General features: G+C 38.8%; 5 protein-coding genes and 1 long non-coding RNA gene across 12 annotated transcripts; 3 read left to right on the top strand and 3 right to left on the bottom strand.

Annotated features, from left to right (window-relative positions):
- Positions 1-2,425: 2,425 nt before the first annotated feature.
- LOC137188329 (alanine aminotransferase 2-like) lies at positions 2,426-16,600 on the top strand. Of its 2 annotated transcripts, none has more exons than XM_067597954.1 (11): positions 2,426-3,027; positions 4,554-4,643; positions 6,621-6,729; positions 8,484-8,617; positions 8,978-9,236; positions 10,802-10,881; positions 11,679-11,815; positions 13,090-13,264; positions 13,867-14,022; positions 15,360-15,472; positions 16,076-16,600. In XM_067597954.1, the coding sequence occupies exons 1-11, from the start codon at positions 2,734-2,736 to the stop codon at positions 16,230-16,232; spliced, it is 1,704 nt and encodes a 567-aa protein (XP_067454055.1). In that variant the 5' UTR covers positions 2,426-2,733; the 3' UTR covers positions 16,233-16,600. The 2 variants fall into 2 exon arrangements, with proteins under 2 accessions (XP_067454055.1, XP_067454060.1); XM_067597959.1 differs by having other exon boundaries at positions 2,427-3,027; positions 8,978-9,221.
- A 5,121-nt stretch (positions 16,601-21,721) lies between these two features.
- On the top strand, positions 21,722-29,056 carry mtfmt (mitochondrial methionyl-tRNA formyltransferase). 3 transcript variants are annotated; one of them, XM_067597945.1, is made up of 10 exons: positions 21,722-22,091; positions 24,511-24,708; positions 25,421-25,543; positions 25,625-25,727; positions 25,813-25,888; positions 25,984-26,075; positions 26,167-26,245; positions 27,287-27,360; positions 28,191-28,283; positions 28,531-29,056. In XM_067597945.1, the coding sequence occupies exons 1-10, from the start codon at positions 21,901-21,903 to the stop codon at positions 28,534-28,536; spliced, it is 1,035 nt and encodes a 344-aa protein (XP_067454046.1). In that variant the 5' UTR covers positions 21,722-21,900; the 3' UTR covers positions 28,537-29,056. The 3 variants fall into 3 exon arrangements, with proteins under 3 accessions (XP_067454046.1, XP_067454041.1, XP_067454032.1); XM_067597940.1 differs by having other exon boundaries at positions 28,191-28,399; XM_067597931.1 differs by lacking the exon at positions 28,531-29,056 and having other exon boundaries at positions 28,191-28,507.
- A 7,225-nt stretch (positions 29,057-36,281) lies between these two features.
- On the bottom strand, positions 36,282-45,877 carry mthfs (5,10-methenyltetrahydrofolate synthetase (5-formyltetrahydrofolate cyclo-ligase)). 2 transcript variants are annotated; one of them, XM_067597910.1, is made up of 3 exons: positions 45,495-45,877; positions 40,277-40,541; positions 36,282-37,103 (listed from the first exon to the last, which is right to left on the bottom strand). In XM_067597910.1, the coding sequence occupies exons 1-3, from the start codon at positions 45,603-45,605 to the stop codon at positions 36,877-36,879; spliced, it is 603 nt and encodes a 200-aa protein (XP_067454011.1). In that variant the 5' UTR covers positions 45,606-45,877; the 3' UTR covers positions 36,282-36,876. The 2 variants fall into 2 exon arrangements, with proteins under 2 accessions (XP_067454011.1, XP_067454020.1); XM_067597919.1 differs by having other exon boundaries at positions 45,737-45,876.
- Positions 45,878-49,875: 3,998 nt separating this feature from the next.
- Positions 49,876-70,558, top strand: fah (fumarylacetoacetate hydrolase (fumarylacetoacetase)). Its single transcript, XM_067597899.1, has 14 exons — positions 49,876-50,029; positions 50,535-50,645; positions 52,858-52,979; positions 53,987-54,036; positions 55,152-55,242; positions 57,630-57,727; positions 58,024-58,076; positions 58,280-58,379; positions 63,417-63,547; positions 65,004-65,079; positions 65,668-65,714; positions 67,289-67,390; positions 69,735-69,852; positions 70,093-70,558. Exons 1-14 carry the CDS (start codon positions 49,949-49,951, stop codon positions 70,167-70,169), a joined length of 1,257 nt encoding a protein of 418 aa, XP_067454000.1. The 5' UTR covers positions 49,876-49,948; the 3' UTR covers positions 70,170-70,558.
- A 16,528-nt stretch (positions 70,559-87,086) lies between these two features.
- On the bottom strand, positions 87,087-91,581 carry LOC137189682 (uncharacterized). The gene is made up of 3 exons (XR_010929704.1): positions 90,838-91,581; positions 88,675-88,849; positions 87,087-87,542 (listed from the first exon to the last, which is right to left on the bottom strand). It is a non-coding gene; the product is annotated as an uncharacterized lncRNA (long non-coding RNA).
- A 4,257-nt stretch (positions 91,582-95,838) lies between these two features.
- Positions 95,839-138,464, bottom strand: LOC137188276 (cortexin domain-containing 1 protein-like). Of its 3 annotated transcripts, XM_067597872.1 has the most exons (8): positions 138,136-138,464; positions 133,633-133,684; positions 133,476-133,509; positions 126,917-126,989; positions 126,602-126,672; positions 126,202-126,353; positions 122,264-122,353; positions 95,839-99,728 (listed from the first exon to the last, which is right to left on the bottom strand). In XM_067597872.1, the coding sequence occupies exon 8, from the start codon at positions 99,651-99,653 to the stop codon at positions 99,471-99,473; it is 183 nt and encodes a 60-aa protein (XP_067453973.1). In that variant the 5' UTR covers positions 99,654-99,728; positions 122,264-122,353; positions 126,202-126,353; positions 126,602-126,672; positions 126,917-126,989; positions 133,476-133,509; positions 133,633-133,684; positions 138,136-138,464; the 3' UTR covers positions 95,839-99,470. The 3 variants fall into 3 exon arrangements, with proteins under 3 accessions (XP_067453973.1, XP_067453981.1, XP_067453990.1); XM_067597880.1 differs by lacking the exon at positions 126,917-126,989; XM_067597889.1 differs by lacking the exons at positions 122,264-122,353; positions 126,202-126,353; positions 126,602-126,672; ... (1 more) ...; positions 133,476-133,509; positions 133,633-133,684.
- Positions 138,465-144,179: the final 5,715 nt, after the last annotated feature.

The raw sequence follows: 144,179 nt of genomic DNA, 5'->3' as shown, positions 1-144,179 counted from the left end.
GATCAATACATCTGCATGGTCAAACAAGAGGCAGGCCAAAGCAGCTTTGTGTGTTTATAGTGTGGTCTAAGTTGTAAACAAAGAAGAGAAGAACTGCACATCCACATCTCTTTATTTATGTTATAGATCAACATTTCAACTCACCTTACTAAGTTGTTAAAACATATGAAGTGAGACCAGCAAATGTCCAACTGTTCAAACCAACTATATGTACATTTATGGCAGAAACTGACAAGTCAAAGTTCAACTGAAATTAAATTACCATTAGATTAAATGACCTTTTCTTTTTATATATTAGGTAAAAACATCTACTTTGCCTGAATTGACTGATAGAATACATACAATGAAAAAAACAACGGTGGGCCTGTCCATAACTAATTTATATATTTTTTCAAATTGTGTTAAAATGTAATAATGTGACAATTATCATGACATTTTTATCAACCCTAATTTTGGGGGCCCCTGCCTGGTACTTGAGGCCCCACGCGCTCTGGGTACTCTGTGTACACGGAGCAGCGGCACTGCATCCAGCAACTCTTCACTACCACCCAGCACCTGTCTTAACTCCTCCATGAACTCCACACAACAGTCTTCCTTCTTCAACTTCCACCATTTGATCCTTGTTATGTCTCCAGTCTAGGGGAAACCTAGACGCAACATGCTTAGAGCCCCCGCTCTTCCCAATCCCAAGAATGGTCAGCCCGACAACCATCAAAGTTCATTATGTAGCAGTTTATTTTTGAGTTGTGCAATGCCCAAAACAACAAACAAGAATTAATTAACCCCACCCTTAACTTCCCTAATGAAAAATAAAGTTGAAACAAAAGACAAAGCTCTAACCTAACTTCTAATTGAGAAAAACAGGAGAAAACATAATAAGTGCCCTGAGATAACTTGTGATTTGGCTGAGTACTGGATAAACATGACCACAATAAGAAGTTCCTAAAATGACAGAAATCAGCTCTTGTAATACATCCATGCAACCACCAGGGGGCGATCAAGATGTTTTGGCTTCACTTTTAGGGAGCTGTCATGGGGTGCTTTTCATTATGCTAATTGTATATTTCCTCACATCCTCTTTCCTCCGTGACCCGGAAACCGATCTCCCTCCACCATCATGGAGGATATACCAATCCTTTAAATGCACCTGGAGGAGATGAGGAGAGAGGAGAGAGGACAGCAACACTCCTTTGATCCAGTGTGTGTATTGATTGGTCGGCTGATCTGACAGGACAGTAAACTGTCGGGCTGCTGTTATAATACAGCAGATCAGCAAAACTACCTGTGGAAAAGGAATGAAAGCACCAACAGCAGCTTCTCATAGCCTATTTATTTATAAAATAAAGATTACTGAATCATGAATCAATCATAAAAACACTACTATTTTTCTTCATAAGCCAAAAGGCTTCTCCTTTCTTCTTCTTCTCCGTTTCAGTGCGTCTCAGCTCCTTCAGGAAAGTATGACGCTGCACAGTCACTTGTCTCCTACAAAATCATCCTGAGCCTGAAAAGCATGTCAGACTTTCACAAACTAAATAAGCAACGTTTTATTTAGACATATTCTTCAGGCTACGGCTGTTTTTATTGTTCATATCGGTTTTGTTCTTTTAGTAATTAACAGATTTAAATGGTCTGTTTGTGTCTTATTCTGTGACAGCCGGATGCTTCTATAGATCTACAATCAAATGATAAAAACATTGGAGCAGTTATCAGGGGTGTTCCTTCTAGCTATCAGTATGTATAAATTATTAAGTAACAGTGTAAAGTATTAATTAATTGTACATGAATTTTAAATGCAAACTTTAGAGTTTAAACTGTTATTTAGTAATTTATATTGCTGACTTATTCATATTTGACATTTAGGATGAAGTGCGTCATGACTTGTCATGTCCTCTCCTTAAAATGACGCTTTAGTGAGCGAGGAAGTTTCCTCCCTCTTCTCATTTCTCAGTTCAGCACATCCTCGATTCCTTTTCTCGCCTCCTCTCATCATGTCTTCATGTCATGTCATGTTCCTCCCTCCTGAGATGCGAGCGGAGGAGGTGAGGAAGAGACACGAGGAGAGAGGAATCGAGGTCACAGGCATTTAACAAAATGAGACATCCTCGCTTCGGAGCCGTCATGTCAATGAAACATGCGGCAGAGCTGCATCATCTGTCCGTTGTTCGGTTACAGCCTACCGCTGTATTTTCTGTTCTCTGACAGATGAGCATAACAGTGTTCATGACAACGTATATATTTACTTCTAATTCAAATCACAACGTAATAATATGTATGATATAACAAGAATGTGCGAATGTCACACATTATTATATTTTATTTAACGCGCGTGCACACACGCATATCCTTTATATATTTTATTGTGTGACGCACTACAAATGGTTTGTATATTCCAGCTGTGTGTCACGCCTCTTTTATACGTCACGGATGCTGAAAAGACTCCCGCAAAGGATTCACCTGTGCATCCTCGCTCATAGCTCCTGCAGGAAGCTTCTCCTCTCTCCCCGCTTCTCTCTCCTCCAGATGCATTTTTAGGAATTGAGACATCCTTAAACATATGACGCGCTGATATCGATTTCCGGGTCACGAGCAGGAGGATGGAGGAGAGAGGAGACAAGGAGGCACAAAGCAGAGAAATGAGAAGAGCACAGTGTTACGGTCACGCAATCGGGTTGCTGTAAATATTAATCGGTGTTGTTGACTGATGACTCATCGAGCAGATCCAGAGGAAACATGTTTCGTCTTCAACACATAGTCCATCGCTCTCAGCCTGTCCTCCACCGGATGAAGTCGATCAATTCATATCTATGGCAGGATGCGCGACTTAAAACGCAGGGGCCTCCAGTTCAGTCTGGACTGAAACGGTTCAGCACAGCAGAGGCTCCTGTGGAGGCAGGGGACCCATCCAGGATGAGAGAGAGGACCCTGACCATGGAAACTTTAAACCCGCAGGTGAAAGCGGTGGAGTACGCAGTGAGGGGGCCCATCGTTATCAAGGCGGGAGACCTGGAGAGGAGGCTGCAGCAGGTTAGTAGCTACAGTATAGCTAACGTCACTGGCCCACTGGTTTCAAAGATTTGTTTTTTCATCTATATTTACAGCAAATAATTGATATGCGCTGTTTGTAGTTACGTTTGTCTTTAAGAGCTGACAGATTCCGTTCACTACCGTCCTGCGCTCTGTCTGAGGATGGAAAGCTGTAAAAAGCTGGTTGAATTTCAGACACACACACACACACACACAAACATACAAACGCAGCACTACATGCAGCTGTCAATGTCAGCAGAGCTGAACAGGTTGCATCATCTCTCACTATCACAGCTTGTGCTCTGAAGCTCTTCAAAGAGGCAGGGGACCAGATCCGGCCATCCAGCACATATATGTACACCCGTGATGAAAGCTGATGTTTGACTTTCAGAGTTGACATCGAAATTTATACAGACATTTTCACAATTTTACTGTAGATAACGAAATAAATACAATGTCCGTGTGAAGATAACTTGTTCCATTAATCCTGCCCCCAGAGAGTCGAGGCATTAAAACCATGGTGTTACCCTGCTGTTGAAATTAAGTCCAATAAACTGCCAGAAATGACACATAATATGGGTCATTCCATGTCGAATCAGACAGAATCTAGGAAAGTGGTTGCAGCACCCTCTCAGATTTTGTTAATGTATATAATGTTTGGGTCCCAAAAATAAATAAGGCCTGTCAAATATTTTTGTTCAATTCCAATGTTTTAATATTTTTTTGGCCCTTGATATTTTTTAATTTTTACACTCTCAACACCTGATCTGGGAAGCCATGTTTGGGCATTAATCTTGAAAAGTATTATTCCTAGCCTCACCAAAGTTTGTAGGATGGAAGACAAACATGTTCTCAGTATGACTCAACCATAAAAAGTTTGTACTGCATGCCTATGGATTTTCTATAAGGCCCTAGATTTAGAAAAAAGTGAAAAATTCCTTTATGAGTGATATTGAGGGTATTTTAAACCCATTTTTTGTACCCTTAAGGTATCAATCATTATTTCTTCCATAAATACAATCTTTTGTTTATTTTGTGCCGGTATTTGAGGTCTCTACCACTAATGGACATGAAGATATTAAGAATAAAACAAGGTGTGGTTGCATTTTTCAGCCATTTTCATAGGACTAAAATGGTATGTGGGGTAGCTAGTAGGAAGATGTATGTGGGAATAGCTGTATGCATGATCATTTAGTGTACAAATTCCAATGTCCTTCCATCTTCCCTTCATAGATAAATACACATAGTTAAAGGCATTGTTTTCACACCGATGGTTCTGTTATGCTGTGGGGGGCATTGTGCTTGCATGGTTTGGGTCCACTTGTCCCCTTAGAAGGAAGGGTCTCCACCTTTACCCTGTGATGAAACATTTCTATCCTGATGGGAGTGGTGTCTTTCAGGATGGTGTTCATCCCTTTAGAAGAGTTCTCAAGACTTGTAGAATTAAGTGCCAAAGCTGAGGAGGTTCAAAAGCCTCAAATTAGCTTGATGATGTATTTATGATGATTTGCTTCTTGTCTCTCCAGGGAGTCAAACAGCCTTTCACTGAGGTCATCAAAGCCAACATTGGTGATGCCCATGCCATGGGCCAGCAGCCAATCACTTTCCTCCGTCAGGTAAGGGTTGAATTAGGAAGCAACAGACCTACTGTTTGTGTTAACTGCTTAAAGCATCTGTCACCTGTAGGTCTTTGTCTACCTAGTACAGATGGGCACTTGATGAGTTACTAGACATTTCGATTGCACTTGAATGAAACACACTTTGACATTGAGTTTGACTTAACGTTCAAGCTCAATTAATCAACATTATTTGCTTTTTTCAAGCTGCTTGGAAACAGCAGCTTGAAAAGGTCCAATCCAATTTTTAATCAGAAGCTTTCAAGCACATCCAGTAGCCTTTTTCATTGGATGGGGTTTGCTTGATTGTCATTAAGTGGTTTATTTGTACTTATATGACAACACGTGAGGGGAGAGACCATCAACTGTCTGTGAACACCAGACTAAATCTAGTCACAACATTGTCTAAAAGTGTTTTCATGTTCTTCCTGGTTGAAAGTTTTAAGCTGTGTTGCACCTCTGACCACTGATGGGTATGATCAAAAGAGTGCTCTGTTGCACCTGTAAGTACACCCAACACTGATGTCACTTTGTACTGAGTTGTTCAGATACAGAGTCACTTCATGACATAGAAAGGAAGCTGGAAGACTTGTAGAGGAAATGGCTCAGGTATACTGTGTTTAGACTCACCCTGTGATGCAGGTTAAACCCGCATCAGTTGACCCTTCTCTTGACCAGAAAATGATGTTTAAATGTCATTTAACGAGAGAGATAGAGAGAGAGAGAGAGAGAGAGAGAGAGACAAACAGACAGACAGAGATCTGTGGTTTATCAGCGAAATGTATGAATTGCACAGTAGACTGTAGTCTCTGCTAACAGTGAGAACTAAGACACTATTTCTGTGCATTCGTTATGTAAGGGACTGGTGAACATAATTCACATCAGAATCAAGATTTTTCTACAATTCTGAGTTGGTTCACAGATGCCAAATCTATTTTTTTTTAAATAATGTAGTTAATAATGTAAACAGACTCAAAGGAGAAGGCTCTCTCAAGCTTCTCATCAGCCTTAAGCTTGTGGATGTGTAAAGTGTGTAGGCACCATGTCCGTCCTCACATCTCCTCCTCGCATCTCTCTCATATATCCTCACTGGGAGGAGCTAAGATGCGAGTGAGGGAAGTGAGGAGGCATGTTAGCGTAATGAAAAGCACATCTGGTTTGTTCCAGACTTCTTCCATTTAAGAATTCTGAAGGCCACTGTGCTCTTGGGAACCTTCAACGCAGCAGAATTGTTTTTTGTAGCCTTCATCAGATCTGTGTCTCTACATAATCCTGTCTCTGAGCTCTGCAGTGTGAGACCTCATATAGACAGGTATGCCCCTTTCCAAATCATTTCCAATCAATTGATTTTACCACAAGTGGCCTCCAGTCAAGCTGAAGAAACATCTAAAAGATGATCAAGAGGAATGGAGGGCACTTGAGCTAAATTTCTAGTGTCATAGCAAAGGGTCTCAATACTTATGTCAATGTGATATTTCAGTTTTTCCCTTTTATTCATTTGCAAAAAAATCTAAAATTTTGTTTTGTCAGTATAGGGTATTGAGTGTAGATTAATGAGGGGGAAAAAATGAATTTAAACAATTTTAGTATAAGGCTGCAATATAAAATGTGAAAAAAGTGAAGGGGTCTGAATACTTTCTGAATGAACTATATATTCCCATTCTGCCATATCTCTGTAAGAGTGAGCAAACTGGACCTGTAGTTGAGCTGGTTTGTTCAGTAAACCAGTCAGTTGACCTGTGCTGGAGAGTGACCTCACATTCCCCATAAGATACATCAGCAGGAAAAGTTTAAGCATATGGTCTAAAATTTAAAAATGAAAATGCCTCGTCTGTTTCACATTCAATTTTCCCTATGGAAATTGTTGAAAGGAGCTTGTCTTAATATGAACTGATCATATATATGAACTAAATGATTGATCTGATTGATTGAATACAATATAAGGAAACTTATCTTTTTCATTTGGCCTTTCTGTAGGTGGTGGCTCTGTGTTGTTTCCCAGAACTGCTGGATAGTCCGGCTTTCCCCGATGATGCCAAACAGCGAGCCAAGCGCATCCTTCAGGACTGTGGTGGACAGAGCCTAGGTTTGTGCGTGTGTGTGTGTTTTCCTGTTTCTGTCAGCTATAGATGGGTAAACTGTGTGTTTGAGAGGAGTGGCAGATTATATAATACAATAGCACATAGAGGCATATTTACCAAGAATCATTAAAGGATAAGGCTGATGATTTTCTATATTTTTCTTATTGTCAACCAATCAACCAAACCAACAACGAACTGATCTACTTACTAGTATTACTTACTAGTATCGTTTGACGAGAGAAAAATGTCTATCCTTTCATATTATGCTCTATTGTTTATTTCATTGTGACGCAAATCACATTTTTACAGCAATATTTTGGGTTATTTGGAGTCTGTCCATCTTTTGCACAGATTTACTCTTCTTGGCTTTTTACTTGTGATGTTTTTATTGCTCTTGCTAACCTAACAAGTTTAGTTGTCATCAACTCTCCAAGCCTCCACTGCTATCTGTCTCTACTCTGCTGCACTGCACACACGAGGAGGGCTCAGCCCCATAAAAAGCCAGACTAGTAAATTATGCACATTTGCAGGGAAGAGAAATCTGAAAATGGTGTGCCACACATTTGTTCGTGGTTAAATTTGTCTGTTTCTGATGGGCATTTCTGGTCTGTGAGCCTGCAGGTCTTAAGCATTTACTCTTTTCGTGAGGTAAAACATCACATGCAGACAAGGAGTTAGTTTCTTTTCTATTGGTGTGGTTACTAGGGATGTCACGGTGTGAAATTTCTCCCACCAGTTAATAAACTCATGACAACACCGGTATCACCGATAACACCGAACATTTTGCAAGATAATATATGCGTCTGACGCTCATCCATAGAGCACTTACTTTGATTGTCAACGTTGGATTTTTATTTTAGATCTTCCCTTTACTTAAGAGTTAGTGATGGTGGGCTTCAGGCCGCTGCCAGCGGGTCCTCCTCCATGTACAGCCGGCCTGCAGCACAAACAGATGCAGGGACGAGCCGGAGGACAACCGCTGCTTAGAACCATACCAGAGAAACCTGTCTGACATCTGGAGAGAGACACACTGAGAGCAGGCTGGGCAGGCAGAGAGTTGCTGCCGAAAACAAGCACCTAGACCTGAGGAGACATGAGAGCAGCTGCTCGCTAACAGCTAATGTTATGTTAGTTTACAGAACAGAGCAGTACTGAGGACAGAAGTCTCAGTCTGCTACTTTTGGCTGTGACTATGCTGCTGCTGCTGACTCACGGAGCAGAAACTCTAGTAGTTTATAATAAACTACTAAGTATTGATAACACGCTCAGTACTTTTTTTTATTTGATGAATGTGGACGCTGATGAAAATGAATGAACTAAATGGGTTTTATTTATATAGAAATAAACAAAATGATGATATGGGCGATGGGCAAATAATGTAATCAGTGTATGCCCTAACACCATGTAACACCATGTAACACCAGTACTACGACTACTGCGGCAAGCCTACTGGTTACTGTAATCAGCTGCGGCTAGTGCTCTGTTCTGCTAATTGTGTGTAGGACATTGGTGTTTGGAAAGAAAGTACAACAAACTGTAATTACTAACCACAAGCAACATAGTGCTGCTTAGCATGGGAGAAACTTCTTTTTCGTGGATTTCATGTAATTTTACCCTTGAGTGCAGCAATCTATGTAAAACATGAAGTTACACTGACTAATATCTCCATTAAAATAAAAGTTATTATTCATATTTATCGTTATTATTGCATTTGAAAAACTATTTGGTGTATATTGTATATTGTGTGTTTTTGGTTCAGGCTCGTACAGTGCCAGCCAGGGAGTGGAGTGCATCCGTCAGGATATTGCTGACTACATCACGCGCAGAGACCAGGGTGTACTTTCTGACTGGAACAACATCTACCTCACCACAGGGGCCAGTGATGGCATCATGGTATGAAACACTGCTTTTGAGATGATGGGAGGGGGCAGGCAGGGAAACAAGGGGCTTGACATGAATGACAGTTGTCATAATAGTGATTGCACTTCTACCAAAGTGGGAGAAAGGCTAACAGCGATGGCAAAGTGAAGCGGTTTCAGAGAAGAGGGTGGAAGAGCGCGGCTGAAATCTGGATCAGTTCTGGCAGGAGTTCGGAATTATTCTGTGCTGAACTGTGTGTGGTGTGATTTCTTAATGACACAAAATGTAGTTCTGTAACATACGTCTGATTGGGTTAGCAGTATGTCAGTTTGATTGTGGGGAGCAGCTTCTGCAAACAAATTAACCACATCAGTCATATCTGTTGTTTTGTAGAGCATCCTGAAGCTGCTAGTGTCGGGTCAGGGCAGCTCCAGGACGGGTGTGATGATTCCCATCCCTCAGTACCCACTGTACTCTGCAGCCATCTCAGAGCTGGGGGCAGTGCAGATCAACTACTACCTTGATGAGGCCAATTGCTGGGCACTAGATGTTGAAGAACTGCAGCGAGCTTACCTGACAGCCAAGCAGCACTGCCAGCCCAGAGTCCTCTGCATCATCAACCCTGGAAACCCCACTGGTAGGATGCATTTATGTGTGTGCGTATGTACACCGAACACTTTATTAGGAACACCTGTGTAATATACTGCAATCCAATACAACAGCTCTGCCATAAATTTTACAATTACAAAGCTTATACGTTTCAGTTTTTGTTGACATTGTCAGAAAGGTGATAATTCTACCTTATGTTTATCATTGAGGTTGTAATAGGTGGTGCTGGTGTACTGGTTTGTATTATACTGAAAAGTGTTCCTAATATTTTGCCACCCTCATGTATGTTAATAAGGTGGACAAAATATTAGGAAAACATTTCGATTTAATGCATTGGCAATGAGAATCCCTTGTCCTCATATCAAAACTAGAGTCCAGTGGAAACTGCTTGGTGATCACGGTTACACTAATCAACTGCTTATATGGATCAAAAAGCTCTGGACAGAATCATTCCTATACGAATGCTGTTTGAATAATTCACTTATAGAAATCAAGTAGTCAGCTAACAGTGTTCATTTTGGGTCTTTTCATACATGAAAAAATATGGAGAAAAAAAATTAAAAACTACAGAAATTCTATTTTCTTTTTACTTTACTCACATAATACATGTATGATGTGTATTTAGCGGCTGCACCACCATTATCAGGCGTTGACGCACACCTCTGCAGGTTTGTGTGGAGGTGCGGGATGTGGGTGATTAATGTAATTGCTGTAAAACAATCAGAAAATAACATTTCATTGCTCTCATTCACCTTTCTCGCTACCACTCAACAACAAGCGTTTAAACAGCTGTTCTGTGTTTTCAAACAGTCAATAAAATTCAGTAAATACCGAAGCTGCCTGTTTCATTACTTTATATTCATGTAATAAATATACAAATGTCAATTAGATGGTAATTTACGTTAGAAATTAAGAAAAAGAAAGAATCAGTTATAACAATCATCTACTTACAGTGATCAATTTGACCTGGACGGACATGATCATTATAAGCAGTTTCCACTGTACTTCCTTGCTTTATGAACGAAGTGTCTGTGTTTGACCAATCAGCCACGGTCATCCCTGCAAACCCCACCCCTAAAGCTTTTTTTAGCCCCTGGGACTATCCCACCTGCTGCCTCTGGTTGAAATGCAAGTTTTGTGTCTTTTGACCACTTTCACATTTCATTTTGCTTATTATATTAACATTTAAGTCATTTTTTGTGACATGTGTGTGAATATCCATGCCAGTTGCATGAGAACATACTATAGCTATTCTCCTACTTCAGTGTTTTGTAAACATCAATTATGCTGCAGTGGGACAGTGGGACAGCTAGCTTCCCCTATTCACAAAAATCTCCCAGTTGCTTCCACTGTACTATGTCAGTAGTGTTTGTTGGCTGGGTCAGGGTCACTCTCAGACTGTGTTAAGTTCTGAAGTGTATCAGCATGTAATGCTTTTTACTGTGACACTTCCATCGCTTGTTGCCATATTTTTGAATACCTTGCACCTGGACACTTATACATGAAAGCATATTTGTTGCCATGACACCAGTGTGGTATGTACTTCCAGTGTGCATAGCAGTTACCTCTGTCTTTCTAACCCTCTGACATCCCCTCTCTGTTCTCTAGGTCAGGTGCAGAGTAAGAAGTGTATAGAGGAGGTCCTTCACTTTGCCTATGAAGAAAATCTGTTTGTCATGGCTGATGAGGTAAATTCCATAACTGTCAAACCACATCAATGTCTTCACAGCGCCTGGCTGTACTGCATCATGGGTCATATTCAGATTGAGCAACATGTGGAAAGTTATCTGTATTCACACTTGGTTCTCAGTGGGAGCACCAAGAGGGTAAATTCTCCCAAATTACAAATGGCATACTTGTCCACTTCCCTCTAGTTGTATGTTTCCATGCTAACAGTTTTGGTTTTATTTGTCCGCTTTTTGAGATATCTCAAAATGTCAGTATCTCTGAGATTTCTGCAATAAATGAACAGGAAAAGGCCAGAATATATATGTCCATAATGAAGTCCTAATATTGTGTGATGTGTATTTTAATACTAATATAATATAATATACTACTTAGTCTGGCATCCCCAGACTTTTTTGTGTCCCTTGTCTTTAAGTGCTTGCATTTGTGCACATAGCGAACAGATAAAATGCTTTTCTTCTTGCAAATTCACAACTTTATTATTGAGATATTATCATTTCTATTTTTCTCTAGTTTATTCCATAAAAGTAAGTTTGTTTTTTTCTAAATTAGTCAGACCTTATTTTCCAAATCTTAGATTTTTCTTTTTCCCCAACAGTGGTCTTCATAATCTGACGTTAAGAACCAATCTGTGTTTTTTATATTGAATGCCACTGGCTCTCATGTAAGCCTCCCATGAAGGCTACAAACTGCAGCTTACATTGGCTGCAACAATTCCAACAGACTTCCTTTGTCAGTAATTGGAAAGATGTTTTTGTGTGATACCAGTTTTTCATCAACCTGGCTGGTATTTTTACAGGTTTACCAGGACAACGTGTACTCCTCAGACTGTCAGTTCCACTCCTTTAAGAAGGTTCTCTGTGAGATGGGCCCTGAGTACTTCAACAATGTGGAACTGGCCTCCTTCCACTCCACCTCCAAGGGCTACACTGGAGAGTGAGTATCCTCTTATCTGAGCTCTTATCTCATCACAGGGTACCTGCACATGAACAGAGTTCACATTTGAATGAACATTAAAATGTGCTTTTACAACTTAACTTACTTTTAACTCCACTGAAAAGAGCATTAGGCTTGTATGCAAGTTAGGTTATTATTAGAGATAGGCCTTTTTTCTAAGAAGACTTCCAGTTTTCTGACATTCTCAGCTCTGTTTTAGACCTTCATTTCTGCAGTGTTTCTGACAAGTTAGGAGAGACAATTCTTGAGTGTATTCCTGGGCTGTCCAGTTGTGTCTGGAACAGAAACACAATTTATTAGACATGTCTGAGGTGAAGCTGAGCAGGGAGAGGGACGTTTTAGTATTGATATAGCATACAAATGTCAATACATGTCAGTAAGGCTCCACTGTTATCCAAAAGACTCCTACCTGCATGTTATCAAATACAAAGCTATAAAATGAAAATTGTTCTTTAGAGGAATAGTTCCACATTTTGCGAAACTCAATTCAAGTTTCTTTGTTGAGTTAGATGAGAAGATTGATACCAGTCTCAGACATGACAGTGTATCAATCTCCTCATCCAACTCATAATAAGAGAACAAATAAGTGTATTTTGCAAAATGTTGAAATGTTCTTTTAAGACAAGTTCAGTATATTTATGAAGAACTTAAATTGACCATTAGAGTCGGCACGAGGTTCAGGCTTTTCACATTCGTTGAGCACAGTTTATGTTCATACTCAGTCAGGTTTTACACAGTTCAGTAGCTCCCTGCGATCCTGGAGGTCCAGCCATCGGTGGTTAGAGCAGCTGCCAGGGCAGTGGATAATTCCTGGACAACTGCAGCCTGTGCTCATGTATAAAGTTCAGACACAACAGACTGACTAATGCACACATGAAGGCACAATTAAGCAGGGCTGTAACAGACACAATGATTCAGTATTTCTGATTGTTTCTGTTCACAGAGACATAACTAACTAACTTTTTTTCCAGTCCCCTACTCATTATCCAGTGTCGCTGTAACTGACTGAAAAACCAAAAAACTTCTAAGCAGTGGATCTGAATCACTTGCTCCAACTCACTTATGTTTTCTATATGAGCCACACATCTCAGGGAGAAATTGACAGTTTTTTTTTTTTTATTATTTCACTGAAGAACCAAGTGGTTTGGTATGAATACTTGTATTATTACACTCCTAGTGTAGATTGCCTTTTTGTTGACCCATGACTTTCCATGTCATTTGTCCACTACTCTGTGTTTCTGTCTCCCACCCAGGTGTGGTTTCCGTGGAGGCTACATGGAGGTGTTGAACATGGATCCACAAGTGAAGGCCCAGCTGGTCAAACTGCTGTCTGTTCGCCTCTGCCCTCCTGTCTCTGGACAGGCAGCTATGAACGTCATTGTAAATCCCCCCAAAGTGCATGAGCCCTCGTATGCTCAGTTTACCAAGGTGTGTGTCTCTGGCCTCTTGTTGTTCAAAATAACTGCAGATGTTCACAGTGTCCAGTCAAAAGGACATGGTCAAAATACTTCGGTTGGGGGGGGGGGGGTGCTTATTATATTTGCTACATGCATTGACATATGAATATATATAGTAAACAAGAACAAACATACAGATGATGTAGGACTACAACATTTTAATACACTGCTATTGCCACATGAAGACATGTAGACATGCCTCACAACGTGATTAGATGTGAGTTCACCTTTAATTAATTAAATTAATTAAATAATTCATTCATTTTATTTCAACAAAATATTTGAAAATATTTTCACAATGGTGCCCCCTGTCTTTGCATGAATCCAGTGGAATACTGTCAGTTCTCAGTAGAAGGGAGAATCTCAGGGCACCTCTCACATAGAGCAGGTCTAGACCATACTCTTTTAATTTACAGAGACCCAACAATTTCCTATACATATATATATATATATATGCACTTTACAGTTTTCACCTGAGTAATGGGTACCCCCACCCCGTGTGTGTACAGTGTATGTGATGCGTACCTGACCATGAGTTACCTTGACTGTTTTATGTGTTATGTTGGTGCCCAGGAAAAGAGCTCAGTCCTGGATGCCCTGGCTCACAAGGCCAGGCTTACAGAGCAAATCCTCAACTCGGTCCCTGGGATTAAGTGCAACCCAGTCCAAGGAGCCATGTATGCCTTCCCTCAGATCTTCATCCCACCACGAGCAATTCAGGAAGCCCAGGTCTGTTACTCTTTAGGCACTCTTTAATGTAATGGAATTTTTCCTGTGCTGTGTTTTTTTTGTTAATTGATGCAAAACAACAGAAGTTCACTTCACAGAACAATAGGGTCCAAAAGTCTGAGACCACTTTCTCACAAAAATAAATGGGAAAGTGGTCTCAGACTTAGTTATTTGTACTACTTCCACCAACTGACACCAAAATTCATGTGTACATGTACTAGCTCTCCAAGTAATGTCAAATTTCTTGAAATGTATTAATGCCTTAGATTTTTTTCATTTTTTTTCTTATATCTTAGACATATTACGTAGCTTTAGTGGTCTCATGCTGCCTTAGTGTTTTTCTGTCCATGTGCGGGTCTCTTTCTCTCCCTTGTATTTAACAGCTTACTGCAGTCTCTTATTGCCACTGAGAAATAGTTCAGATGGGTAAGCTTCTGTCTGGTAAAAGATGCTTTTTACAGTCTGTTTGCTGCACATGTCATTTTTTTTTATTTTCATCAATTATTGACATGTGATGCACTTAATTTCATGATTAAGATGTGAGGTCATGTCTTTCTCATTTTTAAGTATCTTCACAGTATTGACACAGAGCCAGTGATTGCTTCTGTCTTTGGAAAATCTGTCATCTATCTCTCTTTCTTAATCTGATGCTCAGTTGACCCCAGTTGAGGATTATGTAAATTAGACTGTGAGGCTATAAGGAAACCTGTCTTTTTTTTTTTTTTTTAAAGGGTTAAGGTTAGTTAATACTGGATAATAATGTGATATTTCATCACAAATTGTTTATGTAACACCGGTGTATTCACTGTGGTTGAAATTTGCTAATCGCATTATACAGACACACACTGATAGTTATATCAAGAAATTAAATGCAATCCATAATTTCTTCTGTCTCACTGTGAATAAACTCTGCAGAAGCTTTATGGTGATGAATAAACCATATGTACATGTGTCACTTGTAATAGTCCTGCACTGTCTGACAGTTCATGGAAGTTGAGAAGTCACCTTCTGTTAACGCTAATTAGACTGATGTCAATCACACATCCATTTTTAAATATAGCCATCCACTGCATGTCGAAATGTCTGTGCATATCTGCTAGCTTGTGTCAAAAATCCAAGCTATGCCTTTATCTTATACATACACTTAAGAATAAATCGTCTGATCCCAGCATGCGTTGAGCGACAGGCAGTGAATTTCCTTGAACATGTGTCCGGTCTGTGTCCAGATGGAAAGCAGCTGAATAGAACAGAAGCATAATTTGGGGACTGAGATCACAGTGGGTATGAGATGGAAATCAACTAAATGTATCGTTGCTGTCTCTGTGTATCTGCTGCAGTCCCTGTCCATAGCTCCTGACATGCTGTACTGTCTCAAACTGCTGGAGGAAACAGGTATCTGTGTAGTTCCAGGAAGTGGATTCGGCCAGAGAGAGGGAACCTATCACTTCAGGTTAGATATGAATATTTTCTTCCACCAACAGTGTTTATTTTATATGATTTGAGATCATGAGATTTATGTATCTCAATATTCTTTCATTGCCTAAAATTGTTTGAGACTGAGTTTTATTCAAGAGACAGTTTTGTACCACGGATTGTCCCATGACTGACTGCTGACCATACAGCATCACAGTTGTGGAGCTGTTTGTACTCTGACACGGATTATTAAACATCGGCAAATTGTGTCAAAGTTCACCAAAATTGAAGTTTGAGCTGAGATTTACTCCCTCCACATCTCCACAAATGAATCCACCAGCAGCTGCCAGGGGAAATTATTTGATTTGGTATGATGTTTCACTGTCACAAAAATGCTAATGTGAGTGGGGCCTTAAGAATATGGGAAACAAAAAAAGTGAGAGGCATCAAGATGCATGCTAGATCATTGTGTGATAAAATCATAGCTCACTGAATCTAAATAAGATGGTATTCTGAGATTACCGTTCCCAGATCTAACATGTGCCGTAACACGTCTTTTAAAGCAGTTTATGGTAAAAGTGATGATTTAATATGAAGACAGAAAATGCATTGACTAAAAGAAAACACATTTGTTTCCTAGAATGACCATCCTACCAAGCCCAGGGAAGCTAGAAGTCCTCCTGGAGAAGATGAAGGAATTCCACCTCAGATTTCTTGAGGAGTATTCACAACAGGAACAACAGATCACCATAACCAACCAAGACCATCACAGACAAATGTCAAAGCAACCAGACTGATGACCCGTACACTTGACAGTTTCTGTGATTTTAATATTGCTTTGAGTTTTGTGTAACAGAAATATTGTGCCTTCTCAGATGATATTTGAAGAGGCACAGGGTTCTCTACTCGTCTAGACATGTGGCCCTCTCCTCAAAGCCCTGAATAAGAGAACACACAGTATAGAGAAATGAGAGGAACAGTGTTCCTATTTTCATCTAGGTAGTTCCTTCATGCTGTCATTGATCTGTACTCTGTGCCTTAGTGGTGAACTTCCACTGAGAATCCTGCATTCAACCATCTGCTTTTTCTTCCACTAACATCTCTTTCATGCTTGGCCAAGGACTTCACAGCTTGTTACATTATTGCATAAAGATATCTCTTTGAATGCCTCTGTGTATAGTATACTTTTTTTTTTTTTGCTTGTGTTGGTATTCCCTTATATAACATTAAAGGATCAGTTTCTCCAAATCTCAAAAAAAAAAACTTTGTCTCACTGCTATCTAGTCATGGAATGAGTTTTTGTTTTACTTGTTTTCTAGAAGTCTGTCTCTGAGATGTCTGCATTTACCCCAATAGTAGTCAGTCTGAATGGAATCCTTTTATGGTGACAGAAATGAAAACTCCACAGCAACGTTTCTCAGTGACAAAACATTCCCTGAAGGTATCCAAAATATTATCATGTTAAGATGGTAAGATTGAAAGGAACGGTTGCAAATTTCTTTTCAGTTCATAGTAAACTGTATTTATTTATTATTACTAATACACACGAACATGCTTACACCATGACTACAGTATGACTTTACCAGAATTCATTTGTAAATTACTTTGAGCTTCAGAATTAGGGTTAGGGTTAGGGTTAGGGGTTAGTATTTAAAGAGGCTTTAGCATCAGTGATAATTAACATTAGTGTTAGCTTGTTCTCCTTTGCTGTTATTAACCAAGGTATTGTTAAAATTGGTAAATAAACAGGATGGACATAAGGTCAAGAGTTACATAGTGTACAGTAAATACATGAAGTGTTAATGATTAAAGTGTCATTCAATTATAATTCTAGATTTGATGATAAACATAGCAGCCATACCAGATGATTACAGATAACAATTTGGTTGTTTATTGCTTGTTTTGTAGTCCTGAACCCTACTAGGGATATGAATTCATAGGGGATTGCAAGGCCCTCTTGATTTTCAAGGTTCGTAAGAAAAAGAAATTGCCACATTATTGGTGTTCTATCAAGGTTCTATCAAGGTCTTCATCTGTGTAGATGGATAATGAAATGGTGTTTCATCAAATTTGTGTAAAACTAGAGTGCGCCATCATGAAACCAAAGAATTTAAAATAAAAATTTCTCCCTTTTGGTTTGCAATTTTCTTTTCATAGGAGAACACAGGACGTGATTTACAGAGCAGATATGTATGCTGAAATGACAAAAAGATGCTATTTAATTTCAGTTGGATTTAAATCTTTCCTCATGTATAATTTGTGAGCAGTAATTCTGCCACTGCAACAGCATTGTCACAGTAGCATAGCATTAATACTTCATGTATGTATCTTACAAATAATGTGTTTTACTATAAAGACGGAGAAGTTGTAGGCCTTTACTGTGAAACCAGAATTGTTGATGCAAGTAGGGAGTTCCTAATGTTAGCAAAACATATAGTAGGGTCCAAAAGTCTGAGATCAGTTTCTCCTAAGTGGTCTCAGACTTTCGGATGCTATACTGTTTACTGATAACATTTTTTCTAAAGAAATCAGAAAGTTAATTTACACGTTGTTATACCCCCGAACAAGCATGGTCAAAGAAAATTGATTAAAAAATGTCAGTAATGGTGTGAAGTAGTTTTTAACAGTAATTAATAATAATAGTAATAATAATGATGATACATTTCATTTATAGAATGCTATTCAAGATGCTCAAAGATGCTTTACACAGACAGTAAAATAAAGAAGTTAAAAACACTTAAGGGACAAATTAGAACAAGAAGTTAAATTAAACATTAGAAGCACTTGTAAAAAGGAGTTTTGAGTAACCTCTTAGACAGATTGGAGCTGGACTTGTGGTGGGGATACAGACATTTTATTGGCAAGACAGGCTGAAAGAGCTGAGGGGGAGATAGATTTGAGATTGCACAAGGATGTTTTGCAGTCCTCTTTGGGGATGGAAATTGAAATTTGGATACTGATATCCATGGTGATTGCCAGGTGGTCAGCGATGTTGAGATCAAGATTATAGAGCTGATGTATTGTCAGACCAGCGGAGCAAACCAGATTCAGGATGTGATGGTGGCTGTGAGTGTGGAAGTTGATATGTTGTGTGAAGTTGAAGCATTTTAAAAGTTCCAGGAAATCAGAGGCGATTACAGTGAGTGGCATCAATGTGAATATTGAAATCACCCAGAAATAGAACAGAAGGTGAGGTGGCACATAGTTGGGTCAGAAAATCAGAGAAGCCAGAGAGAAAGGAATAGATTTGGTTGACTGCAAGGGTGTTACCAGAGAGTTTGAAGGTATTGTGTTGAAATGACTGTGTGGCTGGAATGGAAATGCTGGTTGTTTTAATGTCCTACCCTAACCCTAACACTGACAAACATAACATGTTTTTCTTGCTGTAATCATTCCTCCTGTTCATACTGACCATTAGAAGATCCCTTCATAATGCACTTACAATGGAAGTGACGGCGGACAAAATCCACAGTCCTCCTTCTGTGCAAAAATTTATTAACGTTTATCTGAAACTAATATGAAGCTTCAGCATCCAAATGAGTCATATCAAGTAGATATCTTTCAATGTTACAGTCTTTTTAGTGCCAATGTCTTTTTGTTACTATACTTCCACCACAGCTTAACAGGGAAACACTGTCTGAGGAAACATAAAGAGGGAATTTGATGCTAAAAAGACTGTAAATGTGTCAGATATCCACTTGATATGACTAACTCAGACTGCTGAAGCCTCATATAAGCTTCACATCATGACTGTGTGGACACACTGTGGATTTTGGCCTCCATCACTTACATTGAAAGCACATTTGAAGGATCTTTTAATATCCAGTATGAACAAGAGGAATGATTACAGCGAGGAAAACCTCTTTCACTGCTCATGTGGACACCTGACTGCTGTTTGAACACAGGCTTGAAAAATTGTGATCCTGTCCTTTAAATTTATGGAAATATTGTGACATTAGTCCAACTGGAGTAAGAGAGCAGCAAGTGAGCCAACTGTCAGTCACAGCTGTCAATCAACGCCCACACGGCAGACATCAAAGCATCTTATTAACAGAGCGATAATTTCCTAAATGACCACCAGCACACTAAAGACTCTCCAGCTGGTCCAGAATGCAGCTGCACGTATTCTGACTAAAACTAGAAAAAGAGATCACATTTCTCCCATTTTAGCTTCACTACATTGGCTTCCTGTAAAATCTAAAATAGAATATAAAATCCTTCTCCTAACTTACAAAGCCCTTAATGGTCAGGCACCATCATATCTTGAAGAGCTCATAATACCGTATTATCCCACTAGAACACTGCGCTCCCAGTATGCAGGCTTACTGGTGGTCCCTACAGTCTTTAAAAGTAGAATGGGAGGCAGAGCCTTCAGCTATCAGGCTCCTCTTCTATGGAACCATCTACCGGATTCAGTCCGGGGTGCAGACACCCTCTCTATGTTTAAGAGTAGGCTTAAAACTTTCCTTTTTGATAAAGCTTATAGTTAGGGCCGACCAGGCTCGCCTTGGATCAGCCCTTAGTTATGCTGCTATAGGCCTAGACTGCTGGGGGACTTCCCATGATGCACTGAGCTCCTCTCTCCTCCTCCTCCTCTCCATCTGTATGCATTCATGTAACATCAATGCATGTCACTAACTTTGCTTCTTCCCCGGAGTTTTTTGTGCTTTCTCATCTCACAGGAAAACCTGAGTCCCGGGCCGAACCTTCGCGGTCCTTCACAGTCCTGATAGCATCCTTCCCTGGCTATTGACGCTTGTGCTTGTTGTTGTTGTTGTGATTGTTTTTCTTCTGTCCCCTCTCCCCCTTTCCCTCTCTCTTTCTCTCTCTCAACCCAACCGGTCAAAGCAGATGGCCGCCCACCTAGAGCCGGGGTCTGCTTGAGGTTTCTACCCGTTAAAGGGGAGTTTTTCCTTACCGCTGTCGCCAAGTGCTTGCTCATGGGGGAATTGTTGGGTCTCTGTAAATTAAAGAGTATGGTCTTGACCTGCTCTATGTGAAAAGTGCCTTGAGATGACTTCTGTTGTGATATGGCGCTATATAAATAAAAATTGATTGATTGATTGATTGATTATTAGAGGCCTGAATTTTAGAGATTGAGACTATAATGACTTGTTGGAAAAAATGATTGACTTAGTATTTCATGAGAGAAGTTGAGGCTTTTTGAATGGGAATGGTCAGTCAGAGCATCTAGCAGCTGTTGGTGGCACTTTAAGGTCCTCTCTGCCTCAAGCCGTGGGAGCCACGATCACAGGAGTAATGATGATGTTGTTGTGTTGTTTTTTCTTTTGATAACTAGATTGTCTGCCATGTGCTTAGCTAGCCTATCAGAGTGTATATCATACGTGTATGCATTTTTCTTCTTGCACACTTATACAATGAACTTGATATGCAGAGTATCTGTTGGAATATTATAAGAAAGGTCTCATTTACAGACTCATGCATAGAGTTTAGCTTGCTGCTTAAATGACTATGAATGTAACAGTTTATGATTGGAGTTATTGGTGTTGCATTGTAAGGTTAAGAAGTCTGGTTCCCATTCTGTTTGAAGAAAGACTATCTTGCATCAGTGTATACTGTTTTAATAAAATGTTTCATTATTGACATGGCTTTGTGTTTTTATGCAGTGATAATACAGATAGAAGTCTTATATCTGCATGTTAAAAAAAATGTTAGTAAGTTATAAGTTTATCAATTTCAAATAAGCTATCAGCAAACCCATATAATTCACCTGCAATTATAAGTATTAATAAACAGGCTAAATAATAAATGGCTCTTGTAGCAATCCATTAAGTTTAGAGTTGTAAACGTTAAAATAAGTTGCTTATGAAAAGATTTTGTTATGTGGTCAAACATTCCATCGGAGGGGTTCCTGATGAACTAAAGACAATGATCAATGAAGCATTAGTAAATTATGTATTAACTAATAATGAAGCCATAAATTACTGCAGATAATAAATGTTTATAAACAGTGAGTGAGTGGTACTGTAAAAATACACTGCAATAGATAATATAAATAACAAAAGATAATGATGTATGAATAAATGTTTTAAAAATATAGACTATATAATAGCCCTTCAGCCATTTCTGCCTATTATTTAGAGAAATAAAAGAAAAAAAGATCAAACTATGGGCCTTCCTGGAAAACGGACCTTCCATCTCTCTGTTTAACCCACCTCTTGCTCCTGCGACACACACACACACACACACACGCACACACACACACACACAGTGTCCAGCAGGTGGCAGTAAGCGTTTGCCAACCGGCAATAACATCTACGTCAGGAAGAAGGGACGGAAGTGCAATTGGACACATGGCGGCCTCCACAGCAGTGTCACTCTCAGTCGGTTTGGAGCATGGATGTATTTAGGAAGGGTCATAATACGTCAAATTCCCTAGAATTGGTATGTTCATACATTCAGGGTAAATCTACGTCATCGCAGATATTTCGGTAGTCAGCACTGATGCGGTGGACGCGCGGCGGACGCGCGGTCGGTATGCTGACTGCCTGCAGGAGCGTCCTTCGTCGCCTGCAGCACTGCCAGCCGCTTGCGGTATGGAGGCGGCACCTGTCCTCCGGACCCCCCTGGAGGCTCCTGTTCTTTGGCTCTGATGAGTTCGCTGTGGAATCTCTAAAACTCCTCACATCCAACAGGTGCGGTTCCTGCACAAGAAGCTCAGGCTCCTTCCTTTCTTTTATTTATAAAGAGCTGATGAGGAAATGATTGATGATATTATTTGACATGGATAATGCCAGGCAGGCAGAGACAGGATGAAGAATATTGCTTACTGCCATGACTGCGTTTCACTCGCTGCTGTGTTACCATGGTTACATATGTATACTTACACCGTGGTCCGGGTGAATACTCCTCTCTGATTAGCCGGTGGGTGTGCGTTAAAACCGTTTAATGCACACAGTATTTCGGCTCGAGTTTAATTACCGTTCGAAATTCATCCGCAACTCAACTTGTTACCATAGCAACATTATTAGTTTTGAAGAAAGGGAGCAGCAGAGAAAAAAGAAATGGAGAAGAAAAGAAAGAAACCAAGCGAAAGACGGCACAAGGAAGTGACACCTGAAAAGCTTCAAATGATAGAGAAAGAGAAGGATGAGATGAATAAAAAAAAGGCAACAAAATGGGCAGTTAATATACTACCAAAAACAAAAGAACACTGATTTTACTCTGTGGTTATGCTTAATGACACCTTACATGAATTCTATACCTTGGTTCAGGCTGGCAGTGAGTACAGTGTGGCAAGTTGTCATGACAACGGTAAAGTCTTGTTTCATAACCTTTCGATTTTGAGAGCAGAACTTTCACCAAAAATTTGCAAATGCTTGTATTTTACATTGTTGGCAAATAACCATGTAATAAGCGGGATAATCAATTTGTAGCATTGCGTTAAACGGTTTTAAGGCACTTGTGAACCGTTTAACACACGCCTACTCACTGATTATCCCTTACTTTGAAAAGATCACTTCCTTGACAGTTCCAAGGGCAGTTCATGCTCAGAAGGTGGTTTAAACAGAAGTTAAGATTTTGAATTCTAAGGTCAAATATCTGTTATTAAAAGTCCAGTGGTTGGTCAGTTCGTCACAGTAAAGACACATACTATTATAAGAAAACTTTATTATTATAACAAATTTCATAATTAGGAAATACATCAAATCCAAATCGGGCCCTCCAACAAAAACAGTTGACCCTGTAACAAAAGCTGAAGCTTTTCCCCTTTATAGATGACATCAAATCTTTTACATGACGCTACATAAATCTATAGCAGATAGCAGTGTAAACACAGGGCTAATGTAAATCCCAAAGAATATGATCTGTTAACCTCTTATAAACTTATGATATTTATGACAGTTAGAAAACATCATTTGGCTGATCTGACCAGAACAAATTTGGGTCAATAACAGTACTTTCATCCATAAATGAAGCAGACCAGTGTTTGTTGTGTGTGGAAAGCTATCAGTTACATTTCTAGTCTCATGTATGTTCATGTTTGAATCATTTTTTTGCCAACTCTTTATCAATTCTGTTTGCCGTCACTTACTAATGAGAATCGTGACATCAGTTTTATTCTTGCATGATTTCAAAGAAATAAACAAACCAAATATACAGTATTAAAAACATATTGGGCTGTATTTTCACTGTGCCTGTAAGACGTTGGTCTCCAATAAATAGTGCTGAAAAAACTGGCCCATGGTTGAACCTAATTGCTGACCCCTGAAATACATTCTCGTTACAACGAGAAACTCTTTCAGTTGGATTAAGAAGCGTGTGAAAATTTGTGCTACAGCTGTTATGCAATGTTGATTTAATATGTATGTGGCATATTGAAATATCTTCTGCTGCTATGTAAATCTAAGTATCAGATCAGGTTCGGCATCGGCAAATACTAATATTAATGGATCGGGGGTAGTAAAACTTTGGGACAGTCAGTTCAGTTCAGTTCAGTACAAAACTAGAGATATACAGTGCTATTTTTTAGGGTTAAAAGCTCAACAGCCACTTATTTGCAACAGTAATTATATTATGATTGTTTCTGTGGGTTTCACAGTCTTTTAAAAAGTAATGTGAGTTTTGTGTTCTCAGTCATCCTTCACCAACAGCTACTGATATGATCAGTGATGATGGTTCAGTATAGTCAGTTCAATTTAAAGACGAAGTGTTAAAGATTAGTTCGTACATACACTGAACACCTTGAATGTTTTCATTCATATTCTTGGAGAAAAGCTGCTTTCTGCAGGTTTAACTTGCCACATTAGTTCCAAACTGAACTCAATTTGAGCTTGAGCTGTCTTTTTGTGTAAGATTGAAAAGCTGGCTAAGCCTCCAATCCTGCTCTGTGATACAGGACCCAGTTTGTAATATTTGAACTGCTAGTTTCAGATTTAAATTATAATTTTGCCAAATTAGACAATTTTGTTGTGACAAAACTCTTGTGTGTCTTGTGTTTAGACAACATTTAAGAAGTTTGGCTTATTTTGTTATCCTGACATTCCATTTTCAACATGGTGTCTGGCCTTAAACCCTAATCTTCTGCTACTAACCTTCATATTGTGTTTGTAGGAGCTCCTGTGGAGGGATAGTGGAGTCCCTTGAAGTTGTTACTTTGTCTGGTGACATCCCAGTGAAGAGGTTCGCTCAACAGAACCACCTACCGCTCCACACCTGGCCTCTTGGTGATCTGCATGGACAGTTTGATGTTGGGGTGGTGGTGTCTTTTGGCTGTTTACTCCATGAGAGACTAATCAACAAGTTTCCATAGTGAGTATTTATTGTCTATAAGTGATATATTCTATAACCTGTTGAAAGGAAGGATGTGTGATGATATCGTTCAAAGGAAGAGCTGACGAAGTTCTTATTTTGTAGACGTTTATTAGACGATGGCCATCGGGTCCATTCCATGTACTAAGATGGTCTGGGCAACGTACCACTGTCAGTGCATAGCTTATATGGGGTTACACCTCTGTATCTTATCACATGAATAACATAGGTTTTCCATGGGCACTAGGTCAGTTGGGAGCCATCCATCAAGTAATTGACAGCTGCCTCACAACATATTATGTGTTACAACATACCACATCTGGAACAGTTCCAAACTTGACCATGGATCCATTGTTTTTATTTCTAAGATCCCCCTGAAGGGCCATACCATGTTACCTAAGGTGACATGCAGACTCTGAAATGTTTATGTCACATGTCCAACACCCAAAATCAATAAAATACATAGGGTCAGATAAAAATCATACTAACACCTGTGGACTGTTTCTCTGCTCTGGTCTGGCTGCAGTATAGGAACAGACCTCTTACCCTCAACTCACTGAACCTATGACTAACCTATGATTTCTATCTCATAATCTCATACACTTAAACCTAGAGTCTAATCAACACCACGAGTTTTTGTGGTTCATTGACAGCATGAAATTATAAACTCTTTGTGTGTGTGCGTGTGCGTGCGCATGCTGTTTTATTGCAGCGGGATCTTGAATGTTCACCCCAGCCTGCTGCCGAGGTGGCGAGGTCCAGCGCCTGTCTTCCACACCGTCATGCATGGTGATACTGTGACAGGAGTCACCATCATGCAGATCCGTCCTCACAGGTAAACAGAAGGAAATCTACCCTGTGTTCTTCCTGTTTTCTCTTTCATGCTAAACAAAAACAAAATGTCTTCACATTCCAGGTTCGATGTGGGCCCTGTTCTTGCACAGGAGCTCCATCCTGTCCCTGAGAGATGTACTGCTGATGAGCTTGGAGCTGCTCTAGCCACTAAGGGAGCACATCTAGTGAGTTGCTGAAACATTCCTGGTACGTTATCTTCTGACTAACAGGATGGTAACGTAGTTGCTGTGTTTTCTTTCTAAACCACAGCTGATTGACACGTTGAGGACACTGTCAGAGAGAATGGCAAATAAAATGGAGCAAAGTCAGACAGGTGCAACTTTTGGTATGTAGCTCTCTGAACTACAAAGACACAGTCCTGCTACATATAAATCAAGAGGAATCCTTCAAGCTTACACCTTCCTTCTCTCCAACCAACAGCCCCGAAAATCCATCCATCCATGAGCTGGATGGTGTGGGAGGAACAGACTTGTGACCAAATCGATCGTTTATATCGTGCCATTGGATCCAGGGTAATGAGGACTAATCTGGAACTGTTGTTCAGTATGAGCCATTCAAGACTCTGTTGAATATCACTGTAATGATCCCTCTCTCTGCCATCAGATACCTTTGAGAACCATATGGATGGGCAGCACAATAAAGCTTCTTGATTTTGTAGGAAAATGTCACATTTCATTATCAGGTAAGTTTTGTTTGACCATGAAAATATTTAGAGAACTTGCACTTGCATTTTTATCCAGTCAGGTTTATATCCTGGCTTCAGAAATAGAAAGAAGCATTTATTCTGGTTCTGAAATTTACAGTTACTCTGACAGAAACTGGGATAGTGCGGCACATGAACCTGATCCAGGTTTCTAATCTTATTGTCAACAAATCTCATGTTTGGAGCCAAACCAGCAATGAACTGATCTACTAACAAGTATTGTGTGTGTATCCAAAGCCTCCATAGACCTCTGTTGTTGTCCAAAAATCATTAACATCTGGCTGACATCTACCTTCATCCCTGAAGACAGTGGCTAACATAGTTTGTTTAGATACAGCTCCAAAGAGTTATAACAGCATGTTAATAACCCTCAGGAGTGAGGTTCCTTGTGTGGCAGTATGTCACTGAGTATATGCAGGAACGTGGTTCTGTTTACAGCTTTGCTAGCTTGTTGTGCTGCATATTACAACTTCTTGACTTTGTACTGAATTATACATTTCTTAAAGAATGTCACTACAAAGTCAAGAGGTTGTGTTATGTTGCACAAAAGCTAGCAAAGCACTGTTTTCAGGGATAAAGGAAAATGTCACCCAGTGCAGCAGTGTGACTCATTGATGTGATTTTTGGACAACAGTGAAGCTCTATGGCACAGAGGAATAAAATGTACCAGGCTTTGGATACACACACAATACATGTTAGTAGATCAGTTCATTGTTGGTTTGGCTCTGCATATGACATTTGTTGACTTTAAGAAAAATATAGAAAATCACCAGCATTACACTTTAAAAAGAACACAATTTCTCAGAAAAAAGGATAAAACATTCCTGCCACAATAAACCATATTCTACTACGTGTTGGGTTGAGTTCATCACTATTCACTATCCTTTTCAAAGACTTGAATAGCAATATTTTCAGAAGAGTTAAAGGCCAGATGGCGTAGAGATTTGACGTGCAAGTGTCCGTTGCATTAATGTGTAACCTGAGTGCCATGACCCTGAACTGTCACTGATGTGTTTGCAGATCAAAGGAGGAAACCAGTTCCTGGCTCAGTGAGCTATCAGAAGGAGTCCAACACCCTGGCTGTGTTGTGTAAGGTCTGTCCAGCTCTGTCAAACTCAGTGAGAATACACCTCTCCCTCTTTAACTCCATCCCTATCGCCAAATACCAAATCATCTTTCCATTGATATCAAAAAAGTAATACATGGCTCTCAGGGGAGCATCCTCCAGACTGCTTCATTCAGCTTTTTTACACAGTTAAAAGCAACATTAGCATTAGTGATAACACAAAGAAGCCTTATGAATTTAGCTAATATCTTAGCTGTAATAAACACCAAAACATACAGAAATAGTAAAGAAAACTTGAGCTAAAGATGTGATTTCCGTACATTTAACATGGTTTGGCATAAGAAGCATAAACTGAGTAATGTCAAAATATTTCTCAGATTCATTCATTTGAATTAGTATTTTCACATGTGTGGTCTAACTTGTGTAAATGTGGCATCTTATCAGCTTTGTAAAATAATGTGACATGTTGTAATGTACATTTCCACAGCGTTAATTCTATCAGTACGACAAATTCATGTCAGATTCTAGCATCAAATAGCATCTCCATTCCCTAACCAGTTCCAAATCACTTCTACTTTGCTGGTATTTAAACTGCTGTTAAGCTACATCCCATGAAACTCATCACCAGCAAATTAAAATAGGAGCAGATAAGAAAATTGTGAATTTGACAAAAAAAAAAAGATCAAATGAACAGTTAAAATTAAGAATGAAGGCCTGCTTCAAATAGAGGTCTGGTTTTTGTAATGTTTTGAATGAAGTGACAATAGCACTGCATTCCCTTTCACCCTTTCCTTCAGATTTATGTCATTCTGATATTTATTTGTGGCTCATTGTGTTGATCTGGGTTCCCTGTTCCAGGACGGCTGGGTGGGCTTCAAGACAGTGCTTCTGAAAAAAAGGCTGACAGCAGCTGACTTCTATAATGGCTACTTGCACCAGACACTGAAGAAGGTGACGCCCCATCAGACAACTGAATGCCTGTTTGTCAGTAGAAAAGGAGTAACGGAAGCTGATCAGATGAGAGAGAACTCAAGATAGTTCATTTATCACTCTTGTCTGCATGTAAAGTACGATATTATTGTATTTAATACTTGCAATAAATGAATATGCTGCTGACTGACAGATACCAAGAACAGTCATGAAAATGTATTTATATAAATATTAACCTAAAATGACTTTTGTTTCCATGACTCGAAAGATTTGATTCACCAGTTATCTGGAATGTAGTGCCATTGCAGCTGGAGCGTCTGCTTGGATGGATTATAAGGACCACGGGCCCTGGACACAAACTCGCCATGAGCCCCTAACTACACTCGACCAGCGTGTGAACCCCCTGTGCACAGTAGCACAGGGCAGCCCAGTCACACCGCATGTGTCTCTTTGAAATGATGTTATTTTGATATTACATGTAGCGACATTTTAGGCCTGTTTTGCTGTACACACATCTTGTACAGCACAGCATATTCATCTTTAAGACTCAAAATACACACATGAATAATGCAAATAATTTCTAAGTAACTGTTCAAGAAACAAAATCAGATGTAGCACAGACTATGAAATGTATCAGTTCAACACCAGTTGTGTCCATCACCACCCGGTGTGGTCTCTGGCACGAGCAGAACTCCAAACAGATTGTAGAGTTGCTTATGCGTTAACTCTGTGGCTGAGACAGCTGACTTAACGATCAGTAACCACATTAAATCTGAAATTTGCTTCTCTCTTCATCTTATTGTTTCTGTACACACGGTACAATCTCACACTAGATGCACTGCACTATGACAGTCCTCAACATTCTTGGCCCCTGGTGTTGTGGTAGCGATGTGAGAGGGCGCAGCCAACATCTATCTGAACCCATAAGCTAGTAGTCCCAGTGCAAGCATGCATCATGTCATCTGCAGGAGGCAACTTCTAGCACCTCTACACTACAGTCACCTTCCACCTGTGAAAAATATTGATTCAGGGAGTATTTGCTGAACCACAGATGAATCTCTTCTTTTTATTTGTGAGGCTATGCTACTGTAGGCACATTCTCCATGTTTATATCTTGGTTGACCAAGCTTATGTCTTTACGTAATTAAATTGGCTACTTTACAAAACATTCATACAAGATCATAATTATACCCCACTACATTTTTAAATTATAAATTTAAATTTATATTTACATATATTTAAGAGCAACAACAAAGATCTCAAGGCCAAGGTCAAGGCCTGATTGGCATAGAGCCCTGAGCATGCCATGCCATGCCATGCCATGTCTGAGCATCTCAGTAAACAAGTGCCTGTTGTGAGAAGAGTAGGCCTAGTTGACCTGTTAGCCTAGCCTACTTTATTTAGAATGATAATTAGTGTGAGAGCTAGAACACAGCTCTCACACTATGGTCGTTGTTTATTGTGCGATTGCTTTAAGCAATCACATTGTTCTTCTCACTCTTTATTCTTATTCCACATTCTGTACATTTTTTGGCCTTTTTTAACTGCTGCATACTTTGTGCTATAAAAACCATTCAAATGTCAAACTGTGCAGCTATTTCAGCAGATGTCTGTATTTTTCTTTATTGTAACGTGTCAGTGATTTTATATAATTTTTTTTAAGTATTAAAATTTATAATGGCAGTCTATGGGAGGAATTGTGGAACTGAGTTGGAACCTTTGTCACTTTGAGACTTAACTTCTTGGACATCACTTATCCTACAGACCCCAACGGCAGCTGGGAGCAGCAGCAGCTAACAGCTTCCAGCTCTCACATGTATTCTCTTCAGGAAATGCACATTCTAGTGTTGCCATTCCATCAGCCTAGGAGCTTTTAAAAACACATCACTGAGAGGATATACACAAAGTTTATTTCCCATTGAGCAGACATGTAGTGGTTTTACATGCACATAAGTAACTAACTTACAGTCAGCTTTCTCCAGAAAGCTGATTACTTAACTGTCATACAAACAAGAAACTTGGTTACTGTAATGGGGCTAGTAGATCAGGAAACTTGGTTTCCCCAGGTAACATGCTGATGTCTCTGCCACATATACATATAACAACACACTGCAGACAGGGAACAACACAGCAGAGCAGCGATGCATCCTCCTATTCAAAATAATTCCATCCAGATTCCAATTAAAACTGAAAAATTGTCAACATTTTTGCCTTGACAGGGGTTAAATATTACTTTTAATACGATTTTCCTAATTTGTAGGCCTAGTGTTTTCCAGTGGTCAATGGTATAGCATGTAAAGACTATACCAGGTTACTCAGAGCAACTGGGTTATGTATTTTATGTATTTTAATTTATTTTTTGGTGTGTATATCTGTTTCTGAGCAGCCTGACAGTACAGTGAGAGAGAGAGAGACAGACAGACAGACAGAATGGAGCTCTTCCTCACATAAAAATGTTCAGCAGGAGAAAACTTATTTAGACTTCTACAGCCTACTTCGTCTTAGTTTCAGTTTTAGATGTTAGATGGAACTATTTTAGATATGAGGATGCACGGCTCTGTGTAATGATCTCTCCTTTCATCCAGCTGTTCAGTTGTACTTTCTGTCTGCAGTCTGCTGTCATACACAGACAGCAGTGTTCTCCAGGAGAAGCCTACTTGTGGAAAGCAGGTTTCTCTAACCCCCCAGCCCGATTACAGTAACCAGGTTTCTCATTTGACAGCTGAAAAATCAGCTTCCTGGAGAAAGCTGACTGAAACTGGGTTGCTGAATTGTAATGATTTCTAAGGCAAGTACTGCTCAGAAACAATATAACCTTCACTGTCAGGTTCATCAAAGATGATAAGCTATATAAAGTCTACAGTTTATGAACTTTTAGACTTGGCAGAAGTAGTGTTTCCCTGATAGGATCAGTCTGGGGTTTTCAAGACTTCCTTGATTAATCTTGCATCTTTCTTGAGGTGAAGTTAATGTTATTCAAATGGCAAAATCCTTAATGTTCATAAAATCAATCTCACTGGATAGTCTGTCCATTCTGTCATAGTGCAAGTAATTGGTTCTAACTGTGAAAAGAATCTCTGCTGTTGTGACAGTGACAGTTAACGTCTAGAACAACAGGGCAGAGCGAACGTTGCTGAATGTAGATATGACTGCATGGTGATCCACAATAAACATCTTTGCTCTGATGGTGATGACCTGTTGCTGGTGAACACTTCGTCTGTATCGTTACTAGGGTCCAGGTATAACAGGAGTCAACTAGTTTTTAAAAAGTCTCACCGTTTTGTTAGCTTGGCAACCTTAACCTTAATCTCATTTCTCTACTGAAATCTGCATTTGTGTCTAAAATGCATTTTTGGAAAACATGAATGTCACATGATGAAATGGACACTAGAATTAGACAACAGCATTTACCAGCAACCACTGCATATGGTGAACAAAAACAATATCCACAAGATGACTTACACAATTCATTTCTTCATAATACACTATGTAGTTAAATATACATATAATGCTAATATACAGACATCAGAATACGTGATAGCAGTTTTATAGTTACACTTTCTTGGAAATGTAATAGCAACCATGACATGAGTTACCTTCTTTGAAGTTAACTGCTATGGTAGCCATACAAAGGTGTTAAAGAGACTGCTTCATGCAATATTACTTGTATGTGCCATAACCATGTCTAGTGTGCCATGGTGGGCTCCAGGAGTCTAAGGACCCATGTGAAGTTGGGGGTAGACCACCTACAGTGCATTCAAAAAATATCCAGACTTTTTTTTTTCACTTTATTGTGTTGTAGATTTAATTCTAAATGGATAAAATTGCTATTTATACCCATCAATCTACACTCAAAAACCCATTATGACAAAGTAAAAACATGTTTTTCCGACATTTTTGCAAATGTATTAAAAATCATTAATAAAATTAAAACACCAAAATATATTCACACCACCAGCATGAATTTTTTGAAAATGCTATGTTTATAGACACATCAATAAAGTTATACTAAAATGGTATTCCAAAATGTGGAAAAAATAATTTTCAGGTGTCAAAATTCACTTGTCAAGTCGAAGTCACCCTTTAAGTAAAGTATGTGCTGAATTGATTCCTATCACTGTTTGATTCGATGTGCCCTTACTGAGTGTTAAAGGGTGGATGTGTTCTATCTGTTTTGCTGTCCCTCTCATTTTAAAGCTCACTGTAGTCTATTAATGCCACTGAGAAATGGTTCAGGTGGTCACGGGTTGAAATCCAGGTATTTAGTATTGTGACTGAAAGTATGTTGGTTTATTTGAAATATACTTACATCAAGTTAGTCTCTCCATAAAGAAACTCAAGATATTTCAAAATAAAAAAGATAGTTTATTTTTCAGAAGAAATGCACATTAAACAGTTTTTAAAACCCCAAAATTCTATCTTTTCCTGCCCATTGTCCACCATCAGTGGTTCCTCTGTCTGATCTCCATCTGTAGGTTACTTTGTAGGGCAGTGTTTTAGTCATGGATGTATAAAGAGAAGGTTTTAGTGAATTGGCCTTTAATGTCAGGGTGTCATCCTCATCAGAGCTTCATTAGTTATGTAATGCTGCCATCTAGTGGTCACATAACCATCAACAGAGCGCTGTATGTCTCCATGGAATTCTACCATACGGGTGTTTCATTTACCAGTTAAACCAGGCTTATTTCAGTAAATCAGGCTTATTGTTTTGGTAAATTCAATTCGGAGTTAAGTGATCATAAAAATCCCTCCAGACTAACCTGATCCTGGTCAGGTTAGTTTTCATGCTTAGCCTCACCCCAGGTTTAAACAGTGTTACAATCTATTTGACAGACTGAAACACTGTGTTTCTTCAAAGTTCCAGCCAAAGGTGCTTGTTACAGTATGTTTTCTGCACATGTCAATATAGCTCTCAAGCTATATGCTATATGTCTGCATATTCATGTGAGTGCGCAGCCTTTCTTAAGTGTTTTAAGTGTTTTGCCTGTAGTGCATTTTAAAGGAAAAGCTGGTGTAACTCGCCGACAGTAGCTGCCTCTGTGATGATTTGGAGACCAGATATAATGCTTGAAAGCAGGCATGACAATGTTCTCAGCCAAATAATTGTTTAAAATTGTAAATACACCAATTGATCACTGGCCAAAGTATATACACTGTTTTATTGTAAGGTCAAAAGGAAAGGTGCATATTTAAGAACAAACTGCAACAAAATTCAGCACAGCCTTCATTAGTGAGACTCCATTCTTTCATTTTTTAATATTTTGTATGCCCGCCTTTTGATGACAGATTGGATCCTCCTGGGCACGGATGATACCAGTCTTCCACAAATCTGTGCAGAGATGTTCTGTCATTCTTCATAGATGATTCTTTTCAGCTGATCTTTGCCTGAGGAGTTTTCCTTCCACCTTCCAAAAGGTGTTCTTTTGAATTCAGGTCAGGGATCATACTTGGCCAGGTCTTTGTTTTCACTTTTTTATTCTTTATAAATTCTTGTGTGATTTTTTGCAGTGTGTTTGGGATCAATGCCATGTTGGAAAATTCATCTCCTGCCAACCTTCTTCAGAATGGGAGTCATCTTTTCATTATGTATTTAGGTATACAAACTTGCATTCATAGTGCCATATATAAATGTCATCTCCCCTACACCTTTTGCACTCATGCAGCCCCAGATCAGCACACTCCCACCTGCATGTTTCACAGTCAGCACTATGCAGTCACTGTGGCAGTCCTGGCAAGGTCCACACCAAACATGCTGGACCTTATCTGATCCAAACTTATTCATTTTGGTTTCATCCAACCAAAGAATGTGCTGCCAATATTCATCAGGTTTATTTTCATGTTCTTTGGCAAAGTTTAATCTTGCAGTTTTGTGCTATTTTATGAGCAACTGTTTTCTTTTTGGACCTCGCCCATAGAGGTTGACTTCATGCAATGTCCTTCACATTGTCTGAGCAGTCACTGAAACACCAATTTCCACAGATAATCCTTGTGCCAACAATAGTAGCAGGATTTCACTTTTTTCTCATTCTCTATTCAAAATGTCAACTTCTCAGATACATCTATATATGTTTGGGCTGGAACCTGATCCAAAATATGAGAGTGAATGATATGGAAAAAGCTTAGCACCAACCTTAGCAACCAATGCTACAGAAGGGACAGCCATTTGTGGGCATGTGCGAATGATCTCACATCAGTTTGAGGTAACTCTGCTAACAAAGTGCTCAGAGCAGGTTGGCTTTTGACTTGAAAGAGTAATTTCTACATATGTTCACTTCAAGTTTTGGAACTTTTACATGTCTAACATAGACATCCAACATTAATAGTATATAAATCACAGAAAATTACAAAAAGCATGTAATGTCTCCTTTAAATAACAATGGGTCAAAGAGGTCAAGATACAATTTTTTTGTTTTTGATGACTTGGAGGGATTCTGTCTGATCAGCAGCTCCTTTGCATTTTCTCTTCACTTTTAGTGAAATTATAGTTTGATCTGTCCTCCCCACCAGAGGATGCTGATGGGTTTCAACTTTGCTGAACAGAAACACTTTTTAATGCCAGGGCATATCATATGGGGTATGGGGTGGGTGAATTGTTTAAATCCATCTTCTGCTTTTACTGTAAAAAAAAATACCAAAACACCACCCATTGGTTTCTGGACTGCAGTTTTGAAGCCTCAAATTGAGTGATTTGATTATCGCCATCTTGGATTTGACCGTCGCCTCACCTCACCAATATCACTGATGCTCGGTAGATGGGTACCAATAATGTTCTGGGCAGTTTTAATCACCTGCCGCAGAGCCTTCCTGTCTTGGTGCACATCCCATGCCAATTTGTGATGTTTCTAGTCAGGATACTTGAGATGGGAATTTTGCCCTCTTAAGTTTCTTTAAGAAATACAGTTGTTTCTGAGAATTCTTTTTTTTTTTTTTTTACTAGTTGAGATGTGTGATGTCCATGACAGGTTCTCTGTGATGCTGATACACAGGAACTTAAAACTGTTCATCTGCTCCACCTCAGCTCCCCTGATGTAGACAGGGCTGTGTGTCTTTGCCTCCTTTTTTCTAAAATCAACAATCAGCTCCTTGGTTTTGTTGACATTGAGCAGTAGGTTGTTCTCTGTCCACCATTCTGCAAGATTGTTGATTTCCTCCCGATATGAACTCTCATTATTGTTTGAAATCTGGCTGATGATGGTGGTGTCGTATGCAAACTTCACAACAGAGGGAATGCAAAACCTATTGTGAGGTAACACAAAAGTAGTTCAGAAAATAATTCCCATGACCTTTCAGGGGCTTCATACTCTACAGTATCAATGGGTAAAAACTGAAAATGATGAGCATTATTCATAAACTGCCCAAAATGGAAAGGATTCATCCTCTTGGAAACATGAATGTGTGCAGTAAATTCCACTGCAATCACCCATGCTTTTTTGATAATGTAGAATTTAATAGTACATATTTTGCATCTCTGAGGGTGTTGTCTGCAAATATCAAAAAAGGACAGCAGCACGACTTTGACCTGAGCGGCTGTATTATGTTAGAAATTCACATTTCAAATAAGCATATTTTGTGCTGATGAATTGCAATATGCAAAGGTGAAAGTCAAACTCCTTTTCAGAGAGGTAGCTCATGTAGTGAGCTAAGGCAGTGAGCTTGGTTGGGTCTTGCTCAACAAGCTGGACTCCAGATAGATGACTTTACTAAACCTGGGCAGGAAAACATTTAAGGTAACTGAGTCTGAATGATTCAGCTGATGGGAAAACAATCCTGTCAACTGATATGTTTTACAATATATGTGATTTCGTTTGAATTTTGCATCTACTGCAATTAGAATACTTTAAAAGTTAGTCAAAAGTAATCACTGCAAACTCAGTTTTGATGAGAATTAGTTACTGTTCATCAGCATTATTTCATAATGGCCATTTTATTTTAGATTGCAACAATAATTAAAATTCAAACATTAAAATATATATATAATGTTGAGGTGCTCTGAATAAACTTGACACATGATGCATTACCTCGTTTCATACAGTTGTTTTTATTTGAATGTAAACATAATTTTCAGACTAAAGAAATATGACATGTCTTGTTAAAGCCCCCCTACTCTTGAAATGTGTTTTTATTTTGTGCTTACTGTTCCCTGAGTTGGATATTTGAGCTCCACTGCTTGACACTAGAACGCTGTTTTCACATTAATTTCTCTGTGCTCACCTTAAATCTGAGTTCAAGGTTTATACTTATAAGCATGATTTGTGACATCACAAATAGTTTGGAGCTAATCGTGGTCCAGTTTGCAACTTACACAAAGTGTGATGTGGAAACTTGAAGCCTCCAGTGCACATACACTGAGAATGGACTTTACAGTGAACTAGAAGACATCTTGTGTCCAGGAAAACTTTTGAAGTGAACATATTTGCATATTCATAGATTCTGGATTTTTCAATGAGGGAGGCGTAGAGGATTTCTAATTATAGAACTGAAATTTCATATGTATTTGAACATATATGGTGGGGACCTTTTGCAAGTTGAAACTCTGAAATGAAAGGTTCAACAGGCTTTGGCATGTAAATATAGATAGTTTTGAGTTCATGGACCACCACTAATGATTCACCAGCTACTCATCATCCTCATACAGGACTTCATCTATGAGCACATCATTGTCGTTGACGGGAATTTCCTGACACAGCTGCTCTTTGAAGGCCAAGGCGATGGTGTAAGGCTTTCCTTTGGGGTGTCTGATGCAGCGCTCCAAGTAGGTGTCATAGAAGCCCTTCCCCCGTCCCAGACGCTTCCCTGACATGTCAAAACCCAGGCCTGGCATCAGGATCAGGTCCAAACCTCCTGCACAATGAGAACAGACAATGCAGTCAGTGATAAAGGTCTCTTGTAAATATCTGTCTTTGCCTATATATATATATATATATATATATAAACCAGCTACAGCCAAACCTTATCCAAAACTGTGTATATTCTTTATATCTGCAGATATCTCAGAGTTACATTTAATACTTTATAGATTTTGTCACCAGAAAATTCATATTGTGTTATCAATTGAATTATTGAAAATGACTCATTTGGGTTAACTATTTAACACATGCTCTTAACAAGACTGAAACAGAAGTATAACACTTGGTGTCCCCCTTTCCTAGATGTAAACACCATATACTCTATTTGCTGTATTTATCTATTTAACAGAAGTAATTAATTGCACATTTTTCCACTTTGGTGTTTTTCTTTCAGTGTTAAGCTGTTGTCATGAAAGTCCAGACTTCCCCAATACAGACTACTGACACTGCAACATTTGTCATGAATGACATTTTTGTGAATGAAGTTTGCTCACAAAGCCAAGCTTTTAATGGTAATTTGAGGGAATTTCATTAGGCTAATGATCAAATGTCACAAACATGCACCATGTTCATTAAAAGATGACATTCATCAAGCTGAAATGAGCAAGTTTGTGTAGTTATAAAGCTTTGCTGAATTCAGCTTGGGACATTTGTGAGGGCAAAACATTACAGTAAAAAGTAAGAGAGGTTTAGGATAAAAATACATGTTGGAGACATTCTTCTCCCTGAATATGTGTAAATGTTACCAAAATATAATGTATACAATCACATGTTCGGTCTCTCAATACTAAAAACTTGTACATTTAATCTTTGAACCCAGCTGACAGTGACAGTGATATTCCAATCTAAAGAATGAGATCTGGTTCATTCAGGGTCATCCATCTCTCATTATACACAACGAGCAGTCTGACTAAAGTAGCAGCAGTATTCTTATTATCTCCAGCTGAGAACAAAACAGTTTTTGACAGGATCTCCGGCTCTGCATAGAAAATGAATGGGACCCATCAATTTGACATTCATCAACAGATTTGGTGCCTCCGCACCATTAAGCTCAAATTATAGTTGCCGTGTCCGCGAGGGTCCGCTAGGGTCCACGTGACGTACATCTCGTCATCAGAGGGTGTGCGCGTGGGCTCTGTGCGGACATCCGCGTACCTGCAATTTGTTGTGTCCGCGCGGACCTGTCCGCACCAGTCCGCGCGGTCACAACGTTGTGTTCCTGTAGACGGCGATCTGACGGCATGTGTGGAGCGCGTTCTCCGAGCGGACGCTGATCAGAGTCAACTTTTGGAGAAACGAGATTTGACGTCACGCTGCAGTGGCCAATCACAGCCAGCGATCGGACTGATCAGAGCTGTAAAACATTCCTAAAAGTGAACAACTACAACATCTTCTATATGAATCAAATTCATATGCCTATCAGAAACATGGTTACACGACAATTTACGCTGCTGATATATAAGTGCACAGCTACGATATGTTTAGACTTGGAACGTATTGGTTTCAAATTAACTTAACTCTCGGCCCAAATGTCATTCGCTACTGACGAAGACTCCTTTAGTGGAAACACGTTGGTATATCCATATATTAATAAAGGATATTTAACTCACTATCAGTGCCTTGGATGCTTTTCTGACTGCCCCTCTACACTATGGACTTCCATTATAGGTAAGCTGGACATTCATAGTTTTTTTTTAAATTCTTATTTGTCAAGACTATCAGTAGTGCACAATTTTAAATATTTAGGCATAATAATAGATTCACAACTCGCATTCAAAACACAAGTTAAGTCTAAGTCAATTTGTCGAAGTTTAGACATATTAGGAACAATTTAATTACCGAGGCCTCAAAGTTGAACATCAATGCCATGATTCTCTCACACATGAACTACTGTCTTACCAGCTGGGCAAAGACAGGTAGGACCACATTACAATCAGTAGAAACACTTTATAGGCAGGCTTTTAAAACATTTTCACCAAATATGATTTCTTAAACTGGAAAAACATATTTTACTTGTGTATAAAATTCATCTACCAGAGGGGACTGTAAAATACCACATAGAAGAAGTACCTTTGGGCAGTCAGCGTTTCCCAGTGGAGTAGCACATACCTGGAAACTACCCACAAGAACTACGGAACATCACATCTCTCAACTCTTTCTCCAGATCTACAAAACAGTGGTTACTGGACAATTGAACATGCTGATGTGCTCTTGTATGTTTTCTTTTAATGTTTTTTTATATGCCATCAGCGTGCTAGAGACTGCAGATGTAGATTAGCCTGTATGGCTATATCTGGCACTTTTACATGATGGACCCAAGTGCTCATGTTAATTAATGTGCATTGTCCCTTCTTAAATAAAACTAGAAATACTACCTCATGGTTGTATGCCTCTGCCAACCAGTCAAGTTGCAGTTTACAACCATGTCTGTCCAAACTCATAATATTTGTAGTGAAGGCTTTATTAGAAGGAATCTAATAAAATCATCACAGTTTCAAGGTGGGCACCCGAGATTAGTGTCACCAATTTAGTATCTGACCAAATGTGAAATATGGTCATAATTTCCCCTTCTGTTCCTGAGTTATTGCGTTGAATAAAGACCAGAAAAGTGTTTTTGCAAAACATAATGATGTCACAGTGAAGTTGATCTTTGAAACTTTTGAATAGAAAATGCATTCACTTCATAATTTTATCCTATAAGACATTTATGAGAAACTTGACCTTGACCTTTGACCACCAAATTCTAATCGGTCCGTCTTTGAGTCCAAGGGGATTGTTTGTGTCAAATCTGAAGAAATTCTGTCGAGGTGTTTCCTGAGATACTGCATTCACGAGAGAATGGGATGGACGGATGGACGACCTGAAAACATGATTCTATCCAAGTCTGTCGCCGGCGCATTTACAATTATTACTAATTCTGAGACTGCACACACAGCGAGGTGCACAACAGTGTCAGCACAAGGTTGAGCAATGTAAATCCATCAAAACCTTATTGATAAACAGTTTGCACAACTTGCTCCAATACTAGCTCCGATGTATTATAACCAAAAGCAATGTTGAGAATAAGCACAGTACACTGGAGAAGAGTTGTGTGACCTGTTCATCAGCAATATAAAGACTCAATTTTAAATGGTGTGTGTTTGCACATGCACACACACACATGCTTACCTGCAGCCAGTGCTTCCTCTCTATTGTTGTCATCGTCAGCAGGCTGTTGGATGTTCCAGGATGTCAGAGGCAGCGTCTCCATGTCCTGCAGACTGTTGAGCTTCAGCATGTCCATGTGGGTGCTGCTGCTCTCGTATCTGGGGATGAAGCAGCTTTTACCCCCTTTAAACACATCTTTGATGATTTCCTCAGTGTGCACTTCATCGTCCATACTGAGAAACACTGCGATCCGCTTACAGGACACATACTTGGGGTGTCTGAACAGCTAGAAGCAAACGCAGAGGAAAGGAAAGTTAGAATCAGTGATGTTATCATAGCCCAGGAGCAGAGGCAAGGCTGCATTATTAAAGTCCCCCCAGGGACCACAAAGGGTCACTGTGTGGCAATTATTTTGTGGTGATTTGATTTGAACTGCAAATTTGTTTGGTAATATGCAGCAGTAAAGGGTCTAATGGCTGATCCTACTTTTTTTAAAACCTTCATAATTTCAGTTGATGTTATGCTCACATGATGCATATTTCAAAAATAAAATTCTGTTTCAAATGACCAGAAACTAATTGATACACAGCAATCCTGCTGCAGGAAGGTTGGTTTCCTTGGCTGTAGGTAAAATATAATGAAGCTGCCATGTGGTGGCTGAGGTGAAAGTGGCTGGGTACAAGAGGGGCCTAAGATACATTTTTCCTAAAAGGCCCCATAAAAGTTGTTTTTTTTTTTTTTTTGGATCACAGAGTATTCCCATAAGAATCAAGAGTTTTGTCTTCCATGATTCTGAATTTGTTCACAGAAGCCAAAGCTTGATTCATATTTGACCGTTGTGCCTCACTTTAAAATACTATCAATACAGCATATTAGGGACCTAAAAAGTCCTCATCAACTGCCATAGAAATATTATATATTAATATAATATTCCACTTTCACGGAGTTACATTTTTAACCAACTTCAGGCCTGATCATTAATCATAACTACCAAATAGTCATTCATTTTCAGAATTTTAACCCTTTAAATGCCAGTTTTTGTGATGATACCAATAATGTTTATAAAAGAAAAACACATAAATGAAAATATTTTCAATATACTAAAGGCTGGGTGAATTTGTTTTGATTATCACAGTCTGGGATATGTCAATGATTAGCAACAACAGTGATATTTATGCATTATTATTTTTATGAAGTATAAGATTAAAGTAAAGAATCTGACCTGTTAATTTATAGTCTATGTAAAGTCTCCTATTACCCTTCAAAGTTTTTAACTTCTAATAGCATATGACCTTATTTTGCTCTTGAAATAAAGCACACAATAATACATCACTTAGCTTCACTTAACGTTAGCTAACATTAGCTAACAGTTAACGTTATGTGATAAGCACAAGCAGCTAAGCACTGTACAGTGGAAGTTTTAATAAATGTTGTGTTTTTAAATGCTCTCCTGCTAGACTCTTGGAAGTGGTCAAAATCATTTTCTGTGGCAGTTAGTATTTGTAAGACTGCCTGTGACACCTGTCTGTGACAGTGGTATCTGGCAGTTTGATATATTCCATTTCTGCAGTATAGATGTCAGTAGACGCTTTGGATTTGCTTTCATTTGCAATGAATTTATTTCCTCCATGGCAGAAAAATATGTAACATGAGCCTACAGAAACTCCTGCAGGTTAAACTGGACTAACAAAACACTTTTAGTGCCGACTGACTCTAACACACTCACTATAAACAGGATTTAAGACACCAGCTAGCCTAGCAACATTAATGCTACAAACAACCCGTATGGCAACACTCTCTGTAAGAGTCAGTGTTACACATCTGATGTTGTGAACACATAATTGTCTAGCCGTTAGTGGATTGTGTATGCAAATGAACCTACAAACCAATGTGTGTAACCGGTCAAAAATATTTTTGGTGGTTAACTGTTGACATCCCTAACCAGGATATTGCTGCACAATGTTAGCTAACTACGAACATACACAGAGTTTACAACTTGCTGTGAGATCTGATGGGGGCACGCACACACACACACACACACACACACACACACACACACACACACACACTTCCCTGTAAGCAGACAGCCAATTCTAAATTAAGACAGATCAGGAGAGTCTGTCGGCTGTTACATGACTCGCAGCTATCATCCTAGTCTAGTCATCAGTGTGTTTAATGTTTAACATGTAAAAAAGTGTTTTATATCATTTTTGTGACTGCTCCTATGATTGCAGACTCAAATGCTAATAGTTGCATGGGTGTTCAGATTCATTTTGATCACCCTTAGACCATTTATAGACTTTATTTTATCATTAAAATATAACAATAACAATTAATATAATGAATTGTTCATATTTTTATTAAAATAAACAATCAGACATTTTGTGGCAAGTCAAACATTCAGTGTACAGATTTAAGAAACTCAGTACTGTTTTTCAATACACTAACTAATAATTGTTGATTGTATATTGTTTCGTCTTCATACAATGTTATTATCACTTATTGTTATTGCACCATTGGTTTTGGCCGCAATGCTCCAATATATTTGTATTTATCAAGGGCTGAAGTGGCCTTGCCCTAAAAATGACTTAACTCCAGGCCTGCAACAGCTCTGCCATAAATTCTACATTTACAAAGCTTATACATTTTCAGTTTTTGTTGATATTGTCAGAAAGGTGAGCATTTGGCACAAAAGGTTAAAAAAAGAGAAAATGGCTCAATCAACTGTAAAATAGTAAAAACTACAATTTTGAAGCCAGGGCCTCAGTTTGAAAGTCTTATAAAACAGAAAGCATGAATTTATGCTGTAGCAACCAGGGGATCAAAAAATGTGGTTTTAATGGGTTTCAATGGGACCTAAAAGGGCCCTTACAGGCTGAAACTTACTATTGTTTCTATACAGTTTATTATAGACTTAATATAGGATTTGTGGCTGAATTCAAAATTCAATAAAAAAATATACACCTTTGCCAAATATCATGGCTACATCATAATCACAGCCAAAATGATTGAAAAAATAAAATGTTAAATGCCTTTTAGGTCCCTGGTGAGGCATCAGGATTAAGTAAACACATGTGCTGTGTCTCAAATCGCATACTTCTGTATTTACACTTAACATTTTGAGTGCAGAAGTGCGTTCACACTGAGAAGTATGGAAAGATGCAGTGCACTGTGAGTACCCGGATGGTGCACTCAAAACGGTCAAAAAGTTGAGTGTGGAACTATGGACACTTCTCGTCCTCAATGGTCGCCATCTTGGCTACGTAGTGGAGGGGGAGGGACCAATTTTCAAACTGGAAATGGCGGACGGGTATGTTGTAACTATGTGAACATCACCACATTATACAAATGTAAGTTATACATGTGTTTTTAGCACAAAGCACCACTGTACTTTTGTCGGTTATAAGCCATCAGTATGTTTTTTGGGTTAATTTAGCAATTTGTAATGATTTGGTAGCGCAAATGCTAACGCTAGCTAATGCTAATTTGCAATCGTCCCGTTTTCCGCTAAGTGCACAATGGCTGTGTTTGATTTGAGACAACACTACACTGTCAAATTTTGCGCACTACGCCAGTGAGTGCATAGTGTACACGGAGGTATGTGATTTGAGACACAGCTATGGTTTCTCTTTGATAAATGCACTATACCAACAATGGAAAAGGTAGAAGCCTGTGTGCGGGTGTACAGGGCAGCTGTGCACAATTTTAAAGATTCCCAAAGACTCCACTCCCAACAGCCTACATCTAAGGCTGCATTTACGCTGCCTGGTACAAGTGACCCAATTCCGATTTTTTGCTCACATGTGGCATAGGATATGCATTATGAACGTGTAAACAGGAAAAAAGCACATGGAATCGGATATTATCAGATCTGTTTCGGGCCTCAATCATATGTGGAAATAAGTCTGATAGTAATCGGATATCTGCCAATGCGATTGTCAACTAAATGGACAGCTCGGATATTCTCTGTAATTACAATTCACACATCACTGAAAATGCGACCATCTTATACTTTTTTCGCATTTTAATGACATATAACCACACTTCAACACTTATAACAGTGTATGGTAAACAAACTATTGGTAATGATAAGACTGTACTTGCCAAAGTAAGATTGGGAAAGAAACACAAACAGAAATCAGTAATAATCCCTCACTGCACATAAACACCAGGAGGATGCACAACTACAGTGAGTACAGTACAGCAGCTCTTCTAACTTCTTTACTCTTACATCAGAAGGTAGCCTAAGTTAAATATATATCATAATTATATAAAACTTGTTGCTATAATTAAATCAATCACAAGTTTTTTGTAAGTTAGAGTTAGTGACTTGTTACTGGGCAACCATGGTGCAGGCTAATGTCATTATTATATACAACATCATCTCATGTTCTTTTAGCTTGAATTCTGATGAGTTTTACGTGACTGAGGCACGTGACATTTCCCTTCCTTTAGGAAGCCTCTAAATAAAGGAGCATGTTTGTATTGAACAGGAGAGAGTTATGTTAACACATTTCAATGACACATAATCTGTGTCCTTGTTTACAGCATTTACAATTATTATAATTATATTTTTCTCATCTCTTCTTTCTATGTTATTTAACAGCGGAAAATCTCATAGTGTCATTATACTATGTCGAGGCTTGTATCTGCAAACACTGGACACAGGTGAAGCTGATAATGTCATTCATTAACTGCTATTGAGTTGGCTCACTAGCACACTTGTAATTGAGCATCATCAGGTGGCGACAGGGAGCATGTTGAGAGTCAACAGTTAGCAAAGACAGACGTCATTCCAAAGTTGTTTTGATTATCAGTAGTTAAATACCAGCCAGCACTTAACTTAAAACTTTATAAACTAATAAGAAACTAATCACTTCGGCACTGTTTTCAAACACCAAAACCACTTTATTTCAATAAACTATCAACTTAAAGCTCTGGCTGACTGTAACTGCCCACTCCCACCATGCCATGGTTAACTGGAAGAAGACCTAATGAAGGCAATTTTTGATCTTAAGAGTTTCGTGTTCTACTAGATGTATGCTGAACTGAATGAATGAACGAATGAAAAAAATCTCGTCATCTTCCAACATTTCTATTACGGTAGTACTGAATTGGAAAACTGTATCGTTTTCTTATTCAATAAGTTTGTCTTCCGTTCTCGTTTCTTGCACACAGGTAACTTAGTTAAGCTAATACCCTTCTCTATACAGTTAGCGTCATTTTAACTGTCGCTTACCTTTTGTGAAACGACTACAGACTGTCGATGTTTCTCTTGGTCACTCAACGCAGAAACCCGTCGTTTTATTTCTTTTCTCAGAGCTTGCTTGGCTGCACGTAAAGCTGCCATTCTGCCTCTGTCTACTTTACATAACAGTGGCAACAGAAGACGATTCAACAAAAAGCTCAGTGGAGCGTTTTATGGTTTAGTGTTTGCTTCGGTTGTCTGTACTGTGGAAGAAAAGATTTCGACATTTGTACCGTTATCGCTGCATGCAACTTTCCAATAGTTACACATTAACAGGTGTGTAAACAGATGGCAAGAGTCGGAAACACTGGCGCTAGTGTCCTTAACTACTGTCTCCCACAGTCTTCTTCTTCGCCTTCTTCTTCTGCTTCTTCTTCTTCTTCTGCTTCTGCTTCTTACCGTTTTTACGGCGAGTGGCAATCACCGTAAAAGCGCATTACCGCCACCTACTATGTTGGAGTGTGAACCAGAGTTATCTAACTTAATAAACAAACATCAGAGAAAAAGAAAGAAAAGGAAAGAAAAAAAAACTATATTTCCTGAACACTAAATTCTTTTGATCAATCCAGTTTCTTTCAAGTAGTGGAATAGACTCCCTAACCTGATGGCAAATACACTTTTCATACTCTTCCACTCCAAACCTCCTGATTTCCCTCTTTAATAATTCTTGCTGCACAGCAAAATGTCATGCTCCACTGACTCCTCTATTTGACATAGGTCACATAATCCTGAGAGATGTTTGTTGATTAATTGCAGTGTTTTATTAAGTCATGTGTGTCCTACCCTCAGCCTTGTTAAGATGGTCTCCTCTTCTCGCTGTACTGCATAAAGGTGTTGTCCCAGTTGTGCTGCCTCTCTTTAATGATGTTTCTTTTGATTATTCCTTTTGCTTCAGATTTACTGAGTGGAATGTCTATGATCTCCTTGTGTTTCAGTGCCTGTTTTGCTAATTTTGGTGCTCACTTATAGAGCCCTGCATGGCCAGGCTCCACAGTAATTTACAGACCTTCTGCACCACTACGCCACTAGCGGGGCTCTTAGGTCCTCCGCCCAGAGCTTTTTAAGTGTACCTCGTACACATTTTAAGACCCAAGGAGAACATGCTTTCCAGTCGGCAGCCCCTAAGCTTTGGAATAGTCTTCCAACAAGCTTAAGGTCCTTGGATAATGTAGACTCTTTTAAAAAGCAGCTAAAAACCCATTTGTTCAGACAGGTATTTGGGTAGTACGTGCTATTTTATATCTTAATTTCTCTGTTTTATCTGCTCTCCTTGTATGTTTTATCTGGTGTCTTTGTTTTTTATTTATTCTGATTGCATTTGATTTTATTTCTTTGACTGTGAGGCACTTTGTGACTGGTATTTGTGAAAGGTGCTATATAAATAAACTGCTTGCTTGCTTGCTAATGCATCCACAATTTCATTGCCCTTAATCCCTCTGTGTGCTAGTACCCACATAAATCTTATCAAAATATTAATATATTTAAATCTGTACAGTTTCATATACTTCATCAACCATGGGTGCCTGGTTATGATTTTAAAAAATCATATTTTTTATTATAAAAAAATTGTAATTTAAAACAAATTTCCTGCATTTCTACACCACCTAAACTCTTGGACTAAATCAAGAAACAGTCACCTGCACTAGTCTAGATTAGTTAGATTGAGGGTGTTTATCAGAAGAATGGCTATTTCATATTTGAAATTATTTTTATAAAAACATTATGCAGCCTAAAATGGTGATAGGTAGAAGGCTAATAGGCCATCTTCAAGGTTAAACAAGGACAAACAATTTATATAAATGAAATAGTCTTACAACACGTCACAATATGATTTGGATACATCTGACTGTTTGTTAATTCAGACACTTTCACGCTGTAGGGAAAAACTCTGCTCTCTCTAGCCCCTTTTGCACAACCCGTTCAAGGTGGGAAAACTGCGCCTGTAATCTGCCTCAAGGTACAGACCTACGGACATGGAGGGGGGGGGGGGCAGAGTTGCTCCACCAATAAGAGGCTTCTCTTTCACTGCGCTGTCTGGCTACTCTGATCAATTAGCGACGGGTTGGACTGTGTGATTTTTTATTACTTGTTTTTGTTAGCTGCTGAAAATAGTAAAATGATCATTGATATAGGCTACTTAAATATAATCCCCTGATTGCAGGGACTGTATGACTGTATGTATCTTCAATCAAAACTACATTTCCAAAACCTTTATGTACCTGCACTTTTTCCAGAATATAGAAATCAACTGACACTCAACCTGAAGAGTGGACACAGGGGTCATTTTGAAAGCACCACAACAAAATTTCAAAGTTTGAGCTTGCATCACCTCCAACTTTTTAATGAGTTTTTTTTCTGCTGAACCATAGGTAATACATCCATAATTTACCACTGATCTAATCAGCGCTACATAATCTTTTTAATTGCAGATCTGCTTGCTCCCCATTCTGATCCTGTTAAACATCTCATCACATTTAATATCTTTTTACACTTGGAGCTTATCTTATGAATATGTTCATTCCATGTTAACTCTGTCTAAATCTAAAAACTTTCACTTCTTCTATCCTTTGCTCATATATCTTTATCTGTGTGTCAACACCTCTCTTTCTAGTGAACATTAATATTTTGGTTTTTTCAACTGAAAACTGGAATCCCCATGAATATGACCATTTTTTCAACAATGTTAGCTTCCTCTTGTATTTTAGTTATAATATGATTGATATTCTTCCCTCTTTTCCACAAAGCTCCATCATCAGCAAACAACGACTGTCCAATATTGTCCTGAACTTGAGAAAAAACGTAATTTATCATAATGGAAAAGACAATAACAAAAGAACATATCTGTCCAAAGGCAAACACAGAGTCACAGAGAAAATGTAATGATCTCACTTCACATTTGTATATTAAAAAGATAAGCCAATTGTTTGGTCTTTCATTACCTTTACACTTGTGCTTTCTTAATCTCTGTTTCCAGACATAGTTCCTCTACCCCTCCTAAATCCACTCTGATGAGGTGAAAGAATTCCACTGATTTCCGTACAAAATCCTAAACCTTCTGTAAACATTCTTTCCATCATCTTACCTACATGTGATATAAGTGCTATCGGTCTATAGTTCATTGGATTTGATGCGTCCTTCCCTGGTTTCCTGATAGGAATAATCATTGCCTCTCTCCAACCAGTTGACAAGTTTCCCACTTCCCATACTTTATTATAGAAACCTAGCAGCTTCATTGATGCTAAAACACCTAAATGTTTTAATAGCAGATTTCATCCTTCCCAGGAGATGTTAGTCCAGACCTTACTATTGCTTTCTTTATTTCTTCCAATGTAAATGGAGCATCTGCTGTCCTGTTATCATGGTCCCTTCTCTCAAGACTTCCAGGATGAGCTGATCTTGTCATTTCCCTTCCTCTCTTACCCTTCTCAATCAAATTATCAGGACTATGGATTTGAGTAAATGCCTTCGCTATCATCTCTGCCTTCTCTTCATCAGACACTGCTGCTTCCTCCCCCATCTTCAGTACTGGATACTGCCATTCCCTTCTGATTCCTCTCATGCTCCTAATCACCTTCACAGCACTGGGATGCAACAATGCAAGAGCTTATGTGCTGCCCATTATCATGACTAATAATTTTAATTCCGAAAGGGTTCGGAAGCACTAAACGATGATTAAAAGATTTGGTATAAGGCATCATACATAGATATACTGTAAACAGGAGATCCTTATGACAGCGAGGCAGGATAAAGACCTTCGCAGGAGATTTGAAAATTTGAAAATAGCTTAAAGAAGCGAAAAAATATTTTGGGAAATGACAAAATATATTAAAAGGGCATACTTGCCTAACTTGACTAACAGTCAATGCCTGTCCACATTAAAGGTATTTGTTCTCTTTTATGCTGCCTGTATCATTTTTTTCTTATACTACAGTCAGCTCTTGTTTTGAAGTTCACTTCTTTAGTACTTCATTTCCCCATTTTTTTAAATACAGTAATGACAAGTTTTTTAATTAATCAAAGATAAATTATTTTCAATTTTTACTTTCTGTACTTACTGTAATTATTTACAACTTTTATTCAGGAATAATCCAAAATCATGTCGAATACACTTTCCTAAATATCTGTTGCTGTCTGCTTATGTTGAAACTTTTAAAATATTTTTTCTCATTAAACTGCTTTCACATTAAGCATTTTAGAATCTTCCTTTTCCTAAAAACAGATAAGACTGATCAGTAGAATTGTGCTTAGTCATTTAGCAGGCTGGTTTACATTAACATCCAGAGGTCTGCATTAGGGTGGATACTACAGGCAGCATGTGATTGGCTGTGCAGTGGGAGGCGGGCCTGTCCAAAGGCTGCAGTTAAACATCTGGAGGTGCTTACTGCTGCCGCTCAGTCACTCAGTAACTCAGTCAAGTTGAGTAGAATACCACAGCCAAAGAGAAGATGTCCTTCATAAAAGTAGAAGCAACGTCTGATTTCTCCTTTCACAACCTTCCTTATGGAATATTCTCCACATCCGATAACGTAAGTGCAGCTTGCTTCTTTTCTACAGGATACAAGCAGTGATGTGTTGTGAAGCCAGTCAGTCAGAATACAATACTAAGGACTTCTGCTCACAATTTTCAAAATAAAACTTTTAGAAAAAAAGTGGTGCATTGAGGAAAGATGATGTCTACTGGGGAAAAGATACTTTTTATACTTGCTAGTCATAGTGTGGTGAAGTGCACCATGGCAGGTATGAGTATACCAGTGATCCTGATCCTTTCTATTGTTATCATGCTACCCCAAAATACTAATGTCAAGACTGATCTTACACCATAAATGAAACTACAGTAATGCACTAAAATTGAAGTAGGTATATTAAAGACAGGATGTGTACTAAAAACTAATATAATACTCAAATTGGCACATAATGAGGTCACTGAGTAAAAATACTGCAAACTTGAAAGAAGAGATCCACTTGATAGATTCAGTGCTGTCGAAGCATGGATCATCTGAAGTTCTGTTGTGGTGTGCTTTATCTCTTCAGCCCAAACGTCGCATTGGGGTTGCCATTGGAGACCAGATACTGGACCTCAGTGTGATATTGTCCTTGTTTCGAGGACCTGTTATGTCCAAACATCAGGATGTCTTTGACCAGGTATGTTGATTTATAATGTTAATCACATGTAGTGCTCATGTCATCTTTAATCTGGCATCAATCACTAATACTGGGCAATATATGATAGCAAACTGATGGTGAGTTTACTATGTCCATCTTTGGTGGTTTTACTTTCTTGCTATTTTAACTACCATTTATGACGTTAATTAATTTGTGATTAACAGTCAAAATCTGCCCTTTGGCCCTGCCACTGTATGCATAACTGGAGTGAGACAAGCTAGCTCAGTTAAATGTTGGTGGACTTCAATGTCAGGAGCCTTTAAACTAAATCCCACCTCCACAAAAGTTCTATACCGTGTTTCAACTGCAGAAATCTATTATCTTTTATAATGATTGGGCCTGGGTGTGGCCAGCGGGCAAGTTTCTTTGATCTTCATGAAATTTGGTTGGGTCATTGGTCTCATCATTATACCTTGAAAAAAAATTTCTGAAATTTTTTCATCCAACAGGAAGTTGGCCATATTGATTTTGTGTTTCAATTTTCATTTTACAAACACATTTTTGAGGTCTTTAGGATGTGCAAAAACTCACAAAACTTTGCACGCTGAATTAGTAAGTATTTCGAGTTGATATCACAAATTGGCTGGGGCATGGTGTGAGGAATGCTCGAAAACTCACAAAATGTTCCACATTCATCAGAAGTGGCGAAACTTGATATCGGATATGGGTTTTTGGCTTAGGTGTTCCAAAACGGCTCAATGGCGCCCCCTAGACTTAGATGAATGAAATTTGGGAGGCACTTGTATCATGTCCAGATGCACAAAAAAGCCTCTTGGAGCCATACCCTAAGTCTAACAGGAAGTCGGAATCTCGGAATCTTGAATCTTGGAACTTGTGTCTCTGTTAATTAAAAAGTACAGTCTAGACCTGCTCTATGTGAAAAGTGCCCTGAGATAACTTCTGTTGTGATTTGGTGCTATATAAATAAGTAAAACTGAATATTAGCCTCACCTCTATCAGCTTGATCAGATTGACCAACATGAGAATACTACTTAAACATGAACGCATCTGTAATAATAATCCAATGCTATAATATATATATATAACATCATAACACTGAAATGGGCAATTCTGTGGCACGATTACTTTTACTTTTGATACTTAAACTACAATTTGCTGATAGTATTTATGTACTTTTACATAAGTAAGATTTCAAATGCAGGACTTATACTTGTAACAGAGTATTCATATATTGTGGTATTGCTACTTTTACTCAAGTAAAGTAAACACTTGTCTGTGTGTCTCTGTGATGGTCACGTTGCTCCAACCAGGATTTTCCTGATAAAATGATGAATGACAAACCAATCACTTGGACAAGGTGCAGCTAATTGACCTTATAAATAAAGTCCAATGTATATTGATCCATAAAATCATAGCTCAACTCATAATCACCTCATGAAAAGGGGCAGGGATGGCATTTAATAAACATTAATGCTACACAAGTTACTGATGTTTAAGAGTATGTTTGGATTGATTACAGATTGATAAGATGTTGCCTACACTTAGGCTCTTCTTAACAATGAGCTATATTTCCTCCATCTTTTGCATTTGGGGGCACTCTCATTAAGAGTTACAATAAAAAATAACAATAATGTTGATTAATGTTAAATGATGTTCGAGCAATGAAACACCTTAGGGCTGAAATTCAAATAAAAAGTAATATCAACTGACTGTTGTTATTTATGTCCAGCAAACAAATAATTTTTAGTTCTGTGACGTTTGAATCAATTAAAAGGCCATATACCACTTCAACTTCACAGCAAGTTCAATCACCTCACAGACACAGTAAGGTAAGCCTACAGTGTGCATTCAGCCTGTGGGTTGCCCAATCATTAGGTCAGGTATCCCCTATATATCTCCATTAAATATCTCACTCCTCCACCCTCTAGTCTACTTACAGAAAACACACAAACCTGGCAGTCCTGCATAGACTTAGCCACAATTAAAATGATGAGATCGTTTGACATCTATAAAAATATTGACAATTCACAAGCACCTTGACCCTACTGTTCATACCCAAATCTATGCCTATGCAGTGAGAATCCCAGAGGACAGATATAATTGTGTAGTCTGATCCTGGCATCACTCAGCTTTACATAGCACTTGTTCAAGTAGGCATAGGTGTAAAATCAAGCACAGTGCTGTGATATATATTAATATGCCATATTCCTTGTCTTTACTTCCCTACCAGCCCACACTAAATGCTTTCATGGCTCTGGGTTATGAGGCCTGGAGGGAGACCAGGAGTACCTTGCAGTTCTTGCTGTCAGCCAATGAGACCACACTGAGAGATGACGTCAGTCTTCGGAGCAGGTCAGTCTGTTCATGCAAGAGTCCACACAGTAGGCTTTCATTGTTTTCACCGGGCTAATGCTTTGTGTAGTTCTGGTCACACCCCAATCAATGATGTCACAGAAGGTTGAAAAATAAACTTGTTTTTACTGTCAAAAACATAACAGCAACTGCAACAGCTTTACGCCACTCAACTGCTGTGCTGTGAGTCATGAGAGGAGCAAAAAACAGCAAAACCAGGCATGACTGCTGTCAGGATTATTTAGTTTATAAAAAAAGGTGAAATGAGGGGGCGAGGTTCATTATTATTCAAGTTTCCAGTCTCTCACTTGAGAGATGTGCTGTGCAGTTCTTACAAGCCAATCATATCATGCAACATCAACAGATCAGCTAACATGACATAGGATGAAACTGTTTATACTTTAGGGAAATTAGGTTATTGGAAGTAATATTCACTGAGGATAATGATATAGAATACAATCACACGCCAGCTGCATATCAGAATAAGAAGCATACTCAAAATGTTAAAACTAGCTGAAATTGTGTTGGGATTACTATAAATGGATGTTGCTTACTCTTGTTGTTGTTATTTTTTGTTATTATTCTTATTTTCTTTATTAGGTTGTGCGTTTGTTCTTTTGTTTTTTGTGATATTCCTTTAGATTCATTTGTGATCAGCACAATTGGAAGTGAAACATGGATTCTTGAAAATGTTTCTCATTAGGGATGGGCCATGCAGTGGCAGGACACTTTAATAAAAAAAAGTTAATTCATTCATTCATTCATTCATTCCTTATTAAATTTGGTCTGTAGCATGTACTGAAAATAAATTCATATTTAACATTTGTGTCCTTTTGTCTCATTATAAACAAATTGTGTTGCAGTATAAGAAATACATTTTAAAATAGTAAAGTAGAGGTTGTTCCTGCTTATCAAGCTTCTGAATGCCTCTGATGCACACAAAATAAATGTTTTCATAAAGTCATTGGAAATGTCCTTTCACTGTCTTTCTGTCTTTGTCTCTACAGAGCATTCATCCATCAGAGTGCAGCCACCATGCATCTTCCTGCAGACATTGGTGAGCCTCTCCTGTGTTCTTTGTGTTAAAACTGTTGTTAACCCTCATGCCAACAGGAGCCAAGAGTCCACTGGTAACTAGTTTTATAGTCACAGTTTGAGTGACTCTCTAAAGTACATAAATAAAAATACAGATATAATCATGAAGGTGGCCTTTAACTGTTATTATGTGATTACAGAGAAAAGTTACCACCTTTCCTGTCCTGGCTTTTGTCTCTTAGGCTTCCCTAACCCGCTGATTAGTGGAGCTTTGTGGGACTGTAAAAGCCTGACAGGAGGTCCTGCAAACACTCCACAGGGCTGAGAACAATACCATGCCCTCCTCTGCAATGTTTTTGAGGGAAATTATCTCTATTTAAAGGTGAAGAAGTGTAATTAAAAGGTGCTAGAATTGTAAAAAGACGCTAAAACTGTAATTCAGTCAGAGCTTATTCAGTGACAGTCCTCTCTATACAAGAATTGATTTTTCAGATAAAAATGCGAGTACATTATATGGCAAATGTAGGTGGACACTAACACTCGTGTGGCATTCTAACATTATACCCATATGTGATACTTGAACATGTCTGTAATCTGCTGCTGTAACAACCTCCACTCTTTTGGGAAGGCCAGACTTTGGAACCTCATTCATGAGATCACCCAAAGAGCAGGGACAAACACAAACTCTATCAGTGTTCTGTGGCATTAATATTTCCCTTCATTGAAATGAAATATAAAAACCAGGGAAAAGTGAACCCAAATACCAGAAGTACATTGAAGTCTGTAGGCAGGAGTGTCCATATACTTTTGGTTATGTTGTGTACATTATATCATTGTCAGGTTGCTATCGGAGAATTCAACTGTAATTTTACAATTGTAATTAAAAAAAGGAATTTCTTTTGTTAGATTACCATCATTATAGAAGGCCCAATGACAATAACTAAATGCAGGAAACAATATTCACATAGTTAAATGGATTTAAGGTACATCAGCACCAGGGGGCACTGTTTAATGACATGTTACTTTTCTATTATTGGACATGACTTGGCTCATTCAGTCAAGTTTGTGCTGATAGACTTCACTAATAGGATGGTATATTCCAGCCTGCTCCTCTCATGAACTCCCCTCTCTTCACAGGTGATTATACCGACTTCTACTCCTCCAAGGATCATGCCACCAACGTTGGCATCATGTTCCGGGGAAAGGAAAATGCTCTGATGCCAAACTGGTACACTGTCAATAAACACTATACTAACAGCTGTTGACAAATGGTTGATGGAGTGAATAAAAAGGCTTGCCAAGAGGCCTAAATGCAGTCCCAGTGTTGGGGGCAGATATTGAGCGACATCCTGAAACAACTGTTCAAGGCTCTCGGCAAACAGTGATATGTAGAGGGACACCAAAAGGTTTCTCTAATTGATTTGGGCCTCGGAACATCAGTGTGCATTTGAACACAGCAGCAGGACTTTCAGAGCATCCCTGCAGCACATCTCAGTCACACAACACAGACAGACTTAATTTCATCTCAGACCCTGATGGGAGGAATGCCAAAGCTGCCTGAGCAGCTCTGTCAGAGTTGGACACCCCGTACTTTGTTAAGCAGATGATTCTTCCTGTCTGCCAGAGCTTCCCACCATGTCAAGTCAGGCAATTTCATAGGATCAACCTTGCTGCCATGTTTAGTGCAATCTGTAATCTGTTTATATCTCTCTGAGCTGTACAGCAGTAACTGATATGGCTATATATTAGATTGTGAGATATAACTTCACAAATATATTTAGTTAAGAAGCTTGCAATTTCTCCAACCATCCCTGCTTTCATCACCTTTTTGAAAGGTCAGCAATATGAGCTGTCCACGTCAGATTGTTTTGTATTTTGATTTCCAATAATTTGGCTTCGGTGACCTCTTCAATTTGAACATACTGTAGAGCGTTGGGGTAAGTGGGCAGAGTTCCCAGCATGATCTGATGTGTTTACGGACATAGGTTTATAGGTTCTATATCACCACAGATGTTATCTGGTACACAGTGATTAGTGTTACTGTTCTTCACACTAACTCTACGATGTTTTTTTAAACAGTAGTTTACAGTTTGCTGTTATGGAAGAAGGCATTTTACACCATGAGTGAAGTTATGTGTGCATTTAATTACCTCCCTCCAGTATGAGTGCGATGGAGCGTGCACGGTGTTGATGGTTCTGTTACTAATAAACAGCATTTTCCTGTAGCTGTGTGGTCTATGGGACACAGGGACTGCTTCAAAACCTGAGACTATTTCTCCACTTGAGTTCTTTTCACTGCAAAACCTCAACTTGCTACAATATTAGAATACAATTGCTTCATTTTTCTCTTTGCTGTAATTTGTTAGATATTCCTGTATGCTATTGCTGTTCTGTCGTTTGCAAACATACATGCATGTGAATGAACTAAAGCTAGAGAAAGATCATTTGTATAACTATAAACAACAACAGTCCATTCTGTTAGGGTATGGACCGTTAGGATTAGGGTGATCATTCATACTAGACCTCAAGTCTTTGTTTCAAAATGATCAGCAAAGATTAGTGATGTCCACTGGTTTAGTTTTAATTCCTTTGTTTTCAAGATGCTGAGGATACCACTAAGTGGCTTTGTGTCTTGGTTGTCATGTGACCCTTGCTTTGCACGCTGGAGTAGTCCCTTGAGAGTCTCCCTTAAGTAGCCTTTTCTTTGTTTATGCATGCTGGTTATTACTGCGCTAAGCTTTTTGCCCATATAGATTGGTACAGATATTCCCGGTCCCCAGAGGATGAATCATAGCCTATATAAAGATGGACATATAGTGAGATGTGACATCACCTGTTGATTTCATTGGAGCTGGTTTGAAGCTATATGATCAGTGCCATCTTTTCCGTTTGGAGCCAGGACCTTCCAAATAATGAGTGCTAGGTGTTGCCTTTCCTGCTCTGGAAACATGCCCTGCTACCTCAGACCAAAGCTAATGCTAGCTTACTGGGAACACCAAGTGCTGCACACTGGGCTCATGTTAGCTCCTTTAGCTAAACTGTGCTAACAGGGCAGGTATCATGATCAAGTAACATTAAACTTAGTGAAATATTGGAACAATAGTCCAACTCAGTGCGTATTGCGGAGCTTGAGAGAGGAGTAGGTGAGCCAACTGTCAATCACAGCTGTCGATCACTGTCAACACGGCAGACATCAAAGCTACTAAAAGTCTTCAAATCTTATTAACAGGGCAATAATTTCCAAAATGACCACCAGCACACTTATTAGAGGCCTGAATTCAGAGATTGAGACCATAATGACTCTTTGAAAAAAAAAAAAGATTGACTTAGAGAGAGAGAACTTGAGACTTTTTGAATGGGAGACAGCTGGAGCATCTAGCAGTCATTGGTGGAGCTTTATGGTGCTCTGCATTGGCTTCAGCCTCAAGCCATGATAGTTGCCACTTAGGATGAATCCTGACTTTGGTGACTTTTCCCCTTGCACTAATCTGTCCAATATTTTGTATTCTTAGTCTTGTTTATACACAGCTAAAAGACCAACATTGATGTGGGTGATGTGAAGCAAATGTAAATTAAAAAGCTTTGCATTGTTAACTGGATTATTGTTCTGTGCAGGTTGAGGCTTCCAGTGGGATACCATGGTAGAGCATCATCAGTGGTTGTTTCTGGGACCCCCATTCGCCGTCCCTCAGGCCAGATGAGACCTGATCAGAGTAAGATCCTGATGGAACATTTATATTATTCATTTATTGTTACTCAATTCAAAATCAATAATATACCTACTCAATACAGCTAAGCTTGCACTCACCATTGGATGAAAAAAAGCATATGCAACCAATATGCATTTGGCTGTTTAAAATATTGTATGTGTTGGGTGATTATAAGATATATATTTGGATTTAGAGAAAATTCTTCAACCTGATAGGCTTATAAAACACTTTAAACACAACAGTACAAGTATACAGAGACCAGTAAGTGATAACCACGTTTGCTCTTTCCTTTCTCTCAGCGAAACCCCCAGTGTTTGGACCATCAAAGCAGTTGGACATTGAACTGGAGATGGTGATTACAGTGTTTAATTTGTCTAATCGGTTGTGTTTGTAATGTTTGAATAGCTCTTGAAATTTCAACATGTGAGCTATCTGAGAGAAGGGCCTGAGTTGCCCTCTCTCTGTTAACTTTCTCAATCTGTGTGTTATTCAGTATTACACAACATCATACATTATTGCTGTTATATTTAAAAGTGCTTTTTTCCCTCTGATTAGGCCTTCTTTGTTGGTGGAGGGAACCGGCTCGGAGAGCCAATTCCCATCGAGACTGCTCATGAACACATCTTTGGCATGGTACTCATGAATGACTGGAGTGGTAAGAGCCTCCGTACAACACACGAACGTTCTTGTTGTATCTGCTTGAAAATGATTTACGGTTCCTACACATCATGGAAAGCCTGGGATTATGTGATAAAATGTCCTGAAAACAGGTTTTTAAATGTGGAGGGAAATAATGTTATTATCTGAAATGTCATAAGCGTCAAGTTGTTGTTTAAGGTTGTTTTTTGGCTTTTTAGGGGGCCTTTATTTCACAGCTGAAAGTAAATAGATACAGAGAATGGATAGAGAAGAAAATAACATGCAACAAAGGTCTGTGGATGCCACTGTTATATGGTATGTGTCTTAACCATTAAGCCAGCGGGGCGCTTCCACAGTTTCTTACATTCCTCACAAAAGCAAGCAAATGAAATTTCTGCTGTGGTCATGTACGGGGTAAAGATGACATACTCTCTTTAAGGTCCTCACAAACACACAATACAGACTCTACGGTATCAGCAAAAGTGATCCAGCTTTGTGATCCCAGAAAACTGAGTCAAGCCAAAAGATAGCTGGCTAACTCACTAATCTTGCTTTGTGATACATACCCCTCTGACAAGCATCATAAAATTACATTCAGTAGTTCTTTTTTTTGTTCTTGATCACTAGCTTCATAGTCTCACTTTAAAGCAGATATAAGCAATATTTTTATAATAACAATGTATGAAATGACAATGTGTAATGTGAGAGGTATCACTTGTAGTGATGAACCTTCAGAGAATTATCAGTTGTGCTTGTTTTCACGGAGCTTTATAGGGCTATTTCAGCTCATTGTTTAGCTGTCTGGCTGCAACTTTTTGGGCTGCAGCAGGCAGCTGTTTTCAAAGAAAAAGCTTTAAAAACCCACTATACACTACCTGCTCAGCACCAGACACAGACACAAACAAACAGACACAGATAGCGACTAGCTGGTGAGCATAATGGAGCATTTAGCAGCTAAAGAACAAAAGCAGAGCTAAAAGAGAATGAATATCGGACTTACATTCACCAGGTGGACACAAACACGACTCCAAATGAATGATAATGTTGCTCCGTAACTGCTAGATATGGAAATAAGCAACTGTTTGCTAACAGAATACAGATTGTAAGGAGTTGTTTACAAAGTTAAAATATCCTTAGATAAACAGTTAAATACGCTTTTGGAAAAAAAGTGGGAAGGGGATCAAGAGAACTGGTGCAAAATTTGCCAATATAGTAGCAAATTAAGTAGGCAGGGTGGGAGGAGCAAGAGTGATTATCGGAAAATTTTCCCTAATGGTCATTATTTTATTGTGAAAGGAGGCTGCAAAAACCTCACGCCTCACCTGGAATTGAAGTTATTTAAAAGTTTATCTATAGTGGAAAAGAGAGCCCTTGAATTGTGTGTATTATTGTTTATTATATTTTAAAATATGATTGCCTCGCTTTTCTAATTTCTGAGTTATGACTAATTAATAGATTTTTGTAAGTATCAAGATGCTCCATAAGCTGGGTTTTAAGCCATTTATGCTCAGCCCTTCTGCAGTCTATTTCTTCCTCCTTATCAATTCATCCGTTAGCCACAGACTTTTACTTTTATCAGAAAACACTTTGATTTTAACAGGAACAATATCATCTAAAACCAGTTGAGTACCTTGATTAAAGGTAAGTGCCATGTCACCAGAGGATGACATATTAGATGTTACAACATTACAGAATTTGGTAGCAAAGATGTCAGCTGAGTTCGCAGGAAGGTACTGTTTCTGGACAGTTTTGACAAAGTTGACCCTTACAGGATCAAGACTGATTTCGAAGAACATGTTGTAATGGTCTGATAAAGCAACGTTAAGTGCTGACACGGAAAGAACATTAACTCCTTTGGACATAAAAGGTATGGCCCAGTTCATAAGTGGTTCCAGTTACATGCTCAGAGAAACCAAAGGCCTCCAGCAGGTTGTTCAGCTCTCTAGAATAGTAGTCTCCAGTGTTGTCTACATGGATATTAAAGTTACCAGAAGTCAATATAAAATCAAAATCTAAGGATGTTTGGGACGAGTTATTGACTTCATCAATAAAAGTCTTGGTTGTTTTTGGTGGTCGATATGCTATAATAAATAAGACATGAGTTGTTTATTTCAGTATCAGTGCAAGATATTCAAATGAAGTGTACTCACCAAAAACCAGTCGCCTACATAAAAATCATATCAGAGAAGAGTGCTGCTACACCTCTAGCTCTCCTATCGGACCTAAAAACATTTGAAAAGTTAAAATCTCGCGTTGATGCCTCTGTAAACTACCACTTGAATCCAGCCAAATTTCAGTTCAAAATAATACATCCAGCTTATGATCTGTAATTAGGTCACTAACCAGTACAGCCTGTCCTGTTAAAGGTCTCACATTTAATAAAGCAAGTTTTAAAGTTGTCTAATTCAGCCCAGTAGCTGAGACTGCAGTCTGTGAGAGAGAGGCTTTAATCTGAGTCAGATTGTGATGGTTGGCTGACCTGTATACAGTTTACTGTGTGATAAAATGGGATTCAATATTTTCTTTTAAGTCCCTTCTGAAAACTCACTTTTAACATAACACTTTCCTATAATTATTCTTATTTATTGATTTATTTATATTTGTTTTTAATGATATATATGTGGGAATGTGTATGTATTTGGTGTGAAAAGCATTACACATCTGATTCTTGGAATCAAGTGGGAACAATATGAGCAGTTTTGAGTAAATAACTAATTTTGTGGGTTGAATCCTTTTTTGTGTTGATCAATGCAGTGACTAGACAACATGGATTGACTTATCATTGGATACGTAAATTAAACTGTTATTTTTACTTGTGTCCTCAAAGGAGTAAGCTAATCATGCCCACCAGTTTGTGGCAGCATAGATGCAACATTGAGGTTTGGAAAGAGAGGAGCATCAGTGACTGCTCGTCACCATCTCACCCCAAACACTATATTTTGAACTGAACCTGTTCTTCCAGTTTATTTACTCCTCCAGCCATGACAGGAACCAAGATTTCAGATATCCTGAGACCCTGACTCTAAGTCTCCCAACACATACCCCACTACTCAGAGAACACCAGGAATAAAGTCTACTAAAATGCTTTAGTTTTGGATTTGTCATATTTTGTTTATCCATTTAACATGACTGGCTACACTGCCAGGGATAAAATTCTATTGGGGAAATACAGTTCTTCTGATATGCTAATCTCTACTTAAATATTGCTAAAACTGGAAAATTTTCATAAAAAATGCTAAAGACATGACCCCTGTGTTCTCAGTGCTAGCCACAGCGCTGTTTGTAACATCATGTAATTCTTTGTATTTGCTATAGAGCAACAAAGTCACCTTAGGGAGGAAGTTGGAGTGGATGGTTGAGTCAACAATGACAAAACATCAGATTTTAACATAGGAGACCTCTTTACTGGCATTGAAAGACAACAGAGTCCAAATGTAAATCTGGAACTTTCACTAAGCACAATGGAGCCAATTGATGTGCCAGAAATAGTGATGCAACAGTCCTCGTTATTATAGGGGTCAGTATCTCCACCTTTCAAGTGGAAGACTGGGGTTCAGTTACCCAATGGGGAAGAGCACCTGCATTTTTTCTTGAGTTTTATATGATTCAAGACAGTCCTCGAGCACACCACTACCTCTTTTTCCCCAATGGGGAGTGTTGAGTTTTCTACCAGCTGCTTTATTATTCACCAAGCCAGACAAAAGTAACACATCAACATCATGCATGTTCCTGCTGTCCAACAGAGCATTACAGTCAGGATATGAGCTGCCCTCATTCACATACAGAAATCAATAAATAGGCTAAACAGAAAGCTAGCCCAAAAGAATAAATAGACATAGTGATTCATCATGTGTATGGGTTAATTTGTTATTTGTTTTCTAGAGTTTTACATAGTGTTACATTGTGCCCAGTGTGTTGATGATCTGAGTCAGCATTGCTTGAATTTATTAATTACTAGCAGTAAACATGAACAAAGTGTTCCCGTCCAGTTTCTAACCGGGGACCATTCACATGTTAGGCAAATTTGATAATCACTACACTACAGAAACTGAAAAATTTCATGTTGTCCCCATGGGTGGGTTAAAGCACTTAAGTACTGAACTCCAGCCATGTCTTCAATTGCTTAAGTTAAGGATTGTTAAAACAAGGTAATACAATACAATATACAATATTGTTGAGGGCCCAGCCACCTGTGAGCAAACCACTTGTGCCACATATGCAAGACATTTCAAGGAACTGTCAATGGAGACTGTCCTTCTAAGGCTACATCCAGACTGATATGTTTTCATTGTAAATGCATAACTTTTAATACATTCAAACCTAGGATTCACACTACTCCGGCGTTTTCAAACCCCTAAAACAGAGACCTTTGAAAACAATGACGCAGACACCCATGTTCACTTCCTGATTGGTTCTTATTAGTTACGATGTGTCCCTCCCTGATTTGACATGCCCCTGTCACGTGATCTTTTTCCAGAAGAAAACAAACAACATCAGCCTTGACTACCAGTGTTAATTCAACATGGATAACGAATAATAGGTGTTGCTGACCTTGTTGTCTATGCTAGCAGCTGTTACTTTTTGCCATTGCTGTTCTTCCTGTAGTATTTTCTGAAACTAAGCAATCAACCGCGGAGTAAACAGTACAATACAAGAGGGACAATAAAAACCGTTTCCTGTTTACCCCGGTTCGCGCATGCCCAGTGTACGTGAATGGTGATGTGATATGCGTTTTCAGGTGTGTTGGTATGGACAGAGATTAATTCTAAAACAGTACTGAAACATTTGTGTGGACAGAGATTGTTTTTGAAAAAACAACACCAGAATCAGTTGATTCAGCAAGTGCACCACAACTACACATATTTAGGTTCAAGTGACAGCAACCTTTTGTGGTTCTTGGATAATTATTACAGGAGCATCATATGAATTATTTGTTTCCTGGCTTAACAGAGCAGTTCAAGTTTCAGGTCTACATCTTGTTATTTCCTGGCTAATAAGCAATAAAGCACCATTATCTGCCTACTTAAGCACAAATTTGTGTGTTTATCTTCAGCCCGGGACATCCAGTCGTGGGAGTATGTTCCTCTGGGTCCTTTCCTGGGGAAGAACTTCGGGACGACCATCTCACCATGGGTTGTCCCCATGGAGGCACTGTTACCCTTTGCAGAGTCCAACCCTATCCAGGTTAGTACCAGGGTTACAACTTCCACCAGTATACAGTTTGGAGAGCTGTTACTGTTATTTCCACGACAAAAACTAAGTATTAGGATTCAGAGTTAACCACCTAAATATTATTCCTCTCAACGCAGAAAAATATCTTGAAAAGCATTTAGACCATCATGGGACAAAAATGCATTCCTGAAAGTTATACTTATGAAAGTCTGTTAGTTTGATTTTATTTGTTTGAGGTGAAGTTTCTTACTAAAATCTTTGTGAACAGTGTACTCACTGTTCTGCCACCATAGTCCAGGTGAGAGAAGATCGGAGCAGATTGAAAATGTTGATATGCTCATCAGAGTAGTCTTCAATTATTACTGTGAGCATGTAGTGAGTACTTTGAGGAGCTTTTTTTACTCAGGTATGAAAATTTACTGCATTATGTATTAATAAGTATTGAGAAAGTATTGAGAAAAAATAATATATATATAAATAAACACATTTATATATATTTATTGTTAATGAAGCAAAATTTCAAGAAGGAAGATCTCTTCCCTCGTGTTTTGCCTTTATTCCACTACGGGTGAATGTCTTTTTCCTCCTGTTCTATTTGTCTCTGTCACATCAGCTTTACCATGCTGTCAAAAATCCCTTCATTCATAATTCTGACGTCACCATACACCATAGATGTCGTTCTTCAAATATTGCTGCAATTCTACCATTCTGTTCTTCAGACAGTTGCTCCTACAATTGCTCCCATCTTCATAAGGGCCTACACTTTATGAAGATGCTTCACATCGTCAAAAATCTTTCTGTTGCTAACATCAGTTAACATTGTTATACACAATTGCACTTTGCATAGAACTTGGACACAAAGTTTCTTTGTAGGCTTTTTTTTATTAAGTTCTTTACGTTCTTTACATTGATTGTGTATTGAGTCATGAGCAGCAGCAGTGCAGTGGCTGTACAGATCCAGTGATTGACACTGATGGCAGATTGCAGCTGGTACTGTTGTGCTGCTGACATGTTTTTTCCATGGTTTTATTCAAGGTGTAAGATGTACAGATATGTACAGATGATTAACCCTTTCAATTTAGCAGCACATGACTCCCTGTGGCGCTACCCTTACGCCGGGATTCCACCGGACGCATGTGCGCCGCGTTCCGGCTTTTGCTCCGTCCTCTGCACGGTGCCCTATTCCACCGGGAGCAGCAGACCGGAGAGCCGCTTCTGTGATGCCTCTGAAATGTGCCGCAGTGCACCCGGTGGGATCACAAGCATCAGCTCCAGTGGCCATGTCGGAGCTGGAACGTGGTGCACACGCGCCCGGTGGAATTTAAGCATTAGGACAAATGTAACATTTTTTTTGTCTCACTAGTGGTGAGATCTTCACTACAATAGACCATAGAGAAACTGTTTTGCTTTTCTCCATTTAGCTTTATAGACCTGTCTCATCTAGCTCCTGTTTCCCCTTTTCCTGCAGGATCCAGAGCCCCTCCCCTACTTGCAGCACCAAGATGCTTACACTTTCAACATCAACCTGTTTGTGTCACTAAAAGGTACTGCACACCAAGTGACTATCATCAAATAAACCACAATGGTTTCATTGTGCATTGTGTACTTTTGTAGTTACACACACACACACACACACACACACACACACACACACACACACACACACACACACACAGTCATGTTTCCATTACAGAGAACATTACATTGACTTACATTCATTTCCTGGAGACTTACCCTAATCTTAACCAAAACCACCACATGCCTAACCCTAACCCTTACCCTAACCTTAACATAACCCTAAACTTACCTGAACTTTAAACCAAGGCTTCACCCTAAAATTAATGATTTATGTTAAGGGGACTTGGTTTTTGTCCCCATAAGAGAGGGGAGTCCCCACAATATGACTGTTTCACTAGCAAGGACCACACCATCAACAAGGCACGTGCAAAAGTGGTGAATGAATTCCACTGGCTTGCCTGTTGTATGCAGTGTGGGGAAGCTTAACGGGGAATCTGCTGCAGCACCTGGGCAGGGACGGACCCCCTCAGGGTCGTACGAGGGAAGGAGGAGAGGAAAAAGGAAAAAGGAAGAGAGAAGTATGTTATGAAAACATTGTCTGTTTACTCTTCTAGGACAGGGCATGGCAGAGCCTGCAACCATCTGCAAGTCTAACTTCAAGGTAAGAATCTGGTGTATTGAGTCATGTACACTATAACACTCATTGCTACATTATAGTAAATAATACAGCATGTACAGAGATTTTGAGGCCCTGGGCAAAGAGTTTAGTAAGTGTTACTGAAAGATAATAGTAGGGTTGCAATTAACAATTATTGTCATTATCAAATAATCTGTTGATTACTTTTTCAATAAGGGATTAAGGATTTGTTCAATAAAATTATTTTCCAAAAACTGTCCATCAACTTTTCTAAAAGCACAAGGTAGTGTTCAACAGAGTCAGAAACCCAGAGATGTTCAATTTTATGTCACATCACAATGATGTAAAATACATTTTGAATTTTTTTCTTGTTATATCATTGATTAAACAACTAATTGATTAATCAGCAATTAGTTTCCGTGCTAGATGACACCAATGGCATTAGGAATGTGGTACACTAAGAACTAAGAATGTGCACCACATTCTGTGACCCATAAAGTACTGCAAATAATAAACAATTATAGAAATATTCTATACAAATAAACTTATTTCTATCAAGTGATATTACACATGTAGTTAAATTAACTATACTGTGGGGTTTTAGGCTTATTTACTATAACATCTGCCCTCCTCTCTGAGCCTGGCCTCTCACTGTTCAAATGGCCACTCATATGGGTCCCGTGAAAAATGTGATATTTCCTTCTTTTCCTACAGTCCTGAACTATTTTGTGAGGTTTGGGTAGCGCCAGGCGCTCTTCTGAAAATGACCAGCTGGGAACGCTTGAGAGCACTTTGGAGGCAGAGCATTTTTTCAGCTGAGACGCTTTGGTTGTTATGATAAAGAATATCCGCAGAAGTATGGTTAATTTATGTGTCGCAAGTACCTAATTTCGCTAATTGTTTGTGTTATCAACAAATACTGAATGTATAAGTGTCAGCACAAGGTAGAGTACTTGCTCAGGCCCTTGCTCTGGATGAAGGGAAGGCTGATGCATGTAAGGAGAGAGGACGGACCCACCAGTCTAGGTGGGTTGATGAGATTTTGTGGAGGAAACATCTCTGCGAATACCATCATTTGGTTTAAGAGCTGAAGTTGGATGGAGCCTGGTAACTTGGGTAACGTCCATTATTGTTGTTGTTCAGGACTTGTGCATGTAGGATGTGACGCTTGGTCTTTGTCGTATTTGTCCTGCCTCTCCTCCACTGGGATTGGATGGCTGGGTAAAAAGTGACAGTGACAAGTGCAGCGATTTACCCAAAGTTGAACATTGTTCGACCAGAAAAAAACACCAAACATGCAGTGCTCAGCGCAGAATAGACGCTCAGCACCTTGTCATGCTGCTGGCATTTGTAGCATAGTGTAAATATGCAGCACCATCATTGCAAACAATTCAAAAAATACTGGCCTCAGGAAAAAACACTTTGGTGGACACAGCCCCTTGGTACAAACTCCCTCCCTGATCTCAGTCATCAACAGCCTGCAGAGATAGGTCTGACCTGCATTGATCCGAATGTATGTATTGATCCAGTATGATATCCTACAGTCTGTCTCTCCTCATTTGCTTCCTCTTTCCCTCCATCTGTCTGTCTATCTGTAGCACATGTACTGGACCATGAAGCAGCAGCTTGCCCATCACACAGTCAACGGCTGCAACGTCAGACCAGGAGACCTGCTGGCTTCTGGTACCATCAGTGGACCGGTTAGTGTCTGCATGTGCAACTCTGTGTGTGTGTGTGTGTGTGTGCTGCTCAACTGTTTTAGATGTCAGATTAACTATTAATACAACAATAAAACAAACAACATGTAAAATCAGAACAGGCAAAAACATTAAGCAGGTGAACAGAGAACAAAAAGTTTAAAGACATGCAAAGCAATTAATAGAAGACAATGTTAAACAGCAAATCGTGCAAGTACATAATTACATAACATTACACAAGACAGAGGTAAAATCAGAAGAGACACAATCTGGCAAACACAGACAGAAAGCCATTATGGTAAAGTCAGGTCTGACATTTCATGCTTACAACGTTGAATTGAATGCTGATCTTGAAAATGTTGAATTAAAGCGCAAATGTGTGAAATTTGAAAAGTTTGGATTTTAATGATCCCTAATTTGCCTTTTCTTTTACAAATTGTAGGGTTTTCACACTTTATCCCCTTGTTTTTATATGTCATACATTATATTTAAACCCCTCTTTCCTTTTCTTTCTCCAATAACCTTCTGTTCTAAAGTTCACTCGACTGATGTGATCTGGTGACACTAAGAATAAACAAGCTTTTTACACAAACAAAAACTTATGCCTCACAATAATTCAAAAGATGCTGTAATCCAATAAGATGTATACACACCAGGGGGGCCAGATGCATAAACGATACGTACGCACAAAAACCATGCATACGCCATTTCCTGCACATGAACAAGTATTTATAAACACAGAATTCGCGCACCTCACGCATACCTCAGACCAGGCGTATACGTTTTTCTAAAGTAATCTGAGGGTGATGTGATGAGGTGGAGATGAAATATAAGGTGAGAGACGGAATCTTTTATTAAAACATTGTTTGTTTAGGTTGACAACCAGCTGCACTGATTGTGTAATTTTTTGGGGGGCGGTTTTTTTGGAGTTTACACAGGTATTTGTAAAATGCCAATCAAAGGTGCATTTATTAAGTTAACATTGATTAGTTACTTTTGTGTTTGATTTCATCATTCTTTCAATTTACAAAGGAGTCAACATTCTATTTTGCTGTTGTAATGGGAAATTGCTGATCACTCAATAAACACACAAGAGAGCATTGTCAGGTTATGAAATAGTGTAATCAAATAATACAATCAGAAGTATAATGCATCATAGTTCTGGAGACAAAGATACATACCACCTAGCTATCTTTTCTTTGTCTGAAAGGTTGGCACTTAACCAGTCCCTTAAATACTACTTGTACAGAATTTATGACATCTGCTTACTAACCTTACAGGTCAGCAACCAACCATCAGATAGAAACATAAGTCAAAAGTTCAGCTAACCTAGGAACAGTCTTTCTTCACGACCATATATGACAGTAACATCACAAAATAACATTACTACTATATTAAATTAAGGACAAACCACACTATCCTCTAAAGCTTATCAGTTTTACACATAAACATCTACATAACTACAGTTTATCTTATCACTGGCTCAGGTAAAGGTATAACAGAATAGACTTAACTGTTAAACACACAACTGCCTCATCTTACACAGCAAAGAACTAAGTTTAGAATAGATATAGCACAGAGGAATTTAGAACATGTGTGAAACACAAACTAACACTAAACTGAACTTAAACACTGTCTGAAACATGTATGATATATTGAAGAAATACATCAAATGATAACCTGTTATTCAATTTTCTTTTACACTGTTCTTATTCTTTTTATTTTATCCTTAGTAGTGTCACATCTTGTAAAGTTGCTTTAGATAGGAGCTACAAACCCATTGATTACATTTCTGAGATCACTGCTGACGATGGTTTACAGGTCCATATGATGAATTAATGATATAGACCATATAAAGAGCCACACAGAATGGTTCCGTGTAATGACGGCTGTTCTGTGAAACTGCACTTCTTTTCCGTTTGTTTCATTGACAGCTGAACAGACTAGTGGAGCAGGCGGTGAATTGATATGAAAACAGCTGGTTCAGGGTGTCTTCATCCATTTATGGTTAATTGTCGGAGTGGAAATGAGGCTCATGCACATGCATCCAGTTCCTCGATGACTGAGATTTATAAAACAGAACCATGAGCACACATGACTTTATAAATCTGATGAAAAGAATATGTATGCATATTTCTGGCTTAGTGAGTACACACAGTTTTAGTCATGAATCTACACAGAGTTTGATGCATCTGGCCCCTGGGCTTTGAACATCTATGTGACAATTCAGGCAGTTCCATGCTGGATAATGCATAAGGAGCCAACTACAGAGTTTGTCTACCTGTCTCTCTTGTGTTTTATATGTACAGTACATTTGTAGTATATTATATACGCTGTATCTCAACAGGATCCAGAGACTTTTGGCTCCATGTTGGAGCTATCATGGAGGGGATCCAAGTGCATTGATGTGGGAGGAGGAGAAACCAGAACTTTCTTGAAGGATGGAGATGAAGTCACCATCACAGGTTAGACTGAACCAGCACAGCAGTGGCTCACAGGGTCATTCACTGGAAACGTATAGTGTCACCATTTTTCCGTCACTAATAGGCATGAATGTCACCCACTAAGATCTGATTGGACAGTAGTTGCTTTTAGTTGCACAACAACAGAGTGATTGTGTGTGTGATTCAAAGGTCTAGAACCTGGCTACATGATCATAATGTATGTTTATAATGAGAAAATAAAATGTTTCTTCCTCTGTCTAGGTTACTGTGAAAGAGATGGACACAGGGTGGGCTTCGGGCCTTGCATGGGAACCATCCTCCCCTCCCTGCAACACTGAACCACTTACACTGTTATTTATGTGGGCATTTTATTGTGGAGCATAAAGCTGAAAGAATCCAATATTTCTCCCTATTTTCACCCTCACTGTCCATGAATGACAGACTGCTCACGTATTATTCCTCTCTCTCCCTACACACACACACACGTTAACACACATTCCTCTGTGAAAATGACATGATAGCAGCTTTAGTTAATCATTGATATGCATTTCCCAGAGCTCTGTAGAGTTGTACAATGACCTTGTTCCTGAGATCCACTGCAATATTCATACAGCAGAGGGATTCTCCCACATCATGTCAGTGTTACTGCTGTACCAGGATCAGTATTATTGATGTTCTGTGTGTGTTTGCCCATGATTTATAATACAATCATCCATTTATAATCTCATTGTGTTTATGTCTTTTGTTTTCCTGTTGCCTCACTGTGTCCATTAGATTCCTGCAGTCTTTAATCACATCTTTTATTACTTTGTTTAGAGAGACATGTTACTGATTACTTTACAGGTTAGGATATTCTATATTTTTCTTATTGTCATCAAATCCCATGAAATGACCAAACCTTCTATGAATTCTACTAATAAATGTTGTGTTTGTAGCAAAGCCTGATATATCTTATTCTTCTGTGCTGTAGACCTCCATTGTTGTCCAAGAACTATTAGAAACACATCGCTGAGCCACACTGTTCCACTGGCTAACATTGTAGTTTATTTTGATTCAGTCCCACACGCACTGTCCTGCTGCCAGGAACACTCACAAGAACACCCAATTGGATTCCTCTACTGTTGAAAATAGAAAAACAGACGTGGTCCCATCACTGTGTTTATACAGCATGCAAAAAAGATGCTGTGTCAATCAGCAAGTCACTATCTTAACTGCAGTTTAGAACAGGTTCAGCTGAAGTGAAAATTGATTCTTATTGCTCAGCTATTTAAATCTTAGCTAAACCTGATCTAAACTGCAGCTAAGCTAGTTAGATGCTAAGTGACACAGTGCTTGTGTTCTGTTATTTGTATAAGTTGACCAATAAATTAACAGACTTTAAGAGCTTTTTTTTTTTAAGATTTACATCTTCAAAAGCAACCAATGGGCTTGGGGCTGAGAGACACAGACAGAGTTGGGAAATCATAAAGTATTGAGAGATGGACTAACACATTGTTGGTTTTGTCTTCCTCATATCTAACTATGAGGAAACTGTAATGAATGTACCTTTAATGGTGACAGACTGTTGTAATTATGCAGATACATATCAGCAGACTGATTTTCTTCTAGAAAGGCAAGAGGTGATGAATAAATAATCAGTGAGAACAAAAACTATCTCTGCTGCCAGTAATAAAAGATCAAACTGTTCTTATCATGGCAGCTGAGGCATTTTGGATCTTTCACACTTTGTTTCTGGTTCTCTGGACTGTCTGCATTAATGTGCTGTAGTGCCCTGATAGACCTGGTGGAACTTACTAAAAGTCATCAGCACTGTAAATGTGATTTTATTGCTGCATTAACTCGGTGAGAATACAGCTGTGTGTGTGTTCTAATCCGTTTGTGCAGCCATGTTTGCATGCATTTCTGAGTGCATGTGGAACTTGTTTGCATGTTTACACTGCTCCCTGTCTGTGTCCTTGGTCTGCAGCTGCTCCAGGAAGTCCAGAAACATCTGGAACACAGAGAACATCCTTTCACTGAGCATCAAAATTGCTAGAACAGCTGGGATTCAAACCCACAACTCCATTCTCAGACCATAGATGTACTTTATATGGAACTCTATATGTGTAACCCCAACACTACATTATGCCTAGGTTGCTATCACTAATTTTAGACTGTAATGATGGTCTGCTTGGGTCCGGTTTCCTAAGGTAGCTACCACAAAGGTTTACCTGTTTGGGGTGAAAGCTTAGATTAGCAACTCAATAAATCACTTGAAACAAAGACACAAAATAAATTGGCTTATACCAAAACGTTACAATCCAAAACTTAAATCTCCTCAGTTTACTTTGGCACAATCCCACAATTCTTGCCCCTTTGTCTACTATTCCCTATAGCAGACTCAGATCAAATACTTCACTGGACTCTCAACACCACAGTGGGCCCACACACACACAAAATAAAAAAAGTTGCAGGCCTGTGTGTTACTCAGGTGCGGGGCAGCCGACTTATCCTCAGCAAAGCAAAGACAGAAAATCCCGCTCACAGTTCAGCATCAGACATGGAGAAACAGTTCGTGGTCCGAAGGATGAAACTAGACGCAGCAGAGATGAACTCATGGATGTATAAAGAGAACTGGATACAGCGTCGGAGGCGGGGCCCCGTTCATTCCTATGAAAGTTGCTCAGTGGCGCATGAAGCCAAAAAGGTTCAACAGCTTTTGCATTGCTTCCGCATCTGTGCGGATCTCTGTCTGACAGATAGCCAATCAACTGTGAAATATGACATGACGCCTTAGTGGGGCTACAGGCTGTCTGCCCCACTTGTCATCAATTTCGTGTGATCTACATTGAATACACTAACACTCTGAGCATGCGTATTCATATTTTCCCACATACAATACACATCGCATTATGAGAGAGGGGCTAGCCTGGGCTATCCCCACATTCACGCCGCCACCGCAGGCCCACTGCGGACATGAATCAGGAAAACTCAATCTGAAGCAGCGAGGCAGGGAACAATTAAAAATGAACTATAATCCTAATGATCAGTCACCAGTGTGTGTAAGAAACCCTTCATGTGGGACATGTACAGTATTGGTTTATGTGTTAGACAATAGGGTGTGGGGTTGCTCTGTTTGGAAATGGTAAATGGACTGTACTTTTATAGCGCCTGTCTAGTCTTCCGACCACTCAAAGCACTTTTTACACTACGCGTCACATTCACCCATTCACACACATTCATATGGTGGCAAGGTCCCAACCGGCCCATCAGAGGGAATCCAATCATTCACACACATTCACATAAGAGCACTTTGGGGTTCAGTATCTTGCCCAAGGACATTTTGACATGCGGACTGGAGGAGCCAGGAATCAAACTGCCGATCTTCCAGCTAGCTCCTGAGCCACAGCCTCTTCCATTTTAAAGTGAGACAGAACCAGATGTTTCCTATTGAAAAGCTTCAGGAAGAAACTGCATTGCACTTTGTCAGAGGCAGGGAGGTTACCCAGACATACAATTGCCAAACCAACCAGTTAGCTAGTATTCAGCCTGAAATCAGTCCTGTGTTAAAACAACAGCAACTGTTTTATTTTTCATCTTTCCAATCACAAGGTAAGCATTAGAAATACAGCATTCATAGTAATCCACCAGGAATGTGCACTTGCATGTATGTGACTGGCCAATGCTGCACCATCCCAGATGACCTCACGACAACCCTGCATTGTTCTGCCTGCTCTGAATGAAAGTTCACCCAGGCCACCAAAACAGCAATGGCCGCTACTGTGGAGCCCTACGGGTTGGCACCTCTGCCATGCCACTGGATTGGCTCCAAAATTAATTCGTTTCCTCAAATGGGTGAAACAGCGGGCTGGGTTGCAACCACTTTTAATTGTAAGATAGTGTGTGGTCAAACATGATACATCAGACTAACTAATGTCTACCAAACGGAAGACAGGTGAGGTTGCCAATCTTCCATTAAAAGTAGTTTACCTTAGTGTTGCCATGTGAACAAGCGGTAGAGAGTGTATTTGGGGCTATTTGATGTTTCTATCTGTTGAGGTAGCACTGTCACTGTAAGACCAGCTTAAGGGTAGATCTTGCAAGAGTGCAGAGCTCTAATGAGATGTTACGCACTAGGAAGCTGCTGTACCGCGAAACTAGTGACTGCTGAGGTGTGTATTTTTCGCTTTTTTTTAGGAAAAATATCCTGATAAATGTTATTCAAACACAAAAATGGTTAGCAGCATCAGTAGATGAGAGTATAGTTAAGCTAACAGACTAAGTTTGATGAATGATGATTCTGTATTCTTACCAATTTTTGTAGATTGGTAAAAGGTAAAAGGTCAAACACTGAACAGCGGAGCAGTGTAAGTGGTGATAAAGTAAACTGATGGATAGAATCATAGCATCATAGGGGAGTATGCTGACTATTTCACTAAACTGTGCCCTTTTTGTATGCTTCTGCTGAATTTAGAGGAGAGATAGAGTGCCATGTTGGGTTCTAGGTGTGTGTACCCCAGGCTGAACAAATGTATTTATTTGTGTTGTATTTCTATTTTTTATTTAGGAAACAAGCCACAACTGTTGTCTATAGATACTTCATGTCTAGAGTTCATTAGATTTAGCTTTCTGTAGGAAATATTGAGCTGGAGATTGTCTATTGTAAGTGTTAATGTACCCTGATATTCTGGGTGGTCAACCTGCACCATTGTTATTAGCACTATAGTAGATAGTTAGGGGCTAAAAGCCAATTTCAAGTTTTCTTAGGGAAGGTGCTTCAGGAAAGTTGTTCATAGGAGAAATATCTGCTTCCTTATTGGTTTGTTGAGTGAGTACAAAACAAGGAAAAAACAATTATTTTGTTATCACTGTGATTATCTTAAACCCTCAAAATTACAGAATTAACACTGCTCTTTATTGAGTGTAGTCGGGGAATTAAAGACCCCACAAAAAGAAGTTTGCTCTGTGTCCAGTCCCATCATTTATGACCAGGCTACATTAGTATAAAATATTCAGAGGCAGGTACTGTCATGTCACTGTGAAACGGTGAATGAACAAATCGCTTAAAAGAAACTCTCAAGTGAACCATAAAGCCAGTCATACTCTGGCCTCACAACAATACAAAGTTAACAGCATAATTTAAATGAAACTTAGCTAGCTTCTTTTTCAGTGCTGCTAATGATATCAGCTCTGTTGTTTTGCAAGACTGGTTAGCCAGCAGTGATGGTTAGCCAACACAGCAACACATACAGTGGGACATTAAAGAGGACACAATGTACTTTTGGTTGTTTTCTGTTATTTATATACTGTTAAACATGGTCTAGGTTCCAAAACTTGAGGTGAACGTATGAAGAAATGCTGCCTGCAAGTCAAAAGTCACGGCTTCAACCTGCAGTGAACGTTTCGATTGCAACGTTTTTTTCTACCTTGCTGACGAGCTGACATCGGCTCATCACACATGCCCTAAATGCCATAAATGGCATTCCTTTCCATAGCCTTGGTTGCTAAGGTTGTTGCTAAGGTTTTTCGGTGTGTTGTTTGCATTGTCCACTCTCATACATCTCAAACATGTACCGATGGATTTGAGAAGTTGACACAAAAGTAGTGAAATCCTGTCACTATAGTTTGTATAATGGTTTCCTAGAAGCTGGCCAATCAGAACAGAGTGGGCTCATCGGTAGGGGAGCCTTAAAGAGACAGAAGCTAAAATGGCCTATTTCAGGCAGAGGCTGAACTGAGGGGCTGCATAAAGGGCCTGTATAAGATAAATAAGGAGTTCCTTGAACTATAAATCATGCAAAGATATTCCAGTGTAATTTCCCAGAATATAAATATAAACCTGGAAATTTGCATATGCCCCTGTCAAACATGACATGTTACAACTCAGAGGTCATATAGTGAACTGTGTATTTTTTTGTGTATTTGTTTGCTTTAACCCACTGAATGTCCTTGTGGTTCTCTCTCTCGCTGGTGAACCTGCTGTGGTAGCTCTACGTGTAATGGGCTGCAGGTGAGCCTCTTTGATTGGCTGAGTGAATGATTGTGATTGTGTGTGTGAGGAAATTGTTCCAGGGATTATTTCCAGCCTCAGAGCTCGAGGTGTAAAGGCTGATTTGCCCTAACTCCTGCAGGCTTTCCTCTCTCCACCTCCAACCAGTCATCCAGCCAGCCAACATATCATTGTAAATTGTCAAGTATTGTAAATAGTTTTGCAAATATATATAGAACAGTCCAGAGGGGTGATCCATCAACGCAGCTAAAGAAAGCTGAGCTTACTTGTAAAAGCCTGGCTAGAATTAACGTCAACTTTCACTTGAGGCTCATGCTGTTCTACTAACACAGCTTAGCCCTGTCTAGTCAATGCTAACTCTAGCCAGGCTGGAATAAGCTTGCAGTGTACACATGCACAGAGTACATAAGCAGCCCAGAACAGTCAATGGTCGAAAAGACCATAATACTATGTTGCAAAAAGAGGTGAAAACTAGAACGATGTTCTTCTCAGCAGCAGAACAAACCTGCTGATGAAACTATATGAAGAATATAAAGGACTGTTCACCAAAAAGGGCAATATTGCCACAATTAACAAGGTGAGGGAGATGGCTGGCAGAAAATTGCTGACAGATCAAAAGCATAAATTATATGATTTCATGCAGGCAGCCAGTGATGGCTTAAAAGGTAGAGGAGCGAGCTTGTAACTAGACGGTTGACAGTTTGATCCCCCTGACCAGCAGGAAGAATCTGGGTGGGGAAAATGAAGAGCAGCGCTTGTCCTTATTTATGGTTTTATCTTTATTTGTTAATAAATGAGCCCTCAGATCACTGACTGTGTCTATATTATAAGGAGGCTAGATGATATCAGATGTATGTTTAAAATTATTAATAACTTAAGAGAACCAACTTACCATTACCAACATTATCATCTACTCTTAGACACATTTTCTCTTTCACAGCGTTTACAAGCATCAGTGAAAAATTAACAAGTTGCAGTTGGAGGTGAAGAGACGGGAGGGGGATATAAGTACAGTGGAAACCGCTTATAGTGATCATGTCTGTCCGGGTCAAATATCACTATAAGCAGATGATTATTATAACTGTTTTTTTTTTCTCATGCAGAATACCATCTAATTGACATTTATATAGCCAATTTATTTATTTATTTATAGTCTACATGAATATAAAGAAATGAAATGGATAGCTTCCAAATTTTCTGAATTTTATTGACTTTTTCAAAATACAGCACAACAAGTGTGTGCAGAGTTTTGAAGCAGTGGGTTCTGACTTTTGCCGATGACAAGTTCCTTCTTTTCCCCGGCAGCAGAACAGACGAAGAGAGCAGTGATCCATTCCTTCTTTCCCCTCTTTTATTGTCAAAAACTTTGAGGAGACTACATTTTTCACTGGGAGAAAATGACTTTCTTTTCCCCCATCATGGTTTCAGTGTGCATGCAGCAACAGCCTCAAGTAGGCGATAATGGTGCCACAGCCGCTTATCATGGGAGTATAGTTAAAAAAATAGATTTACCATAGTTTTAAAATGTTTTTCCATATGTTCTCATGTGAAAAGACCCAAAATGAACACTGTAAGTGGACTACTTGATTTCTATAGGTGAATTATTTTAACAGCATAAACTTTGTATAGGAATGATTCTGTCCAAAGCTTCTGCCATGACACCTCGCTCTGGAATATCCAATCTGCGTCGCATCTCAAGGCACACTGGGTAATGTAGGCCCAGCAAGGGCCCTCCTCCTCCTACGCCAAAACAGTGACAGAAATTTGAAACTGAAAAAGAGAAAGTTGAAACTGAAAACCAGTGACACTGAAAAAATACTGATAACGTAAATCTGTCACTGAAGAAAGACAGACATGAAGAAAAAATCTTAAGATTGACATTGAAAAACACATCATCATGCAAAAAATATCAAAATAAAATAAGATAATAAGAATGAAAGATTGTAATTTCTTAAAATGCCTGTGTTTTATTTTTCAGTGGAACTTTTTTCAATGCCTATACTTGTTTCAGTGCCAATACATGTTTCTTTTTTCAGTGCAGATTTGATTTCAATGCTAAATTTTATTTTCGCTGCCAAAATGTAAATGTCACTGTTCTGGCCCCATAATACATGCACTAATACTTTTGAACATTTAGATCTATGAATTAGGGCTGCACCTAACTTATTTTTAGTATCAATGAATCTGTCAATTATTTTCTTGATTAATTGATTAGTTATCTGTTCTATAAAGAAACCAGAAAATATTCATATTTAAGAAGCTGGAACATGAGAATTTTGCCATTTTTTCTTAAAAAAATGACTCAAAACGTAAATCAATTATCAAAAAAATTTATGATCAGTCGACTAATTGATTAATCATTGCAGCTCTACTTTGAATGTTTAGTGTTCAGTTTTTTCAGTATACAGTAAGCTACTGATCTCTATGAGAGTATAAGCTTTGTGGTACTGTATTTCTGTATACTGAGAAAATACATTAATTCAATTGAAGTTAATTTAACTGACCTCTCTGAAATAACAGCTGGCCCCAGCCTGGCCCCTGTGCTTTAAATGAGCTAGAACCGCCACTGAGAGGTAGGGATGTAGCGTTTGCTGCATATCTGTAGAAGTGGAAGGTAGCCATTTTACTTCTCACTCAACAGAGCTAAACACAAGACCACATGGGACACATGTCAGGGTCTGATTAATCCTTGCTTGGTCATCTGCATGAGGGTATCTGAACCCCAATGACCGGGGTTACATCACTGATGATGTGTTCCAGTGCATCTCAGGGTGTATTCCAGAATCAACCGAAACTGAGTTTAATATGGAAAACGATGTGAAATGTGATGTGCCCGAAAGGAATCTATATTACCAATACATCTGGAAACGTAACATTATGTTGGTATTGATGAACTTGATTGGCTTTGTCAGTTAGTTAGTTGAGTTAAACTTAACAGAAAATAAAATGCATGTCTATTTCAGATTGTCCTTTATATCATGATTCAAGAAAGATGATGAATTATTGGCATTTATGGCTTCCACAAGCTTGCAGGTGATGTGCTTCTGGCTGCTCAGTTTGCGCTGAACTGTGTATTCATTTGCAGTATAGTATCTTGCCATCTGAGATATAATTAATTTAATTTGGGGGGATTCACTTTCTCATCAGATGCCTTGTCGCTGCTCAGATTCTTTGAGAGCTCCCTCAGAGCTGCCAAATCTAACCATTTGCTATAAATGGTCAACTCCCTGACTGAATGTCTTTGGTTTAGAGGCATGTACAATATGTGGTCTACAGCAGTGGTGTGTCCTCCTTTCTCTGGAACATGAGTGTCTGCCATAGTTCTTAAATCATATGTTGTATTGTCATGTGCCATTTAATCCTGTGTTGGATGGACCATTTCAGTGGTATGATGTAAAAATAAGAAGCCCAATCATTGATTCCATCATCCACTAATTCATTATATTAATGTAATATAATCTATTCCATGTTCCAGGGGAACTCTCTGCATGAGGAATGGTGTTTCAGATGTCTTTTATACCTTGATAAACTATGAATTCTTTTCACATTTAGAACTTTTCCTTCAGCATGGAAATTGACATTTTTTATAGGTGTTACTGAAAAAAACGGCAGAAAAATAATGTGTAAATGGCACCCTCAGTATTAACTGCTATTGTTGCAGAGTTCATCTCTTTTATTTACTCTGACAGATGACTTGCATGTTTGCATGAGATAAACTGCTGTTTTCCCATCGTGTCAGCTTCTCATTTTCACTGCTTTCTTCCTGAATGAGTGTTTTCTCACATTCTCTTCTGTAGCAATCCTGTTTCACAGCACAGCAGGCTGCTTTGATGTCAGTATGCTGCCTAATGTGGATGTTAACACTCATGCATTCAATAGTTCCTGAAATCTAATGGCATTAAAACAGCTCCTAGTAATGTGGAGGGCAACATTTGATAACATTCCACTACAGACATGCTACTGCAGTTTTTTCATGTTTCCACCATGAAACAATGCAGGATCAACCAGCAAATAAATTGAATCTGTATCAACTTTTGTCACATGTCTTCTGGCAATGCACTGTGTCGGTCAGTTAACTACCAGGAATGCATGTGAGCATGCATTCCTGGTAGTTAACTTTGTAACATTAACAGTGTAGTTCTATTGTTTACTTTGTGACTGCTGGACTGAGGATATTTTCCTGTAACTGTAATGTATCCACCACAGTTTGTACCTTTTTGTGTGAGTGATTTGCAAACAGCATGGTAACAGCAAGATCTTTTCCCCAATTATGACTGTTTGCAAGTTTGAAGTGATTGACCATTGAGGGTGGTCATAGAGTGTTGTTTGACATGTAAAATTGTTCCACATAAGCAGCTGCAAACCCTTGGGGCCCACCTGCAACCAATTTTGAGTTGAGTTTTCACTAGCAACCAAGGGGATCATGCTTCCTAGACTATGACTTACAGTAAATAAGTGAGGAAATGATAGATAGATAGATAGATAGATAGATAGATAGATAGACAGACAGACAGACAGACAGACAGACAGATAGATAGATAGATAGATAGATAGATAGATAGATAGATAGACAGATGTCTGATGATAAGCCTTCAAACTCATGGATATATTGCTAAAACTTTAATGCATCCACCACAGTTTGTGCCCTCAGTTGATACATTTGAAAAAATATTATTTCTGCAGTAAAGAATAAATTATTACTGTTTAGTTCAAAGATATAATACTGTACCACTCTGTTGGACACTATGATAATACTTTGACAAACTGTCAAAACAAGCAAATAGAGCCAAAATAATCAGTGAAGTAATCTGTTGTCAAAGGATAAAGTTATTGGCAGCTATTTTCATTGTTGAGTCATTTACAGTATCAAACAACTAATGCAATCCTTCTCTGCTGCAGCTTCTCCAATGTGAAGATTTACTTGACAATAACTTGTGCTAGTACTTTTTAAAATATTTTCTGACAGTATATGAACTAAATCATTAATTGATTAATTAGAAAACAATCAATAGATTAATGAAGACTCAGAGTGATAATTGAAAATGATCAGACTGTGAATACCAGATTTGTTTATTTAATCCAACCTGTCAAAGCAGATGGCCGCCCACCAAGAGCCGGGTTCTGCTTGAGGTTTCTTTCCGTTAAAGGGGAGTTTTTCCTCACTGCTGTCATCAAGTGCTGCTCATGGGAGAATTGTTGGGTCTCTGTAAATTAAAGAGTACGGTCTAGACCTGCTCTATGTGAAAAGTGCCCTGAGATGACTTTTGTCGTAATTTTGGCGCTATATAAATAAAAGTGAATTGAATTGAATATTGCATTTCAAATGAAGTTGAGACAGCAGCACTTGTAAGTCTATCTGGTTACAGCAAACATCCTGGTTTACAGTAATCCGTCACACATTAAATATGTACTTGGAAGGCACAAATTCCTGAAATAAATAAATATTATTTAAGTCCCATTTCACTTGTTTCTGCTGCCTTTTCTTGTGTCTTGTGCTTCAGAATTTAAGAGTTTAAAACAATGTAGAATTAACTAAATTGCTGCAACAGCATCAATGAGTGGAAATATAGTATGTCCTGATTAAATTAAAAAAAAAAGATGTTTTAGATATCAAGTGTGTGTGTGTGCGTGCGTGTGTGTGTGTGTGTGTTAATATCAGTGAAGCAGGTGGATTTCCCATTGTGAAGCTGACTCCCTGCAGGCTGTGAAGGTTGACAGGGGCAGAGGAGAGTGTAAGGCAGAGTCAGAGATGAAAGCAGGAACAAAACTGAGTGAACTGGTAAAATGTCAAGAGTTGAGGAATCCTCTAAGATCAGCCTGCTAACTCTGTCTGCCGGCCTTTGGTTTACCTCATCCGACTAAAGATGGAGAAGAACATCCATTTCTTCTTGATGCATAGCAGATAACACAAACACATCTCCCAGCATCCACATCTGATGCTGTCATCTAAGTCAATTGAGATGAAGCATAGAAAAGAAAAGCAGCATAAAACTGAGGGGTACTTAACATTCAACCAAAGCACACAAGCTTGCCTCAAAGGGCTTTACAATCTGCATAACACATGACCCTCAATTTAGACAAGGAAAAAATACACACAGAAAGCAAGAAAGAAACCTCAGCAAAGGCAACAGGTGGGATCCCTCTTTCAGGACTGATCAGTGGCTGACTCAGGCTGTCTGAGGGGTAGGGGTGAAAAAATATAAAGGGCACCTGATAGGCACCAATTAAGATTAACATGTTATAGTGTGACTCAGAATATAAGGAAGGGATACAGCCAATGGGTAACTTTAAAATGTTTATTTCTCAAACACATCTGTAGTAAAAACATGGAACTATTAACATTTTGAGAATTAGCTGTTTTGAGCAGTCTTGTCAGGGGAGCGGTCATGAGTTTGTAAATGTTAATGACCTCATTATGGTCAATTGGGATGTGCCTCTCAATGTACAACAGCAGAGAATCTGAGGGTGTCTCTTTCCAAGCTGGGCCTTGATCCCCTTCAGTTTGGAGAATGATCACTTGACTGATACAGTTGTCGCTGGCTATGTAGCATTTATTTTGAGGAGTTTTGTCAGCTTTGGGAAGACTGTGTCCACATCATTTTCTTTAAGGCATGTAAGCATAGCTTGGATATTGCTGGTAGGGAGAGCATAGGATTGTCATAGAATTGGCAAATATCATTAAAAGACTGGGCAGTTCTTACATTTGTCATTTCTTTCCTGTTCCTAGGGGTGGTGAATAAAGAATATGTGAATGAATTTCCTAAAGATTTGAACACACCACAAGGCTGATTTCCAGTTTGTACCAAATATTAATATAGAGATGGCTAAGTATGTATCTAGCTAGCTAGCTACTATCCATCTAGCATATTGTTAGCATGTTATAGAGCTTTGGACAGGCCTAAACATAAAACCAACTTAGAAAATGCAGTCGACATAGACTCGTAATGCATAGTTAATAAAATGTAATCTATACACTTGTTTTAATTACATAAGCCTTGCTATGTGACCTACCTCACAAATTAGTAGTAGTATTTATTTAAAATAAATCAAAGACATTTGATTTAATATTTAAAGGGCACAAGCAAAATATCTAGCTTTAGCTAAGAAAGCATAAACTTTCCTCTGTAATTGATGTTGGTTGAGCTTAGGGTAGTGATATATTCTGCAGTTTTATGGGCATTGCTGCAGGCAACAAGCAACAGTGGGAGCTAGGGTCAAATATGCTGAGGCAACTCCTAGGGTACTGTTGGATATTAGAAATTGTCCATAATATTGCTTTGTTTATTGCTATCCTTAGGTTAGGGATACTCAATTTTTTGGGCAATATGGCAAAAGCAGATATACTTTAATACCATCATAGTAATAAAACTCTAGTAGCAGACTGGTATAATCTGACAAGTAAATTTTAAAACTTTCATGTTGGATGTAGCATCTTGTAATTTATGTATCTTTGCACAGCTGTTTTTACCCCCTTTTTACTATTTCGGCTGAGGCAGTTGTTGACCTAGGGCTATCATACAAAATCTACCAACAACCACTTGGCAAAATCAGCCAAAAGCTGTTAAATGAGTAAATGTGGTTGTTTTTTTTAATGCTATTTGTCTTTTAATTGAATTATAGTAAGATAATAGAAGATGCCATTGGGATGTTGAAGGTTTATTTCTATTCTTCCAACTGAGTAAGATTTTTTCTAAGTTATTGTTAAGGCAACCAATATGGGAAGTTCATATTTCAGTCGCAATTCAACAAAGGAAAGTTCTCCTAGCAGACACACAGATGGTGAGATTAGAATGTTGCAACCTACTCCAGGATAGTTTACCTGTAATGTTCATCCATAATGTGTGAATGAGTGGTGTTGGGCCGTGGCTACAAGTTTGGCTATCAGCAATAATTAACGATTATCAAAGATAATCGTTAATTATTAAAATAAATAAAATTATTAATAAGAATTAATAATTAATTAAAACGGGGCACCAGCCTGAACTCAGGGAAAAAGATAGCCAATTCAGTCTCAAAGTGTACTAATCTATCAATTTGACTTTGATTAATAATTAATTTAATAACTATAAACAAAATCACCATATCAATAGCTAGTTAAGGCTGAAGGATTTGGAGTTCTTCACAGAGCAGAGGTTGGCAAAACTCATTCTTGTGCAACATTAAAGCAGACAACAGGTATATCCAAAAGCATTTATTTAACAAAAGGGTAAAAGCAATACACAATACTAATCTAGCTAAGTGTACCTATATACAAGTGTGTGTGTGTGTGTGTGTGTGTGTGTGTGTGTGTGTGTGTGTGTGTGTGTGTGTAGGGAAGACAATAGCAAGATGGCTGCAGTCACCTGGTGACTGAGCACATGGCATGCTGACAATTTGGCTGATAAAGGGAACTACAGAGATAAAAGGCCAGACCATGTGGAACCACATGTGCTGCCTGAACCAAAGTTCGCCAAACTAGGTTTTAACCTCTTAACTGTGTGGTTCTCTATTCAAGGCCAACTGGTGTATGCTAAAGGTGCCAGGTTAAAATGAGGTTAGTTGCATGCAAGGCCTAGTTACTGGATGTAACATGTGTTAAGCATGCTAACATTAACCTAGCGGTGTGGCTATGCAGTAACCTGACTATAGGCAACAAGGACATCACAACAACAGTTCAATGTATAACCTTAACCAAATCAATACACGTACAGTACATTGTTTGAGCTAAACATTCTTGCTTAGCCATACTATGCTTCACTGTGTTGCTAGGCTATGCCTAGTTGTTACCAGTCCATGAAGGAAGAGATATTTTGTGGTGTCCTGCTTTGTAGCCGGTGAATCCGTGGGTGAGTCAGGCTGAGAAGGCTTTGGCTCTGAAGCTGAAAGATGCAGGCGTTGCTGGGGAGACAGCACTCCAGTCGTGCAGAGGGCCCAGGTCACTCCTTTGTGTAGAGTTAGCGGCAAGCTAACTCCATTTCGCGGCTCATGTACTTGTTAAACTGGCCAGCAGACTTGTGTTTTAGCTGCTGGCACAAGGAAACTTAGTTTCTGAGTCTTAGGCAGGCTCTTGCGTCTTCTGCCGTAAAGAAGACTGTGTGTGTCTGCTGTGAGCAGGCCACACAAGAAATCAGAGAGCTGCTCCAGCAGCTGCTGGAGGTGTGAAAGAGCAAGCATCTGCTCCTGCAGCTGAAGGAGAAAGAGAGCAAGGAGCTGCTCCTGCTGCAGCTCGTGGAGAAAAGAGCAAGATAAGAGGGGAATCTCTAGTTTTGATAACCTGGATCCATGGGTGGAGCTTCACACTTTGGGTGCGAACCCCCAGGGCTCAGGTTTCTTGGAGTCTTGAAACATGTGGTAAACTGTGGTCCACATGTAGTCCCAACAGTGGGCAGAGCTAGGTGGCATGTAAATAGTCATGCGTAGTGTGCAGGTGTTGTTATCTGTGAGTTCCATTTTGTGTAGTTTATTTTGGGTGAGGTGAACTAGAATTTTGCATTGAAAAAGTTGTCATTTGGTATTATGGGACAGATTTTCAAACAAACAGCTTTCTCCCAATCATGGCCTGGTAATGGGAGATCTGTAATGTATGGAAGTCTGTAGATTTTTGAATTGTTTTTTGTGAGTCATAAGGTGGACATAAGGTCCATAAGGTCATCATTTTAAATTGATTGACTATTGAGGTTGTTGCAGAGTGTTGTTTGAAAGGCTGAGTATTTCTGTTAGACAATGTTTCACTTGTAAGTATTGCAAGAAGCTGTTACCACCGATATCATATCTCTGTTTAAGAGTTTCATAATGTATCAGTGAGCCTCCATCAAGTAAAGGTTCCAGATGGGTAATTTCTAATATTTTACATGAACTGAATGCTAGTGGTTTAGTTTTGATTTGAAAGTCTGTATTATGCCAGATTGAACTGCTTACAGTTGGCAGTGTCACTGCTTTTGAATTTGGCCTTTAGGACCCATATTGTTAGGCCTAAACATAGCCCTGACTGTCATCGCTAATGTTGAGTTTATGTGTTAGTTTTAAATATTGTCCACCTTTTCCTGTTTCATTTCCTTTTATTTAAAAATGTATTTTACAGTTAATCTATGATAACTTCTAGTCAGTGTTTCAATAAAATCTATTTATATTTGCATTCCTTTTGTCTGTAATATTGACTGAAAATGTTAGATTTCACATTCAAATCTGACTGTCAATTGAAAGGACAAGCAATCATACCATACAGATAAAAGTGAAAATACTCCCACACAACATTTCAGACTTCTGACCTTTCTCAAGAAATTGTCTTGAAAGGTCTTGAGAAAGGTCAGAAGTACCTGAGAACTGAGATGTTGACAAATAATTTTGCAGAGTTTATTTCTGTGTGTGCAGGAGTATTTTCACTTTCTACGTGAAGATAACTAAGGAGCCTTAAACCCAGCAGCAGAGCCTGACAAGGGTTTGGAGAGTGCCTTTAGTTTGCTGCTCTGATAGAAATCTAGTTTAAACACAGAAGAATGTGACACATCCAAACCAACCAGCGGGTCAGGTGCTGGATAAAAGGGCTCAAAGTGCAAAAACAAAGACTTACCGGCATACTGTATAGTTTTGAAGCCCCCTAGAAGCCCAATTTATTTGCAACATTGCAAACTCTGAGAAGGTGTTCCTCAGGCATATACCCATGCTCAGGTATTGTGAGGTTTATATAGTGATGCAAATAGAAACATAATTAGATGGCACAGCCATCAGGAGCAATTTGGGGTTCAGTATCTTGCCAAAGGACACTTCAACATGCAGACTGGAGGAGCCGGGAATCAAACCGCTGATCTTCCGATTAATGGACAACCTGCTCCTCCTCCTGAGCCACAGCAGTACAGTACATAACATCAGCTTTTCATTTCTTACTTTCTGCTAAAATCTATGCAAAATTTGGTAAATGTTAACATATAAATACCTTTTTAATATTTTCATTTAGAACTATTAACTATTATATTTTGTTAAAAGTTGAAATCACCAACATATTTGCAATTAACATAGGACATTGATGAATGACAGCTTTTAAGAATGTGCTTTTACTCTAAATATATTTAGTCTGATCCATTTTATATAACAAAAATAATAACCACTACACAAGCAACAGTGTAACAAATTATGAACACACCCATATTAAAGGTCACAAAGTTATACGTTGTTTTGTATGACTTAAGTACACATGAAATAAACGAAAAGATATGTAACAGTTGTAACAGTAATTAGGCCATATTCAGACCAAATCAGGCGGTTGAGCCCACCGCCGCACGGCTGAGGTGTATGGGGGTGTGAGTGTGTTTATTTGTGCTCTAGAACACAACCGCTGTGAAACAGCAAATCAAATCAGAAAATAACGTTTATTGATCAGATTCATCGGCATTCTCACTACCAGTGCTCCCTCACTTCATTCACTCTCTAGCTCACTCGACCAAAGCTGCTCTCTCTCTGTCTCTGGTGCTCTCAGCTCTCTCTCTCTCTCTCTCTTTTTTCTCTCGTCTTTTTTTAAAATGAGTCAGGAAGCTGACAGCAAAGTTTAACTTTACTTTTAACACTATCAAACGAAGAGAAATGTCCTCCCCTTCTCCTAGTAACGTTTTTGTCCTCCCTCATGTGTCATAATTTGGCAAAATCTCAATGTCTTGTGAAACAAGTGTTGTCATTCTGGCTGTTCTTCTTTGCCCCTGGAGAAAGAGAAAATGGTAGGCACAGCAGTGTCCTTCAGGCATGTCCCTCCCTAATACAAATTACAAGAAACATAACAATATGACATTATTGCAGAGTAAGTGGCTGTTATTCATAAAAGGTTTGTGTGTTTAAGTTCTGTAGATGTTCAACTTTGTATTTGAATGTGGTTTTAAATTTAACTGTGTACTACCAAGACAATTGGAGTATGAATGTACAGTATGCAGTTCATCCACATTAAAATGATTGTTGCTATTAAAAGAATATTTAATTGTGCTCAAAGCTTACTGCCACTGTAGATTCATGCTATGTTTGGCTGTCTCACTTGAAGAATAATTTTTCCCATATGTTTTTCACAGACTGTATGTGGGGAAAAAATGTAGTAATTCTCACTATGATAAAGGGTCTTTGCATTAAATGCACTGTAATGTGAAAGTTGGCAAAAAAAAAAAAAGTCTTGTCATATTGCGTGACTCTCAATAAAAAACGTAGATTTTAGAGCCCCCTGGGATGAATTTGAAATCCAGAATTTGAAGCTTTTTAGACCAAATCAGGTGGTGCAGCGAAAACGCCAGGCCTCTCATTCATTTGAATGGGGGTAGTGCATCGGCTGCAGGTGTTTTGGCCACCGCAGCGCTGCATCGGACTGTGGCCGGAAAGAGTCAACTTTTGGAGAAACGCAACCCGGTGCCACTGTGGCTTAAGGCTGCGGTGGCCAATCACAGCCAGAGATCAGACTTATCAGAGCTGTAAACTCTGCCATGAGGGAGCACAAAGACATTACTAGTTACTCTTAGTTCGATAACATTGAAAGTAAAGTTAGATTTTGCTGTCGGCTTCTGGACTCATTTTAAAAAAGATGAGAGAAAGAGAGAGAGAGAGAGAGAGAGAGAGAGAGAGAGAGAGAGAGAGAGAGAGAGACAGAGAAGTGTAAATTATTACACATATTTAGGACTGAACATGACAAAGTAAATTTTAGCTTGGCTGTGAATAAACTAAAAGACAAAGCAAAAAAGGCTCTCTATGCCATCAAAAGATCAATAAACACTGAACTACGAATTAGAACTCAGTCATCAAACCCATTGCATTATATGGCAGCGAGGTGTGGGGTACACAAACTCAACAAGGGGTGGCAAAATTTTCAATATAGTTAAAAAAAATTGTCATAAATTTTTCTGTAGTACCTTTCTAAATCACTTTGTACTCTCCATGAGATGCAATACACTTGTCTCAGCAATTCTCCCAGTCCTGGAAACATTTCCTGTAGTCATCTTTAGCCACCCTGTCCAGAGCCTCTTCCTGGATTTTTTTCACAGTGCTGAATCTTCTCCTTTCAATCCCAGTTTTAGTTTCAGCAAGCTGTATGCATTAGGGGTGAATATAGATACAAATACAAATACAAGTTTTGTAATACAAAACATCTCTGGTATGCATATGCTACCTAGCAGCAATTATGATAACTGCACCCTACTGTGCTATTGATGCCTCTAGGAATTTTTTGTGTCCCCCCTGGTAGATGTCAGTCTAGACTGTTTATTGTGGCCTCTTGGTTACTTAAAGGAAAATGAAGCATGGAGTACGAAATTAGCCTGAAGCTGACCTTTACTTTGAATTAAATGTTTGTGTGTTTAGTCCAGAGTGCATACTATTTTTATTGGGAGGAAATGAGTAATGGAGAAATTGATTTTTTTTTATAACATAATGTTCTGAATGATATTTACAGTCCAAACAAACTACCATACCAGCTTGACCAAAGCAACATGTGGTTTACAGTCAGCCAAGAAACTGTCAGACTGCTGCAGAGAAATCAACGACAGTGGGAATGGAAGGTTGTGCTGTGCTCTGCATGATTAATCGAGGCTGTGTGATGGAAAATGAACCACTCCCTGGAAAACTGTTGGCAAGTTATTAACCAGTGGAAAGAGGCAATTCTCTAACCAGGCTGATAGGCTGTGAAAATGAGACTTTCACTGGATACAGCCTTAGTTTCTAATTTGGATGGCACTGAGAACTTTCCCATCTGTTGTGTTTAATGGATCGGATTTCAACAAGTTTATATGGAAACTTGAAGAGCAAATTTCTCTTCTTTCTCTATGATCAAAGTCTGTGTTGTTTTTGCAAGCAATGGAAGCATGCTGTTACTCATATTCATTGTTTTAATGGTTGCAATGTAGATTCTAGTGATATTAAAGTTAAATCATGCTTCATCCCTTATGTTCTCTGTTTAGTGTTGCCATTTATTGCAATGGTCTGAATGAGGATCTTCAAAAGTAGAAAGAAAGCACATACACAAAATGTCACTAAAAGTTAAACAGATACGAGAGCGCGATTTAAGCTAATAGGCCTTTTTCACAGGAGACATTTTGACATGTCACAGTAGGAAGTATAATTTTCTCTCTTGACAGTATAACACAGGCACTATAAAAGACATGCTCAGAGTTTATCTGTTGTTAAATTAGTTATCTAGTTAGCCACAAAGCTAGGTAGTGTCATGGCAGCAGAGTGAAGCTAATGAGTTAACATTTTGTATTATACTCATTCTGCCAAACTGACGTCATGGTAAATACATCCGTGACTCACATTTCAGTACGTGTTGGTACAATTAGTGAGTCAGTGCTTTGGAAACACATGTCTGGTTTTCACCAGAGAAATGAAACCGGCAGTTTGTCCAAAGTTTAAGGCACAGTGCCTTTTCAGAGATACTAATCCCCTCAGCAAATGTCTGATCATCACAGAGCAGAACAGAGTAAAACTGTAATAGTAGAGGGATTATTACGTGGAAAAACACTAGAATTAAATGTGTGCACATTGAGACAAGTGACAGTGAAAGCTGGATTCAGTTGTTGCTGGTCTTGTTTCTGCAGCAGTGTTTACTCTCAGTCACTGTATCAGTTAACTGCTACATTAAAGAAGGCAAGTTTTTAAACTGCACTTTGAAAATGCTCAAATTAATAGTGACTGGAAAATGCTTGTCTGTTACTTGGGTTGTATAGAAAGAAAAAAAAAAGTTCTGGATATTTATCCGAATACATGAAAATTAAACAGTCTTTGGTAACAGGCTATTGTAATCACAGTAACTTAATCAAAACTTATATAAACCCTTGCTTACTAGTCAATTATAATAGCAATAATAATAATAATAATTCTGGTGAAGTTTACTGTTGCTGTTAGATATGTTTTTGATGATAAATGTTATTTTTTAAATGCATAATATCCTGCTCAGTACACATCTATCTTAAGAGATCCTTATGAAAAATGTTCAGGCAAGGCTAACGGATAGATTAGTCATCTTAAAGTCATTGATTGACATCGAGTAACATTCAAGTCCCGATATCACATTTACTCACCCCTTTTTGCATTCATTAAAATGAAGAAAAAAGGTCTTTGGGGAAATATCAGAAATGCTCCTTTTTGTCTCAGCCAGCTGGAGGGGCATGTCCGCATTGTATTGACAGCAGCTGGCTGACTGAGCTCTGGCAGGACAATGAGAAACAAAATAAACAAATTGTTGTAGTAATGGGTTAGGGTGAGGTGTGTCGCCAATCAGCAACTACCACGGCAACTACCAAGTCACTGCAGTACCTTAAAGTGCCACCGGCAGCTGCTAGATGCTCCAACTGACTCCCATTCAAAAAGTCTCAACTTCTCTCTGCAAATACTAAGTCAATCATTTTTTCCAAGTCATTATCCAGTTGTTAAGTCTGATGCCACGCATGACGTAATAACCATTTCCGGGTCCAAATGCTCCTTCAGATCCCAAAAACAAACCACAAAGGGGGAACCTGTGAACCTTTTCACAATAATTTCTTTCTTTTGTGAAACACCATTTAGGGTTTAAAAGGGTCTAAATTCTTTCAACTCCGATAGAGTTATTAGTGTAGCTGTTCTCCCAGGTCGTACAATCAAGGGTATCCAGGCATCCATGAAAAAGAGAATTTAAAGTTAGAAGTTAGTAGCAAGCTAGCTAGCTAGTTGACATCTAAAGGTGATACGCCATGTTCTGGCTGACGTACTTCTAAAAAACAAATCAAAAAACAAAAAAAATGTACAGGACTGCTATAACTTTGGACGTAAATGAAGATGAAAAACTAAATATAAACCAGCCAGGTTTTTGAGGGTTAGTGAAGTGAGGCAAGTAGACATATAATGATCTGCCAGCCCATGGCTAGCAATAGAAGTATCGTTAGGCTAATATAAACACAACTGATTCTAATTATTAACTTGTTTGAGTTTTTGAAGTACAAGGGTCTGTGCAGCTGCAATGTCAGCATCATGTAGTAGATCTGCTCTTTCATTCTCACCATTGGTAGGGACCATTTGTTTCTTTTGTTTAGAGGTATGGCTGAGGTGGTCCTGCAGCTTTGCCATTTGGGAAATGCCAACTGCACACCCTAGAGTTGCAGTTTGGGGTGACGTTTTCACATCTGAAAAAAAAGAAAGAAAGAAATTGATCATCATTATTTATGCACAACAATTACAGTGAAGCAGTCATTGGCAATGAAAATCTTAAATCTTGAGCTCCCTCCTACAATGCTCAAACGAGATAACTATAGAAAAGAGAAATACGCAAGTAAAATTAAAAATAAGAATATAAGACATAAAATAGTGTAGAAGTGAAAATATAGTAATAAAATAGAAAATAATACAGTGGTAAGAATATAATATTGTGGTAGCAGGTTTACAGTAATGATAAACTGCAATGTAGACAGGTTGTGCACATAAAGCAGAACTTTAACTTGTATGGTGTTAATTACAGAAATTGTTCGACAAAACACACAGTAGAGATGCATCAGCAGTCAAGCTATCCAAACTATCAAGCTAACGTTACATTAACATTACTGTAAAGTAGGCTAAAGCAGCAACACAAGATAAACTGGACGGTTAAAAGAATGTCAATTTAAGAAACTTAAGCTCCACTTTTTGCTGAAGAGTTTTTCTAGCTACTTACTTTGTGGTCCTTTGTCTGACGTTATTATTTGATGCTGCACATGTCAGTTAGTGTCATATATGATCCTCTGAACTCTGATTCACCTATCTGTCTCATGAAAGCGGCTCCAGTCTGCCTGCTAGCTTCAGCATGGAGGGTTCATTTGATGTTTGGGTTTGTTTCGTGTGTCACACACCAGAAGTGTGAGAGTTGGCAACCCTGGTTTTATAAGGTTTTTCTTATCCACATTTTCATGTTTCGGTTGTCAGGCTTGTTGGTCAGAGAAGGGCTGACGAAGCCCTAGCTGGGCAGCACAGAAAATGATGAAGAGGATGTGTGTTCATAACAAGAAACACCCTACATAACCCTTAGCCTTTATCAGTGATATCCACAAAGGGTCGGTTTGGCTTTTGCCAAACTTTGTTTTTCTTCATTAGTTTAAGAATTGTAACTTAACTCATCAACTGTAGCCATTTCCTCTTCTCTTTCTCATTGCAAGAAAAGCAGTAGAATGACAATTGGATAGTTTTGGGTTTTTTTTTACTCAGATGTATTTAAACAACAATGGACAAAGCACTGCAGCCTGTTGAAAAGACTAGAGCCTCACTCAATGCAGTAGAGGATTGGGCCCAGAAACAGTATTATTGGAAGGTTGATACATCACAATTTAAAGAGATGCTTTCAATCTCCAAATTCAGGACCTCTAATAAGTGAGCTTGTCATCATTTTGGAAATTATTGTTCAGTTCATAAGATTTGAAGACTTATAGCAGCTTGGATGCCTGCAGTGTGGGCGTTGATTATAGCTGTGACTGACAGTTGGCTCACTTGCTACGTTGATCTTTATATACAGTCCATGGGTGTCGCTAACAGGGATTTTGAAGAGCAATGACCAAAGCAGCACCTAACTGAGGATCTAATTAAATATCTAGCCATTTGTAAAACTCACAGACAGGATTTTACAGCTCTGCAAAGTTATCATGGCAGCAACTGTTTTATCTTATGACATGATGATTACAAGGTAAACAGTAGAAGTTGAGCCCGGTTCAACTTTTCCCCACTGCATCAACTCACTGCCCCCATTCAAACAAATGAGAGGGCTGCGCTTTTCATGCAGAGCTAATTTCGGTCTGAATACCGCCTTCCTAAGGTGTTGTTCCACCATGAGCCTATAGAACACCTACAGTGTTATAGGTTCTCCAAGTGTGTGGAACTGGATTAACAGCATTATTCTAGAAGGTTTTCCCTCGGATGTGTTGATGATGGTGGTCGAGAGCGCTGCCATAACTCTCATAAGTGTTCAGATGGGTTGAGATCTGGTGACTGCAAAAGCCATAATATATGATTCACATAATTTTCATCTTTATCAAACCATTCAGTGAATCCTCTGCATGCAAGCATCTGGATTCAGTATTTTTCACACTGATTTATTCAGGTTTTCCCTTTAATTTTACGCCATCTTACATGTATCCAAGAGACATAGTTCACAAAGATAGACTTTTTTACTTACATAAGTTACAAACATATGTTACAAAAAGAGCTTAAGTGCTCAAGAGACAGGACAAACGTCCTCAGTCATGTGACCAACACATTCTGTGACAGGATGAGGAGGCCATGAACAAAACACAGCTGATTTTTGGGTGAATTGATGACTAGCTTGCTAGCTAACAGTGGTGGGCTGTGAAGCACTTTTTTGCAGTGGCCACAGCTGTACTTTGTGCTAATTAGCTAGTTTTAGCTGGCTAACACACTAAACTTAGATGGTGAACATGGTTAACATTGTACCTGCTAAAAATGTCACATTGTCATTATAAGCATGTTAGCATTACATTAGCATTAGCGCAAAGCAGTGCTGTGTCTAAGTAACCCCATAGAGCTGCTAGTATGGCTGTAGACTCTTTGCTCCTGTTTGTGTTATGCTAGGTTAAATATATTATCCTACAATATCTTGTTACTGGACACAGAGATGAAAATGATATTGGTCTTCATATCAAAATTGGTTAAAATGTATATTTTCCAAAATGTCCATGAGTTTTTACCCCATCAGCCTCTAGTCAAGTATGTCAATGTCAGCAAAACAACAGTATATACTCAACATGAGTGGGATATTTTGGTCCTCTTTTGGCCTGAATACCCTCTAACCACATCACCCATTCCACCCCCCCCCCTCCCAACAACCCCATGCTGGCTGAGAGTCACGTTCGTGGCTGCTATAGAGCTTCAGAGCACCCACCTCAGAATAATTAGTCAGGCACTTTCTGCACTCCAAGAGCCACAGGGATTTAAGACTTAACCTCTCCCTTCCTCCCCCTCCTCCCTCCCTCCTGTACTCCAGCTGTCACCGAGAAACCTGTGCATCTCTGTGGAAGATTTAGAAGACAATTTCACACCTGAGAGGGAACCATGTGACAGATATCCTTCAGATAAGACGAGCAAGGCTCTGTGGTTTTGTCACATCACAGGGAGAGGTTTCCTCAGCCTTGGTGGTGCAGCTGTAGACAGCCAGACATCTGACAGGCCAATACACCATTGCTTTCCAGACGAGAATGTGGAAGTGTGTGACCAGATAACATATGAGTGTGCTTTAACTTTTTGGAATTAATGTGTCAGAAAGAACATAATTACAAAAATCATAAATCATTAATCCCCTGCTTCTTGTGTTTACCATGAAACTTTAAAGGAAAATTCTGGTTAATTTCAACCAGGCATATGCTTAAATAAAGTTTTAAACAGGCTAAAAGGAAAGCTGGCACACACACACACACACACACACACACACACACACACACACACACACAGGACTAGGTGTGAAATATGCAGAATTTGCAGCAAGATGTAAATGCCAAAGAGATGTTAGCAGGAGGCGCACACACACAGCTGCATATTGAATGCTGTAAATGGTGCCCTGTGCCCCCATAAGCATGCTCAACATGGGAGTCAGCCCAACCTTTTCATAGAAACAGGGCTGAGGCAGACAGGAGGCTGCCAGCTAAGAGCCAAGGTTAAAGGAAAGAGAGAAACAGGACAATTTAACTGTCAAGGCAAATTAAATCACTGTTTTACATTCTCACAATGTAGAGCTAGTCTCATAATCATAATATAATGTATGTACCTTCAACTTGACCTTCGAAGCCCTGTCGATGCTTGAATGTGCAGAATATGCCCTTGACTATAAGCGCCACTGGAGATTTTCATCTTTGTACTATTTAGTCCATTATGTGAGACAGAAGTTGATGAAAAAGGGCTGGCAGACGGTTCCACCTGGATAAGCACTGAATGAAATTTCATCAAGCTTTTGGTGTGACCCAATTACATGTCCAAAATAATGTGAGATTAGCTTCTTATTTCATTTATGTTCAATTATAAAGCACACAAAAGACAGGTACTTACAGCAGTTCTGTAATTTACAATCATCTTTATTGTCAACACACTGTATTCATCATTTTTTTTAGATACAAAGCACCTCATAGATTCAAAATACTACACACTCAATCACACATTCATTCATACATTCATTCATCCATGTGCTAGCTAGCTTAGAGATCAGCACATCTAACAAAGTCTTGAAATGCAAGACTGCATATAGGATCCTTTACACCTTACTGTATGTCCTCAGGATCCAGCTGTGTCACGTCCACGGACCCATCATTGTTTCAGTGTCCACTGGAAGTGTTTTTCTTCAGCAGTCACATTTCTAATTCAGTTTAGATGATGCTTAATCTCATTGTTATGCAGCATATTAAACATGAGTTTTTCATAACTCCACTCAATTTTTAAGTTAAGCAAGTCAACTGCTGACTCCCACTACCTTTTTTTTAAGAAAAAAAAAAAAAGACTATTTAAATCTGCTGCCTTAAGAGAAGCATAATGTGCCATTTTCCCATCCACAATAAGTTCATTTTTCCAAGGAAGGGAAGGTAAAGTGCCCCGGGGGCTGATATGGAACTCAGCATCGTGCTAAATGGCCCTTCTGTAGTTAACTGTAAGCTTAGGCACTTTATAACATGCAAACTGGCAATCATTTCATACATGATGAATGCTTTCTGTGCAGATTTATAATTCAGAGACAGATTCACATAACAACAACAAGAACACCTCAGCTTGTTCTAAACTAATGGCTGAGACAGGGAAGGCAAACAAGGCCAATTTATAAGTAGAAGCAACAGTGTGGGTGCAATAGTTCATACTGCCATGAGCCATGACGTATCACACAGTATGAGATGTCTGTTTTGCAGCTCTGTGTGTATGTGTGTGCACATTTTATTCAGTAACAGGAGATTACATGATGTGGCAGTGACACATAATCAAACACGACTGCTACTGTAAAGGCTAAATGGCCACAGATTGTCTGAGCGTTAATGCTCAATAGATACTCTATACTCAGACACTGAATCTCAAGCAAATACAAGTCAATCAAGTTCTATGAGAAAGTCATCATTTTTTATGGTGTTTAATTAGTCTTAAAAGCCGCACACATAGAAACCTGGTGCACGTATGTGATACAAGCACACAGAACAGTATCCACCAGCTGAAAACCATCCTCGCCAGGGAGCATTTCTGCTCTGCAAGTGCACAAAACAGCATCCGCGAGCAGAAAACATCCTTGCAAGGGAGTATTTCTGCTCCTTGTGCACAAATGCGGTCCCACAAGTACAGGGCTGTGACGAACGCAAGCTCAACCCTCCCTACACACTCGCAACTGCTCAACACTCGCCCACTCATCAAGTTGACTTTGTAGACTTTGGAGCAGTGATGGAATAGATGGTCTGCTCCTTTGATTGGTTGTTTGGTTTGATCACTGACACAGTTGAAGACAGTAGCCTGAGAGTACAAAGATAAACATAAATAATGATATTTAGCGGCTATTTTTTTACCACTTACACTTATGAAAAAGTGTTAGGCATGGTAGCAAAAGCCTTAATGCTGTTTAAACCCACTTTCAGATTTGTGAAAGCTTTACTTTGCTTATGAAAACATAAAAAAGGGCGATTTCACCTTAAAAAGTTACGTTTAAAAAAAAGGTTTGGTGGATAAATCAGGAAGAAACCAAGTTATAATAAGTCTGTGTGTTGCACTGTCGTTCACTGGAGCTGTACTTTTTTGTTGCAGGGAATCATAAAGGTTTCAACTTTCTATAGCAAGTGCTGTAATAGATACTCATTTATCTTAAAATATGGATGTTGAACCCCAAGAAAATTTTTCTGAAAAACGAATAAATCTAATACTTAGTCAGAGATTGCATTGAGTTACAGAACCTACTGGAACTGCTGCTCGCCCCAATGAGACACTGGACTTTTCAAAAGCTTACTGGTACTTCCCATGGCAAATAAACTGACTTTGACATGGAAAATCAGTGGAGTGTCACATTAAACTTATCCTGTCTTACGGTAATCAAGTTTTGGTAGACTATTCTTTGCCAATTTAACTGTTAAGTAATGACAACATTAAATTTAGATTTTTGCCTCCAATCCTCCAAAATGGTGGAATATCTTAGCATGATAGGCTCCATGCTAACACTTTAGAATACACTAAAATGAGCAAAAGCACTAACCCTGCCCTACATGGCCTCAGCGTCACATCTCACACAGAAATGCTAATGTCTATATTTTCATCACATAACAAACTATCTCTTCAAAGCTTGTATGTATTCCTGGTTTACTACAATTTGGCTATTGTTTTTGTAGTTTTAGCCTTTGTTTCTATTATGGCAACAGCTGCTGGGATATGGGAACATGAGCAGTCAGGTTATGAACAAGCTAACAGTTCAGTCAGAGTATCTAAACCACTATGGGGAATATGGTAGTTCATATATGAAGGAGAGAGTCTGTCTGGAGACTATGATGGATGTTTAAAACAAACAGTTTGCAAACATTTTGTCTTCCAAATACAGTAAATTTGGCTAACCTGGGGGCTTGTTTCCAACCTGCCTGATCATCTGACTGCTCGTGCTTGTTGACCCATCGGACTATGTCGTAGCAATGTCCGCATGTTCCCAGATCTCAGCAGCTAGACCAAAATATAAGACCCAAGTTGTAATAAACAGGAATGATCCTTTAAGTCAGGCTAATGGCTCGTCAAAAATTACAGACTGTGGATTGTTTGACTATTTTTTTCATGATAAGTTGTTTCCATATCAAACACACTGGTGTTTTTTGTTCTATTTTCCAATCTTGTACAAGCTGTAAAAACACAGCCTGTTTATATTGCCCCAGAACTTTACAAGTCTTGTATTTTTTTTTCTTCATCTTCATCCTCAGTTAATTTGTCATTCCAATATGTACAGATGTAAAGGGAAAGTGCAGTCTGTTTGTGTCCACTTGACAGTCAGCCATTACTGACTGTGTGTGCTCCTGAAGACAGCTCTAGGTAGATACAAAAAGGCCAAGTTTATGTGCTTTTTTCTTTAGTGGTAATAGTATCACCCCATCAATGGCTTTGTCAGCAGCCAGAATCGCAGAAACTTCCTGCTTTCCTTCTCCTCCTCGCTCCATGTGTAGGTAAAGCAATCATTATATTTGATCCTCCCAGTATACATTCTACTAGATGTGTAGGTTGCTTGGTCATGTCTGGTTTGTATGTATTTCTCTTCTCTGAACAAAAATATTCTATATAGTGCCAGAAAGGAGGTTTCTCCCTTTAATACAAAAGAATGCTCTACAGTACTATGAAGAACCTTTTCACAATGGATAAACTTAAAAACTGTTCCAGAAAGTATCAGGACATGGTTCTTAGGGCTTGTACTATAGCAGTGCTATAGCAGTTTAGAAAATGCATTCTAAACAAAAGAGGTTCTGTACCAAAAAAGATGTGTATTTTTCAGTAATACTTCATTAATTTTGAACAACTGAAAGGATCCAAACTGGCACTGTCAAAACAACCTTTTAATATGTACTCAGATTTACTAGATTTTTTGCTTGCTAATTTTTTTAAACTAATGTAATGATTGTTGAGTCATGCAGAAGCCGTGCCTCCTCAAAGAACCTTTGAAGAACCCTCTATTCTCCAGGTGGGGGTTTTGTCATGCATGGCTGCGTGGAGGAACACCCATACACCATCAGTCATCCAGGTGCTGCTCCTCCCATGTGGAGGTGGGGATAGCGCTGTAGGGGTCCATGATGACCTTGGCACAGCGGATGATCATGGCCACCAGCAGCAGGCAGAGGAAGGCGATGCAGGCCAGAGTCAAACCCTGGTCCACGTCCACAAAGGCTGGCTCCGCAGTGCCCTCCACCTCCATGACTGCTTCTGTCTGCTGCTGCTGCTGCTGTCCTCAGCCACGCCCACACACCCTGCTATCATCCTGAAAACCCAACTGGAGATACACAGAGAAGGGAGGAAGATGGATATGTTGCATCACATATAGGGGACAGAGGGATCGGAGCAGACTGGGTTCAAAGCCATGACATCATCAGAAAAGCCATTACAAAATGTCAGAAGTACCTGAGGTGTTCCTTTGTGAATCTGATCACAAACCCTCACTGTTGGTGACTGTAGGTTTCTAATCACATCGGTGAGAGAAGTGGAGCAGCAGCCCTCTGTAATCATTCTGCTTCCACTGCTCTGGATTTTCTATTTGCAGTTTCCAACACACAGAGAAAAAACCTGCTCCAGGTTTTTCTAAAGAAAATGTTGTGAATGCTGCATTATAGATTGAGCAGATTTTAAAAAATTGCTGCAAATAATCAATAGTGCTAACCCTCCTTTTCTGAATGCCTTAGGATTCTGTCTTCAAGACTCCTCTAAAAAAGGGTAGTCTTGATTGTGACTGACAAATAGACTTTTTTTTAAAAGACAGAGGATGGAAACATTTTACTTTTTGCATGCAGGAGTGTATCACAATCTTTAGATTTCGTGCATTAGTTTGTTACCATCTTTAACAACTTTGATGTCCAGGTAATTTATTGTGTCAATGTACTTTCACACAACTATCCTTGTTTGGCTTATTGTCCTTATGTATTTTTCTGAAGATTGTTGTGTGAAAGTACATTGAGAGCCACTAGAAACCAGAGTCACATTCCTTGTAAGTGTAAACATACTTGGCCAATAAAGCTGATTCTGATTCTGAGAAAGAATTTCAAGTTTTGTTGACCATCATATAAAGGAGTTTGTCCCCAAATTAAAATCTTATGTAAAAGAGAGCGCCCAGTTTCTGGTATCAATCAAGAAGTGAAATCATTGTCATGTTCAAGAAACCAGTTCAAGATCATTTGAGCTTTGTGATATGGTGCATTAACCTGCTGGAAGTACTCATTAGAAGATGGGTACACTGTGGTTATGAAGGGATGGACATGGTCAGCAACAATACTCTGGTGGGCTGTGGCGTTTAAACGATGCTCATTTCGTACTAAGGGGCCCAAAGTGTGCCAAGAAAATATCCCCCACACCATTACACCACCACCACCATCATCCTGAACCATTGATACAAGGCAGGATAGTTCCATGTTTTCATGTTGCTTACTCCAAATTCTGACCCTACCATCTGAATGTTGCAGCAGAAATCAAGACTTGTCCGACAAGGTAATGTTTTTCCAGTCTTCTGTTGTCCAATTTTAGTGAGCCCATATAAATTGTAGCCTCAGTTTTCTGTTCTTAACTGACAGGAGTAGAAACCCAGTGTGGTCTCCTACTGCTGTAGCCCATCTACTTCAAGGTTCGATGTGTTGTGCATTCAGAAATGATCTGTCATGACTCATCCTGTCTTTAGGTTATGTTTTGTTTTGTTTTTTCTTTCCCATTTAGTTCTGCATTTCCTGTTTTATTTTGGTTTCTAACTCTCCTCTCGTTGCAGATCCACTTCCTGCCCTTGTGTGTTTCCCGCTTCTTTGTTTTTTGGAACTGTTTGTTTGAGTCATGCGTTTGGCTCTAGCCCTAGTTTACCACACACCCCTTGTCATGATCTTCTGCATACCTCAGTTGTAACGAGTGGTTATTTAAGTTACTGTTGCCTTTCTATCAGCTCAAAGCAGTCTGGCCATTCTCCTCTAAATGCTGCCATCAACAAGGCATTTTTGCCCAGAGAACCACAGCTAACTGGATATTTTCTCTTTTTTGGACAATTCTCTGTAAACCCCAGAGATAGTTGTGCATGAAAATCTCTTAAATACTCAAACCAGTCTGTCTGGCACCAACAAACATGCCATGTTTGAAGTCACTAAAACACTTTCTACCCCATTCTGATGCTTGGTTTGAACTGAAGCAGATTGTCTTGACCATGTCTACATGCCTAAATGCATAGATGCTGCCACATGATTAGATATTTGCATTAATGAGCAGTTGAACAGGTGCACTTAATAATGTGGCCAGTGAATGTACAGGTGGAAGCGTTTCTGTAAACTGTAAACAGGATACAAAAGTGCAATGGTGTGAAGAGTGCAAGGAGTGCTGAAATAAATATTGAATGGAGCAGAAGCATGGGCAGAAATCACAGTGCAGGTCAGCACAGAGAAAATCAGGTGGTCTTAGCTCATCCAAGACCAATCATACTTTATAGGTTCTGAAACACATATGTTAACCAAAATAGGTCATTGCAACTACACTTGCCTGAATGCACCACAGTTTAATCATACAAGCTTTATACATCATCAGACATAATATTACAGGCACCAAGATGAACATTAACAGCATTGCATAGCCTGGCACGGCAGCCAAATATTCATTAGCATCATTAATCAAGAGTGTGGATAGAGGTACACTGGCACCGACATGACACTTAGGCGTAGCCTGGCACGGCGGCCACATATTCACACACACACAGCTGACAGAAGCAACAGTGCAGCATATGGATAGAGGTACACCAGCACCAACATGCTCAGTAATGTTAAAAATGACACCTGAACATAGCCTGTCATGGCTGCCACATAAACCACACACATGCACACACACAGGCATGTGTCCCTGAAAGTAACTTAAGTTATACAATCAGTTCTCTTTCAAAGAAGAGCAGGGACAAAGAGTTCAGTCTGTATGTCATCACTGATGCCCTCCTGAAGTCCACTGTCATCTCCACAGTTTTGAGCATGTCTTTTCTGTGTCACAAAGTATTTTCATCCCAAGTTAAATATTCATCCTTGCCTGTTCCTCTTCCCTGCCATATACTACTCTCCTGTCATTTCAGATACTGCCACACCCATCTGTTGTGCAGTTACCCCTGTTCTCACCATTCCCCATCACCTGACCTTCCCCTGCCCCCCTGCACACCTTATTCCACTTCCCCAATCAGCCAAGCAGTTTTTGTAGTGGTCCATTCTCATTCATTCTGTGCCATTCTTTTCATTCTTGTGCCTTTGCCATTAGTGCTCTAGCCATCTCATCCTGCCAGTCTGTTTCATTGCCTGCCCTTTGGACTTATGCTACCCTACATGTTCCTTTTCAGTTAGTTTGCCTGTTGTTTGTCTGGTTTATGATTACTATTAAATCTCAACATTTTATCTTAGCTGGTTCACCTGTGAGTCAGGCTTTTGGGTCCAATTCTGTTTTTACTGAGCCATTAAAATTTTGTGAGACAATCCACAACTGAGATTACTGGTCCTCCTAGGGGATTCAAAGGATTTTTGTGTATCTTAGGTAACATATACAGATATGGCTTTTGCGGATTGGTATTTACAAGAAATTATGGCACTTCAGGTATCATATCATGACTTTGAACTCAAGACCAGGAGCTATTTTGTAGGGGTGTGCCCGAATACAAATATATTATTCGGCAAAGCACAAATAGTGGGTTTTTATGAACATTTTTTTCATACAAATATTTTAAAAATTATTTGTTTTTGTGACGAAAAAAACATGTTAAATACCAACATGCAGGTCAGTTACATCACTATCTTATTCTCTCTCCTTTGCTCCACTGTTACATGTGTCAACAGATCTCAACCAGGGGAGTCACGTCCACCTTTTTCTGACTCCAGCATACAAACTCCTCATCAGTAGATCCAAACCTCAGACCAAGACGATACAGATCTGGACTGAAGAAGCAAAATCATTACTGCAGGACTGTTTTGAGGAAACAATGTGAGAGCTCTTTGATCAGTCAGACATTGAGCACGACACCTCCACATACATCAACTTCTGCATTGACAATGTTACTATAAAAAAGCAAATTGAGGTGTTCCCTAACCAAAAACCCTGGTTTAACAGCAGTGTGTGGTTGCTGCTTAAAGCTCAGGATGCAGCACTCAAATCAGGAGACAGGGAGGATCTAGGGCAGATTTGAGGAGAGGCATTAAAGGTGCTTAAACCCTTGCTGCAGTTTTCACAGACATTTTTTAACCAGTCACTACAACAAGCCACAGTTCCTACCTGTCTGAAAACCGCCACCATCATCCCTGTCCCTAAGACCTCAGCAGTCACAAGCCAAAATGATTACCAGCCTGTTGCCCTCATGCCAGTAATCATGAAATGCTTTGAGAGACTGGTTCTGCCCAACAACAAGGCCTGCATCCCCCCTAATCTCGACCAACACCTGTTTGCCTACAAAGCTAATAGATCCACTGATGACGCCATCTCACTAGCACTTCACACTGCTCTCACTCACCTGGAAAACCCCAACACCTACCTTAGGATGCTTTTTGTTGACTTCCGTTCAGCTTTCAATTCCATCAACCCACAAAAACTGGTCAACAAACTGCAGACACTTGGTCTAAACACCCCGCTCTGTCTGTGGATCAAGGACTTTCTAACCAACAGACCCCAGCATGTCAGACTAGGCAATCACACCTCCTCTACTATCATCTTAAACACCGGTGCCCCCCAAGGCTGTGTCCTCAGTCCACTTCTCTACTCCCCCTTTACCTATGACTGCACTCCCACCCACAGTTCTAACACCATAATCAAATTTGCAGACAACACAACCATAGTGGGTCTGATTACAAATAATGAGGAAAGTGCCTACAGGGAGGAGGATACTGTCTGTATGGTGAAGAAAATGTGTGGTGCAAGAAAATGCACCACACTGGAATATGCATCAATGGGGAAGAGGTTGTATTATATTCTATCATATTTAACTATCTTATTTTATTTTTCTATTTATTCGGTTTAATCTAAGCTGCTAAACATAGGATTGCTGTCAAACTGTGTTTCATTGTGTATTGACATAGAATGACAATAAAGAATCTATCTATAGTTGTTACTGTGTGTTAACAAAGCAAATTTTAGATATGACATAATTCAGTGGTGGAACATAACTAAGTACATTTACTGAAGTACTGTACTTAAGTACAGTTTTGAGATACTTAGACTTCCATTTGATGCTACTTTATACTTCCCCTCCACTACATTTATTTGACATCTTTAGTTACTTTTCAGATGAAGATTTGACACAATGGATAATATAACAAGTTTTTAAAATATAACACATTGTTAAAGATGAAACCAGTGGTTTCCAACCTTTTTGGCTTTTGACGTCTTACAAAAAGCAGTGTGTAGTCGGGGTCACATTTCACATGTCTATGAGTTGTTAACAGCTCCACCAAATAGTGATTTTTCCCTCTAAACTTCTCACATGCTTTCATTTCAATAAATGTTCAAATGATCCAATATTTCAGCAAAAATCAAAGATTAGAGAAAAAGTCCAAAAACTGAAAACAGATTTGTGTATCAGAACTTTGTTTTTTCTTCTTTCCTCTCCCATTAATCATCTCACGACCCCTCTGATTTATCTGGAAACCCTTTGGAGGGGCCCGACCCCTAGGTTGGGAACCACTGGACTAAACTAGCTAACTGTATATAAAGTAGTGTAAACTAGCTCCACCTCCAGCAGCTACAACAGTAACATGCTGCTCTAACACTGATGCTTCAGTATTAATAATCTAATGATGTCATATATAATAATATATCAGTCAGAGGGACCAAACCACTACTTTTACTGAAATACTTTAACTACATCAAGCTCATAATACTTATGTACTTTTACTGCAATACTTTAACTACATCAAGCTCATAATACTTATGTACTTTTACTTATGATTTTTCATGCAGGACTTTTACTTGTAATGGAATATTTTTACATTGCTGTACTGGTACTTTTCCTGCAGTAAAGGATCTGAATAATTCTTCAACCATTGAAGTGATTGCATACAAAGTCAATACAAAGATGCAAATTTGTTTGGGCAGCGCAAATTAACGCAAAACCAAAAAAATGATGTGGCAATGTTCTAATATAGCAACTAGTGACAATACTGTTACAATGGATACATTGAAGCACCAGCAGTTTGAACATTTGGGAGCTGCTGGTAGATAGACATCTTGAAGAAAGGAATTAGGCAAGTAATTTATTCATTGATATTTGAAGAATGTATTAAAGGTAATGTAAAATCCTGAATAGAAGTCAGAATACAAGCAAATACATTAGGAGTACAAATCATTAAATTATTAATTCAGACAGCAAGAGAAAAACAAGTGTATATCATCATTGTTTTTAAACTGACAATAGACGAAGAATGAAAAGTTTGTAATAACACTGCAGAAATTGAATTTAAATTCCATTTTTATTTAATTTTCTAATTCAGCACAACATCATAGTCACATGAAAACCTAATTATATGGTAACTTCCCATCTGTAACAACATAACAACCTGTACACCCCTGACTCCTTCAGGGACTTTAAACGCAAGCTTAGTGATGGATTTTTGGATAGCTGGTAAAACCCAATCCTGGCACCTGTAACTGAAGTTCCTCCATGAGATATTTGGTGGAAAAATACCACCAACTCTACCAGTCTGTGTGTGAAACGCCCTTGTTTTGATCCCAGGCAGCATGTACAACCACACCTTTTCTAAACCCATCTGGGTATGCAAACTAAGACTGAGTGGTGGATAAACACATTGTGTTCATTGTTGTGAACTGATCTGTGAAAGCTCACATTCTGAATGACCTGTATGTTTTCCCACTGCTGAACCCAAAACCAAGCTGGACTGGCTCACTACAAATTTGTTTGAATAGTCTACAACTAATAATTATTTTCTCTTGAACATATTCAGGGGCTGGAGGGCCCTGGATTCAGCTAATTTGAAGCTTTACTCACAAAGCTGGCTCTTTTTCAAATCCTATGCTGTGTGTCATCATAAGAATCATAAGAAACATTAGCAGTGCTGTTATGACCAGCTCACAGGCCACAACAAAGGAGGGAGACACATGCCCAAACTCAGCAATAACAAACCGAAATTTATCAAAGTAAATAACAATAATTGCACTGGGGTGTGGAAGTCAGTATCAGTAGTGTTTGAAAGTGTATGAATGTGTTGTCTAATGTAGAGTGCGTGTTGTCAGTGCAGAACAAAACTGAAAAGGAAACGCAAAAAAAACAACCACAGCGTGGTGAGTGGGGAAGGGATCAGAGAGAGACTGGAATCAGGGCAGGCGGGCTTAAATATATTCTGGGGCACTGGCCAGGTGTTCCCAGTTAGTACTTGAATGACACAGCAGCTCCACCCATCCAAGGACCTGCAACATACAGACAAACCACAGCACCAAAGGCAACAGAGGCAACAGGCTCTGGGGCCATCACAAGTGCCAGTGTATATATATATGATCTATGTAATTATTCCACTATTTAATCTATTGCTTTTGTAGATATTCTAGTTGTGTTATATTTTATAGCTTGCTCGACTGCTGGATATTATTTTTGCCACTGCAACAACCTAATTTTCCCACAAGAATCAGTAATTTCACATATAATATAAGCTAGATGTAAGCTTTTAATGTGTCCTCTGATTGGCTGTTTAGATATAAACTGTGCCTCTTCCACTTGAACATCCTCATCACTGGATTGGAAAATCCAGAGTTGACAGAGCCAGCTGGCTGTCAGCTGTCTGGGACCAGGATTAGGATACACCACAGGGTAGGCTGCCACTATCACCACTGCCAGTAAAGACTCACAAATATATATTACTCTACATGTCTATGAGTTTTCCCTCAGCATCAGACTGTTCACTGTCAGAGAAAAAGGTCTGTGCAGTGAATGCAATTCACTGATAGCCCATGGGTAATACTGATATTGATTTATTTATTATTGAGAAAAGTTTTTGGCATTGTCTACAGAAGACAGAAGTAGGAATCTATGGTATGCACAAGAAAAAGAAAAGTCAGAAGAGTGATGGTGCTGCTCTTGTGTCATGTGGTGATCAATGGTAATGGCTCTTCTATAGACTTCTAATTAAACTGATGAATGGGCTTCATGATGCAGTGATTCTGCAAATCACTAGGCAGAGATGTCACACATGAGAGATGTCCAGTGACTTATAGGTTTGGCTGGGTAAGAAAATGATTATTCTCTTTCCTGGACCATTTCTGTTCTTGCTCTGAGTCCCAGCTTCACTGAACAAACCCTCACTGACTCTGTGTTGCCAACCATCCTAACAATGGATCAAGGGTATCACTCGTGATGAATCATTTCCAACTCTGTAGTTCTCCTCAGCTCTACAGAGCTTTTTAGTGTCTTTCAGCTCATTCTTTTGGTTTTCATGGCCCACAGCTTTACTGTTTTGGTTCAGTCTCAGTGTTCTTATCAACCTGGCTTCTAGTAGCTTCTAGTAGCAGCAAGTATTTTGATGTGGCAGGGATACAAACATTCAGTTCAATTTACCATCTCATGTGGAATAGATTATTATAGGAATGTAAGATATGTACAGCATCAATGTTAACTTCATCATTCCGCATGACAAAACACCAAGCTCAGTGCAGCAGGGAGTGGGCAGCGATGATAATAACTTTATTATTTATTCAATTATTACAGAAATGTACTGAATTTCAGTTGGACTAGGCAGTTGCGGAACATGACTACACACAATTAATTAATGCAATATATAACAGTGATAGGAGCCATGCTGCTGTAATGACTTAACTTAAGACATCTTGCCAATAACAATTCTTTTCTTTTATATTTTGAATGCAAGCCCTTTTCTTTTAGTGGGGGTAGTTTTACATAGTTGTATTGCTACTTCTTCAGTAAAAGACATGAATACTTCATCCAGAACTGAAAACAAAAACAATTAGGAATATTTTATATTTATGATATCTTACATCGTATCATATCTACAGGTATTAGAGGCCTTCCAAAGCTGCAGGCTCGCACACAGACATCCAGATGTTCATGCACTTTCTTTACATACTACAATCAGTCCGTACACAGAAGTGTTCCACACATGCACACCAAAAAACAAGGTGACGACCTCACGACTGCAAGAGGAAGAGTGACCTGAACTACTCTCCTGAGACTGTTATTAGTCTTTCTTCAAACAAACGAGCCCAAACTCTTCAGGGACAAAGTAACATGTCACCCAGTGTAGCGGTGTGACTCACTGACATGTTTTTAATAGTTTTGGACTACAATAGAGGTCTATGGAACAGAGGAATAAAATATATCAGACTTTAGATACACACAATACTTGCTAGTAGATCAGTTCATTGTTGGTTTGATTTGTTGACAATAAGAAAAATATAGAAAATTGCCAGCCATATCCTTTAATGAGAATAGTCTGTGCTGCGTACAGTCTGCACGTTTACAAATTTTGAGCAGTGTGCAGACAAAGGAGCAAAATATGTCATATGGACAAGGAAACCATGAATTGGCCTTTAGTTGGTATCCCCAGGCAGTCCTTCATTGAAACTGTCATATCGATCATCTCATCTGACTCTGGGTAAGATGACAAATGAGTATATTTCCCAAACTATCATTGTGTAAACATGTTTATCGGAATTCATCTCATTAAGAGCAGTAAAGCATGCTGAACTGCTCCGCTTGGATCATTTTTAATGCTTAATGTATTTCCTATGATCAAGGCTTTTTAAATATTTTTTGTCTGTGAATGAATTTTGCCGTGCTTCAAAATGTTAACTGTAAACACAAAATTCTACTGTAATAACTTTGAAGTAGATTTGCAGGTGTAGAGTTTCACTTGCATCTAGCCTTGATTTAATATTTGAAATTAGGCACCCCAGCCAGGAGGCTACAATTAGAGCAAAATAAGATGATGCTGTTTTTTCTCCCTGTGATTTATTGTGAGCATTTGATTGTCAACCTTGAACATTTTCCGAAGCATGAACCAAAGCTGAGGTGAGACTGTGAAATAGAAAGTCAATTTGGTGGTACAATCTGGAGAAGAGAGGGAGAGAATGAACCGGTGAAGTTGAGTGCTGTGGACTGAGATAAATGCTGTGTGTCAGTCTTATCACTTTAGCTGTAATTTACTGTGACACCCAACCAACAGCCCTCCTATAATTGACTAGAGTGATTAACAAGCTGCAATCACACTGAGTACATATATATACACACACACACACAACCTTACACTAACCATAACATAACCCTAAACTTGCCTTAACTTTAAACCAAGTCTTCACCCTAGGCGAGGCGAGTCCATCCAACATGATTGTAAACATTATGACACCTCAACATAAGAAACATCTGGTACACACACACACACACACACACACACACACACATACACACATATGCTAAGTCCTGGCAGTGGAGGATGGAGAGTGTGTCAGTTAGACAGAGAGACAGAGCTGGAAATAAAGGCTAACTTTGGGAATGCAGAGCTGGGATTGTGGAGCTAAAGTACTCACTCAATTGCACTTAAACTGTCAATACTACAATGTAAAAAATACTCCATTATAAGTCCTACATTCAGAATGTTACCAACAGGTGCCATGTGGAGTTTTTGACAGCTATTAGCACTATGGAGTTATGTTTTTATGAGTGGGTCCCTATATACTTTACTCTTGTGCATGAAAATACACCCGCATGTGGGCGACACAATACACATTACTGCCACACAACACTTTCCACTGATCTAGAGGGGGTGGTTACATGCCAGAAAAATGCAACAATGCACCAGCAAAGAGCAGGGAAGAAGACCACAATCCAGCAAACGTTAATGCAAACAATGCAGATTTTAAACTGTTAAAGAATTGGTCACATTTAAAGATACTGACACTAAAGAATATCAGAACTAGAACTACTATGTGCAACTTGTAGGATGACCTCTGTGTTCTCAATAGCTATGTCCTTCTCAGCAAAATGTAATCAGAGTAACTAAGAGTACTATGTTTTCATATAATGTACACATGTGATATGTTGTAGATGGGTGAGTTGAAACGAAGATAAATGTAGTGGAGTTGAAATCTCATCAGAGAAGCATGTAGGATCAACACTAGAGTAAATGTACTTACTTACTTTCCACTACTGCAAGCCAACAGTATAATACAGGAAGTTGTACATAGTGTTTTGAATAGTGTTTTAGAATTTGTTTGGAGAAATGCAAAAACTGTTTTTTACTGGTATGAAAATGTGGTTTAAAGTCCACCACAGTCAGGTTCCTTTGGGTGTTCCTCTCCTCTTGTTCTCTTGTGATAGAGGTGAAAGTTTGTGGCTAGCGTACCCATTCATCACAGCCCATCTGCCAGCCCAAGGAAAGAAAAAAAAATAAAGGGGGGGGGGGGGGGGGGGTCAGGGAGTAAGGGGAGAGACACAGGAAAGAGGGGCTTAGTGAAAAGCAGAGAGGGAAATATGTAAATATGTCCTCTCTGGCTCGGAATACTGAAGAGAAAAGAGAAAAGGTTGACAAGAGGAGAGTAAGACTGATAGGAACTGATCTTTGTGGGCCCTGGGTTTATCAGTAGGTAGTATCAATAAAATCAATATAATAATAATAATAATAATAAAAACTCAATATAAACACACAAGACTAAATCTAATAAAAAAAAATTAATTAACATGCACAATAGAACATATTTTTATCCAAGAGTGCAGGGTGTTTGATGAAGAGGATAGATTTGTTATGGATGTTTTACTGATGGCACTTATTATTATTATTATCAGATCATGGTAAATAAGAAAGATGCTATATTTCTAACCCTGACTGGTGATAATAAAGTAGATTAAAACACAAAACTTAACCAAACTCTGTACATAAAATTAATAATGTAAAGGATAAGGTTGGTGTTATTCATAATTTGTCTTATTGTCAACAAATCTCATGTTTGGATCTAAACCAACAGTCTGATATGTGCCATAGACCTCCGTTGTTGTCCAAAAACATATCATAGAGCCACACTGTTGCACTGGGTGACATGTTCCTCCATTACCATGAACACACACACACTGTAGTTTATTTTAACTCAATCCCACACACACAGTCCTGCTGTCAAAAATACTCACTGGAGCTAAATCACACAGTTCACACAAGAGTGCTAGTTGGTCTGCTGTGCAACTCAAGATCTTTGGTTTTGGTCTTTTCATGGGATTTGTTGATAATAAGAAAAATACAGAATAATGCCAGCCTTATCCTTAAACTTTTATTTCCATACACAATGCAATCCCTGGTTTGCTTACAGTGCCCATTAATGCCTCAAATGTCCCTCCATTTCACTGTTGGTGTTGTGAAACTCAAGCAGTAAACAACAACTTGCTCATTTTTCTCTCTTTTTAGAAAAAAATTGTTTGCCCCATATAAAAATCAATAAAAAAACTACTAGCTGCAGGGAGGTTTGTGACTATTGCTCAGGGACTGGACAGAGCTGTAGGCAGGATTCATGAGTCCACCCAACAAATCCAGAGTCACCAAGAAGAAAGTTGCTTAAAAATTTCCATTTCAAATCCAAATCATTTAGATTTTTCATGTTTTACTGATTGAGTTAGAAGTTACATCATATTTTCTGCACGTTTATTAATTTGAATGGAACTGCTCTTTTAAGGAATTTCCTCTAAAAGCAGCTGCTTATAAACTCAACCAACTAAACTTCCCCAAACTTCAAGACATAAAGCTCTAAATGCGATTTCAAAGCATTCTCATTCTCACAAATCCCTGGTGTAAAAATGTGAAATCATTCATTATTATTTATTTATGACTTTTCTTAATTAAGAGTAAACAAATTTTAATATACTGAGTCTAAAAATATTGAAATCAGCCTCTTTCTTGGGTTATTGCGTTAGCATCTCTGCTGCATCAACACACTGCCCCCATTCAAATGAATGAGAGGGCTAATGTCAGTCTGAACCTCTCTGTGATATTATTGTTGCTATCTGCTTTTATGTTAAGCACTTTTTTGCTGCATTTTATGCATGAATTATACTGTATTAAATAAAGTTTATTATTATTATTAAAGTGTATTATGATATATAGACTAATATGTGTTACTCAATATTCTTCAGATAATTTTATTTATTAAGTTTTTTAAAAAGGTAAGTAAAGATTTACTTTACAACTACATACCCTGTGTAAATGATAAGTTTAGTTAGTATAATGGATCAGTTTGAAGGTGAATAAGAAAGTGGAGGGCATATGGTGAGAGACAGAGCACACATCTGCTGTAACTGCCACATTCATTGTGTCTTCAATGTGTTGAGTAGAGCCAGATGGGAGGAGAGAAAAACCTTAAGCAGTTCTGGTGTCATTGCCCCCCATCCCCCTCCCTTCCAGGGTCCTTGTTTTCTCTGCACTACAGGAATTGGGCTTTCACTCTCCCTCACTCTTTTCTTATCTCATGTTGGATTTGAGCTGTGGTGAGTGCCATGAGCCTTTAATTGACATGGAGGCTGTCTGAGCAGACCAGCACAGACAAATGGAGACAAGACAGAGAGTGTATGAGTGTGTGCATTCTATAATGTTAACCAACCCATCAAAAGACCAAAACAAACACTATGTTAGTCCATCTCTCAATACTTTCTGTCATCCCTACCCCACTGTGGCTCTCAACTTTGGATCCTACTGACCCACTGGATCCTAATGAAGATGTAAATCTTAAAAAACGGCTAATAAATATATAGTTTCTTTTTTTAACTTAGTAATTTCCTAAAGCAGTCGGTCACTGTCTTTTTTAGCTGTCTTTTCACTGTAGTTTTTAGCAAAAGTTATTCAAACGGGAGGGATTCATCACAAACAGACCACAGACAGTTCAGATTGATAGTCACACCTCCTCCACTCTAGTGCTCAACACTGAATTTTTATCTGAATTCTCAGTGTTTTTATCAAACTTAGTCCTTAGTGCAGATGAAGTAATTATAGTAGGTGACTTTAATATCCATGTGGACGTTGATAATGATAGTCTCAGCACTGCATTTATCTCATTATGAGACTCAATTGGCTTCTCTCAGTGTGTAAATAAACCCACTCACTGTCTTAACCACACCCTAGACCTTGTTCTGACTTACGTCATTGAAATTGAACATTTAATAGTTTTTCCACAAAATTCTATTTTATCAGACCACTACTCAATAACTTTTGAATTCTTGTTACTGGATTACACACCATTAGACAAAAATATCTTCAATAGATGTCTATCTGATAGTGCTGTAGCTAAATTTAAGGAAGCGAATAACACTCAATTCCATTGTCCCTTTAAAAAGGAAAATAATAAAACATAAGAGGTTAGCTCCATGGCATAACTCCCAAAGCCGCAAATTAAAGCAAACATCACAAAAACTTGAAAGTATTTTGTGTTCCACCAAACTAGCAGAGTCTCACTTAATCTGGCAAGAGGAAGGCCCTCTGTAATGCCAGAGCTGCCTATTACTCAGCATTAACAGAAGAGAATAAAAACAGCGCTATGTTCCTTTTCAGCACTTTGGCCAGGCTGACAAAGAGTCATAACTCTATTGAGCAATGTGTTCCTATAGCTTCTTTAATGATAAAATTCTAACTATTAGAGACAAAATTCATCACCTCCTGCCTTCAACAGGCATCGATTTATCCCCAAACACAGGAACCTTAGAAACAGCTGTAATACCTGATATATATTTAGACTGTTTTTCTCCATTTGACCTTCCTGAACTAACTTCAACGATTTCTTAATCTAAACCATCAACCTGTCTCTTAGACCCCATCCCAACTAGGCTGCTTAAGGAAGTGTTACCCTTAGTTAGCACTTCTTTACTAGATATCATCAATCTGTCTTTAGTAACAGGTTATGTATAAAGTAGCTGTAATTAAACCTCTTCTTAAAAAGTCTACTCTTGATTCAGGAATTTTAGCCAACTATAGACCTATATCCAATCTTCCCTTTCTCTCTAGGATCTTTGAGAAAACAGTCACCAATCAGTTATGTGACTTTCTATATAAGAATAGTTTATTTGAGGATTTTCAGTCAGGATTTTGAGTGCATCATAGCACAGAGACAGCACTGGTGAAAGTTACAAATGATCTCCTGACTGCATCGGACAAAAGATTTCTCTCTGTACTTGTCTTGTTAGATCTTAGTGCCATATTTGACACCATTGATCATCACATCCTATTACAGAGACTGGAACATTTAATTGGCATAAAAGGAACTACATCAAGCTGGTTTAAATCCTATTTATCAGATCAATTTCAGTTTGTAAACAATGAATCCTTCATGCACACAAAAGTTGGACATGGAGTTCCACAAGGTTCTGTGCTTGGTTCAATACGATTCAACTTATATATGCTTCCTTTATGCAATATTATTCAGAATATGCAGATTATACCCAATTATATTTATTAACTCCAAGCATGCCTTAAGGATATAAAGACCTGGATGACCTGCAATTTTCTGCTACTAAACTCAGACAAAACTGAAGGTATTGTGCTTGGCCCTAAACACCTTAGAAACACATTATCTAATGATATAGCTACCCTAGATGGCATTACCCTGGCCTCCAGCACCACGATAAGGAATCTGGGAGTTATCTTTGATCAGGATATATCCTTTAACTCCTACATAAAACAAATTTAAAGGACTGCCTTTTTCATTTACATAAAAAAGATGCGGAAAACTAGTCCATGCATTTTTTACTTCTAGGCTGGATTACTGCAATTCCTTATTATCAGGCTGCCCTAACAAGTCTCTAAAGACTCTCCAACTGGTTCAGAATGCTGATGCACGTGTACTGACAAAAACTAGAAAAAGAGATCATATTTCTCCCATTTTAGCTTCGCTGCACTGGCTTCCTGTAAAATCCAGAATTGAATTTAAAATCCTTCTCCTCACCTACAAAGCCCTTAATGGTCAGGAACCATCATATCTTAAAGAGCTCATAGTACCCTATTGTCCCACTAGAACACTGTGCTCCCAGAATGCAGGCTTACTGGTGGTTCCTACAGTCACCAAAAGTAAAATGGAAGGCAGAGTCTTCAGCTATCAGGCTCCTCTCCTGTGGAACCATTTTCCAGATTCGGTCTGGGGGGCAGACACCCTTTTTTCTATAGAATAACCATAAACTGTATACATTTGATTACATTACATGTCTTGTACCTGCAGGTTGCTCTGAAGTAGTGGGCTTCTGTACTACTGTGGCACCAATGCTACTCTCTCCACCTTCAAAAAGAAAAAACCAATAATACAACACACCATATCTTTTAATGTTCCAATATAATACAGTTAACCACTCTCTCCACCTATTCACAGAACAGAACAAGAGCACAATACCCTACTCAGTTTACTGATATATACTACCCATCAATGGTTAAAATAGCCCTTTAACCAACACAAACATTAAAATAGACAACAAATTACAGTAGCCTGAATAATGTGACAGAAGACATTGTGTTGTCTAAATAATTTTAAACTATGAACTCAAACTGTGAACTCACTGACTTTTCACCAACGGATGAATTTTGATACTGACCACATAAACTAGACTAGATAGGCCAATTATACCATCAGTGTTTTTGAGGAAATTAGAAAGGGAACTACCACTTTTATTATTGATTGTCCAGTTTCTTGGCTGCTTTGACATTGACAGGGGACGATGACGACACGTCGATAACGTTAGCTATGTAGCAAAAGTTAGCTAGCTAGCACGTTTATTTACCTTTCTTTTTTTCTCTCTTTCCGTCTCTGCTCCACCCTTCCTCTTTTTCCACCGTCCATCTTGCTGCTAAGTCATTTACCCGCTCTAAATGCACTTGCTGCCAGACATAACATGTAACTGCCAACTACTCTCTCTCTCTCTCTCTCTCTCTCTCTCTCTCTCTCTCTCTCTCTCTGTTTCTCTCTCTCTCTCAACTCGCTCTCTACTTCTACCGCCTGGCTGTCACAGTGCGCATGGCAATGTTGTGTTCAGGGTCACAAAAAAATAAATAAATAAATCCATGACCATTTAGCAGGCCAGACCACGGGGAAAAGTCTCAGTGTGCCAGTCCGGGCCTGCTCTCCCCGATCTCCCTCTCCCTCCCTCTTTCTCTCTTAACCCAATGGGTCAAGGCAGATGTCTGCCCACCTAGAGCCCGGTTCTGCTTGAGCCTTCTTCCTGTTAAAGGGGAGTTTTCCTTTGCCGCTATTGCCAAGTGTTTGCCAATGGGGGAATTAATTGGTCTCTCTAAATGTATGGTTGAGGCCTGCTCTATGTGAAAAGTGCCCTGAGATAACTTTTGTTATGATTTGGCACTATATAAATAAAATTGAATTGAAAAATTGAATTGAATTGACTTGAATTAAATTCATATCAGGAGGAAATCAACAATGATGCACAGAAACATTTTTGGGAAACTTTTGGGAAGTAATAGAAAGCATCCTGACTGGAAACATCAAAAATTGGCATGAGATGTGCACGGCCCAAGACAGGAAGGCTCTGCAGTAGGTGATGAAAACCACCCAGAACATCACTGGTACCCATCTACCAAGCATAAGTGATATCGGTAAGGTGAGGCGCCTGCACAGAGCTCCAAGGATATTAAAAAAACAATACCCACCCCAGCCACAGCCTGTTCACCCTGCTACCATCTGGCAAGAGATACAGAAGTATTGGCTGTCATACCACCAGATGACAGAGCAGCGTCTTTCTCAATTCATCCTCCACATTCCAATATAAAAAAATAGATTTATTGTTATTACTTATTATTTATTAATCCATTTATATAATTTCTTTTTTGTGAGTAGCATAAAGGGACTACAAAGTACATTTAATTATACAACCTTGTGTTTTAAAATGATAATAATAAATTATAATAATAAAAATCTTGAATTTTGAACCATGAGCCAATTTTTCAGGATTTGTCATTGGAGGCAGTTAAAGGGTTATGCTCAATTCCAGCTCTATATTTTTAGTTCTGGACTCCACAAGAGTAGCTTTGCAGTTCAAAAAACTCTTTATTTATCTTATACTGGCCCTTTATGCAGCCCCTCAGTTCAGCCTTTGTCTCTAACAGGCAGTTTTGGCTCTGGTCTCTTTAAGGTCCCCTTCACGATGAGCCCACTCTGTTCTGATTGGCCAGCTTTCCGAGAGCTTTGGGGCAGCCGTATCAGAGTTATATTATGTTACAGCTGATGTGAACCCAACATTTCTTGCTTTACTGCTTTACATTAAACGCTTTTAAATGACTAAATAACGGGAGACTTTTATTGTGAAGAATTTACAGGAAATGAAACTGAATTAACAGAGCTTTGTTAGTGGCACTAAAAACCAGTCGAAATAACAAGATATGGAGATATTTGGATCAGTTACAAATAATGCAGGGAGAAATGGTACAAGCAGAAACAGCCACAGTGATGATGATCTTTGATGAAGAGCTGCAGACGACCAGCACACCTCCAACAGGTAAACAACTTATTTTACTTTGCAGTACTGTGTAAAGGAGTCATGGCTCGGCATGACTACCCTTAAAACAATGGAAAAACACCATAATGTTAGTGGAGTGCAGCAACAGACTTGCATGCTGTGCGTGGAGCAGATGACCATATAAAGAAATCTGTCATGAGTCATTGTCATCTCGGGCTTAAAGTAGAAAAAAATGTTGGAAACTGAGCGTTCAGAGCAGTCTGAAGCCAGTGGTTTTTGCTCACTGGCATTACAGAATTGTATGAAATGTTACACTTGTGCAGTGTGTCTACATGTACAACAGTGCCAAATTTGGTTGCAATCCAATTCAGTATTGAAGAGGTATGGCCCGTTAAATGCAACAGGCCATGCCTTCAAAAGTTTGGGAACCAATTACAGACAAACGATAAGTGATACCAAAAAACGAACACATAAGCTTTGTTCAGGGCCATCTAAATATGGTATGTACCAAGTTTGATTAAGATTGGATGAAATTTGTGGCAACAGAAGTAAAAAATGTGTTTACTAAAAAAATCCAAAATTGCAGAAATATTTTTAGGCACAAATGGGCATGGCCTACAGTCTACTTGGCATCATCCAAGGAATACACTAAAATTAACTAAGGAATAAATATTGCTTAGATAGGCCTAACGGTTCATAAGTTATCAGCCAAAATGTAAAACACATAATAAATGACCACATGGTGGCGCTGTTGGTCCCATTTTTTAAGATAAAATTTCCTCATGGGACACCCGTCAATCAAGCGTGAACATTTTAGCACTTTAGTTTTTGAGATATGAACTTTCAAACATTGCTCCCATAGACTTTCCATTATAACTTTAAATACTTATTTAAATGTATTTAGTTATGTTTACTTATGTCTAAAATTATATAAAATCATTGAAACATGTTACAAAAAAGAAAAGTAATAGTGTACATCTCCTTATGGAGATGTAAGTTTTGACATTGAAACAAAGTTAATGCAACAAATTGTATAGGACTAGTTAGATGCCAAAAAACGGCGAAATTACAATAATAACTAGAAAATTCTTCAATTTCTAAAGAAATTACATGTGAGAGCTGCAAACTGCTAGCTGCTGCTACTGCTACTGCCACTGCAAGCTGCTGCAGGAGGAATTGTTTTCCAAATCTTGTAGTGCCACCCACAAGTGAAATTGTATCAAGTGCTACAGACTTGAATTTGGCTGAATTTAGTGACCATGGAATATCCTATTTAAGAGATCTGGAACTTAATAAGTAGTATGGTGGTTTTTCACTAATGGCCACACGGTGGGGCTATTGGTGCCATGTTTCAATATATCATGCACATTGACATGGATAAACTTGTATAGCAAGTTTCATTTCATTAAAGATACCAGAATTGTAGAAATATCAAGTTATAATATTACAGTAGCAGCCCCTGTGGGTAGAATTGTATCAAATGCTATACTCTTGTGCACTGTGGCATTATGTACAACATTCCCAAATTTGGTGTCAATCCATTTCAGCGTTGAACAGTTATGGTGCATCAGGCCAGGCCTTCAAAAGTTTGGTAATCTATTACAGACAAATGGTAAGTGTTACCAAAAATGAACACATAAGCTTTGTTTGGCTGAAATATGTGCCAACAGAAGCAAAATATGTACCAAAAAATCCAAAATGGCAGAAAAAATTTTCAGGCGCAAATGGGCGTGGGCTATATCAGTCTACTTGGTATCATCTAAGGAACACAATGTACAAATATTGTTTGAATAGGCCTCACAGTTCATGAGTTATTAGCCAAAATGTAAAACATGTAATAACTGACCGCATGGTGGCGCTGTTGGTCCCATGTTATAATATGTTAAGCATTAACACATGGGACACCTTTCCATGAGGTTTGAACGCTTCAGCATTTTTAATTTTTGAGATATGCACTTTCAAACATAGCTCCCATAGACTTTCTGTTTTACATTTTAATACTTTAAAAAATTATATAAAATCACTGGAATATGCTAGAAATGAGAAAAGTAAAACATACATCTCCTTATGGAGATGTGAATTTTGACATTGAAACAAAGTTAATATGACAAATTGCATAGGACTAGTTAGATGCCAAAAAACGGCGAAATAAACTAGAAAATGCAATTTCTGTAGAAATTGTGTGTGATTGGTGAAAGCTGATTTAGAATGCATTACTGGAAGCTGAATACTATTGAAAAATCTATCAAGACTAAAATCAGCCACAGGTGGAATTGAACCTCCAACCTCATGTTTGTAAGTCAGACATGTCATGCACCAAGCTAATATGTCACACAGAAATACGAAGTCAGATTTTTGTGTTTAGACTTTCATTTGCATGAAATATATATGGGTTGTAATTTTTCAGACAGAAAGTTTTCTTGACTATTATGTGCATATCTATGTGCATGCCAGTATCTAATTGTGGTTGTTTTTGTGTGTTTCTGAGATGAGGACAATTTTAAATTGTAAATGAAACCTGTAGGTTTCCAGTGACTAACAGTTTAAACAGAGAAAGAGAGAGGTTTTATCACAAGGACTGTGTTTTGCAGTCTAAATCAGCAGATTGACAGCACCTGTGTGTGTCTGCATTTTTTCCACCTTCAACTCTTCTGAGTTCTGCCGTAAGCAGGGTTCAAACTCAAAATCTTTGGATCTAAAAGGAGCTCTGATGATCATGATCTTAAACCACTGGTTTACTCAGACACAGTTTACATGACAACAAAAGATACCTTTAACATGCGTTTCAATCTAAATTTTAAGTAATAATGTTAAAGAGCAGTCAAGTCGCATTAAATGATGGTACATAAGAAACAACAACTGGAAAATGCAATTTCTGTAGCTTGAGGAGTTAAAACTGGGAGTGAGTACTGTTTAGAATTTTTTTTCTGTTCTAGAAATATCTGTGCTTTCCACTCAGCCTGATCACATGACACACTGGTGAGATCTGTAAAAAGCTGTAAAAACCCTCACTTTGGACATACATTGTCCAAAAAGTACAAAAGATATCACAATACAATCTGATAACTTTGAAAATTCAAAGTTTTGTGAACTTTTTAAAGTTGGAATGGGGTCTGTAGGACAAGTTATGTCCAAGCAATTGAGTCTCAAAGTGATAAAGGTTCCAACTCAGTTGGACAGTTCCTCCCATTGACTTTTATAGTGAAAAAAGAGTGAGAGGAACAATGTGTGATCAATGGAGTGAAAATGTGTGAACAACGGATTGCCAATGAACCTTATTGTGCTTCGCAGCTCACACAATCCATGTAAACACCTTAATTGTCGTCGTATTGATCATTATGATTATTATGTTATCATGATTATTAGTGTCTATATAAACACAGTCATTTATACCTTAAAAAATAATCTGCTACTTGAAATCAAGATGCTCACAATATAGTCATAAATGGGATCATTATCTATACCAGGGCTTCCTCTCCATAGAGAATCCAAAGATGAGCACCACTATCAAATTTTGTGCCTCCCCATCCTGGCTTGGTTTAACACAATTTGCACTGTTTAGCTGAATTGACTAATTTGACTGCAATACCGGCACACTCCGTGGTGGCACTATACTGTAATCAGCCCAGTGCAGCCAGAAAGTTGCTGGCAGAGTAGAACACCTGAGTTTGTTTTCACCTATGGTTTTCACCAGCCTGGCTAACAGATTATAGGCCATCTTAGATTAAATCGAGTAAATAAACACTGTGGTGAACCAACACTCAGAATGTTCATCACACATTCTTTTGCACCAAAGCAACTCACAATATTTCATTAAATTTGTTTCTTCAGTTATACTAGAGGAGTTCCAAACTTACACTCAGACAATTTTTAAAGTCACAACAAAGGCTATTTTCAACTTTGGAGGTGAGGCAGTAGTATCACGGACTTTTCAAAAGAGTTGGAGAGAATGAAGGAAAAAGGTGAAATGCAATGACACCACATGCTGTAGACTAATGAGCAAAGCATCAGGTCCTACTACTGGAGCCAGAGGGAGACATAGCTGTACTTAAGACTATTGTATTATAATTTTATTGCATCTCTGCAATCAGAAAAATGCATTTTCATTGTTGATAGACCATGTTAATTATAACAAAAACAATTATAATCAAATGTACAGTCATGAATTTCAGCACTTAAGATAAAATTCATTAAGATACCTGGATAAACATTTTTTTTGCTGGCAAATTGGAATTACCATATGGCTTTGTCAGAATAATGAGATATCACACAGGTATGTCTGATAAAATGAAGTTCTTATAACTTAGTCTACTTTTAAAAAAAAACATGTTTAAACAAATGTATTTATTTCTTAGAATATGGCAAAGGCACCTCCTACTTTTGCACACACTCACCATGTACTCTTGCACCAGATCCTCAGGATCCATGTTGACATAGATGCAGAGTCCTTTTATGGCGCACTCCCCGCCAGCATTGATGTCATCCTCAAGGATCAAGACAAAGAACATGACAACATGACGTGACATTTTAACTCTAATTGTCAGCGGTAGGGATGAAGGTGGGCAAAGACAAAAAAAATTGAAAACTCTTCTTGTGACTTGTGATGCTGCCATCTGCACAAATAATCTGAAAACCAAAACAAATGCCGAGGCTCCTCTCTATTCACCCATGGGAAATGATCATTGAATAATTAAAGCACTTTTGCTTAAAATAAAACTTAAAGTGGACACTACCTGTTGTTGCTTTATGTGGTTTGTATCTTAAGTGTGTTTCAATCTGCTGTAAAACCAACCTGAGGACGAATGAAGTTATACTTGACTTGACTACATAACTGTTGCTGAGTGGCAGCTTTCTAATGCCAGGATCCCACCGGGGGCCTGTGCGCTGCGTTCCGGCTCTGACATGGTTTGCTCCATCCTCTGCACAGCGTCCTATCCCACTGTGAGTGTTTCAGAAGCGTAGCATCTTGGCTGCAGGGAAGCCATCCACCTTTTAAATTCAGTAGCATTCCTACTACAGTAATTACGGCAGCCTAGTCAAAGCTGATAAAGTGCCTTTAGGCATAATTACTGCAGTAGCAGAGCAACTAAACTCCCTGATTTTGTTAACTTGCTCAGCTTTCGTTGATTTGATCATTTTCCTTGATTTTTGTACTCCTACTATGATTAAGTAGGCTACATAATTATATGGTTTCTTTATTCGTCTGTTTTAATTGCGTTTATTGTTGATATACAATCGGAAGTCTGCACAGGTTGTTTTATCTTGAAAATTGACCAGATGCTCAACGCTGTTTCTGTGTCTGACTTCCTGCCCAGCTCGATCTGCTCTGTAGAAATAGACAGGGCATGTATCTTTAGCACAGCAGAGGGGAGAGCCGCTTCTGGGACACTTCTGGAACGCACTGCGGTGCACCCGGTAGGATCACAAGCGTTGACTAGAGTGACCATGATCAGCTCCGTCTGCCGTGTCAGAGCTGGAATGTGGCGCACATGTGCCCAGTGGGATCCCAGCATAATAGTTATCAGCTTATGATTTTAATTACTCTCTACAATAAGGAGCAAGTTGTAGGGTGATGTAATTTAGGACATCATGTAGAATGGGACATATAAGCTTTGAGGCACTGTGCTCTTCAAATATTAGCAGCAAATCACTTAAAAGGTCTTGAGTTGTTGCTACAACACTACTGAAAATAAAACAATCATTTTGATTGGTCTATAGTTACCAGGAAGTGTGTGGTAAAACCTTCCAGGACATCGGGTCAGGCAAACTGCTTGGTAAGTGCTGCGACATATCGAATTTTACTTTTGCATAATAAGGGTGCTAAACCAAAAACAGGCTATTTAAAAATTTGCAGAACTGTATTATGATGAAGTGTTTTATGAAATCTTTTAATTTTAATAGACATATTTGCTGAATACACATTGTTTTTTTGTGAATAAGACATCTTTATCATTTTTATTTTTATATTAAGTATTCATTTTACCCTTTGTCTCAGGGCTGCCTTGGTTTCTTATTGACTGAGTGGACTAAAGGAAAATAAATCTTTCTCAGGGTTGACATTGAGTAGTAAATGTTTACATTTGATTCAGTGTGATATTTTTTCTTTGAGACCTATAAAAGTGTCTACTGCAGTCAAATGGAAAGAGTACCTCAAAACATCAATCTAGAATCAAATCTACAAATGTATTGAATTGAGAATTCATTATGAATCAAGGATCGAATCGATTTTGAATCACAGATTGTTTTGAATTGCGAATCGATTGTGAATTGAATCGTCAATTCAATGAAGTCATGTGATTGCCAGTGTCTCAGAGAACGGTGAGCACTTCGTTGAGTGGGGTAAGCTGTTTGTGGCACAGCTGCTGAAGGACGACCTCAGATCTCATGCCCTCCTACTCAACAGCCACAGCAGCCATTCATATAACATGCCTTTAATCCAGCTGATGAAAGACAACAATGAGACCTCATGTGCTATCCATCACACATGACACATGTCCTGCAGCCAGCCGACAAGGCTCTTTTGAAGAGCCTTAAGCACAATTGGTATGAGGAAGGGAGAAAGTGGAGAAGGTAGACAGCAGGACTCAAGCTGCCAAAAACGGAGTTCTTCTCCCTTTTCAACAAGGCATGGCAGAAGACTGCCACAGTTAAGAATGCTCAGGTTGGCTTCAGGGGAATGGGAATGTTTCTCCTGAACAAAAACATTGTCCCTGCTGAGGTCTATGCTCCAAGTACCACCATGGAGAGGGCCGTGCCACTGCCACCCACTGTAGCACCTGCCATGCCACCCTAATGTGCCGTGCCACCCTCACGCGCCATGCCACCCTCTTGTGCTGTGCCACCCTCACATGCCATGCCAACTTCACCTGCCGTGCCGCCCTCACATGCCATGCCACCCTCACTTGCTGTGCAACTCTTATGTACTATGCCATCCTCACCCACCCTGCCACCCTCACCTGCCGTGCCACCCCGAGATGCCATACCACCCTCACATGCTGAGACGACTTTCAGCATGGAAGATCTGGGTGCAGACAAAATTATCATGTCTCCGCTTGATGATATCTCCTTCCTTCCTCTGCCAGCCAAACAGAAAGCTAAACCTGCAGCAGCTACCCCTGTAAGCTCTGTAGGAGAATGTATGGGGACAAAAGTGATCCCATGGCGACAGAGGAGTGGATTAGCTGTCAACAATGCCATTGCTGGTTCCACAAGAGCTGTGGGGATGACCATGGCATAATGGAAGACGAGGGGTTTATCTGCAAAGACTGTGTATAATTTCACAGGAGCAGTAGGCTACACACAGTAGGCCTATGAATGGTTTCATAACCAGTATTCTGGCTTGTTTCACTGGGCAGTTCAGCCCTTTTAAGTTTTAAAACTAAAACCCAACTAACATAGTAGGATGAAATATGGTGAAAAGTGAAATATGAAATATGAAACATTTAAGAGGTTATGTTAAGGTTTAAGGTTAAATCATTTGTTAATTATTTTTGTATTCATGCAACACCTGATTCCCTATTTTACTCTGTTCAACCCTTCTATGTTCAATTGTTCTATATACTATATGTTCAAATAAAAAAAAAATTTGAACTGAAAATGAATGTCCCAGTTTACCTTACCAGTTGTCCCATTTTACTTGAACATGCCAACAACATGAGAGAAGGGGTCTTGGTGTGTTTGAAGGTCTGTAGTTTCTAAACAAGTATACTTTACAACATCATTTCAAAACAGTAATATTGCAGAGATCCGTGATAACTTCAGTGAGTAACCTTTTTTGATGGTCCTGGTAATTCTACCGAAAAGTGTCCCAAATTACCTGATTCCACCCTATTTTAGGTGCAGGTACATCCCTGTTTGACATATTTCATGTCCTTAGTTTAAGTCCAAAATTATTTCCATTAATATTTACTTTTTGGATAACAGTGCATTTTTAATAGCGACCTCATCCTGCACTAGTGGATGTGATAAAAAAAAAATTCACATAAATTTCTTACAGTGGAACAGTGTGGGTGCATTATAAATTTTCTGAGTCCTTTCAGGCTTGTAAGTATGCCAGTTTTTGAAATTTGTGTCTGATGTTCCTGTGTTATTGACAATATGAAGAGCTCAAGCAACCTCTGTATCTGGGCTGGTAGAAAAACAAATAAGCCATAATAAGCCATTTTTTTGAAGGAAATTCCTGTGTTCATACAATCATGTTTATTACTTATATTCATGACATGACTGCTGTGACAAAACTGCCACTCAGTCATACTTATCATACCAAAACATCATCTAGACATCTTTTCAAAATTTATTGCAATTTATAGTTAAATAGTTAAAAAGTTCTTACTATCATCATGGCAGCCATGTCTTCAAGCTTTTTGCCCTGCTGCCCTGATCGCTTTGGGAACACCCTTAGCAGATTTGTGGATATAGGTCAAGCTGTGACAGAAACCTTGACTGTAGAGGCATAGTTGTGATAAGCTTGAGCTCTATGTTTATCTGAAAACAACATGAAACCAATTGTTAACAACACGGACCACTGACATATACACCAGACATTTGTTACACCAAAACTACACCTGCCAACCACATCACCGCATGCACTTTGTATGTTTAGTCATCATTTGATTTCTGCTATGGAATATTCTAAACCACATCCTAATGGAGCCAAGCATTAGTCTAACAGTTGCATATACCATCTACAGCACAAGAAATCACACCATTATTGACAGATTATTTTTACTTACATCCATTACATCAAAGAGAGCTGGCCATCTCTCTTGTACATCACTGATCATGGGAGCATCACGAATATATTCTGAAAATATAGCAAAGTAAAAGTTGTCAGAAAGATAAATACTCAAGTATGAAAACCCAGAAAAAATACTTAAGTACAGTTAGAGATTATTTTCACTTTGTTACTTTACAACTCTGGCTAGGACCAATGTTTTGGATTAAAAACTAATGCCAAAGCCCAGGACTACTTAACTGATCAACTGAAATAGCCATCTGCAGAGCCCTGCCATGCCATTAACAGAGTGAATAAAAAGTCATATTCTTACCACAAAAGCTTGAGCCCACAGTAAATGCGCTGACTCCAGGAGACATGCACAGACTGTGAGTTTGCTTGTTAATCTGCAGCAACAAAGAGCAACAGAAAAAACCCTTCTACAATGTAAAACTGTATTTCTCCAAACACATATAGTATATACTAGAGGTCAACAGAGTATGTTTTTTGATAGCTGATGCCAATCTTTTTATAGCAGAGCAGCAAATGGCCAATATACAGTATATTTCTGCATCTCAAAATGTGAATGACATCATTGCTCTCTTCAATGTACAACTGCGGTCAAGCCAGCCTCCACTATGAATAAGACTAGGTCAAAACCTAGTATATGGCTGGACTGTGTATGATCAATATGTGAAATTGTGAAATTGTCATTTTGTTACAGGGATAGTCAGTGGTAGTGTCTATAATGTGAATTCCTGGATATTAAATGTTAATCTGCAATTGTTTGTATTGGTCCCCATAATATTTTCTGGGAAAGTGTATTGAAGTAGCATATCACATGACATGGTTAAGCTTGTTAAACCATGTTTTGGTACATTTGCCTGGATTGTTTTGTTTCTCTGGCTTTCACCTAGACTGTGTACTGGCTTTTGGATTTTTGGCTTAGTATAGACTGTGTAGAAACTGTAACTCCCCTCGCAGTCAGCAGTCCAAAGATGGCAGACAACACAATGGAGACCACATCTAAGACCTTGTTTTCTCTACAAATGTTAAGAGAAGAGCTAAAAACATCCAGAGAAACAGTCCTGGCTCAGACACAACAAGCAATCACTAAGGAATGTAAGAAACTACAGGACAAACGCCTGGACCTAGAGAACACAAGACAAAACCCTCAGTTAGTGGGCATTAAAGAAGGAGCCAAAGACAGTAACATGATCAAATTCCTTACTGAATTTTTCCCCGCAGTGCTGGGTGCTGCTAGCTTCGATTCCCCTGTGATGATAAACAGAGCACATTGCACACTAGCCCCAAAGCCAACCGGAGAGGAGAGGCCCCATGCAATACTTGTCCTCCTGCATTACTACACAGATAAACTGAAGATACTGGATCTCACCAAAACGAAAGGCCGACTCACATACAAGGTACTCATCTTTCCAGACATGAGACTGGAGGTCAACAAATTGGGTGCTATGTTCAACTCAGTAAAAAGAAAAACTCTGAGATGCCAACATTACCAACAGCCTATTCTATCCAGCCTGACTCACCATCACAGTGGATGGGAGTAGACACTCCTTTGACTCCCCACAAGCAGCTGAGGATTTCTTTAATCAGAGGATTGCTAAAGTGGACTGACTTTCATGCAAGTAATGTCAATGGAAGTGGTTTGACATAAACTCTTATGAACAACTTGATAGGGGCTGATAATAGTTATTGGGTGATACAGCGCACTATAACAAACGTATCAGAGATTAAACCAAGACAGCCAAGCTAAATGATTCATTTTCTAGTTAATTTAGACTTTATACAATTTCTGTCAGAAGGCTGCAGACAACCTAAACATCAAAGCCAGTATAATGATCCACTGAAAATAATGTCATCCATAAGGGATAATCAACAAGTAGGTGTGCATTAAATGGTTTTAAGACATGATGAGGGGCCAAAGAACCACCCTCTGTGAAGTGCCTTAAAACCGTTTAACGCACAGCTACAAGTTGATTATCCCACTTATACCATGGTCATTTGCCAACAATATAAAATAAAAGCATTCTCAAATTTTTGGTGAAAGTTTTGCACTCAAAATCGAAAGGTTATGAAGTAAGAGCTTACTGCTGTCATGACAACTTGCCACACTGTACTCACTGCCAGCCTGAACTGAGGCATTCATGTAAGTTCTCATTAAGCATAACCGCAGAGTATGTCTCCAAATCAGTGTTCTTTTGTTTTTGGTAGAGAAAGTTTCTGAATATATTAACTGCCCATTTTGTTGCTTTTTTTGTATTAATCTCATCCTTCTCTTTCTCTATCATTTTAAGCTCTTAAGGTGTCACTTCCTTGTGCCGTTTTTCACTTGGTTTCTGTCTTTTCTTCTCCATTTCTTTTTCCTCTGCTGCGTCCCATTCTTCAGAACTTCATGAGTAAGCTTTGACAGCTGTGGGCTTTGATGTTGCTATGGTTACAGGTTTGGTAGTGGATGAATTTAGAACGGTGATTAAACTTGAGCCGAACATGTGCATTTAACGGTTTTAACACACACTTGCTGGCCAATCAGAAAAGAGTATTCATCCAGACCATGGTAGAAAGAATGATAATATATGATGTTACCATACAGTAGTTAGATACACCAGTAAGCTGATCCATTGACAAAGGTTTTGTCTTTCTGTTTCATTAACACAGTCAGAGTAAACAGGCTCAGAGGAATGCACAGTTGACAGATACTCTGGACTTGTGATAAATAGATAAAGAAGAGAGACTAAATATTTATTCATTCATTTTCCTTGCTGTTACTTGCTCCTGCTTTACTGTAATAGTTAAATTCAGTAAGAAACTGAGGTTCAGGAGTTTTACACAGTTATATGTTAAGGAGGAGCTTAAGAAACACATCTTATCCTTTACAAAACCAGATCATAGACAGAAGTATGAAGGGGTCCTTTAAGACTGGTGAGGAAAGTGTGGTGCAGTTTGTCACCTGGAACTGTAAATGCTTGAACGGAGCTATGAAACCAGATAATATACTGGCTCATCTAAAGAAGATGGGGCCAGAAAATCAAACTCATAAACAACTACATAAAAATTGGGTTGGGCACGTGTTTCATTCCAATTTTAATTTCAAGTCACATGGAACTGCTATTATAATTAATAGATATATTCCTTTTATTTCATCTGATATAATTTCGTACTCAAATGGTAGATATAGTAACTGAGAAAATCTATAATACCCCAGTTACGCTGGCAAACATCTACTTTACTTTTATTTATTTGACAATGACAGCATAATAGCTTTGGAACTTCAACATATAATTATGCACAGACATCAGAAGCAATGTGTGATTATAGCGAAACGCTAAATTACAACACCTGTCCACAGGAGACTTTTTTTTTTTGACAATGGTGCCACCTCATTGGTTTATTTATCCACGATTTTTATTGTCCTATTATATAGTGATATTATAGGTTTTATAGTTGATTGTGAGGCTTGTGACCAGGTAGTGATGCAACATGACAGGTGTGAGAATATAATAGCATGCATGTAGAGCTGGGCTGTGCTGAAAGGCAGATACTTTCTGATGAGTCTGAAGCAGTTGAGATTTGATTTAATCTATGCCCCCAACCATGATGATGAGAAGTTCATGTATTCAGTGCTATCTTCCTTAAGCAAACCTTCACATCCACAACCTAATTCTAGCTGGGAACTTTAACTTTGTGATGGATCCAGTATTGGACAGATCATCAAACAAACAGCAATCTTTGTCTAAGTCAGCCAAACTGATTCAGAACTTTGTGAACACAGCTAATAAAATAGACCTTTGGAGATACATACAACCAACTCAACAAAAATAGTCTTTTTTCTCTCAGCCACACAATTCCTTTTCCAGAATTGATTATTTTTTCATAGATTCTAAATTACTTTCAGCAGTAAAACATACTGATTATGAGGCCATTGTTTTATCTGATCATGCCCCACTAAAACTGCAACTATGCAGAACCTGGCAAATGGACAACAGTTTACTATCCCATGAAACACATACTGAATCAAAAGATATCAAATACTTTTTTCTATATGCAAACTACCGAAATCCCAGCTGTTACGGTGCATCTCACATCTCATATGTTATTGAAAGCACTGAAGGCTTATATTCGTGGCCAAATCATCTCCCACTGTGCACAACTGACCAGAACACAAAAAGAGAAAAGACAAAAATTAATTGAACCAATTTCAGAACTAGATCAGCAGCATGCAGTCAGCATGCAAAATCTCCTACTCCTGAATTACTTGCAAAGAGGATATCTATGCAAACTGAATTTATTCGTCTCTCCACAAAAGAGATTACTAAATTAATAAATAATTCCAGACACAAATATTATGAATATGGGGACAAAATAGGAAAATATTTGGCTCATCAGATAGGAGTATTTGAGACATCAGGATTAATAACTGAAATTTGCACAGGTTCTGGCTGTATAACAAAAGATCAGTTAGAAATTAATCAGGAATGTAAACAATTTTGTTTTTGATAGTCTGAACATCCCTAACATCAACAAGGGAGATAAAAAAAAAACTCTTCCTATTACTTTGGAAGAGGTTATTCTAGCAATGTGTAATTTATGTTGGGTCTCAACCATGTGTTCAGACAAAGGCATGCCTACTTGTAAACTCTGAAGCCTGACCATGAGGCCGCCTTTGTCCTTTAATCCCTGAAACAATGGAAGAGCGCCAAAAGGCTGCTCACACAGACTACAACTCCCAGCCTGCCCTGCAGTTCGCACTTTGGAGCAAGATCTGGGAGAGCCCCAAACTCTCTCATTGGCAGAGACGTCCTAACACCACAGGAAGTTCCAGCGATACAGCCATGACATCACCTCAGCTATAAGTACCAGCTACACAGATACACCCATTGCCTTTCCATTGTAACCATGCCACAGGAAGTTCTGCTTTCCCTGTGAGCCATTTTACTAAAGGAGGTAACCAGCTTTCCATTGTATTTCCCCTCGCCGAGTTTGAAGATCCTCCCCTTGCTGGACAAGATGAGACTTCTCCCTGTGTTCAACCAAGCATAATTACCAGATCCAAAGAAGATCCACTGCTGCTGCAACCCAGCGTTCTCTTGAAAAGGATTTCTTCACGAAGACGCGGAGAACTTCTATACCCCGCTGCCTTCCGACTGAGTCACATCTCCTGTGTTTCCTCGCTGCCCACTGAGAAACCAGCTGCTGCTAACCCTCGAGGAAATGAGTTGCTCTCTTACTTGGGTCACTTTCTGAACCGACCCAAGTAAACTGTTTACGTCTGGGCAGAGACAGTGTTGTATTGTGTTAGCTTTATTGCTTGTTAAGCTTTATTGCTACTGTGTTGTGAATTGATGGACTGCTGAGTCCTTTTGTTCTGCTAAGCTCCGAGGAGCACTGATGCTTGCTGCTTGTTAAGTTGTAATTTTTGTTGTCCCGCTCAGGACTGCTGTTTATTGTGCCATAGTGAGCAAGAAAGCAGGTTGGTTTGTCAGTCAACAGTCCAGACAACATGCATTACAGACTACCGTCCATACGTGCGCTTTTCTGTGTGACAAAGCAACTACTGCTCTTTCCCCATGGTCAAGGGATTCTACCATGAGCCAGCATTTCTTTCACCTTTCTCTCTGTTGTTGCTAACCCTGTCTACATGCACACATACACATAAACACCTGCACCCCTTTGCACATCTGGTGGGCAGATAATGTGGGACACAGCGGTGTTCTGCCCCTCGCCATCTTATCACCAGATGAGTGTATTTGATAGCACACATGCTGAAATGGGTGATTGCAGAGTTGCTGACCTCTGGCCAGCACCATCTACCTTTGTCTCTAACCAAAACACCGCAGTTACATCCACTATTTGATTCTTGCATGACATGATTTCCTCCTGTTGTCACATCCACCATCTTGACTCTCGTGGGATGTCATCATCCTAGATCATGTCCGCCATCTTGTCACTCACACACACACACATACATACACACATATACACACACACACACATTCGCCTGGATGCATGTTTAATCGTGTATAGCTGTTGTTTTTTGCTTAGGTAGTGTTAGTACCATCTTTACTAAACACCAGTAGGCTCAGTGACCTGTGGCCAGGAAGCAACAGGTTGTGTCTGGGCAGCAACGAGCTGTTGTCGGGGAGCAATACGCTGCTGCTGGGGAGCAACAGGCTGTGTCTGGGCAGCAACAAGTGGTTGTAGTGGTTGATGGAGGCAGCTAGCCATCTCATTAGCTGGAGAGCTAATATATGCAGGGTGTTTCTAATTGGATAGCACTGCTTTTGTTGTGTTGTTTTGTTGTCATGCTGGTCATTTATTGATGTTAGAGGAGAGCGTCAAGGCACTCGGGAGTGTGCAAAAACGTCACCTCCCTTGGATTTTCGCTGAACATCCGGCCTGGGTTCTTCACATAGAAATCAGTCCACAGGCTGTTACAGACAACAAGCGTACTACGCACATGCGCAATGCAGATTTTCACGCAAAAACAACGCGAGGAAGACCAACTTCCGCTGCCAAGGTCATATGATTTCTTTTCAACTATGGAGGCGGAGGTCCAAGATTTCTGCCTCCGTGTCTGCCATTTTGTCTGCATCCAGGTCCCTTTTGGGTGGGGTTGCTGTGCAGAAAGGTCAGTTCACCTTAAGTAAGCCTGGTCAGGTCAAGCTAACTCATTGTTGCTAACTTCAGGGCTAACCCGCCTCCAGCGGTTGGTGAACAAACAGATGAGAGCTGCAGCATTTATTTACTGACAAACTGTAGCCTATACTGTACATTTACTGCAAGATTGACAATCTCAAACTCATAATTCTGCAGAGGCACCACTGCAGAATGAATATAGGAGAAACACTGTACATTTATATAACAGTTATACTCACCACAAAAACTTCAGAGTGTGAGGCTGGCGGTGAGCTGCAGTACCAAACACACACACACACACACAAATCGCTGCATTAGTATTAGCATTAGTATAGTCTAAATATAACTTTAGGTGGAGACACTTCTAATCCTGTTATTTTGAGAAAAGATACATACCCACCACAGAACTTGAGCCACAGCAGACACACTATGCACGTCTGACAGCCATCTGCAGCAGCAACAAGAGCAACGACATTAAAAAAACAAACAAAAAAGCCCACTTCTACAATTCAAAACTATAACTCACAAAACAAAAGTGATATATCATAAAGAACACTGCATAAACTATGGATGGGTGTTTTCAAATAGTCACAAAATTGTTAAGTATTACATAGTTTATGCAACTATTATTTTTTCTAAAAAAAAGAAAATCCCTTGTTTTTTACAGGGTTTGGTAGTAACACCAGAGCCTTAAGTACCTCCTATTTTGCACAGGCATGTAAAGTTTCATTCTGCCCATTTCTAGCAAAAACACAAGCAATCTAACACCGGCCCGAAATGTAAACGTCCCTATTAAGCCCACCAAATCCGCTTTTCAGACATTTTTAATATATAATGCTCCAATTTAAGTGGGCTTAATGGGTACCTAACGTACCCTTTAAGAATACAAACTTGTTCTATTCAAATCTGTAATCTCTTAGCTCTCAATAGCTATTTTCATTTTGTCTCCACTTCAATCCTATGGCCTGTAAATGGCATTTGAAATGGGCATGGCCAGCCATTTTACTGTGTTGTCAACGCAGAAAAAGCTTAACTTACAACATGTCTTCTTTGGAATGTAGCCAAAAAACTATTTATGAACAAAATCAAACTATAGTGGAAATTATTCTCAGATACTTCATCTTTCAATATGTGTTATTTTGTCTGTATCTCTATCCTATGGTGTGCTGTTGGCATTTGAAATTGGCCAAAATTTCTGGTCCAGCCAGTTGGTTGAAAGTGCAGATGTTTTTATGAAGGACCAACTGACTGAAAGAAAAACAGTTTGCAGGTTCAATACTAATCTTCCAAGGATGGTAAATTAGTCAATTTCAGGATTTACAATTAAACAATAAATGTAATTGATTTTCAAATGTTAATCACATTTAGGCTAGTAGTTTGAAAACATTGTAAGAACACATTTTAAAACCATTCAGTTCATTGTGGAGTAACATTAAAACATACAGAGTCATAACATCTTGAAGCTCATTATCTCATCTTAAACTAAAACTTCTCTGAAAAGTAAAGATTAGAAAAATATTGCTTATGTTAGGATAATATATAGGCCTGTCCAGAATGAATTGACCCATTTAATATCAGTGATATTCAAATATGGGTATTAATTATCTGATTTATTGAGCTGATTCATGAGGTGAGGTTAAAATTAGGGAAGAAAATGGTTCAAAAGTCAAAAGGGACAAAATCCCCATTGAAACACAATCAAGTAGGCTTAGTGGGAGCAGGTGGGCTTAAAGGGAACCTCAGTGAATTTATGGTTAAAAGAGAATATTTTATTCTACACACATGACATTAAAAAAACAACTATATGAAATAAATCTTTACATGGTGTGCTAACATAACATGAAGAGTATTAATTGATCATGTAGAGAAATAATTAGCTGTACTCATTTATATCCACCCTAAACAGTGTGATTTTTTTGGTAGCATCCCTTTTAAGCCCACCAGATAAAAATGTTAATCCAAAAATAAATAAAGATAAACATACACATTTATTATCTATTCAACAGTATAATAATATAAACTGCATACAAAAATGTAAACTATACATACTTATCATGCTTTATGTCATTGCAATAAACCATACCATGCAGCTACTGTATTGATGCAGCATGTGGTCTGTTTGCTGGCATGCTAAAACTGATATTTTGATTTCAAAAGAAACAGTATTTTTGATTCAAGTAATATTCTAACATATTTCTAATTCAAACATAACAATTGAGTATTTACCAAAAATAGGAGTAGAAATATGCAAAAAATAGTATTCTCTGAGGATACCAAAACCACCAAAGTTTTTTTGCAACTTCATGTGCAGCAGGTACATGTCACACATATGCTTCGATAACTCATTATTAACAAATCTGATTGACTTACAATAAAAAGTGTCATTTATTTAACAAGCAGCTTCATTGGAAGAAACATCAAACAGCAAAAAATTATGATGTGTTTTTTTTTAATTTGACTCAGAATTTGCAAGTGGGCTTATATGGTACCAGGGTACGCGTGACATAAATTTTTCAGTAGAGGGTGTATGTATAGGCTCTGTGCGGACATCCACGTACCTCCAATTCATTGTGCCTTGCACAGACAAGCCCACAAGGTCACAACGCCGTCTTCCTGTAGACGTTGATCTACTCTCCATGTGAGGAATATGTCCTCCAAGCGAACTCCAGAGAGTAGTATAAACAGAGCTACGACACATCTGTCGTGTCCGCAGCTGTCCATGTACACATCTTCTCGGGAGCAGATCTGTGGCTTAAGTCCAACCGGTCACAACTTCAGCTGGCGTTTCTTACTGAGCCTGCTAACTTGGTAGGCCTCACAAACTATAAGCCTACTGTTAGCCACCTTAACGTTATGTACTACCCAACAATGTCCTTAACCTTCAACACAAGATATATAACTAGCCTACCTTTAACAGCACAAGCCCAATAGAGTAATCCTCCAACTGTCAAATGACAGCAAAGCATTCGCACTCCTCATTGACCAAGGCTAATCCCAATGATACGTGGTGACTCTGAAGGCATTATACTATGTGGTTACACATTAGCCAATATTCAAATTTATTCCAGCCATCCATACTTACCAAGTTGAGCTGAATAATGGCATGACCATAGACATGACAAAGCAGCAAGTAGGTCTGTCTTCTTCAAATTCATTGTGTGCCATGTGTGATTGCACCAGGCACCGAGAAAAATTAGTATTGATACTTGATTGTGTAGTTTTGTATTTTGTATAATGTGTCCTGTGTGTATTTTTTGCTTTGTACTGTTTGTTATTGTGCTATTATATGATTTAATTGTAAGGGACCGCAGATGAAAATTAGCTATAAGCTAACTCTGGCGCAGTACATCAAATTTAACATTTACATTTAACACTGTACATGGTCCCAATAAATACAATACAACAACTCACTTTATCCCAACATTACCTAAACAAGTTCATGTACTCTCTCTGCATACAATGTAGATTCTACACAATGCTATTACATTTTGCTTCAGAACATGAAAAAAATGTGTAAAATGCACAAAACATACTTAGATAAATCCAACAAATGGCCAGTCTCCTTTTTTCAGTGTATTTATGAAAAGCTAAATTATTAACTTGTTTCTGACAATCTTCGGCATTGTTTTGTGTTGTTAATTGATTTACAACCATAAATGCATACATTTGCATCAAGCAAGCATATCTTACCCACTCCCATGTTGATAAGAGTATTAACACATGAAAAATGTCCCTTTATGGTAAATTTTGAACAGATAAAAAATGTGTGATTAATTTGCAATTAACTATGAACAGTCATGCAATTAATCACAATTAAATACAACCATGCATTGAACTGTGCAGGATGTTTCCAAGCATCCAAGCAGATCTGAATAATGACTCATTATTGGTTTGTATTTTATCTCTGGACCAAATACAAACAAGAGGAAACACAGTGCATTGCATGCCTTGTTTGAGGTCAGTATTTACCTCATCATTTACCTTTACCTAATCATTTTGAAAGCATAAAATGATCATAAATCTGCATTTCATCATGAACTGCATCTCCTGATGAAGATCGTGTGATGTGGTTGGAACCTCAAGAAAAAGCCAACCTTGAGCTAAGGTTGTTTTGCCACACACACAACCACTCACTAATAACTTTGATAATCAGTGACGTCATTTATCACTGAAAAACACCAAACGCTTGTCATTTCTGTCTTCTTCAATGTGAGGACTTGCTGCTTTTTTCTGTCTTATATCATTGTAAACTTTTGGTTTTGATACTATTGTTCAGATAAAACAAGACATTTGAGGACATCACCTTGGACTGTGAATAGGTGTGAAGGGCTTTTTTCATAATTTTCTAACACTTTATACAGTAACATAAAATGATTAATCATAAAAATAATTGAAAGATAAACTGATAAAGAAAAAAAACATTAGTTGCAGCTCTAGCTGAATGTATGAAATCCCTTATCATTACTAAGCAAACCAATCATCCCAATTTTAGTATATGATGTGTTCCTGATGTCCCAATGGCGCTGAGCAATCAGGAGAAAGTTGCCTGAAGATACCACTCTGAAGCAAGCACCTCCCCCTGTTCTCCAGCAGGGAACATTTGGTTGGAACATTTGGTTTACCAAATCTAAGATTAACAACTAAACTCAAGCAAGCAAGCAAGTGCAAATGGGACATTCAGTAGTTATATATGTTCATTCTACATTCAACTGTACATATCCAATAGCACATGGACACTTCATAACATCACTGACTGTTATTATCCAGGGAAGCCTGTATCACAGTATGCACTAACAAATGGAGAACTGTTGCCTGTGTAGTGCAGAGAAAGAAAGACAGAAAGAAAGAAAAAAGAAGGAAAGAAAGAGAGCCAGACAGAGGAATTTGAGAGCTTCTTACCTGCTTCCCTCACATCCTGCACAGCTGCTGTAGGTAGGACAGCTCCCAGTCTGTACTGAGGAACCGCTGCAGAAGAGTGGGCGGTAAGTGAGGAGTGGAGGAAGGGTGGGAAGTTAAATGGAAAGGCTAGGGGGAGGGCAGATGGGAGGAAGGGGGCAGATGGATGGAGAGCGGGGGAAAAGAGTCACTGGTGGCTGCTGCATCCCCTCTCTGCATACTGAGCTCTACGAACAGAGCAGAGCGGAGCGCCACACATTCCTGCTCCACTCTTACTGCCTGCGTGTGTTCGCAAGAAGGATGCAGCAAGTGTGTACAGCACCATATCTGATTACTGCCAACTGGGGGTGAGAGATACACACTTCAGTGAGAGACATGTATGCATGTGTGTGTGTTCTTGTACATGTACTTTCCAAAACCAAATGTCTTTATAGAATATAGATAAATAAATTTAATGTTTTGCATCATCACTTTTACAAGGAGGTACAGCATTCTGAGTTGGATTTACAGTTTAGGATTAAAAATAGGTTTAGATGTGTAAAGTTTAAACCTGTGTTAAAGGATGAGTCTGATGATATTTTTATTATTTTTTTGTCATCAAATCTCATGGATAGATCCAAACCAACAATGAATTGATCTATTTACTAGTATTGTGTGTGTATCCAAAGCTTAATGTTTTTTATTCCTCTGTGCCATGGACCTCCATTGTTGTCCAAGATAGATTATTTTTTTGTTGTAACAATGCTTCATGGCAATAAATCTTATATCATTGGAAAGCCTGTTTATTTCCCTTTTAAATGGTGCCACATTTGTAAGGAACATGCATTTGTGGGATGAGCAGCAAAGCTGAGTATGTGGGTTGTGCCCATGAAAAATTTGCCAAATCTTCTCTGCCAATGCCAAACAGCTTATTTTACTGTTGCTATCGACTCTTGTTTTGAGCTTCTGGTACCCCCAGGTGCTGCCAATCAGGTGCCTGATTGGCAGCACCTGTGAGCATGGGCCCTGCTGCAGTGGTCAGTAGGTGTCTGCTCCAAGAATCAGCATGCCACGTTTGACTGATCTGGATAGGGCCCGTGCGATAGGGCAACTTCAAGCTGGTGTTCCGCAAAACCAAGTTGCAGCATTATTTGGAGTGAGCCCTAGTACCATCTCCAAAGTGAAGGCCAAGTTCCATATAATGGGGGATGTCAGAGAAAGGCCGCGAAGTGGGCGCCCCCAGAAGACGACACCCCAAGAAGACCGTTTCCTCACCCTGTCAGCACTTAGGTATCGTAGGCTGTGTTCTACAGATTTGCAGTCAAGGTTTGCAGGACGATATGGCCAACGGCTCTGTGCCCAGAATCCAGAACAGACTGCACGCAGCCAATCTCCGGTCTCATAGGGCTGCCAGGAGGCCTGCCATGACTGCCCTTCACCATCAGGCCCGTTTGCGCTGGTGTCGGCAACACATGCACTGGAACCTGAACATGTGGAGGAACATTATGTTCAGCGATGAGTCCAGATTCTGCTTATGGCAGTTGGATCATACGGTCAAAGTGTGGAGAAGACACGAAGAACACTATGCTGATTGCTGCACCGATAGAGTAACATCTTTTGGTGGCGGCAGTGTGATGGTGTGGGGTGGCATCTCCCTCACTGGAAAAACAAGGCTTGTCATCATTGGAGGCAATCTCAATGCAGAGAGATATTGAGATGAGATTCTGCAACCAGTGGCAATCCCATATCTCCACAGTCTGGGACCAAATTCTATCCTCCAAGATGACAACGCTTGCCCCCACAGAGCGGGGTTTATCAGAGACTACCTCCAGAATTTGGGAGTGGAGAGGATGGAATGGCCTGCTAGCAGTCCTGACCTCAACTCCACTGAACACAGCTTGGGGATGCTGTTCATGCCAGAGTGACCAACACAACCTCGTTGACTGACTTGCAACAAATGCTGGTTGAAGAATGGGATGCCATCCCACAGCAGTGTGTGACCAGGCTGGTGACGAGCATGAGGAGGAGGTGCCAGGCTGTTGTGGCTGTGTATGGTTCTTCTACACGCTACTGAGGCTCCTGTTTGTTAAATGAATAAATTGTTAAATTGTCAATATGTCTTGTTTCTTTAAAGTTCAATCATCCAATCAGCCAAACACCAAACAAGACTCAATGGCAGAATAAGCTGTTTGACATTGGCAGAGAAGATTTGGCAAATTTTTCATGGGCGCAACCCACATACTCAACTTTGCTGCTCATCCCACAAATGCATGTTCCTTACAAATGTGGCACCATTTAAGAGGGAAATAAACAGGCTTTCCAATGGTATAAAATTTCTTGCCAAGAAGCATTGTTACAACAAAGAAAGAATCTATCAAACACAAATTTCCTTACTTTTTGTGCTAAGTGTAGTTTAAAAACACAACCGAGTCACACTGTTGCACTGGGTGACATGTTCCTTCTCTAGACAGGTAGAGTACTTTATTAATACCAAAGGGAAATTACAAAACTATGATCACACACACTGTAGTTCATTTTGATTCAATCCCACACACATTTTTCTGCTGCTGGAAATACAGCACCAAATGTGTTTTGTTCCGCAGCTGAAGATAGTCCTCAACAAAAGCAACTATTTTCTCTTGTTTGAGTAACACTTGTTAAAAACTGCAGTGACCAGCTGTTTCAGGAAACTACTGAAACTATATATTTGTGAGCTGTTTTTCAAGATTTACTTATTCAGTAGGAAACAATGAGCTTGGGGGCTGAGAGCCACAGACAGGGTAGGGAAGTCAGAAAGTACTGAGAGATGGACAAACACATTGTTGGTTTGGATCTTTTCATGGGGAAAAAATAGAACAGCACTAACCTTATCCATTAATCAATGTTTTTGATATCAGCAGCGAATCAAGTGATTCTGTGTCATGTGAAGGGGTTGCTTGTGTCAGTGAATTTAGGTCATAGTTTGAGTTTTTAGGCACATTTACTTTATGATTCAGCCTCTCCGCTCTCATTGGCACATCTTTCAGTCACAGCAGGCAGCTGTTCTGGTGTAAATGCCCTGATAAACCCACTGTAGACTGACAAAGTGGCTGGTGAAGTAGCCAAGCATCCAAACCAGGGAACTAGGTAAACACATAATGATCAGGGTGGATGTCTGCTTTTTATTCTGTTGCCCCTGTCAAATAACTGAAGTCTTGGTTGTAGATTGGTAAGGACAAATTGCTTCTATTGGCCAGTTTTAGCCTTATTAAATTGGAAAATCAAATTAATTAAAAAATGGGATATCCACCACTTAGCCCTCCCAGTGCATGCTGGAACAGGGTCATGAGGGTTGGGGACTGGATAACTAATATATGCTTTATAAAGAACTGGCCATCAATACTATACTATCCTAATATTGATCAAATTCAGCATGAAGAGATTTTTAATATTCAAGATCAGAATTACTTTATTTGTCAACACATAGAATACAGATGTGGCAAAAAATATTGGTACCCTTCCACCTTTTAAAAAAAAACAAACAACAAAAACAAAAACTAGATTTTCTCTGTATTAAGTCGAAACTGACAGAAGTATATAGTATCTATCATTCTTTATTTCACAGTGAATATAACAGAAACTTTGCTTTTGATTTACAACTTAACATATTATTTAATACAATAAAACAAATGAAAATGGCATGGCCAAAAATTTTGGTACCCTTAACTTAATATTTTGTAGCAAAGCCTTTGGAAGCAATAACTGCAGTCAAGCACTTGCTGTAACTCTGACTAAGGCCTCTACACTTTTCCATTGATAGTTAGGCCCACTCTTCTAGAACAAACTGCTCCAGTTGTCTCAGGTTTGAGGGGTGTCGTCTCCCACCTGCAAGTTTCAGCTCTTTCCACAGATGTTCAATGGGATTCAGATCAGGACTCACAGCAGGCCACTTCAGAATGGTCCAACGTTTTCTTCTCATCCACTCTTGGGTGCTTCGTGATGTATGTTTGGGGTCATTATCCTGCTGGAAGATCCATGGCCTGTGACTAAGATACAGCTTTCTGACAAGGCTCCAAAATGCCTTGATAGTCTTCTGATTTCATTGTGCCCTGCACAGATTCAAGGCACCCAATGCCTATGGCAGAAAAGCATCCCCAAGTGCAAATGGTGCATTACTTTAATAAAATGCAAGGGTACCAATAATTTCAGCCACATCTGTAAATAAGAGTAAAGTCAGATAAACTTTATTGATCCCACAGAGAAGTTGTGGTGTCATAGCACCAGAAGTACAAAAAAGATGCAAAGTATAGATAAGGAACTGAAAAAAATTTAATACAAAAAAGTGCGAAATATTTTACACTTAAACATAAGTAGTATATGTAAAATGTTTTGAGAAAAAAATGATCTCAAATTAAAGGATAGGTTCACTATTATTGAATTCTGTCTTAAAACAATAGTGAAGTGCCTAAATAAACACTGAAACATGTTTTTCTTGCTGTAATCATTCCTTCTGTTCATACTGACCATTAGGAGATCCCTTCATAATGCACTTACGATGTAAGTGATGGGGGACAAAATCCACAATCAACAGTCCACTCCTTTTGTGCAAAAATGTATTTATGTAAAGTTTATTTGTAGCTAATATGAAGTATTTCAAAGTTAGAGCCTTTTTTGTGCCAAATTACCACTCTTTGTTACAATCCTTCCACTGCAGTTGAAGCGGAAAACACTGTCCAACAAGACACAAAGAGAATTTTTTTTACTAAAAAGTCTGTAACTGCTGAAGATACACACTTTTTTTTTAACTAACTCAGACTGCGGAAGCTTTGTATTAGCTTCAGACTTTTAAATACTTTTTTTTTTTTTTTTTTTTTACATTTTTGCTCAAAGCAAGGACTGTGGATTTTGTCCCGTATCACTTTCATTATTAGTGCATTTGGTGGAGAACTTCTGATGGTCAGTATGAACTAAGATTTTTTTAGTACAAAATTTGTGGTTGATCAAAAATTGACTTCAGTTGTCAAGTAGCTATCTTTACACAGAGTAGAGGTAAATGTATAGAACATGCAAATACAGCTAAGCATTATCTTTAAAAAAGCTAAACAGAGATAAGCAAACATAAGCTAAAACTAATGCAACCCTGCCATAAATCCTACAATCTTCAAGGTTATAATGTTTAGTTTTTATTGTATTAGACTGCGTTAGTTTTAGTTAGGTGTACCTAATAAACTGGCAACTGACTGTATATCTATATACAGGTGAAAATATCACTATATACTGCATATAAAGGATTTTGGTCTGGTTGGTATAGGTTATATTATGGTAGACTACCACTTTTTAAGTCAACATTGCTGTATAGAGTTTTGAAGCCAGTAATATGAGGAATTTGACTACTGGAGAAAACCTGTGTAGACTCAGGACCAAAATCCATTTAACAACAACTTATTAACATTTATCACTGCAGACTCAGTAGCTCATTAGAAAGTGTAAAACCCACAATAATCAATGAATGGCTTAAAACATTCACAACTTGGTAACCCATTTTTGTTTCTTAGCAATGGCTTGAAAAGCATTATTAAATGATTTATTATCATTGTTACAGGTCAAACAACTTTAAAACATACAGCAGTAAAATAAAATAGAAAAAAACTTTCACTTTTACCTGCTACGACATTAAAGCACTACATGTAAATATATTAATAAAATGTTTGATACTTTAAGTGCATTTTGCTGATACTCTGTTGCTTCTTTTGCTAAGTAGAATTTTTAATGCAGGACTTTTAGCTACTTGTAATGGAGTATTGTTATCATGTTGTGTTTATGTAAGTTAATTATCTGAATACATCCTCCACATGCAATAAACCCATTACTTACAATATATAAACCTTTATCAGAAAGTGGTACCAAAATGATTTACAATTTTACTATATGTACTCATATTGTAACGTTTTCATTGGCAGGTGGAGCTTGTCATTTTAAACTTCATCTGAGCAAACTAGTATGGTTATATGAAAAAGAGGTCCTGTTAGATGAATTCAGGTTTTTGCCTCTGAGAGGGTTGCTGCTGCTGAGCCCCTAAATGAGGAGCT

The sequence above is a fragment of the Thunnus thynnus genome, chromosome 1 (genome assembly GCF_963924715.1).
Source record: "Thunnus thynnus chromosome 1, fThuThy2.1, whole genome shotgun sequence".
Classification (NCBI taxonomy): Eukaryota; Metazoa; Chordata; class Actinopteri; order Scombriformes; family Scombridae; genus Thunnus; species Thunnus thynnus.
Note: the sequence above shows the minus strand (reverse complement) of the source record. Positions and strands in the feature narration are given on the sequence as shown.

Excerpts from the sequence above, each read along its gene's own strand:
- LOC137188329 (XM_067597954.1), top strand. The coding sequence starts at position 2,734 with ATGTTTCGTCTTCAACACATAGTCCATCGCTCTCAGCCTGTCCTCCAC. Across the intron at positions 4,644-6,620 it reads CAATCACTTTCCTCCGTCAG|GTGGTGGCTCTGTGTTGTTT; the intron begins GTAAGGGTTGAA and ends GCCTTTCTGTAG. Across the intron at positions 8,618-8,977 it reads GGGCCAGTGATGGCATCATG|AGCATCCTGAAGCTGCTAGT; the intron begins GTATGAAACACT and ends GTTGTTTTGTAG.
- mtfmt (XM_067597940.1), top strand. The coding sequence starts at position 21,901 with ATGCGGTGGACGCGCGGCGGACGCGCGGTCGGTATGCTGACTGCCTGC. Across the intron at positions 22,092-24,510 it reads AAACTCCTCACATCCAACAG|GAGCTCCTGTGGAGGGATAG; the intron begins GTGCGGTTCCTG and ends TTGTGTTTGTAG. Across the intron at positions 25,544-25,624 it reads ATGCAGATCCGTCCTCACAG|GTTCGATGTGGGCCCTGTTC; the intron begins GTAAACAGAAGG and ends TTCACATTCCAG.
- mthfs (XM_067597910.1), bottom strand. The coding sequence starts at position 45,605 with ATGGCAGCTTTACGTGCAGCCAAGCAAGCTCTGAGAAAAGAAATAAAA. Across the intron at positions 40,542-45,494 it reads CTGTAGTCGTTTCACAAAAG|CTGTTCAGACACCCCAAGTA; the intron begins GTAAGCGACAGT and ends GTTTGCTTCTAG. Across the intron at positions 37,104-40,276 it reads AGAGGAAGCACTGGCTGCAG|GAGGTTTGGACCTGATCCTG; the intron begins GTAAGCATGTGT and ends CTCATTGTGCAG.
- fah (XM_067597899.1), top strand. The coding sequence starts at position 49,949 with ATGTCCTTCATAAAAGTAGAAGCAACGTCTGATTTCTCCTTTCACAAC. Across the intron at positions 58,380-63,416 it reads ACTCATGAATGACTGGAGTG|CCCGGGACATCCAGTCGTGG; the intron begins GTAAGAGCCTCC and ends GTTTATCTTCAG. Across the intron at positions 65,080-65,667 it reads CCTGTTTGTGTCACTAAAAG|GACAGGGCATGGCAGAGCCT; the intron begins GTACTGCACACC and ends TTACTCTTCTAG.
- LOC137188276 (XM_067597872.1), bottom strand. The coding sequence starts at position 99,653 with ATGGAGGTGGAGGGCACTGCGGAGCCAGCCTTTGTGGACGTGGACCAG.